This window comes from Colossoma macropomum, unplaced genomic scaffold (assembly GCF_904425465.1).
Source record: "Colossoma macropomum unplaced genomic scaffold, Colossoma_macropomum, whole genome shotgun sequence".
NCBI classification, from domain to species: Eukaryota; Metazoa; Chordata; class Actinopteri; order Characiformes; family Serrasalmidae; genus Colossoma; species Colossoma macropomum.
Window position 1 is genome coordinate 13981075 of NW_023494797.1, and position 144179 is coordinate 14125253.

Here is a 144179-nt window from a genome sequence, read left to right on the forward strand (position 1 = left end):
ATTCAAAACAGGCTGTTTTTGCTGTATGATTTCTGCATATGGACTGTATGAAGCGTGGAGTGAATGGTACATTTAGTAGTATATATAGTGTTTATGTATCACAAAGCAAAGAAAATTCGGTTTCCATTGATACGGGACTCTTTAAAGGGTTAAAGAACCTTCACATAATATGAAGGTTCTATATTAATTTAAAGGGTTTTTTTGCATAATGTGGTGGTTCACACTCACACATCTCAGTTACAAAACCGGTTCTTCTGTTGAAAAAGAACCATCCATCGAAAGGTTCTTTAAAAAACCACATATGATTATTCTATGATATCGTTTTTTTCTTTTAAGAGTGAAGGAACCTTTATTTTTTATGTGTCTATCACATAAAATAACAGTCCTGTATATTTTAGAATTAGTTTGATTACAATAAGTGTTCTTTAAAAGAACTGTCTATTGGTTCTTAAAGGAACCAATATTGGTTCTTTTATGGCAATGCAACTGAACCTTTTTTTCACCTTTATTTTTAAAAGTGTAATTTGTTCTTGGCCATGTGGTTCTAATTGTTAATAGATGGTTCTTTAAGGAACACTTTTTTGTAAATGACATATGTGAGTCCGAAGAACCTTTTAAAAGTTTGAAGAACTTCCTGACTTCTTCATTTGGTCGTATAGTTCCTTGAAAAACCTTTAAATTGTCTATGGATGGTTCTTTAAAGAACCATGTTTGTTATAAGATGTGCCAGTGTCAAGAACCTTTTAAAAGTTTGAGGAACCTCAATAGGTTCAAACAGGGTTCTTCACACTCACATTTCTCATTTACAAAACGCTTTTATGGGTTTGAAGAACTTCTACACTGAAATATTCTTTATGTGTCTAAATACTGTCTGTTCAGCAGTGACTCTGAACCCTTTCTGGCACCTTTAATTTAGTGTGCTTTGACAGCTGCAGCGGGTTTCAGTGTTAATTTGCTGATTTTGAAAATAAACATAATAGAAAAGAAAAGCCATTTTAAATGTAGTACATTATGTTCAAAGGTTTGTATTCATATGGAGTTTTTTCATCCCTTTGCTGCAGTAACAGCCTCTACTCTTCTGGGAAGGCTTTACACTAGATGTTGGAACATTGCTGTGAGGATTTGATTGCATTAAGCCACCAGAGCATTAGTGAGGTCAGGCACTGATGTTGGATGATCAGTTCTGGAACATAAACAAAAAAGCTTCAACTCATCTGTGAAATCAGTAAAATTTCTACTAAACACGTTCCAGACTGCACTTCCTTCCCTTTGGCAGCCCTACGCTGTCCTGTCATCTTTTATCTAATAATGACGTGTTCTCTGCTTTGACAGCTGTACTGTGTTCCAGTTGTTGTTTTTGGAGCTTTTGTAAAGAAACATAACGGACAAAAAAGATAAAAGATACTCTGTAAAGTCGTTCAAATGTTCCTAAATTGTTCTTGGCTCATACATACGGCTCTGGGAGAAACGTTTACCTGGTGTAGAAGGTTTACATGATATGAAGGTCCTTTAGACTTTGAAAGTCTTTTTCACACGCAAACATCTTGAGTCAGGATCTGACTCAAGTGTTATTTATGGAACCAAAAGTGGTTCTACTCTGAAATTGCTCCTAAGAACCAAAAGCGGTTCTGTTAGCTTCTTCACGGAAGTACATGGTTCCTGGATGGAATCTCTCCGAAGAATGCTTTATTTTCGAGTGTGTACATTATATGGAGGTTCTTTAGACTTCACCAAGGTTCTTTACACTCACACATCTATTTAAAAACTTGGGTTGTTAAAGCACCAAGCATTGGGTTCCCCAGGGAAACAAATGGAGTTCTTCTATAAAATCGCTTCAAAGTAACACATTATGATATTTTAAGCATGCAGATTATGTGGAGGTTCTTTTGACTTTACAAAGGTTCTTCATACTCGAACATCTATTTACGAATTTGGATCTTCAAAGAACCACCCGTTGAAAGGTTCTTCAAGGAAACAAAAGTGGTTCTTCTATGAGATTTCTTTAAGAACCCTTTATTTTCAAGAGTGTACATATTGTGGAGGTTCTTTGGACTTTACAAACCACACTCAGTTCTATTTAAAAATGGCTCTTTAAAGAGTCATTCACTCGAATGCTCTTTAAGGTAACCAAAGGAACAGACTTGCTCCAAAGAACCCTTTGGTTACATTAAAAAGATGTTTTTTCAAGGGTTCTTTATAAAACCATGAACACTCAAAGAACCATTTGTATACTTTTTTTTTGTATGTTTTTTGCATCATGAAAAGGTTCTTTAGATTGATGGAGAATATGTTCTATATAGCACCAAAAGGGGTTCTTCTGCTGTTACAAGTATGACATTGTACACACTTAATAGTTCTATATAGAACCACGAACACTCAAAGAGCCCTTTGCATGATTAAAAGGTTCTTTGCATGGTGAAATGGTTCAGATCGATGGAGAATGTACTGTAGTTGACGAAATGGGTTCTTCTATTGTGTCAGTGTCAAGCTATGTAGCAATAGAAGAACCCTTTTTGGTGCTATATAGAACCCTTTTCAAAAAGGCTCCATATACAACCATCTACAGCATGTTCTCCATCAATCTGAAGAACCTTTCTCACCATGCAAGGAACACTTTAATCATACAAAGCGTTCATGGTTCCATACAGAATCATTTTCTTTACTAAAGAAACCCTAGAAGAACCATCTTTTTTAAGAGTGTAACAATAGACGAACGCTTTTTGGTTCTATATAGAACCACATACAACACATTCTCCATGAAGAACCATCTTTTTTAAGAGTGCAACAATAGACGAACTCTTTTCGGTTTTATATAGAACCACATACAACACATTCTCCATGAGGAACCATCTTTTTTAAGAGTGCAACAATAGACGAACCCTTTTTGGGTCTATATAGAACCACATACAACACATTCTCCATGAGGAACCATCTTTTTTAAGAGTGTAACAATAGACGAACGCTTTTTGGTTCTATATAGAACCACATACAACACATTCTCCATGAGGAACCATCTTTTTTAAGAGTGTAACAATAGACAAACCCTTTTTGGTTCTATATAGAACCACATACAACACATTCTCCATCAGTCTGAAGAACCATTTCACCATGCAAAAAACCCTTAAAGCTTACAAATGGCTGTTTCGAGTGTTCATTGTTCTATATAGAACCACTGGCATTACTAAAGAACCCTTGGAGAACCATCTTTTCTAAGAGTGTACCTTTACTTTTAGCCATGCTTTATGGACAATGTTCACAGCAGTAATCTAAGTCTGCACTAGCAGCCCTTTGGCACTTCCAGCCCTCGTCCTGTTCTGTCATCTTTTATCTAATAAAGTCATGTACAATGCTTTGACAGCTTTATCATCGTCTGGTCCTGTTTCATTTCTTTTTGCGGCTTTTGAAACAAACATAATGGCCAGGAAAAGACCAAAAAGACTAAATGAGTAATAGCCAGAGAATAGTCCATATTTTGGTCACTGTGAAGTTCTTCAGCCTACATACATTATTACATTACATGCCTTAATGTGGGCGATTTTTGCTTTGAATAAAAGGAAACCTGTCTTAACCACACTGACATGTTTAGCAGTCAGATAAGAAAAGCATTAGTGAATTATTGAATTAGTGTAAACGATGTGTAGCGCTGCTGTCGCAGTGGCTGTAATGAGCTGGTGTGGTGCTCGGTGAAGTTTGTGATGAGGATTTTATGGAGTAATTGGTACCACATGACTCATGCAGTGAGTTTTTTTTTCTGATGTGATTTGCATCTGTTGCTGAAAAGAGCTGCAAATGGAGTCTGCAAATAAACGATCAAAGCCACGGCTTCTCTTGTTCTCCCAAATGGGAAAAAAAAACTAAATTCAATTTCCTGCTCTTGAAATTAACAAATGAAGATGTCAGCATTTAGAACAATGTTCCTAATTGCACATCATGACCGCAGCACCTGGCACAAAGGGCTCTGGCAGCTACTTGTCATATCGGCTGACATCAGATCCTTTCAGATCCAGTCAGTTCAGGTTATGTAGGTTTTTAACAAGCGGCTTTTGTAAAGGGCAGCTACTGTAGGGCAACCGCACTCAAATCCACACAGAAGGTCATTAAAGACTGGACAGTCGGACAAGAGGAGCCTCGACGTGGACTACATGGCATTTAAGTCCTGTTTTTTGGTTGTGCAGTCTTAAAGGTGTCAGAAAGGGTTCCTTGCGTGATATTATAGAAGAACCACTTTTGGTTCCCTGAAGAACCCTTCAGTTAATGGTTCTTTAGGTAACTGTCTTTGCAAATGTAAGTGTGTAGAACATTTATGAAGTATAAAGAACCTCCACATTATCCAGATTTCCTAGGAATGAATCCTTTGGAATCCTTAAATAATGTGCAGGTTCTTAAAAACTTCCAAATGGTTCCTCATCTCTCAAACATGGTTCTTTAGGGAACCAAAAAGGGGTTCTTCTATGGCAGTGCTTTTCAGCTCAGGGCAAGGCAGAGGTACTCCAGGACCAGGATTGAGAACCTGTGTTCTCAAAAAACCTTTTGTGGCATCTTTTTAAGAGTGCAATGTTAAATGTGTTCTAGACAAAAGAAAAAATAGTGCCAAAAAGGGTTCTTTTTGTGATGGTACAGGAGACCACATTTGGTTCCCTAAAGAACTTTCAGTGGATGGTTCTTTAGAGAACCTTTTTTCTAAATGAGATGTGTGAGACTGAAGGACATTTTTAAAATGAAAGAATCTCTACACAACAGTAAACATTCTATGAAGACCCCTCACATGTGAAACCCTTAAAAGGTTCTTTACACTCACAACTCTCTTTTTCTTTTTCTTTACACAACCAGTAGTGGTTCCTGTATGGCATCACTCGAAGAACCCTTTGTGGAAGCTCTTTTGTAAGAGTCTAATGTACAATGTGTTCTAGTCAAGAATGGAGGACACTTTTTTATGCACTTCTCAAAAATAAAGGTGCCATAAAGGGTTCTTTGAGTGATGCTACAGGAGAACCACTTTTGGTTTCTTTAAGAACTTTTCAAAGGATGCTTCTTTAGAGGACCATTTTTCCGAATGAAGTGTAGGAGTATGAAGAATATTTTTAAATTTCAAAGAACTTCTATCTAATGTAAAAATTCTACCAAGAACCCTTAAATTGGTGTAGAACCTTTACATAATGTGAAGGCTCTTTAAACATGTAAAAGATTCTTTCCACTCACAAATCTCGTTTTCAGAAGTTTTTTTACAGGACCAAAAGTGGTGAACCTCTTTTTAAGGATGTAATTTGAGAGGTGTTCTAGTCAAGGAAGGAAGACTTTTTTTATTCACCACTCTTAAAGAGTGATGCTACAGGAGAACCACTTTGGGTTCCCTAAAGATCCTCTCAATGGAAGGTTCTTTAGAGAGGCGTTTTTTCTAAATGGGATTTGCGAGTGTGAAGCATCTTTTCAAAAATCAAAGAACCTCCATATACTGTGAGAAATAAAGGTTCTGTGCAGGTACAGTTCTCATTCATCAAGGTACAAACAATGTAAATGTTCCCTCAAAGGTACACCAGTGGTTTTAAGGTCTAATTGTGAACCTTGAATAAGTTTTTCCAGGTGAAAAATATGTATTTGTTCCTTTTCATAAACTAATTTTTTAAAACAGAACAATAAAATAAAAGCCTGGAGATGAGACGGATGAGGGAGTCAATACAGCTTAGAACATATCATTTCTATGGATTATGTCCCCTGACTAAAGGTACTGAGATGTACCCTTGAGGGAACCACCACAGTGACAAGAGGGGAACTGCCCCAGTAACAGTGTCATACCTTTATTTCTGAGAGAGTATAATGTAAATATTCTAGAAAGAACCCTTTGGTGTAGAACCTTACATTGTGTGACAGCTCTTTACATCTTTAAAGGGTTCTTTACACACACCTCTTTTTTTTCAAATGTGGTACTTTAGGGAACCAAAAGTGATTCTTTTTTGGCAGCGTTTAAGAAACCTTTGTGGAACCTTTTTAACACAGAAAGAAGCTGCTGGTGAGTCCAGACTTCAACATCACTGAATGTGTTTGGGATTATTTGGATGGTGAGAAGCAGAAAAATGCAACCAACTTCTCAGACTGAACTTGAAACATATTCCTGCAGATTTCTTTGAGAAACTGACAGCGAGTCTCCTGAGAAGAATAGAAGCTGTAATGAAGGTAAACAATGGACACCGTAACTGCTCAAATGAATGTTACTACATTCAGTTATTGAGGCTTCTGGGTGTTTTTTTGTTGAATAGCTGTTTCTGCTTTTTTCCATGATGAAAAATCAACTTTTTGCGGTTTGGATTGGAAATTAAATGACTTTGTGCTGTACTTGTTTCACAGGAATGACTGTACCGTCTCTTAGACAAACAACACTGGCGTTTTCAGTCATAAAAACCTTTCCTGCAGCTCGCATTGGTCGCCCCAGCGCCGAGGCGCCAGCCCACCCAGCAACTTTGCGCAGTGACTCATGTGGTGTCGTCTCTCTTACGCACGAAGCAAATCGATGGTAAAGGTGGAGCGAAGGGAGTCACTGGCTCGTTAAGCCCATATAAAGTGATGGGCTCGGCGGAAGCGCGTGAAAAGTTGACTCGTGTGAGCCCAAAGTGGTGTCGCTCTCAGGCTGCAGCTGCGCTCAGGACCATGGAGAGCTCCGTCTGGACGCGGGCGGTCGCGTGCGCCCTGCTGCTGTCCATCGCCTGCGGTGCCGAAATCCACGACCCGGACGAAGAAGTGGACCTGGACACCAGAGCCCTGAGAGACTTCTACCCCAAAGACCCCAACTTAACCAACGAGAAGGAGCTCGTAAGTCCCACGGTGGAAACGGCCGCCGCAGTCAGTTTGAAGGTGCTTGAATTTTGAGTAAAGAGATTTTGTTTATTTGTTTGTTTTCTTTTTGTTTTGCTCTCTGCGTCGTGTCCTCACAGCTCGGCGCTCTGCAGGAAGTTTTGGAAAAGCTGCAGAGTAAAAGGATCTCGCTTTGGGAAAAGAAGTTCGGACGCGTTCCAACGGTGAGTGGAACCATCCCAGAGGAGCTCAGGGTGTTCAGAAGAGAGGAACCAGACAGAACCGTAAACCACACACCTGAAAAAGATGCTTCTTCGAAGGTTCTTAGGAAAAGCAGTGGTTCTATTTAGAACCATGAGTTCTACATAGAACATTTACGTGCTTAAATGGTTCTCTGCATGGTGAAATGGTTCTAAGTATGAACAGAGAATGTGTTGTATATGGTTCCATAGAGCACCAAAAAGGGTTCTGCCAAGCTTGTCACAATAGCACAACTCTTTTTGCTAGTTCTATATAGAACCATATACAACACACATTCCATCAATCTGAAGAGCCATTTCTCCATGCAAAGAACAATTTAGGCATGAAATGGTTATATAAAGAACTTGGTTCTCAATAGAACCACCGCCTTTACTAAAGAACCTGTAAAGAACCATCTTTTTTCAGTGTGCAGTTTTGTGAATGAGATGTGTTTAAATTTTAAAGAACCTCCACATAATGCAAAGGTTCTGGGCAGAACCCTTTAGAACCTTTATATTATATAAATATATATAAAATATATTATATAAATATTTATGTTATATAAATATTTATATATATGATTAGGTTTTAGATGTGTTTAAAGTTTAAAGAACCTCCACATAATGCAAAGGTTCTAAGCAGAACCCTTAAGAACCTTTATATTATGCAAAGGTTTTTCAAACCTTTAAAAGGTTCTCCACACTCACACATCTCATTTTCAAACACGCTTGTTTAAGGAGCTAAAAGGAATTGAAAAGCACCTTTTAAAACTACAGGAATTATTTTTCTAGAACCATAAAGCCAAGAATGATTTAGGAACATTTGATTTTAAGAGTGGAGCTGATATTGGAACAAAAAATTGTAGAATCTGTGTAAATAATTGTAGCATACAGCAAAATCCAATTAATACCTATTATTTAATACCTTAACCAGTGTTTAATTAAGACCTGGCTGATTATTACTAGTTAATTATTTATGCATAGTTAAATACCCATCATTTACTATGATTTAATAGGCAGCTTAATATGCTAATTTAAACACCTAAAGAGGCAAATTAGTAATTACTGATTGGTCCGGCTGGACTCAGATACACAGATTGATTAATGGCTCATTAAATAATTAATGAAATCTCTACAATATTGTCATCTAATATAATAACAAATATCTTGAATGTTATCACACTTTGAGTAATATCTATATTTTTTATTACCAAATGGACACAAATAAACACTGTATGAGTGAATTTGCTGTGTATATATATATATATATATGAATATATATACATAAGTGATGCAAACATTACAGTCACATCGATCAGATTCCCTGAGTTTTTGTGTTGATTTGTGGGTTGCTTTCTGTTTTCTCCTCCACTCTTCCTCCAGTGTGATGTAGGCGAGCAGTGTGCCATCAGGAAAGGAGCGCGGATCGGGAAAATGTGCGACTGTCCCCGAGGAGCCGTCTGCAACTTCTTTTTGCTCAAGTGCTTGTAATGGTCACCGTCCACCGGAGTCACTTTTCACATCAATAAAACCCACATTTCTACTGCCAGTCCTGTTTCTATGCCACATGGACGTCATGTTGTCATGAATGGTCGAATGTGAAAGATTGTTGAATTTATTTGCTGCTTTTGATGTATACATGTAATTAAACTGAATAAAATGTGTTGAATCTTGTTTTCTAAGGCAGTCTGAATGGTCAGTGTTTTGCAGTTGGTTTAATTAACTGTCAGGAAGGGCAGGTGTTGTTTATCTGGCACTGTGGGGACTCAATTACTCAACACAGTGAGAAAAATAACAGCTATGAGTACCTTAGCTGAGAAATATAGCTGTAAAAGGGACTTTGTTAGTTTTGTTTGTTGAGTTTTACATCACAGCCTTAAAAAAATAAAGGTGCCAAAAGGGTTCTTAGCAGAGATGCCATGGAAGAACCACTTTTGTTTTTTTTTTCAACCTCTATCTGTAGCAAATCATTGCAGTTGAAGCAAAACTTTGTATCTGCAAAATGGAGAAGGAAAAAGATTCTTGAATTTCAATGGACGTTAATGTAAATAGATATTAATACACACTGCTTTGGACCAATTCTGTCAGTCTATTCATGAAATTTCCAAATATATGTCAAAAAAAGAAGACAAGGTTTTGTGATCGTGACAATATGATCATTTACCACAGACAATGGTTTAGCCACTTTTCCTCATACTTAAAACAACTTGTTACATCTAAATTATTGTCCATTGTTGGAAAATTCTGGAATATTCCTTCAAAGAAACATCCATTGAGAGGTTCTTTAGGGTTCTTCTACACTCTTAGCAAAACAGAGTTCTATGTAGAACCAAAGTGGGTTCTTTGACTTGTAACAACAGTGAAACACTTTTTTAATGTTATATAGAACCATTTTTTTAAAGGTTATTTAAAACCATATACAACAGTTTCTGCATCATAGAGAAGATCCAAAGAGCCATTTAAACACCGAATGTTTCTTTGAGTTGTGACGGTTCTATATATTACAGATGCCTTTACTAAAGAACTCTTGAAGAACCTCATTTTTAAAGGTGGTATTGTTCCAAAGAACCTTTTTAAGTGCATGCGAGTGAGCTCCATGCCAACACTGATATTCAGTATCTTGATTAAAATAACAGGCACAAGCTTAACCTTGATTGAAAACTCTATCAGGCTAAAACTGGTTTTGTAATTTCGACGGCAGCAGCTGATTATCAAACAGGCGTAAAAGGCACAGCGTGAAAATCGAGCGAGAGACGCTGTCATGAAGCATGTGGACCACTGTGATTGATGCAGTACATCAAACTTCTACCTTTTAGTCACGCTGCAGGCAGGATTCGGCCAGACTGGACTTGTTTACCTGATCTCTGCAGTGTAGAATGAAATATATTAAATGAGGTCCTAAAATCTGACCGGCTGTGCCGCCTTCAAAGCCTTTGTAAAATACTCTATGACCACCTCACAAGAACTGAATGCTGTATTAGTACACCAAGTCATTAAAAAACACTTGAAGTAACATTATTTAGTGAACGAAAATGCAGAATAAGAAGTAAAGAACGTGTTACTTGAACGCTTTACTGATTCAGATTGTCCATGTTTCTGGTTAGATCTGTACGAAAGCCTGTTTCTGCCATTGGAATAAAATATATAGCTATTTGAGTAATAATAATAATAGGGTTTTCCATAATTATAACATACTACCTCATAAGTTTGACATAGCATCTATTTATTATGACTAAGTATCTCATAATTATGACTTGCCATCTCATAAGAAAATGGTTCCTATGTCATGATTCTGACTTAGTATCTTTGAATTTCTCATAACTATGACTTTCTGTTAATTATGACTATAATTATGAGACACTAAGTTACTATTATGGGATATTAAGTCATAATTATGAAATAGAAAATCATTATAATGAGACAGAAGTTCATAATTATGAGATATGTCAGAGTTTTGAGATGTATATTTTTATATTTTATATATATATTTGAGATATATATTTTCCTCCAGTGGTGGAAACAGGCTTCCATAGTGTGAAAGTTCTCATCCTCCTTCAGCAGTCAGTAGCCTTCTCTAGTAGATTTCTAGGTGAGGAATTGTTTATTAATAATTTAGAAGGTCATCATTTATTGAAGATGATTTATTTGTTTGTCGTACGTTATGTTCTTGCTGTTTGATAAAGCAATAAGCTACTCTTGGCCGTGCATTCAGTGTTTGACTACAGCTGAGGGTGTTTTCCCTGCTGGTCTGGTGCTGGTTTAGCTGGTCACCCAGCATTGTAATGCTGGTTGACCAGCATACCAACATCCAAAGCATAACATACACTGTAAAACATAATAATTGCACTTAATTTTTTAGGTTTACTTTACTTTTTTGTGAAAATTACCAATGTAAATCTAGTAGCATGTACTATTTCTTGTCTAATCCTAATCCATTACTTTGATAAATTTAAAATCAGTTAATTTAAAATCAGTTAATTTGGATAAATCCCAAAGAAAGTTGTCCAGCATTCTTAGTGGTTTTCTTGGTTTCTGCCAATTAACCCTTATTTTTCAAATTTATAAACATAATTCTCTTCGCAAAGTTTCATTTTTGTGTCAAAGCATATTCTCACACTAAATGTTAAGTTTGAATGTGTTTTACATGTTGTTGTTATTCTCACCATGATGGTGTTTTGTGTTCAGAATAGCAGATGTGCATTAAGCTATCGGAGTCCGTCTCTCATCTCAGCCATTTATTCATTACTGTATAAAGCAGCCCATTTAATATAATGGAGTTGTTTTAATTGATGCCATATGTTACATAAGGAAGAGTATTTGGTTCAAATTGACATAACTAATTCAAGAGTAAGCAGGACTTGAAAAGTAGTGCACTGGCAGCTCAATGGACACCATTTATAATTATTAGGCGGTTTGAGTTAACTTTACTTGCTGCAGAAATGTTGATCACTGAAAATTAAAAAGTAATTATAACTCAAACACAAAGTTATTTAAGCTTGAACCTTTTAAGTAACTTTGATTAATCCCTTAAAATTCCAGTCATATTACAACTAAGACTTATTATTCAGTAACTACAGGGACTTCAATGCAAACAGGTTGAGCTATTCTTAGGTTATAAAGTGTGTAATGAAACTTTGGGCCTGCCAGAAGACCCATGGCCATGTAAGGGGTTAATTTTTTTCGAGGCAACAAATTTGCATGATTTTTTAAGTAATTTAAGTTTACAGTGCATGTAGGTTTTGCTGGTGACCAGTCATGCTGGTCTGTGCTGGTTTTTCTAGCAGAGGAAAAAGTAAAAAGTCACAGTAACACAATGACTCAACTGGTTTATGCTTTATTTAGTCATTCGTTATCATAACAGACTGTATGATACACTGAATTGAATTTGTTTTAAATGCATGCATCATTTCCACATGAATAAAATATATTTCATCAACATAATTATTGCCTAAGTAAGAAATGTGAAGGAAAATTGTGTTGATGTAATATTTTTTATTCATGTGGGAATAATATTCACATTTGCAGTCAATTTCATGCATTGTGATTGTGTTGTAAAGATGCAACTGAGTCCTTCCAACTCTCAGGCACCTAACAGCTTTAACAGGCGTATATAAGTGAAATCTGTGATATTTTCGAGTCCTCTGACTCATACAGGGGAAAAAAGGAGGGAAAAGGAAGGAAAAAGGGCACTGAATGTTGACGCAGTCTATCTACCCTAAGATGAAGTTTACCTCCGAGGCTACCCATTTATGGAGGCCAGCGCACAACCAGCCTCCAGGACACGCTTCTAAATTGCCTGAGCTGTCCATCAAGCCAGCCATCCGACTGTGTGCCTTCACTCTGCGTTAGTTTCATTTATGTTTATTAATATTTAACAAAGTGCCAGAGGAAGTCCGCGCGTGTCTGGGATGAAAATCGAGTCACGAGCTGCTGCTGGATTCCACGAACAAAACACCCACTCCAGACCTACAGGTGTGGGGATATTGATTGCAGCTTTAATGACTGGCTGATATTCTTGAAAAGCTTTTTTTCTTGCTGGGGCCAGTAGATCCCTGCTGAAAAAAAAAAAAAAACATAGAAATTAAGTGTTTCTGTTGGTTCCTCATGGTTTTGTAATGTGTTTTGGCTTTTTTAATGCATTGTTATCACAATGTAAAGCCCGTGTGTCAGGCTCGAGTCCTCGTGGGCCAAAACACTGCAGACTTCAGCTCACTAACTCATTAAACACACCTGATTCAGCTAATTAGCAAGACCTTCATGAACTGAATTCAGAGTAGTACATGAGGGTAAACGATGATCTCCGCAGCACTTTGGCCTGGAAGGTCCCCAGTTTGACATGCCTGATGTAAAGGATCCTAACATTCTAACAGGTGACCAACAGCCTATAAAGGTTCCTGGCATTCTTAGTAGTTTAATTGGTTTCTGTCAATTAATTAATTAATTCGTTTTCTAATTGATAAACATAATTCTCTTTGCAAAATGTTAGTTTTGTATCAAAGCATGTTCTCATGCTAAATGAAGTTTGAATGCACTACATGTTGTTGTTATTCTCACCTTGATGGTGTTTTTTATTCAAGTTCACCAGTTCAGCATTTTACCATGCTGCACCATAGCAAATGTGGTGATGGTGTTTTGTGTTCAGGCCATTAAGTGTTTCTGTTGGTTCCTGGTTTTGTAATGTGTTTTGGCTTTTTTTAATAGGTTGACATCACAATGTTTACCATGAATGCTACCAGAATAGCAAATGTGGTCATGGTGTTTTGTGCTTAGGCCATTAAGTGGTTCTGTTGGTTCTTTATGGGTTTGTAATGTGTTTTGGCTGTTAGTGTTAGTTTTGTATCAAAGCATATTCTCATGCTAAATGAAGTTTGAATGCACTACATGTTGTTGTTATTCTCACCTTGATGGTGTTTTTTATTCAAGCTCACCAGTTCAGCATTTTACCATGACTGCTAACAGAGTAGCAAATGTGGTGATGGTGTTTTGTGTTCAGGCCATTAAGTGTTTCTGTTGGTTCCTGGTTTTGTAATGTGTTTGGGTTTTTTTTTAATGGGTTGATATCACAATGTCAAGCACATGTGTCAGGCTCGAGTCCTTGCAGGCCAAAACACTGCAGACTTCAGCAAACTGCCTCTTTAAACACACCTGATTCAGCTAATTAGCAAGACCTTCATGAGCTGAATTCAGAGTGTTAGATGAAGGTAAACATTTTTTCCACAGCCCTTAGCCCGGAAGGTCCCTAGTTTGACATGCCTGATGTAAAGGATCCTAATGGTTTAACAGGTGACCAACAGCTGATTGTGAATGTATTTGATGGATTCCTGATGGGATCTAAAGCTGTTTTTACAGGAAACTAGTGGTCCCTATCAGAGACCCTTAAGCCAGTTCCCATTATGGTCCTTTTTCAGCAGGGATGACAGAAGTGTCGACATGTTTTATCTGCTCTGCTGTAACAGTAAGAACGTAAAACACGAAGTGACTAAGCACTCTGAAAATGTCATATTGACCAATTAAAGCTGATGCCTCGTGGACGTTAACTTTACTTGACGATTAGGGGTCAAAAAGAGACGCGACAGAAAGCGCAGATGCTCGGAGCCTAATGCGAGCAAAGTGCTTCCTCACAGACCCCAGAGAAACTTCAGCACCTTCTGCTTTTACATAAAACTGAGTTACAGACACCAAACCGAGCTTGGCTTCCAATTAATCTGCTGGTTATTTGAATTTTTTCATTCCACCTTAAATGCTGCTGCAGTCAACACTAGAATGTGACTGCTGCACCATTTAAGGTGGAATGGAATAGTCGAATAGCAAGCAGGACTGAAGACGTGTACAAAGTCTCTTCTTTTAAAGTTCGAGCTTCAAATGGACACAATCCCTCAAACATTTGGTTGAAACTCACTATCCTGCAACTGGCCAAGTAGTTGAATTCCACTTACTGCACCAGTACAGGTAACAGTAACAGGCACTTTACATGACACTGCTATTAAATCAGTGCTGTCCTGTAAATTGTCCAATTGTTCAGCAATGGCTGAGCTAACCCTAACCCTAACCCTTGGTAAAGATGGGTAAAAGAAGGTGATTTAATGTCTTTGTGGTCAATTCGCTCAATCTCACACTGAAAATGGCTTTAAAAGATTTAGATGCCACCTGCATACAAACAAACTATTTGGAAGGCGTGCAAGAAGAAATCCATTTCATTCATTTAGCCACAAATGAAAGCACCTGGAGTTCACTAGATGCCTCTGGACCTTTGGCTGGAACCGGCTTCTGTGGTCAGATGAAAATAGATCTTGTTGGCACCAAACACTAAAGGTGGATTTGGCAGAAAAAAGAAAGATGGTTATACAGACAAGAATCTAATCCCCATTGTTAACTATGAAGGAGGATATGTGATGTTTTGGGGCTGGTTTTCCTTCAGAGGTCCTGGGAACACTGGCCTATATTTATCAAACTTGTCACAGCATGAATGTTGATCTGGGGTCAGCTTACAGCTTTTACATAACACTGAATAAAATAACATGAACTGCTGAGACCTGATCTTAGATCATTGTTCTTAATTTGAAATGCTTGATAAATATGTATAGGATATATGGCATTACGAAGTGCAAGCACATTTCTAACAAAAATCTGTCTCCCTCTGCCAAAAAGCTGGAACTGAATAATTTCATATTCCAGCAGGACACTGGGCATCATTCACCAACCGTTAGAAACAAGAAATGTCTTCTTAAGACCCACTTACATGGTTTTAATGAAGATTCAGACATTCACCAGTGTTTTCTTATTTGGGATTTGTTCTTGGGTCAGAACAGAATCTACTCACAACCAAGAACACACAGTTCTGCGCTTTAAGAACACGTCATGAATCTGACGTAGACGTTTTCTTAGGATCTTTCTCAAGAGCACATTTAAGAAAACACTTAGGGAGGTATTGGTGAATGAGGCCCAGTGATCCTAAACACACATCTAATTCCACCCATTCAGTGACCACAGAAAAAAGACCCTGAAAGATGTGGAGAGATTGTGTATTAATGACTGGTCTCAGTATCTCCAATGTCATCAAGGATTTCAGAACACTCATTGCTGTTATGTGGACAAACAGAGGTTGTACAAATACTCCAAATAACATAATTCTCAAAATTATCATAAAACGATGCTTTCACAACAATCTGTAAACTCTTTAGACGTTTGGTTCCTATCACCACCACTGTGAACAGTTCTGTTAGTTTCTCTACAAAGCACCATTTTACCAATCTGAATGACTTTGCTGGCATCTTAATGATTTGATTATACAAAAAAAAAAAAATAATGAAATTCTCCTTTAAATACAGTGAGTTTATTTTATATGCATTGAGTGATGAATTGTAATCAGGCTGATTTAACAGAAAAACATTAACAAACTGAACTCAGAGTGAATATCGGGGAGTTTACCAAACTCATACAAGAGCCAATGTCAGTAAATCAGCAAACACGAAACATTTTGAACTAAATAACAGTTTTATGATTTCCTGTGGTAAACAGAGAGAACAGTCTATTTTCAAAAACAAGTTACTGAAATACTGAGTATTTCAATAACTGAACAGTGAATTGTTTTTAAATGTTAGTATTAAAGCAGTTCAACTAAACAGGAAATGAGTCACATATCAGTAATTAGAGGAAATACAAAGCAACAAAGGGTGATGACACACTGCTACTGGCATTAACAAGCTTATAAAATCAATACCAAATACAAAGCTAATATCCAATCACTCTATGGTTAATAACTTAGCACACAGACTGATATCAGATCCTTCAAAATCATATACACTCAGATGAAGATGTATAATATCTTTAAAAGGCAATTAATCAAAAATTGTTTTAGCTTTACATTTAAGGAGAACCTCTGCATTTGTGAAAGAACCACTCTACAAGTCTATTACCCTCAGAAAGAAGCTCAGTATTTCAAACAGGGTGATCCTATACCGAGTACAATATTTAGACACTCAGTGCTATTTGAAACCCAGGAACAATGGCAGTTTTCATCCTAATGCTTGACTAACAGATACAGCAACTCACATTTAAGTTAACATAAAAGGTGAAAATTAAAAACAGCAGCCTTTCAAACAACCTCTTTAGAAGAGTATAAACACAAATCAATCTAAATCCATTTTTTGTCTGCCATTTCCTGCTGCGTGGAGTACAGCTGTATGCAGAGGCTTGGAAACCCCAGCTCAAATGACATTTTGTCGATTTTCTAAGTGAAAATAACACGTCTTCTATAGAGAAATCACTTCTGCACATTTTATTTCACAATTTCTACTTATCATATAGTTTAACAAAAAAGATAAAATAAAAAACATAAAATGTGCCGTAACTTTTGCTCAGACCTCATTTTATGTCTTATTATTTTCCCAATATGTTAAATTCAGAAAATAAACAGTATTTGTGCACTAAAATGTGCCGAAGTGTGTTCTCTGTGGAGGATGTGTTAACCTTTTTTTAGAAGATGAACAAACAACAAACCTTTGGACATAACTATGTTTACCTTATAAAGTGACCAATGTAAAATCTACATTTTAGCACAGTCGAACATTTTGTAGCAGTGTTTCTTTCTTCTTTTGCCTACAAAAAGCCCATCCCCACCAACTTGAGAAGAACCCTTTTTTTCCCCAAACCTTCAGCATCACTTATGTAACATCAACTGCAACTGAAGTGGACATCGAGGTACAAAAACTACCCTGCATCTACACTCACTGCACACATAGGTGCACAGTCACTGACTATAGCTCATCTGTTGCTGTACCATTTATCATTACCCTCTATCCCAGCCATCGATGGAAATGGACCACCATATAGCACCACTGCTGACCAGATAGTACTTTCATCATAGTGGCATGGTGCAGATGCATGAGTATCATGCGCAGCTGTGTTGCTGTAGTTTTCCACAAGTAAGCATCACTTCTACAGCCCACCACCCAAAAAAATCCAGCCAAGAGTGGTCCCGTGGTCAAAAGCAGACCACTGACAAAGGGAGAGATGATGATGTGCATGGAAAAGATCTGGACAGTGGTGGTCATCTTCAATTAATAGGAGACTGCTGGGCAGCTGATAAATGTTGCAGCAACAGATGGACTACAGTCTGTAATTGTAAACCTACAAAGTGCATACATATGGTAGGTGATTCTGATAAAATGGCCAGTGGACATAGATGCAAGGCAATTCAGGTTAGGAAAAAAAAGGTAAAACTTTTTGGAAGTGTATATGGGGCTCAACTACAATGACCGTACGAAGGTAGCGATGTTACTGGCACTACAGAAACAAAGAGGATTTACTGATCACCCTGAAAAGGATAGCTGAGGGCAGGGGGCAAAGTAGACCGTCTGGGCTGTTCGTCCAGCAGCACCAAGTCCTCCACGTCTCGTCCTCGAAACCTGCGCCGGGACAACTTCACCGTCACCTTCCGGCCTTGGAATATTTTGAGGGCCTCCTTGGAGGCCATTGCCCTGGCTGCACACTCGTCACGGCCGTATCCCGTGCCAATGTAGACAGACTGGCAGCGCAGTTCACATACCTGGCCCTCCTTTTGGGTGCAGCCAGCAGGCAGGTCAGGAATGTCTTTGAGCGGAACGAACACACAGCTCAGGCTGGCCTTGCACGACTCCACACAGGTGCGCAGGATCTCAAAGTGGTCCAGGTTAGGTCCGAAACCTCCCGCAGACACCAGCTTCCAGGCCACAGCTTTATAGAGGCGATTGAAGAAAGGTTGGTGTTCTGCAGGGGCCCCTGGTGAGGGGCCCGATTTGACAGAAGCAGCAACTGGATGTCCACTATTTCGTTCTACAGCTTTACTATCAGTGTCATTGGGGCTTGTTTTGCTCTTCTTAACGCAGCTCTCACCATCTGGGGCTACATGTGAAATTGAAAAGAGAGTGATGAGGTTAACACTGATACAAAACAGACAGATCTATCCACCTATTCAGTTGAAGTTATAAGGAGTGTTTCTGCCTGGACTGTTTTTTCAACGAGGCACAATACAGGGCAGATCTTATTTACATATATCAGTCTTACAGGCACAGTAAAAAAACACTGGCAACACACTCCACAAAAGTCTTGGGGATACTTTACCAAATCGCTGTCAATAAACACCATTCGCCGCTGCAACTACATATGCAAGTTAAAACTATACTATGCATAGCAGAAGCCAAATGTCCAGAAATGCTGCCGACTTTCTGTGCTTGAGCTCATCTGAAATGGACTGATGCACAGGGGAAATGTGTACTGTGGTCTGATGAGTCAAACTGTTCATGAAAATAATGTACGTGGTGTTCTCTGGGCCAAAGGAGAACACCACAAACCAGACTGTTACCGGCGTAAAGTTCAAAAGCCAGGGTCTGGGGATTTTAGTGCCCATGTCAGAGGCAACTTACACATCTGTGAAGGAACCATTAACACAAAGATATGTGCACAATTTGGAGCAGCATTTTTCAGGGATGGCCATGTTTATTTCAACATGATAATGCCAAGCCACATTTTGCCCATGTTACAACAGCATGGCTGCATAATCGGAGAGTGCGAGTGATAGACTGGCCTGCTTGCAGAACAGACCTGTCTCCGACTGAAAATGTGTGCAATATGAAGCACGGAATTCAACACTGAAGGCCAAAATTCAACACTGAAAGCCTCGTACGGCTGCCAGCTGAATACTTGTATGCTTTCAAAACTGGATTAATTTGGTGTCTTCAGTCCCAAATCGTTCATTAAAAATTGTTAGAGGGTAAGGTGATGCAACACACTGGGAAACATGCACCTGTCTCAGCTTTTTGGAATACGTTGCAGGCATCAATTTTGGAATGAGCGTTTATTTACAAAAAAAACAAAAATCAGTATATAAGGTAAAACGTCAAATATCATGTTTTGCACTGGTTCAGTTTAATACAGATCAAGTGGAATTTACTAATCACTGCTATCTCTTTTTATTAGCATTCCACAAATTGTCCCAATTTATATTGGAATTGAGGTTTGTAACAGTGGTTCCTTGAACATCCTGGTAGAATGAGCTGCCAATAACTAAATATTCAGACATATGCTCACTATTTCAAATCAAGTTGACAGTACATTGAGTATTATGTCTTTAAAAGAGACTCTGACAGGAAACAGCAGCTGCCAAGTATAGTTTTCTAATTTGCTCAACGTAACACTCTGCTAATAGAAACAGCAAGCCATATGCAATTTAGCGTGAAAATTAAAAACAGCAGTTTTTCAAATATCCTCTACAGAAGTGGGTATATAAACAAGACAAAAGTCCTGTTTGCATCTGAACTGTTTCCTTGAATGTTATTATAATCTTACTTATAGCATAAGAACAAAGAATTAAATCTCTATTCTTTCTCCTGTAGTTATTAATGGAATGTTATTTCATTTGAATAGTAATATTTTCATGTTTCCCATGTTTTTCATATTTTCCTGCGTGAAGATTTTGCAACTAAATGCAAGTGTTTTATCAATAAATAATAGATTACTACAATTAATTAAGTGAAAAGATCACAGACTGTCTCACCTGAAACAGCAGGCCTCTTCCCTTTACCTACGATTTCACCTCTTGTCTTGTGAACACACTTATCAGCTTCATTCACAGTGATCCCCTCGGCCATCTCATTCACCTTGTCCATCACAGGCTGGGGATATCTACAATGCAAGCTCACATTCAGGATCTAAGCCACAGCTGCAATACCGCCACACACACCCATAAAAACATGGTTCTTCAAGTGTTCTTTAGTAAACACAATGGTTCTATTTAGAACCATTTCATGCTTAAATGGTTCTTTGCATGGTGAAATAGTTCTTCAGATTGATAGGGAATATGTTGTAGATGGTTCTATATATAATCTTTTTGAAAATGGTTCTACATAGCACCAAAAAGGGTTTTTTTTATTGTCATAAGCTTGACATCAGAACAACAGCAGAACCCTTTTTGGTGCTATGTAGAGCCACTTTCAAAAAGGTTCTATATAGAACCATATACAACACATTCTCCATCAATGTGAAGAACCATTTCAACATGCAAAGAACCATTTAAGCATGCAGATGGTTTTATACAGAAGTTGTGGTTCTAAACAGAACCATTCCAAAGGTTCTATATAGAATCTTTTTGAAAATGATTCTACATAGTGCCAAAAAGGGATCTTTTATTGTTATTACTTTGACATCGGACCAACAGCAAACCCTTTTTAGCGCTATATAGAACCATTTTCAAAAAGGTTCTATATAGAACCATATACAACACATTCGCCATCAATGTGAAGAACCATTTCAGCATGCAGAGAACCATTTAAGCACGCAAATGGTTTTATATAGAAGGCATGGTTCTAAATAGAACCATTCCCTATACTAAAGAACCATCTTTTTGTGTGTAGTTCAAAACACTGTATGTCAAGGTCAAGACAGAGTGCTTACCGACAGCCTAAGAACACATGATTGGCCCAGACCTTGGACATAGAAAGAAGCCTATCCAGACTAGGGGTCGTGGTCCCTGGTCGGATGGTAGGAAAGACCTCCATGTTGCGGAGGACAAATTCTCGTCTGGCCAGCCACTGTTTATTAGTCTCATTGTGCTCCTTTAAAGACTCCACCCATTGTGCCAGGTCGGGGTTTTGACTAAGGAACTCAGAAACATCTCCTCCACTCCCCTCCGCCATCCCTGAAATAAAAAAAACAGGACAGGGCCAGAACTCATTCAAAACATGACCTGATTTTTGTGCCCTCGTTTTATGCCCCCAAATAAGCTCCCTACACCAAAATGCATTTTGTGTTCTCTTCACTGACTCAACAGTTGAGCTGTGGAAAGTGCCTGTTTAGCATGTTTACATGCAAATACTAACAGCACTGCCATCTATTCAACTCAGGCCATAACAAAGAGGTGGTTATCTAACTCGTGCTAGATCAAATGTGGCTCATGGAATATCTCTGCCTGGTTGTGCAGTTAGCCAGCCGGTTAATATCCAGCTATAACTCCTTATACATCTACATAGTGCTCTTATAACACTGTAACAGTAATTAGCCGATGCTAGCCAGTGCCCTACCTGGTTAACGCTGACCAGCCGTAACAACGTAACTAAGCGTACTTTCAGGCTTCATCCACCAATTTTTACATCTATCTCAGTTATAACCCAACATCTGAAGCCAAGAGTCGTTAGTCTCACTTCTCAGCACGATGTATAAGCAGATATTTGAGCGCTAACTACGTTAGCACGCTAGCTAAAGTTGGTCATTTCACTTAGAAACGCCTCATTATTAAGCTAGGTCGCATATTTTAACAAACCCAAGGTGAACAAAAGACAGAAATGGACTAGCTAAGCCACGAAAGAGTGAGTAAAGTGAGAACCTTTAAAGAGCTTCTTTTCGCCGATTCCGCATAACAGGTTAAGCTAAAGAAGCAGGCAAAACAATATTAGAGAAACCTTGACCTGAAGGACTACATTTCCCTACGTCAGACCGACGGACTACATTTCCCTACGTTAGACTGAAGAACTGTGTTGAAAGACTACATTTCCCTGCGTCGAACTGAAGGTCTACGTTTCCTTGCGTAGCGGCGCTTTTGGCGGTGTTGACGTTAGCTGGTGTAGCTAGCGGTAGCTTAGAGATTTCATGGATGTTTTTGTGTTTTATTAGCTCTGATATTTTGAATAATCATCTGCAGCGATGATCCACGAGTTGCTGCTTGCTTTAAGTGGATATCCTGGTACCATATTCACGTGGAATAAACGGAATGGGTTGCAGGTATTTTATTATTATTCTGTGCATGTCGTCTAACGTTAACCTATCTGGAGTAACTTAGCTATGACACTTAACCTACTGTAGGCACTTCATATTAAAATATTTAATTCAGTTAAAGATCATACTGAATATGCCAAATAATGTTCCCTGCTGAAACAAGACCATTAGAACCATTTACAGTGAAACCTGATTATTTTGCTTTCTAATGAGAATTGGCTTAATGGTTACCACTAGAGACCACTAGTTTCCTATAGGACATCTTTGGATCCCCTTAGAACATGATCAAATGCATCTGGACTCAGCCATTAGACTCATTTACACTGTGATATCAACCCATCAGGAAAGCACAGAATACCATTATTGATTATTGGACAGCACCAGAAACTTAAAATGGTTTGTAACCTATGATTTTTTTTCAGCAGGGATGTGAACAATAAAATTATCATGTTTTTATAGTAGGTTATTTTATATAATAAAAAATATTTTTAATTGTATTTTTGACTGTTCAAAATGAACTTATACACATCTATGCACATCTTAACACAGTGAATTATATCAATATTTTAGCATTGCCACTGAAAAAGAAGCATGGTTCTCTACCTTCTTCTGTAATGTTCTACATAGGTCATGAAATAGTGCCTTAAACTTGTGATTTCCATCTCCAGTCCTGTAGTTCATGCACTGCACAGCGTCATGTTTTTCCTGCACCAAGATGCCATCAGCTAATATCAATATTACCTCAGGAAAGACCTCCATGTTGCTTATTAGTCTCATTGTGCTCCTTTAAAGACTCCACCCATTGTGCCAGGTGGGGGTTTTGACTCAGGAACTCAGAAACATCTCCTCCACTCCCCTCCGCCATCCCTGAAATAAAACAGGACGGGACAAGAACTCATTCAAAACATGACCTGATTTTTGTGGCTTCATTTTATTCCCCCAAACACCAAAATTATTTATGGGCTGATGCCAATATCCAATATTTTTCTTGTGAATGATGATGCTGCTATATAAACATTTATAGGCTCTACAAATTGAAACTACATCTTTCTGGATTAGCATATATAACTAATATACCATTTGCTTCTGTAGATGTTATATGATTTAAAAAAAGTGGTAAAATAAATACAATTCAGGCATTTTAGCAGAGTAACTTATCCAAATTACAGTAAAATTTCATCAAGTATGGTTTGAAATCAGTCAAATCTAAATTTCTGTCCAACGCTGATCATTTTTTGAGCAGTTATCTGTAGATACCAATTTGATTCCAAAATCAATATGCATTCTTAGACCTCATACCTGAAATCCTTTTGGAACTGAATCAGATGTGTTAGAGCAGGTCTGCATGGACCCCCGCACTGCAGGTGGACTACAGAACTAAAGGTGAGCAGCAGTGTGCCCATTAGTGAGCCATATGGGGGTTCAGCTTGAGTGTTTGTTGCAGGTGTCCCAGGACCTGCCATTTCTCCATCCGAGTGAAACCAGCGTCCTGAACCGCCTGTGTAAAATGGGCACCGACTACATGCGTTTCACCGAGTTCATAGAGCAGCACACAGGGCCACGTCCACCAACAGGTATGTGTAATATTATTCTAAAAACAACTCAACCTGGACATGTCGGGTTTTTAGGGTTTTATTTATTGCTCATCATCTGTAATACTCTGTCTGGTCACTCAGGAGCACTACTCGAACCAGCCGAGCCAAACTGGGCTTCATGGGATATACCTGCGGGCTTTCTGCACCGGCCTGCATTCCATGTTGCAGCCTTATAGACAAGCCTTACTGGACCTTGAGCAAGAGGTTTGACATCAGTGGTTCATCTTTTTTATACTTTTTTTAAACTTATGTTCAGGATTGATACTCAGTCTCTTGAAAATTTCTTTTTGCAGTTTCTCGGCGATCCACATCTCTCCATTTCACATGTAAACTACATGCTGGAACAGGTAGTGAGAATTCAGTTTGATGTAATTGCTCAGATTTATTAAACTATAATTTGTTATGCATTACTATGGAATCACCATTCAAAGGTTTGGAATCACTGTTTTGAGTAATACAAAAGTAGATTAGTTGCATATACATATATAATTATTCTAATATGATGCTAATATTTTATAGGTTTCCAACAATTAATAGGGAGCTGTAAAAAAATGAAGAAATTACAATGATGAATGGAGCTGTAGAATAATTTATAATAAGTTCTATAGCTTTGAGAATGAACTTAATGAATAAAATGAATATCCCAAATATCCAGATAATATCCAAAATGTGTCATATTTTTAAAAAGATGATCAAATCTCACAAATCAAATAGTATTAATAATAATTTTGCTACAAAATGACTAAAAATAAATAATTAACGTTTATTATTTATTCATTTTTTCCATTTCATAATGTCTTGTTGCTCCCAACATACTTTAGATTGTGAATAAACTGCCCGTTTATGTTTTGGTGTCTAGTTTATAACATTTTAATCTACACTGTATAAGTTACTATTTAATATGTGATTCCAAACCTACAAACTACAAACAGTCATGTAGATCTGATGAGTGACTGTCCGTCTCATTGTCCTTCCTGCTGATCAGTTTCAGTTGCTCTTCCCATCTGTGATGGTTGTCGTGGAGACCATCAAATCTCAAAAGGTTAGTGACTTAGTGGTGGATTAGTACGTGATTAACTCTGCAGTAGTGATTTATAAATGTGGATTGAAAGAACGTTTCTTGTCCTGATCAGATTCATGGCTGCCAGATCCTGGAGACTGTTTACAAGCACAGCTGTGGAGGACTGCCCCCTGTCCGGATGGCCTTAGAAAAGTGAGCTCCGATTTGATACAGCTAAAGCATCATGTTATATACTGCATACAATATTTATTAATAATGTGAATATGGATGCCAGATGCAGTGTGATAGCAGTCGGTTGTTCAACACAAGCTTCTCTGTGGGAACCAATAAACTCAATCTTGACCTTCACATTGATACTGAGGCATTGACGTTGTTATAGTAGGGCTGGGACGATAAGCACTTTTGAAAAATGAATACATCAGGATAGTTATTGATAAATATTGATATGATCATTACTTAAAACCACAGGTATATAACAGTACATATTTAGTACATCTAGGAGAGTTTCAGTGTCCACCAGGGGGAGAGACAAAGCCTTAAAGGAACAGTTTGGTGAAAAATCAAATGTGCACAGTTTTCCTCTCCACCCAGATGTAGCCAACTGGTCAAGACACGTTTGGATCCTACATTTTGCTTATTAATTTAGAACTGGAGCGTTGAGGCTAACAAACACTAAAACTCAGGAGTAATCCAAATAGCCCAAATTGTTTCTGTAGAAGTACATCCTGTAGAAAAGATCGTTCCACCTGCTCAAATGGCATCCAAGTCTATATCAAGGTAGCACAGACTTGTGGATGTGGTTTGGGACACAACATGTTGTTCATTTTCATAGCTCACTGTAAGTCATACTGTGCTCAGCAAGTCTGTGCAACCTTGAATGAAGGCCAGGATGCTGTTTAAGCAGGTTGAGAGACGTTTTGTGAATGTACTTTGCGTAGAAACAATTTGGGTGACTATTGAGTTGTAGTGTTTGTTGGCAAAGTTAGCCTCATAGCTCCAGTTCTAAACCAAAGAACCCAAATTTGGATTCCAAACATATTTTGGCTGATCGACTACATTTAATTTTTCACTGAACTAATCCTTTAAGGCTGAGTTTTCATATGGAAACAGCAAAAAATGCATGTCAAGTTAAAAATGGGACCATTAACACTAATGCAGTCTTTCAAAAAGATTTCCTATAATGCTCAGTAATGCTCGGCTGAAGCAGAGCCGCCGTTAGTCCTGGGTAGATCCACTTCTCCAGTGTTCCCAAGTGTTTATGTAATAACAAAAACACATTGGATATGAGGGTTCAAAGGCATTAGAAATGGCATCTGCTGTTCTTATGTATAAAGAATGACTCAACATGAAGACCTCATGACGGCTGAGCATACCAGTACATGCACTTTTGCTCACGGGGAAACTCACTGTTATTTGTGTAAATAAAACCTGGACTGGAGTTTCAGCTCATGGATCAGAGTGCTGAACATTCACAAATACAAAATGGAAAAATTTTATCTATTGATTTCATCTTAGCGACCATTAACAGTCATCATTATTAATACGTCTATAAGTGGCCCAAGCCTTAGATTTTAGCTGTACTGTTGATAAAATACTCATCGTGCTTCAGTACCTTGTGCTTCATTAGTGGCCACTTTATGAGCTCCTCCTACCTTAAAGGTCCACTGTATATTACAGACTGTACATACTTAAAAAAGATGGTTCTTCAAGCATTTTTAGTAAAGAAAATGGTTCTATATAGAACCATGAACACGCAAAAAAGCTTTTGCATGATTAAAGGGTTCTGTGCATCGTGAAAGTGTTCTTCAGATTGTTGGAGAAGGTGCTGTAGATGGTTCTATATAGAGCCTTTTTGAAAAGAGTTCTATATAGCAACAAAAAGGTTTCTTCTGTTGTTACATTCTTGAGATCATAACAGTAGAAGAGCCCTGTTTAAAAAGGCTGTATATAGAACCTTCTACAGCACCTTCTCCAACAATCTGAAGAACACTTTAATCATGCAAATGTGGTTTGCGTGTTCATGGTTCTATATAGAACCGTTTTCATCACTAAAGACCCCTTGAAGAACCATCATTTTTAAGAGTGTAGCCCTTCTGTTTGCACAGTTTGCCAGCTGTCCTCTATTCATCATTGGTCAGTTTCTGCCTACAGGACTGCTGTTGTCCAGATATTATGTGGAGAGTGGATCAAAATAACCAACTAAGAGCAGCTCCATGGTCAGAAACTGACCACTGATGAGGGGCCAGAGCAGAGATCAGCAAATGAATCCAAAATCCTGGATTTTGTAACCACTGGAACAACACTAGATGATTATGACATAAACAGTTCAGTAAACTGTATTCAAACTGGATTCGAAGGTCAGATTTACAGACCCCTAGGCTAGAGGATAGCTACAACAAATTCTGCAAGGGGTTTCTAATAAAGTGGACAGTGTAATTTGTTGCATTCAACAGTGACTGAATGTAGATTTACTGTTATTGTGGTTCATTTTGCTTGAATAGGATTCTTGCAGTGTGCCATGGTGTGATGTATAAGCAACTGGCTGCATGGATGCTTCATGGGCTTCTGCTGGACCAGAGTGAAGAGTTCTTTGTGAAGCAGGGCCCCAGCGCAGGAGGAGCTGCAGCAGCGCAGGAGGAAGAGGAGGAGGACCTCGGCATCGGAGGCCTGAGTGGGAAACAACTCAGAGAGCTGCAGGACCTGGTGAGGAGGAAACCTCTTTAAAGGGGTCATATCGTGGAAAACTGATTTTTTTTAAGTGTCTGATCTACCAGGTAAACATCGTTCCAAAATATGCCTAGTCCATATAGTCTCTTCCATAAGTATATGGAAACTTTGCTGCAAAAACAGCTTAAATTTATTGTTTTTGTGATGTCACAAAAACCAACACATTTACATATATCCACCTTTTCAGCCTAGAGCAGTTTAGCCCCGCCCCTTTACGTTGAAGTTATAAGAAGTGCTTCAGCTCAGATGGCTTTTTGAAGGAGGCATAATACAGGGCAGCCAATCAGAGCACAGAGCTCATTTACATATATCTGTCCTAAAGGCACAGTAATTAAAACAGCCTGTTTAATTCTAGGGCATGAAGAGAGAGTAGTCATGTCAAAATGAAGTCTGGCTTCTTTTGGTTATAAAACCACACAAATGTCAAAAAGTGAGAGGAAAAAAGAGGAAAATGTTGGATGTGGGCCCTTTAATTTCTTGCTCTACTTCATTTCTCATGAGAACATTTGTCCCTGACATGAAGGTGTTTCCATAACATCACTCTTGAAATGTGAAAGCTCACTTACTCAGCATAATCTGAACCCAGAACATCTTCCCTCAGGCTATAGCATAAGTTTAATTCATCAGGCTTGGCTGGATTTGTGCTCATTGTTGGTGAAAATGACCGGAAATGCCTTGATTGTTTAGTATTCTGACCCCCTGTTTTTGTTCTGGAGGATCTAGAGGTTTTTTCAACCTCATGCACGGGTCACTTTGAAGAGACAGATCGTCTCGTGGCTCCAGGGCAGTTTAACGTTACTTTTGAATCCTGAGTCTCCTACCGAGATTATTATGTACATTTAAAGCCCATGACCTCCTAAAAATCTCTGCTCCTGAAAGATGATTTATTGAAATTTATTGTTATATCAAGATGTCAGGAAATAGAAACGCACCTCCAGCCATGCAGCACACTTCATTAATAGAATATATCATGTTCATCGGTTTGAGTCTCGTTCTTCATTAGTGCATCAGTTTGTGTTTGTGCTGTAATTTCATTGATTTTTTAATGTAAAAAGGTCTACAAATAAGTTAAAGAATCATGTTTTATTCTTAAGTCTTGAGACATGACTCATGAGTCATGAGAAATAGTAGATATTGACTATAAGCTTTTTACAGTATAAACAAAACTATCATTTGTTGTTTCTCATTTTTATTTAAAATGTTTATTCTTTTTCCATTGTATGTTTTTCCTCCCTGCAGAGACTGATTGAGGAGGAGAACATGCTTGCTCCTTCACTCCAGCAGTTCTCCTTGCGTGTTGAGATGCTTCCATCATACATTCCTGTCCGAGTGGCTGAAAAAATCCTCTTTGTTGGGGAATCAGTTCAGATGTTTGAGAACCACAACCAGAGTCCATCCAGAGCTGGTAAGAATGCTGATTGAAGGAACCACAGTAATATGTAAAAGTTTGATCATCCCTGGTCAAATGACAAGTGAAAGTATGTTAACACACCCTCTACAGAGAACACACTTAAATATGGCATTGTCTGCCAGTTTTAGTGCACCGTTTCTGTTTATTTGCTGAGTTTAAACATATTGGGAAAAAATAAAGCCTCAAATATAAAATGTGCCATAACTTTTGTAGCCACATTTAAAGTTTATATATTTTCGTCGCATGAATTAAATAAACAGCAATAGTGCATAAATTGAATTGAATAAATTGAATAAAATGAATTTTGTTCTCTGTAGAACAGGGGTGTCAACTTCAACCACTAAAAGGGCCATATTTAAAAATCTCAACAAATCTGTGGGCCAAAGAAAAAAAAATGATTTCGTTTTTAATTAATGTTGTGTTATGACCCGAACTGGGCATTGTTTATTCAAAATACCCAAAAACCTCAGCAGTAAAATAGAGGCACTTGTAGTAGACCTTGAAATAATACATGAATACTTAAAATATTCTAAGTTTAAATGTCCCCAGGAGCTCAGTCTTTTAAACCTACCTGTTTGCTTGAACTAGACACCTGGCATCCTTTCTTTGCTGCAAGTTCATTAAGACTTGGGCTCAATTTCTGAGCTGATGTTAAGTGTTTATACTGGTTAAACTGAGGCTGAATTGCATTTGGTGATATGAATTGTGTAGAACTGAGGTGTAACCACTGTCCTATAGATTGTTGTTGGGGTACGAGAGTCAGAGCTCTTAAAACACTTTTGTGAGCCGGATAGGATTGTGCCTTGTGTTTGACGTGAGCTGTAGAGGATGCATAATTTTCAATTAGAAAATCAATAAAACGTTGTTTTCACCAGGGCTGCCCAAACGATTGCCTGTATTAATTTACAGTGTTTTTCTGTTATCGTTAACTGGAGCCACAGAAAAGTTAAAAATAGCACACTACATGTCTTTATCTGTTTTGAGAATAGGTTTGAACGATGTATTGTTTTCATATCAAAATTACAGTTTGAAAGAATGCAACTTTGAATTCGCAAAACCTTCAGTTTTAATTATATCTTACATTATTCAACATTGTGTTAATGGGTTTTAAATGGGGAAATTTAACACAATAACAGAACTTGTGAACTGGCAGTCTAGAACACAGTTTCAGCTTTGAGTCCAAAAAATGGATGTGCTGGTCTTTTTGGGAAAATAAAAGGCCTGTAGACTCATTTATAGAAAATGATCACAGTTAAATTGCAATCGCAATATTCATCATAAAAACTCAATTAGATATTTTGCCCAAATCGTTCAGGCCTATTGGACAGTGAACTGAAACCCTGACGGTGACCATCTTTGTTAATATCTGTTCTGACGTGCTTGTTACAGGCTCCATACTGAAACACCAAGAGGACATGTTTGCTGCAGAGCTCCACAGACTCAAACAGCAGCCACTTTTCAGCCTGGTGGACTTTGAGAATGTCATAGATGGCATACGAAGCACAGTTGCTGAGGTTGGCTGTGAGACACATTGTGTTTTGGGTGCTGTGTATATAATTGCCCACATGACTAGATTTTTACCCTCATGAACTTTTCTTTTCCACTAATAGCATCTCTGGACTTTGATGGTTGAGGAATCTGACCTTTTGGGACAACTGAAGGTAAACAAGTGGATTTATTGTAAATGTGGTTTAAAAAAACTGAAAGTATTGTTTAATAAGAATCTTTTTTTCTGTTAATAGATCATAAAGGATTTTTATTTGTTGGGACGTGGTGAACTGTACCAAGTCTTCATTGATCTTGCTCAGCATATGCTTAAAACTCCTCCGTCAGCTGTGACAGAACATGGTATTAATCGGTTTCTGTTTTATTTTAAGCAAAAACTTCTGATGAAATAGCAAAAATGAACAATTAATAATCAATCAACGTTTGACACTTTTTTCTTGCAGATGTCAATGTGGCCTTCCAGCAAGCAGCTCATAAGGTTCTCCTTGATGATGACAACCTGTTGCCTCTCTTGCATCTCACCATTGACTATCAAGGGAAAGACGCCAAAGGTATTAGCCACCAAATTTCTACTTTTTGTGCTGATTTAGCACAAGCTCCCTTACATGTTCACTGTAAATGTTTAGGAGAAGCTCATATTCATAACCCCAGTTTGCACAGACCACACTGAATGAAAATAAATCACTGAATCTGATATGTTTTTCCCTTTAGATATCAAATGAAAGGCATATAGCGCCACTTACTGGTCACAGTCAGAATTCTCTTTAATATTCCTATTTTCATTTTTTCTCTTATATAATTGGAAGGAAGGCATGTCTCGTTTTTGGTGAATGCTGACCTCATGAAGATTAATCAGTCATAATAAGACACAGCTTATGTTTTCATTTCCTTATTCATATTCTGATGGAAATAGAAAGCTATGCATTTACAATCCCTGGTTCATATGCTAAACTGGCCAAGATGTCCCAGCAATTCCACGTCAAATATTTAAGCAGAAGAAAACTGAAGCCAGTCATGCCATCACAGAATTCATGAATGGAGAAAATTTATACTGCGGCTGTTTTTCTCTATGGAGAAACTACAAAACCACTCTTTTTCTACCAGCCACTGCAATGACCGCATACCTGTGCTTGCAGAGGCTTCTGGGAATCGAGAGGGCACCACGCCTCCTCAGGAGTCTTCTCCTCGAGAGGCCCCGTCCACAGGCTGGGCGGCACTGGGATTGGCCTACAAGGTGCAGTGGCCACTGCACATTCTCTTCACTCCTGCTGTGCTGGAAAAGTAAGTCGAGCATAAAGAGCTGCTGCAACTGATGCAGTAAAAGATTCAATAAAGTATAGAGATGCACTAATATGGGAAATGTAGTTTCATGACCATATTCAATACATTTCATGTGTTGATGCATCGTTTAATGTATCACGTATTGTTTGTGTATTGATGCTGATACATAAACATTTACTAAATGTAGAAATTGGGACTGGACATACTTAAATTAGCAGTACAGAGAAATATGATATGTATTTTTATAGGGCTACAAATGCAGTAAAATGAATAAAATGCTGATATTTTAGCACAGTAACTCAGTGTAACCCAGTATTATTGTGCTTCTTTACTGTATTCAGCACAACCTTAAGTGGACACAGGGGGTCATTTCTGATTCATCTAGCATTGCATTTTTTCACCTAACTCCTTCAGGGAGGTGCTGCAGGTCTTTAAAACCAAGACATTTCAGGAAATGTTTTCCCCATTATAATAAAGTAGTAGTGCTCGCGCTGCCGCTTCACTTACGCCACGCTGGGGCAGCATGTGTGAATCAGACATTAGAGAGACGCAGAGCCTTCAGTCCATGGCCACAGCTGCCCAGTAAAACGCCAAAAATAACTGCTCTGTGGTTTAATTCCTGCTTTGAGTTTACTGGGAATGAATGGCGTTTGGTGATGTTACTCACAGTGAGCCTGATGACCGTGACTGCCGTGTTATTTCTGCAGAAGATAATGTATTTGTGAATAGACTGTGTCAGAAGTTGGATGTGCGTGGGACTGGGCGGGCGGGAGCAGGAGAAATGATTCCGATTTTTTGCAGGAGCGGGAGGGAGCAGGACTGAAAGAACAGACGTCTAGTTACAACAAACGTGTAGCAATAAAATTATCTGTCTGTCTATCTATATATCTATTTATCTATCTATCTGTAATGGTTCATTCAATTTTGTTTGTGTATTCCTGTTACTCCAGGTACAATGTAGTGTTTCGTTACCTGCTCAGTGTGCGTCGGGTTCAGTCTGAGCTTCAGCACTGCTGGGCTCTGCAGATGCAGCGGAAGCACTTAAAGTCAAACCAGACGGATGCAGTCAAATGGAGACTGCGCAACCACATGGCCTTCCTGGTAGATAACCTGCAGTATTACCTACAGGTATTATCCTACAGACAGGGCAGTTATCTTTTAAAAAACCTTACATTTTTATTTGTTGGTTTTTTCACTCATTTATTGTCCTTGCAATTTAATTCCCCAAACAGGTGGACGTGCTGGAGTCCCAGTTTTCACAGCTCTTGCAGCAGATCAACTCTACACGAGACTTTGAGAGCATTCGGCTGGCTCATGACCATTTCCTCAGTAATCTCCTAGCCCAGTCCTTCATCCTGCTCAAGCCAGTATGTGACCTACTGCAGATTTAATATTGACCACCATCCATATGTTGTGAAGGAAATTTAAAAAATGTACTTTTTTCATTTTCGCAGGTGTTTCACTGTTTGAATGAGATTCTGGATCTGTGTCACAACTTTTGTTCACTAGTGAGTCAGAATCTGGGGCCACTGGATGAGAGAGGAGCAGCTCAGCTGGACATTATGGTCAAGGTTAGCCAGTTGAGCCACTATTACTGTTTTCTGGAACGTAAAAATGCATCACTGCATTGAATTTGGAATGTCAATCTAATACTATTTAGTACAACATATGATTTGTTTTCAAGTGTAAAAACTTCTTTAAAAAAGGCTCAAGTTTGGTGCAATTGCATTCAGTATATTTAGTCTATATTTAACTGTATTGATCTTCCTGGTCAAATGACGTTTTGTTGATTTTCTATGTAAAAATAAGTTAACACATCCTCACACTTAAATATGCTGTTTTTCTCCACATTTTTGTGCACAATTTCTGTTTATTTGCCGAGTTTAAAACACTGGGAAAAAATAAAACTGAAAAAAATGAAATATATATGAATATAAAATATGAAGTGTGCTGTAGTCCACATTGTTTATTTACTTTGCGGCCCACTTATGGATGTGAATTTGTTTTCACAGAAAATCAACAAAATATGTGGAAAAAAATTCAAATTGTACCAAAGTAAATCAAACCGAGTCATAAACTTGAGATTTCTTGATGCTTTGAATTGTTTCATAAGGAATCATAATCAGATTGATAGCTTTATGATCTTTACTATGAAACGGTCATTTAAGATACTGGGAAGTTATTTCTGAAACCAGTTCAACTAAGCCTATGTAACATCAGTGTAAAATACTCCCGTCTCTTAAATTCACAGGGTTTTAGCCGCCAGTCGTTCCTGCTGTTTAAGATCCTGTCCAGTGTGCGTAACCACCAAATTAATTCTGATCTGGCTCAGCTGCTCCTGCGACTAGACTACAACAAATACTACACACAGTCTGGAGGCACTCTGGGAAGGTAGGTGTGGTAAAGTTAGTTTGAAGTCTGTAAATGAAAACCACAGACATCAAACACATTTTCCTTTTTCCCTTGCAGTTTTGGGCTCTAAGACTGAACCTGGAGGACTCAATCCAAGTGTTCTTGGCAGACACTGGTGAACAAAGTGTAATATGAAGAGGCCAAATATGTAATAAGGCAGAGGTCATTTACTTTGTGTTGTAAATATGACTTGTCTTAGTGTGGATGGCATTTTTCCTTGAAATGACCTTCAGTTGTATAATACTGTTGTAAATACTGTTTGGTGCTTCTGTTCCTCCCTGAATTGTAAAATAAAGCTAACCAGAAAAAGAAACACACAGTTTTTATTACTTCATAAAAACAGAGCTTAAAACTATATACAGTAAAAGGCAGGCATGCACTAAAACAGACAAGGACGTTTAAAAGACAGGAGTCGGGTCGAAGGGGCGCCGCTTAAGGAGAGCGGTCATGACGGTACTCGGGTTGACTGTCATAGGCCAGACATTCTCCACAGATCACGCTCTGAATCAGCCACTCCAGGGACACCACCGGAGTCTCAGCAGTCGTGGCAGACTTCAGCACCTCGGGAGGACACGGGTGTGCCGACACCACCACATCAAACTTCTCAGCTGGAACATCTGCCCACAAGCACAAAGGACACTGTGTGAGATGTGAAACACTGAGAACTGCACAGTTTCTGGGCTGAAATCCTCTCTCCTATTTGAGAATGACGCTAAAATGCCAATTACAGTTCGGACGTGGCCTCAAATTTAAAGGAAAAGGGAATTTTCGGGAAGGAACCATGTAAAAATGAGTAAAAAAAAAAAGAAAAAGAAATAAATAAAATGCCCTTTTGTTACATAAAGAACACTAGTTGCCCATAGCCTACTGTTTGACAGAGGCTAGAAATAAAATATTAATAGAAATCCTGAATAAAACTGAACTACATGTTCATTAAAGGGCCCATATCCTACCTTTTCTTGTGTATTATATTTCCGCTCTGGGGTCCACTTGAAATTTGTGACTTTATGTATTCAAAACAGCCATAATTCATATTCCAAACTCTCTGTATCCCTCAGAATTGAACAGGCTGTTTATTTCTGTGCCTTTAAGACTGATGTATGTAAATGAGCTCTGTTCTGATTGACACAATACAGGGCAACTGTTCAGTAAGCAATCAAAGCAGAAGTGCTCTGTCTAACTTCATGAATCAGCAGCCTTCTTTAGGTTGTTTACTCAGGCATCTGTACATGAGTTTTTGTGACATCACATGACTTCACATCAGGCTGTTTTGCAGCTTTGTGGTGAACTGTACACCTACAAACTAAACATTCACATACAACAACAGACTTGTAAAAAAATAAAATAAAATAAAAAATAAAAAAAAGGTGTCTATGATATGGGCCCTTTAAAACAACAGAGCACTACCTACCTGCACTGTTGCCATTTGTTTTATGTTGATGGACCTTCGTTGCTCCACACATGGTAAGCATAGATGTCCACAAATCTACACCATCTTCTGAAATCAGCAGGACCTTCAGAGCTTTAAAAGGGCTGCAGCGTGAATGCCTGTGGACAGTGAAGAAAATGTATGCCTGGATGTTTCAACTGAATATCCGAAAACCATCTCAGAAGCATTTACCACATTATCGATCCTTTACCATTCTACGATTCGTTTCTCCGGCCCCAGGCCTGCAGGTAGTAGGTAGTTTCTGTAATTCATGAGCTTCTTTTCCTGGCAGCAGTCTCTGACCCAGACCTGAGAGACACAGGGAATCCCACCTGCCACGCACAGCAGGTACGTCCTGGTGCGGCAATGCTGATCCGCTATCAGCAGACTCTGATAGGCTGCTTTACACTGAACAAAAACAAGCATTTGGAAGAGACTTCATATGCTGCAGAAATGTTTTTAAGGAAGTGGTAATTAAAGTTATTACAGGTTCCAAATGAAGTCTTACCTGCTCTTCATTAAACTCAGGGAGGATCATTCCTCCCCCGGCCTCCAGCTGTCTCTCAGTGTAGCGTTTATTATACGGGGCTGTCTGCACATAATCTAATGACAAAAGAGGACACAAATTTTTATAATGCTCACAAAGTATGATCTGCATTAGTGCCCGTTTCATTCAGACAGAAAATCAAATATGACTTTTCAACATCTTAAATACTAAATAATAGTTATCATCCTCCTATAACTTGTATGAACAATATTTCTGCACAATAAAGAAAATAAGTAAAGCCAAGAAGTCCTGAATACTGCAGCAAACCTTAATATGCTTTAATATACCAGCAATTTCTTCCACCAAAAAGTAGCAGCCTTTTGTGTTACAGATAAAACTGTAACTGTACAGCCATAAAACTGTTGCAGTATCAGGTTCAGCTCAGCTTTTTTTAGTATTTGCCCCAGTAACCAGAATGTTGTTTTGTTCCAGCTGGTCCATAGAGAATTTAATAGCCCTTGTTTCCCAAATTGTATCCTGTTCATCTCTATATATGCATTATTATTATTATTATTAGCTACTCTGTTTTTTTGCACAACTTTTGAGTATTATGTATTATGTTTTCCACCCTTTTTATTAAATTAGCCACATGGTAGTGTTTTTTTTCACAGGCTATGGAGTTTTAGGCGTTCTGCTTCACACCGTGCCTAATTAATACCCTTACTCGTGATAAAATCAGTGTAACGCATGGCCCGACTGCTTTATTTTACACTGTTTAAATTTTTTTTATTCTATTTTAAAACTAAGACTTTAGTATCAACAGGAAACCTATAAAATTATTTGGATGGCTTTTTAAAAGGACGGGGCCTCTCGAGAAGACTCCCAGGAGGCGTGGTCCCCTTCTGATTCCCAGAAGCTTCTGTAAACTACCATCTAATTTGCAAAAAATTATCCATCCACCGAAAGCTTCTTCAGGGAAGTGGTTCTTCTATGTTTATCACTCCACCTTTATTTTTCCAAACTGTGGTCATAAGCAGTCGTTGGAAAGCCTTCCTCCTCTTACTCTCACCTTCCTCGCCATCACTGGTCGTCTGGTTGGACTCCCTGTCGTTCTCTGAGGAGGCAGTCAGCATGAAAACGAACCCCATAAAGAGATCTGCACTCTCTGGAAGAGGGCCATGGGTCACCAGCAGGTCATTCGGGTCAGAAGGCAGCTCAGCACCACTCCCAGACGTATTACACGCCGCCATTCGCGAGCCTAAACACGCGAATGACAAAGGAATGAGGAACATCCTACCTGCCTTTTAGAACACTATAAACCCTGACCTCATATTCAGAGCTAGAAACAAACAGCAGAGGATGCAGAATAAAAGCAACCACCACCATGTGAGGAGATACGGACACCAACTCCATCTGCCTCACCAAGTGCTCCCAAAAAGTAAACAAATCAGTAACGTACCAATGTCCATAAGAGAACAGGATCTGCAGCTCATTGTAAGAAAAGGGATCTTGATTCACAATTTTTTTTTAAGGTTTATCACAAATTTATGATGTACAATACATGAGAGGTTTGTTAAAACAGAAAATTGTCTCAACAATCTTTCTCTCAGCCTTTCACAATGCTATTAAGAGTGGGGACGGGGGTCATTATGTTGCTTTAAAACAGAATAAAACATTTAAAAGCAACCAGTTCATACTTACTAAAAATGCAGGTATATCATAAAACATAAAAACATAATATGGATGTAAAATCACAAAGCTATTACAAAAAACAGCAGAAACTGTAAGACGTCCTTAAGGTCAGGCTGTTCTGCTGAAGATGTGCATCTTTAATCTTTGTCCAAACAGAGCACGGCGCCCGTACCCGCTCTGGCCCCGCCCCCTCTGCGCCCTCTCTTCGAAGGGGTCCTCTCGTCCTCTGTGGAGCTCGCGAGTTTCCTTTTCCCCGGCGTCCGTGGGCTGTTTGTGGCGCTGCGGGTTGGGGTTCCTGTCTCAGTCCCGTTCCCTCGTCGTCTCCGTTTTCCCTCCACCAAGTTATCTAAAGACAGAGCACGTTCTGTTAGCACAAATTTAGGGCTGCACAATATATTGTCTGTTGATTGTCATCTCTATATCAGCCTTTGCAATACTGATATCGCAGAAGGCTGCAAGAGAGCCTTCAAACCAATCACAACGTTTATCTGCGCCTCATTTATTCTGACCAATCACATTTCCAGATGAGTGTTCATGTGGGTGCTTTCAAATATCAAGTGTGTTCATGTAATCCAATATAAGTCAATGGTTTTTGTGCGTTTTGAAATTAGCCTAATAGTTAAGTTATTCATACCCCACATGGGAGATCAGGGTTCAATCCCAGTGCAGAGGACCACTCACTACCCTTCCAACAGCGTGCACTGGCAATGTAATGGTGTCTCTCTGATGCTGTTCTGTCATCTCAGATGTGTTTATTGCAGAAACTCAATAAAAATCGCGATACTGATAAAATACAATTTATCGTGCAGCCCAAGCCCTCATATACACACACAGCATGTTTTTGTTTAGTCAAACAGGCACGTTTAACAAAAGTATATGCAGGAGGTCACTCACCAAGGCTGATATCAGAGGCCATGGTCTGGGGTGTGGATGGTTCGTATGGCCCGAGACCAAACTGCTCCCTCAGGCGGCTGCCTTGCTCCATGGTGAGAATCACAGCAGTCCTGCTGTACCACGTAATCTGGCCATCCTTCTCCACACAATACAGCAACTCTGAGCCTTGAAACTTATGGCCCTTTACTAGACCTGTCACACCAACACACAGACACACAAGAGTTCAGCCTTCAGAGCCTTTTATTTAACCCTTGTGTGGTGTTCAGGTCTGTGGGACCAGTTTTCAATGTTTACCGAAAGAAAAAATGATGCGATTTATTATTTCAACCTCAGATTTCTTGGCCTTTGCTCATTTTTTGTGAAGAACATATAAAATAACACATTTTAAATGACTTCACACCGAACACATTTATAATAAACGTGGTGTTGGGGTGAACCCGATATTTCAGTGTAGGCTGGTTTGATGCTCTGCATTCATTTTAGTACACTACTGAAATGAATCATGCAAAATCAGGTCTTTAATTTGATGGCAATGTATTGGCCATTTAGTGGTGTATAGTGTCGGGTGGTGCACTGCAAGTAAGCGGGTATACAATATAGCAATTATCAATCTTTCAGCATCGTTACAGCTGAATAGTCACCTTTACATCACTTCACTACGACACACTGCCGCGTTTGTTCACCCCTAATGTTGATAAGCCAGTCCCTATAATTAGTGTCCTATTCATAGCTAAATGACTTCCGACTCAAAGCAGAGTTTCAGACCCCACAGCCCTTTACCTGTATTGAAGTAGTCCTCCTCCGTCAGTGCTGTGACCTCCGTCTCCATGGGGATGGGGTCACACAGTAGGATGTCCTTGCCCTGCACCTCACATTCCTGGTTGTCGTCGAACAGCAGCCGGAAGCGGCTCTCGCCCAAGTCCCGAGTGATGGTCCCAGAGTAGAAGAAGGAGTTGGATGACCACTTGGCCATCACGCGCAGCCCCACAAAGCTGCTGGCCCCACCGCTGTTCTCTGAGGACGTTGTGTTGAGGGAGTCTGAGCGGCTGGTGGCGCTGCGGGCCAGCGGGCTGCCCGGGACACGAGCATTCAAACGGGTAAAGGGTTCCTCCTCGGAAGAAGACACGGCCTGGCCATGGCCACCACCTCTCTGCCCTGACCGTCCACCTCTGAGAGAAACCAGCAGATGGCATCAGCGAGAGCGATGGTGGTAACATACGGCACTATACTCTGTTAAAAGTCTGGGGACACCGAGCTTCTCAAAAATGTTTAGGGAAAAAAGATTCTCTTTGTCGGTTTCTTATTTCAGAGCTGGAGCTACGAGGCTAACAATGCTAACAAGCAGTAAAAGTCATTCAAATGTGTTTGTTAAGTACATCACCAAAACTTCTCTCAACCTGCATAGAGGTTATTGGTCAGGTTGTCAATGTGGTTTAGGACAAATTATGACCCCCCACAGAATCTGACACCCCTTGACGTACGCAAGTCACATCGGCTAATAGATGCTAGATTACATTTTGATTTCTGTCTTTTCTATTCTACGCAGAGGAATTTTCAAAAAAAATATTTTTCCATTCAGTTAGAAAATTCTCAACAGTTATTTATAAAAGGAATGAGCACAAAAGTGCATTCATGATGATCTCCATGGACAATCCACACCACATCCACACCTTAAACAGACTCACTCTGATCTTTAAGAGTAACTACAGCAAATCTATAATCTAATCTAATCCAGAACACACACACACACACACACACACACACACACACACACACACACACACACACACACACACACACACACACACACACACACACACACACACACACACACACACACACACACAAACCATATATAGGGTTGGTATAGTGTAGTGGGTAAACATCTGCCTTCTAGACTGGGGTTCAATCCCCGCCTGGGTAAGCACCCTAAACTATATCAATATATTCATTCTACTCCCTGTATATATTTTCTCTACTCCCTGTATACCCTGTGCCTTAATTATCTATTTAAGTACTACAAGCGGGCTATGCACCTAAGATTTTCACTTACCTGTGTTAATGTGACGTGACAAGCATGATTTGATTGTATTTAAAAGAGCAGTCGGATCATCAAGTCTGCATGACATCATTTGAGTGGGTTGAGAGAAGTTTTGGGGACATATTCACGTAAAAGGTTTGGGTGACTATAGAGTTCTAATGATTATTAGTAAAGTTAGCCTCATAGCTTCAGTGCTAAACTAAAGAACCAAAGTTTGGACACCAAACATGTCTTGGCTGATAAACCACATCTCAGGTAAGGGACAAACTGTGTAAATTAAATTTTTTTGCCTAAACTTTCCTTTAAGACATCAAAGATCACCCAGGTTTATTTTGAGGAAAATGCTATTGCATGTAAATATTTGACAGCACTGCCTTGGCAATAACGGCAAACTCCACCCATTACATCCCCTTATTATTTCAAAATTCATCATGTATTTTTAAACAAGTTTGGAAAAGTGTTTTTAAAACATGGAAACCAAGGAAAACACTTTGGGCGTAGGCATGAAGCAGAGTGTTGCCAAATATATTAAATAAGAACAACTATCTGTTCTATATTAACAAATCCATTTTCACTGAATTGAGAAGCAACAGTGAGAAAATTAATTTTCAAAGGAAGGCAAGGTGCCCCAAAACTTTTGACAGGAGTTGTACACATTCTACTAAAAGAGAGTGGTGGGTGAAAGAAGGGTTAGTGAGACTTTGTACAGAGAGTACTACTACAACAACAACATCTCTATGGTGCAGGAAGAAAAGGATGTTAACAGAGGTGTTTGTGTGTAAGCACTTGGTTAAGTGGGTGGTTGTGGTGACTGTGAGGACCCTGCTGGCAGAGCACCCTCACCTGGGGCTGCGCGAGGGAGGCCGTCCACGCCGGGCGTGACCACGGGGGCTCAACGGGGCAGCGACCGGAGAGCCCCATGCTACCGTGACCTCTGACCCCACTGCCACACCGGCCCTCAGCTGCTGTCTACCCCCTCTCCTAGGGCTGAGGACACACAAACGGACAGAGAGCGGTCAGCGGACACGCCCTTAGCCAGCCAGTGTACAGCAGCAGCAGTGGGGAGGGGAGCCGTGTTGGCTGTTTCGTATGTGTCTATTATGTGAATTTGCAATGTGCGAGTAGAGAGGAAGCGCACAGACAGAGACACTGGCAGCTGCATGCATGCTCAGGGTAAGTATTTATGAGTGGAAGAACGCACTGATGTGGAGTGCTCATTTTAGGAATGTTAGAATTGATTCTGATTGACATTCATTAAAAGTATGCCCGTTTTTTTTTTTTGAAAAGGAATGAAAATTTATACTCTGTAGATTAACCAGTGTTAACGCTGCGCTTTTCTGTGACGTGGTATATCTACTCTCCATCTGCTGCTGGATTTTATAATTCAGTCATCTCATTACTTTTAAAATATGGGAACATATGAGCTAATTTGCATATCAAAAATGTGATTTTTACAACTTTCATGACTATTCAAAATCTCAAAATTCTCATCCCTCGTTCCTATTAAAGTCCAATTTCAGTCAATACTTTAATAATTCAGTTTCAGTACTTTCTTTCTCTACAGTACCTTTATAAGAGCTTAAGAAATGGATCAAGCAAAAACTGCAAGAAGAAGCCAGTTCATTTGGGTGGCTGTATTTATGCATGCACACAAATTTTAGTAGACAGCATGAATAGGACATACAGTGAATAGTTAGTGTTAGTGAAAGGTCATGCAGAAGTCACAGAAAACTCCACATTTCCACGAGGACTCACCTGCCAGACTTGGCTCCACGGCTAGAAGGCATGACAAAGTCAGGCATCCTGCTGGGACCCAGCCCTGTACTGCTGGTCCCGCTGGAGCTGTGGTGGGACAGGGCCTTGGACGAGAGCGAGCTGACATCCGCCAAATCTCCTGAGGTCATGGAGCTTCCTGTACGAGATGGGGAGATATCACTGTCCACAACACAACGATCCACCACCGGCTCCTCAGACTCCTGGCGAAGAAAAGTTTATAAGAATACAGGATTGTTAAGGAGAAGAGTAGCTCAATATAGAGTTTTTATTAACTGCAACTGCAGAAGCACAAGTGTGTACAATGCTGAAGTTGCAGCTGGCTTCTAAGTAAATAAATGAATAAATTAAAGCTTCTGTAGGCATTTTGATGAACCCATGTTTTCATGTAATCCAACAAAAGGCTGCTCTTTTTGATTTGAATTAAATACTGTGAAGTGGAATATGCAGCAACACAAAAGCAACAGTAGCATTTTATCCATACCAAGTAAGAACTTTTCTCACACAGCTCTCAACAGTTAAAATGTCTCGTAAGTTCTGTTCACGTTCTCAAAGCTCAAAACAACTCTCAAGGTTTTCGTGAAGGTGCTGGATGTGTTCCTCACCTCAACAACTTTTCGGTCCACCTCCTTGCCGTCTTCATAGTACACGTCAGTTATAATGCGGGTAATGGTTGTGCGCACTTCCTGAATGGTACGGACATGCCTGCGGTGAGAAGGCCCCGGCTGGGAGCGCGTCGGAGTGACTGGCTCCCCCTTTAAAAAAGGAACATGAGAGAAAACACTAATGCTCTAGTCGAGCTTGTTGGTACACTATTTTGTCTAGCGTTGACCATCTTTATACAAGGGCTGCAAAGATGTCAGTTATACGAGAGGAAAAAACACTTAAAGGGCCCACATCCTCCATTTTTAAAGCATTTTATTTTAATAAGATTCATATCCACAACATTTGTGTGGGCTTATGCACCAAAAAGTCATAATTCATTTGTACAAGAACACAATCCTTATAACTTCAACATGACTGGGTGGGGCTAAACTGCTGTAGGATGAAGAGATGGATATGTAAAAGGGCTGCCTTTTGTGACATCACAAAATCCATTAATTCAAAACAGGCTGTTTTTGCAACCGAGTTACTAAGTATGGTCTGTATATATGGACTGGGGAGGGATGTTTACATTCAAAGTCTTATTTCAAAAAAGTGAGGAAAATTTGGTTGTCCAAGACAAAAAAACCCTTTAAAAACAAAAGCACTAACACACAATAAGAAGCGCTATTATAACACTGCTTTTTACATTGGAGATACTTTTAATAATGGTATCATTGTGAGAGGAAACCACAGATGGCACCATAATTCAATTAGCTGATAAATGAAATAACAGATAGATAAACAATTATAGATTTAATTGTCAGTTATAAGGCAAGTATCTAAAACTTAATACAATGCTTTTAGGAAGTGGGGGGCAGTGAAATCCTGATTTGACTTGTCGTATGTGAATCAAACATACAGAAAAGTAAATAAGTTATTATAATAATAATATATTAGAATAATTATTATTATTTTCTGTCATATCTTAGGGAAAAGAACATAAACGAAAGCAGGGGGGACACATTAGCTATTACTTTGTGAAGTCCCACTGCCTGACGCCTCACTTACCCTGCCTGATGATCCCTGTGGTCCAGAAGCATCAAAGCTGGTCTGCTGAGACACAGCTCTCTGTTGGAGCTTTAAAAAAAAATAAATAAAAATAAAATACATAAATAAATATTTACTTTCATTAATTCATCACTGATATGATTAAAAAGCCTTACTTTGCCTTGAAATGTCTTACTTTGCTGAGAGGGCTTGGTGTTGACGGCAAGTCAAAGCTGGTTTGCTGAGACACAGCCTTCTGTCTCATAGGTGTCCTGTACTGTGCCTGTCCAGAAGTGCTGGGGGCGTCCTGCTCATTACCTGCAGAGGGCTGCACTTCAGCCAGAGGGGTGGCCAGAGGTTCTGAGTCCACAGCTGTGCCGTTGGGCTGCGACGGCTGATGAGCAGCATCACCGAGTCCATCTGCTGTACCGTTACGTACTGCCTCCAGGGGGCGCTCAGGTGAAAGCCCAGAGCCGGCACTGCTAGGGAGACTGTGGACAGTCTGGCTCTGACATCTTGTGGATGTGGAGGGAGGACAAATATACAAAGATGGAAAGACGTAAAAGCTCACATCAGAACCGAAGACAAAACAGGTTAATATTAAATATACTGAAAAAGAATATAAAGTCATCGATTTGTTTTACTCCCACTTTGCAGCAGTTTGATAAAAATAATAATAAAAATAAATAAATAAATAAATAAAAAAGAAATCCAGGATTTTTCCTAGAAATGCGTCAGGCTACTACAGGCAAACAGTGGTCAGACACTATGTGGTGAATTCAGTTTCATGACTCAACCTGTTTTTTTGGGGCTTCAGTTAAAAAAAATAAAATAAATAAAAAATAAAAGAATTAAAAAGTTTATTGTTTTGATCAGTATAGATTATATCTATGTCTGCAACAAATACTCAAAATTCTCTAAATTAATAACTGAATAAATGAAATAACTCAAAGACATAAATCATAAATACTTTCTCCGCAGAAACGGAGGTGAAGGAACATTTTTCCCACCATACGCGGATTAGGTTGGGGCTGCAAATGCAGTGACCTATAGACTAAGAAAGTATTCAAGATAGCATTTAAACGGTAGAATAAAAAAATAATAATTTGGGGAAAAAAAAAAAACCTGCAAAAAAATGACTGCAAAATACCAAATTTATCAAACGTTTACTGACTTGTCCTTCTGCCTATACCCGAAATGATAAGAACTGAAAAAGGAGAGGGCCTTGAAGAAAAGCCTTACATCAACCTAAAATAAGCAGCACGGCTCCGCCACCCATTCTCTCTGTTGGCTCTGGCCCAGAATAGCCTCCTGATGAGCACCTTTGATGGTGGAAGTAGGGCATACTACTACTCTGCCCAAGTAAACGGGGCACTAGCAAACCCACTTAATGCCTTCCCAAAATACTCTCTACTGAGGGAGCTTTATTTATAGCCTCCACAAAAAAAAACTCCCAAGGTCACACTGGAGGAAAGCAGTTTGTAGTTCTGCAGGTTCTCATCCATTGGGCTATAAGCGATGTCAAAGCATCTATGGACATTATGGCATTAAAGGGCCCATATCATGGAAATCCACATTTTCCTCACTTTTTTGAAATGAGTTATGTAGCGTATAAACACTTAGTTTCAAAATGTACAGTTCACTCCCCATTCCTTATGGTCCATTTACATAAAAAAGCTGGAAAAAAAAAAACACGCATTCTGAATTAATTGGTTTTGTGTAATTACAAAAATCAATAAATTTTGTCCAGATACAGTACAACATGGCCAACAGAGCTACTTCATCTATCATCTACCTATCTATCTATCTATACACACACACACACACACACACACACACAGAGAGACATTTCATATATCTCATACATATACTTATGGCTGTTGTTGGTATAAAAAACAATGCAAATGCTGCAAGTAGTGGTCAGAGGATAAAATGTGTCATATGGGCCCTTTAATATTTAAAAAATCCCATCAAAGGTCTACAATGATGAAATGTTTAATCTCCAATGATGCTGTAAGAAAGAGGTGCACTGAAAGTAGTATTTCTGTGGAAAAGAGAAGCACCTGATAGGCAGACCAGTGGATTCCTTTTCCTCTTCTGCATGCAGCTGCCTGTGAACCTCTCGAACTCTGCTAAAGACGGACGGACTACAGAACAGATGAAACGGTACAAAAAAAATGCTTAAAATACACATCCATGTCATTGTCCATATACTGACACTACAGTTTCATACTGGCATCTACTCCCAGTGTTAATTCAATCTTCACAATCACAATGTACATGCAATTAATTACCCCATTTTTTTTCAGTCTGTTAATTTACATTTTAAATCTTGAAGACAATAACGCCACTGGCTGCGCAGTAATGAGCTGGTCTTTATTTCAGGAATGTGCTAAAGCATTAAGCGGCGATGAATCAGCAGCTGTGAGAACGGAGAAAAAGGACTCAGAGCCCACACTCACACAAATGAGCTTTCTTGCATAGCAACCGTTCCACGTTACCTGGTTACAGCCTTGGCAACAGTGGTAGCCTTGGAGACAGAGCCTTCCTCGTCTGATAATGGTGGTTCTGGGAAGGCATTACAAAAATCACACTTAAAAATGGGAAAAGGTGCCTATCAGTCATTGTGAGTACAGTACTGGATAAAAATAACTGAAATCAATATAAATATATAATAAAAAGAAAGATTTACCCTGAGTGAAATAAAATCAGTGGTATTTCTTATTCTTACAGAATTGATGACTGAATGCTGCTATATGTAAGATGAATGGCAGGAAAACATACAAGAGACAGAGAGAGAGGGAGAGAGAAATAAGAGGAAAGAGAGCGATAAGAGGAGAGAGAGACACAGGAGAGCAAGAGATAAGGAAAGAAAATGGGGGGAGAGAGAGAGAGAGAGAGAGAGAGCAGGATGAAAGATGACAGAGAGAAGGGGAGGGAGAGCACTGAAGGAGAGTGAGACAAAAAGAGAAAGGTATGATAAAGGACAGAAGGCTGAGAGAGAGAGAGCTAAAGATGAGGAGAGAGAGAGAGAGAGAGAGAGAGAGAGAGAGAGAGAGAGAGAGAGAGATATAGGAGAGAACTAAAGATGAAGAGAGAGAGAAAGAGAGAACTAAAGATGAAGAGAGAGAGAAAGAGAGAGAAAGAGAGAGAGAGAGAGAGAGAGAGAGAGAGAGAGAGAGAGAGAGAGAGAGAGAGAGTTGAAAATGAAATAGTGAGGGGAAAACCAGGCGTACACCGAAAAGAATGAGCTCTTACTCTGTAGGCTGAAGCGGTCAGATCCCGAGCTGCCCTCCTCCACAGGGGTAATCACTTTCATCCTGAGACTCAGTTTCCCATCACCCCCCTCAGCGGCCGGCTCCTCTCCTTCTCTACTGTCCTCCACAGAGATCTCGCTGGCCGCCATCGTTGTCTCCCTGGTAACGTCGCCCTCCGACGGCTCCCGGAACGAACTCATTTCTGCAAAATGCAAAAATAAAAACTAAAAAAACATTTGAAATAACATCAACAGCAGGGAATCTACAGCAAGGTTAGCGACAGAGGGAGTGTCTGTGTATGTGTGTGCATAGGCGTAATGGGTTTATTGCATGCCGTCTCCTCTGAATGGCTTCCTAACATTTGCAATCAGATATTAGAATGCTATACAACAACAAGCACGCCCACCGATAGGAGTGCTGTGGAGTGGCGTGTTTTTCAGCTGTCTGATGTGCGGGGGAGTCGTGCTCACTGCAGCCCCGATCAGCTCCCCCTCTCTGGGCAGCGTGAAGTGGAACGGAATATCTGCGGGGCCAGAAATAATGCAAAAGGAACACAATCCGTCAGGCTACCCGTTATATAACAACCAGAGAGAATAGATCATTTATTTCGGCCGCTAATCCTACCTCCAGAGCTGTCACTCAGGCTTTTGTTGGCCGCATTGTCGGCACTTGGGTTCTCCGACCCTCTACCGGGTTTGGCATCAGTAGCCTTAGTGTTCTGCGGGCCAGATAACGCGGCCTGGTCCGAGCTGCCCGGCTGGGAGCTTGTGACCTTCCTGCCAGGCTCCGATGTCCCCTTCGGAGAGCTTCTCACAGGTTGTGAGGCACTTTTAAATGGTTGTGACCTCATGGGCTTCTCTTTATTCTCTTGAGACACTCTCTGGCTCTCCTCCAGCACCATAATGCTGAAGCTCTCCTCACCTTTGCTTGTTACTGGTTGGGAGAGGATTTCTCCTTCCTCCTCCATAGGCTCTGGAGAGCCAACTTGGCTCTGGGTAAGTGCCAGTCCAAGCCCAAAAGAACTTTCAGTCCTACTGGTGCTTTGGTTCACACCTTCATCCATTTTCTCCTCTTCTTCATCATCCACATCTTCAGCATCATTAGTACTGTCCAGCCTGTGGCTCTGAGACATGGGCTGACTCAGCTTCTGCTCTTCCTCAGTATTTCTAATACTGTTAAGTGTGTGGCTCTGAGACACTGGCTGGCTGGAGCCTCCTTGTTCTCCTTCATTTGCAGCATCCTTCTGGGAAGATACGCCAGATCGGGAGAGGGACTTCGACGGTACGCTAACAGCAGAGGAGCTAGCAGGTCCTCCAGCTGGTGGTACACTCTGTGAACAGCTGCTGGCCATCAGATCTTTACTCAACGCACCTCTGTCCATCTGCTGGGATAGTGGGGAGTTCAGAACGCGCTGAGCCTCCTGAGACTGCTGAGAGTCAGCCACACTGTTGCTTACATTCACGTTCTGTCCATTTGCAGACTGTGAGAGCCGCTTTTGAGAGGAGGTACTTTCCTCATTCTTTCCACATGAGGCATGTGTACCTTTTGGGTCAGACTCCTGGGAAATCTGCTGCGAATTAGCACTTTTACTAAGGCCCAAGTCCGAACTGTTTTTGCCTGCCTTTTCATTGCAATGTGCAGGACCAGAGTCACTCTTATCCACTCCTACCGTTGCCTCGATTTCCTCTATCTGTGTGGCCTGACTGTCATCATCTACCGTAAACACTTGAGTCTTCTTTTCAAAAACACTATTTTCACTGTTATTGAGCCCCAACTGGAGAGACGCGGCCGCTTCAGAAGGCTGGCTCTCGGACGATTTTTTTGTTTCTGCATCAAGTGTTGTAGATGGGCTTTCTTTCTGTGGTTCTTTCCTCTTTGAAGTGTCTGGACCTTCACTGCAGTCTGCAGATTCTAAGCATGGAGTGGGGACAAATACATCCTATCATGGACCAAAAAAGAAGATAAAGTGTCAGTGGATGGAAACAAGTACGCAGCATCATTTATATGAAGCGCTATCAGTAATATTAGCACACAAGTAATTCAGTGATTATTTCAACAATTAATCAAGCGTCTTTATACATTCAATGTTTAACAGCAAACATTTAATTTTACTTCATATACAGCTGCATGCATAAGTTTCAACACCCCTGGTCAAATTTTGTTTTGTGGATTTTCTAAGTGAAAGTAAATTAACACAGCGTCTACAGAAAACAAACTGTAGGCGTTTTTCTGCTAATTTTAGTGCACTGTTCCTATTTATTTACAGAGTTCAACATATTAGAAAGAAACTAAATATAAAATGTGCCATAACTTTCACACAGACACACAGGAGTGTGTTCCAGGGGTGTCCAAACTTTTGCAGACAATAGTAACTGATTTTAATTGTGTATTCATGGCAGCCCTAGAAGCACTAACAGCAATTTTAGTGCTAATAATGTACCCTTAAGGAGGATTTTCAGTCTGCTAAACATGAGTGAGTTACAAACCAGGACCATGAGGTGCTTTGCATCTAAAAAGTAACAATGAAGTGACCACGAAAAGTGCATAAACACATTCTTACGTGAGAAAATTCAGGCTGAGATGGCAAAGAAAGGCTCTTCTCCAATGTAAATCTTGGGGAATTCTGTGACACTGGGGTTGATGCTGCTGGTTTGGGCACAGGGTCTGTGTCCATTGGCTCATCTTCCCTCCTCGGTGGCTGGTCCTCAGGGGGGCCTGAAGTGTCCATTGGAGATTCAGCAGCCTCATTACAATCTAAATAAGAGCATTAAAAAGAGCAAATCAGAGAACCAGTTTCTGATATAAAGCCTATTTCCATATCTAAGAGTTGTACCTTGCTCAATGTCCTGTCCTGTGGGCGAGTTGGGGACAATGATGGGTGTTTGACTTAAGTTGTCCTGGGTAGCTGCCACAAAGTCAACAGACTGCCTATAATATTAGGAAAAAAAAAGTCAGTACTTACTTTTCAGCTTAGTCAAAAAGAATAGCTTAACAAATATGGTTACATGGTTAACAATGACTGGAAGCTATCAGACATCAATTTGCATGAAGTCATTGGCATCACAGTAATTGGTGGCTGCTTGCTTTTATCCACTGTTAGCAACAGCTTTTTCTGTCTAAACTGGCTCTTACTGTGAAAGGCTTTCCTGCACCAGGGTTCCCTGCCCAGACAGATGCAGCAGGCGGAGACTGTGAGCAGGAGTGGACGTTGGTTGCTGCTGATTGTCAGGCTCTGCTACTGTGCTGTCAACCTTAGAACCTGTGATATATAATTATAAAATATAGTTAACAACAACATATATGTCTCTGCTTAATTACGAGGGAATACATTAGCGCAGGCCAAGTTACTACAGGTGTCACAAAGCAGCTTTACAGAAAAATCCGGGTCCAAGCCCCCCATAAGCAAGTCAACGGCAACAATGGCAAGGAAAAACTCCCTAGGAGCAAGAGGACGAAACCTTGCGAGGAACCAAGACTCAAAACAGGGACCCATCCACCTCTGGTCGACACCGGATAGCAAAACAGTAACACAAGCAATATGAACAGAGAATAAGGTTTTGCCATTAGTATACAATATTAAAACACAGAAAAGGGGGGAAAAGGTCTAGAAGCTAATAGGTCAGTTTCCCAGAGAAGGATTAACCCCTTTCCTGGACTACAAAGCATTCTGAATGGAGATTCTCCATTGAAAGGAAAACCACTCCATTGGTTTCTAGTCATTAATTTAGGCACCTTTTCTTTTTCCTCACGGAACAGGACTGTGACTCACCCACTCATGTTTAGTAGGCAAGACATTCTCCACAAGGGGGCACTATTGGCACTAGAGCTTTAAAAAAAGCAGTGCTTTGCATCAATAATAGCATTCTTGTTTGACAGTTGAGCCCCTCCAACAAACATACATTACCATTCCACCCTTTTTGCGGATTTGCACTTATGTTTTACCATTTTATTTTGTACAACCTTTTACATTAAAAAGCCAAACTATGCTTTATTTACATTTTACTGACCCTTTTATTTTACACACATCAAACAATGCCAATGCTTATATGATTTAGACAGTTATATGAAGTCACTGTTTTTGTTGCAAGGGCTCAGATGACCTATTCACCTATCCTATGCACAACTTGTGCTCTACCCACAAATGCATTCTTTGGACAAGAGTTGAAGCCAATTGAAACTAGTCGGACAGAAAACAACAGTGACAAAGAATTTGCCACCATTCTAACATTAGCTTGGTTACATCACAGAGTGACCAAATCACATATATAAAATACACTTAATTTGCAATTAATAATGCATGCTAAACACAGCTGTTCTGACAAAAACTGAATTGTTCACTACAACTCTTACTAGCTTGAATGAGATTTTTGTCAACACTCTTTAAAGCTCATCTAATTTTCCAACAGTTTCTAAAAACAAAAAAAGAACGCGTCCAAAGGATGGACTCATAAATTTCCTGACAACACAGAGACTAACAAAGGAAAACACTAGCAATATCTCATTTCATAACAAATCAAAAGCACATCTAAAGAATTCTCACCATTCTTTTCTCCATCAAACAGATCATCCTGAGAGGAAATAATCTCATCCTCAGCTTCTAGAGACTCAGAGACCTGAGAGTGCAGTATGGCCTGGACACTCAGCTCTCTGCCTTCTTTCCTCTGAGGCCCAGATGGGCTGCTGGAGCTCACCTCTGCCCTAAAGGGAGAGAGAACTTTGAATGGCAAACTTAGCTAAGAAACAGAAATTGCACTTATGCCTTTCTCAAGAGGTTCTTACCTTCTAGATAAGCTGTCCTGGCTGTCTGATGCTCTAAAGGAGCTTTTCAGTCCAGCTGAAGATGAAAAAATAGAAAATTAAGAAAACTTAGACGAAACCTTAACACATGCCTGATCTTCTATTTTAATAAATGTTATTTAATTTAAAGTAACATCAATATAATGTATGTAAAGCACTTCAATTTGATACTTGGACAAACAGTACTCTATAAAACTGTTTGTTCTTATTATTAGTAGTATTATTGTTAGTAGTACTAGTAATATTGTTAAGTTTAAAAACCCTTTCAACTAGAAATAAACATGCTGTTTTTGTTACTGTGATTTAAAACCAGTATTGATCCTCATTCAAAAAGCAATCTAGGCTTAGTATATAACTAAAGTTCTAATGGTCAGGGCTAATCTGCTATAGGTGGACGTATAACATCACAAAAACAAAGAATCAAAAAACAGCCTTTCCATATATGGCCTGTGGAAAAAACAGTACATTCAGAAAATCTAACAAAGATAACATACTACATCAAACTCAACTAAAAAAAAGGATGAATCTGGTTTTCCATGATATGGACCCTTTAAAGTACTGGAATTCTGATTTACTTTGGATAGTCGCTTTCTGGCCCCCTGACGACAGGATGTTGGCAGGCGTCACCTCCACATCCTCATCACCACTCTCTCTGTTTTGCTCTTCATCAAACACACCCTGACTCTCTGACAGCTCCAGGAGGCCAAACTGAGACATGCCCCCTATGAAAATATGAACATGCACAGAAACAGAGCATTGCTCAGTCTACTGAAACACAAAGCGCTGCAAGAGAAACAGTCAAACAGGGAAGCAGTCTGTAAAATTTACTTTCCTCTCACCTTCTGTTTGTGCACAATGAGTAGTGGAATCAGCTCCAGACTCCATGTCGTCTTGGTCACTTCTGCACGGAAAGGACTTCAGTATTTTAGCATACACAGAAATGCTTACATTCAGATTTCTGTATTAATGTTACTGATACAGGTACACTGTAACCTTTATAGCTGTTTACATACCTTTTTGAGTTAGGATGAGAGCAAACTTCAAGCACTTGACTATGCTCTGTAGCGGCTGAACTCAGATTGGGCTGCAAGTTGTCTAAAACCAAACAAAAATAAGATCAACACATCATCAATAACTGATAACTAGCAGTACAGCTTCTAAGATTTTAAGTATTAACACACTCATACCAGCCTTATCAGTCTGGCTGTCACTTTGAGAGCATCTGCTTTTGGAGGGGGAGGAGATCAGTTCCTGAAAGAAAACAAAGCAGGTCAACTTATTAACTCTTAACTGACTGACAGCGCCTGAGAACAGCATCCTTGTTTTTCACATTTCTATTCTTTCAAACTGTTAAAGGGCCCATATCATAAAGTCCAGTTATGATATTTGTGGCGTTTTATGTTCCAAACTCTTTATCCCAAGTCAAGTCAAGTCAAGTCAAGTCAAGTCAGGCTTTATTGTCATTTCAGCTATATACAAGTACACAGTGAAATGAAACAACATTCCTCCAGGACGATGGTGCAACACAGGAACACAAATGCGAGACAATACAATATACACAGCGCAGACAATACAGTACAGTACATAAATACAAAAGACTTACAATAAACACAAAACAGAGCACAGGCAGTACACTGTACTGAGAGTATGTGGAGCTGTGCAAAGAAGGATGAAACATACTATGACATAGTAGCAGCTTAGCAGATAGCCTAGCATATATGAGCAAAGCAGTCACTGAGGTACCAACCAGAGCAGCAATATACAGTATACAGTATATGGTTGATACAGTAATTCTAGCAGCTAACATTGTTAAAGTGAAGTAAAATGTGCAAAAACGCCAAGTCAGATATTGTTGTGGAACTAAAATGTGCAGAATACGTGCAAGTATTCAGATCTACAGTCATATCAAGTGAAGTGTTTCAGTGAAATGCAGTAACAATAATTTGAAACTGCAAGAAGTGAGGAGTGAGTTAGTCCCATATTGTTATGTATATGTCCGTGGGTCCGTGTGGGTGTTATGTATGTGTGTGGGTGGGTCCGTGTGGGTGTTATGTATGTGTGGGTCCGTGGGAGTCGAGGAATTAAATAAGCTGTGCCTTTCAGATTGACATGTAAATGACCTCTGTTCTGATTGGCTGCCTTGCATTACACCTCTTTCAAAAAGTGGTCTAGCTATAAACACTCCTAACATTAGTGTGGACGGGCAGAGCTAAACCACCACAAAAAGCAGATATATGTGCTTCTGTGACCTCACAAAAACATTGACTCAGTTTTATGTGTGGCCTGTATGGAATGAGGAGTGAATGTTATACTCTGCAACTTTAACAATGTTTACATACTACGTCAAACTCTTATTTCATAAAAAACAAGAATGATAAGCCATTTAAAAGGTCACTGACAGAGATTTTGAGTGGTATTAGATTGATTCCTGAACAATATTTTGTTAAGTACAGTCAAAATTATAAAAAATACTGAGTTAAAGGGCCCAGATCATGGAAAATGAAAGCTTTCTTGTTTTTCATTTTTAATAGTATGTAAACAGACTGTTCAGTCTTAACAGACTATAAATGGAAAAAACCTGCAAAAACAGCCTGTTTTGAACTCACTGTTTTTGTGATGTCAACAAAACTAACACACATATACACACATACCCGCCTATTCAACCTATGGCAGTTTAGCTCCGCCCACTAAGGGTTGAGAAGTACTTCAGTCTGGACAGTTTTTCATTGAGGCACAAGGCAGACAATGAGAAAAGAAGTCATTTACATATATCAGCCTTAGAGGCACATAAACAAAAACAGCCAGTTTAATTGTAACCTGCATTCACACCAGCAGGGACGTAAGACTACAAAGCAGACGGAATTCATTCATTTTCAATGAGAGCTGGTGACAGGAAGCAGCACGAACGCTGGCGGTGTGAAGTGGGCGGAGTCTGCAAGTAGAACGTAGTTTAACTTTATGCAAATTTGGAGCGAAGCAATGTGGCGATTACCAATGGGAACTGAGCAGGATGGGTATGTGCTTTATTTTCATCACTGTGAAACAGTGTGCTCCTTTTTCGGTTCCTAGATATTTGTTCCTACTACAGATGGAGGAAAACAAACGCTGTTTTCTTCACGTACTGACCGCACAGACAGTGATGCAATATACAGGGAATTTATAGATAAGCGATTTGTCTCCAGGATTTTTGTTTTTAGCAGCAACAGTTCTGATATGTGCTCAGCATCAGTGAAACCACGGCAACCAACATCAGCTCGAGTTCAGAAACGCCCGCAGGCGACGAGCGACTGCAGATTTGGGCAACAAGAGGCAAAGAGACGCTGCAAGTGTGAACGCAGGGTAGGGGCTAAAGAGGTTGGCGAGATGTTTCATGTAAAAATTCATTTGGACTGTTTTCAAATATGGACTTCAGGGTTTTACGTCTTTCGTAAATTCTGTTTTGAGCACTGCACACATGGTGTGCGAGACCTGACAGTTAACCACAGTGTGTCATCTACTGGGTGCTTTAGGCTGTTTTGAAATAATTTAATATGCATAAAAACAAAAGCAGTAGGTCTCCTCTCAGGGAATCAGGTTTCTGTCTGGTCAAGTTTTATAATACTGGTGGTGTCATTTTAATAGCCCAATCAAAACAAGCAATGCCAGGTCTAGAAGGTATTAAAGTACCAGCATTTCAGCATTAGGGATTCTTTATCCTAGGAAAACATGATGATACTGAATTACACAGCCCAGCACTACAAAAAAAATCAAAGTTCATGGGGCAGACAAAGGATCTCTCACCAGAACTGGGCTGTGGGAGGTGGGCTGTAGGTTGGAAAGGCGGCGGGCGAGCAGGGCGCGATAGCTGCTATCCGGGTCGTCTTCCAGGGCCACACTGTCCGGCTGGGAATCTTCAACGATGAGGCAAGGGTTCTCAGCCTGAGGCAGACTTGACTCCAGATCACTCCCACCAGGATCCATAAGGATGCATCAGGGTTCGCAGGCAATAGCTGGAGAAAGAGATGGAGCAAAGGGGGAGTGGCACATGGTTCGGTCACATGGTCTAAAAGGTGCAGTGGAAAACTGGCCCTGACATAAACACACAACACAAATAACGCAGTTTATGGCAGGCTGGCACAACGCATTCACGACACGTCCACGTTAGAGGAAAGTAGGGCCGAGAAAAACAGAGAAGTGACCCTGAATGTGACCCCTTAAGCCAACAAGCCCAAAATTGCGCACTATGAACTACAAAGCGAAGAGTCAGCACTAGAAAACAGGCCTCGACCCGAGTATAAAACCCACTTATTTCTCAAAATAACTGGGACAGGACCCCTGGCAGGTCGCTATAGCCGAAAAGCTGAGGAACATCTTTTCCAGCCCTCCCAAAACACACAAGCTAAAGCTAAAGCAGCCAGGCAGCTAACCTAGCGTCACTTAGCCGGTTAGCACGGCGAGCTAACCGGCCACGCAGCGCTAAATCAGACTAAGACAGGAGACAAAACGCGAAGACAAACACAGTTATTCGCCGCTGAAAAGGCCAATGCAGATCTCTCTCTTACTGTGCTTGTCGCTTGATATTTAATCCATTTAATCCATTTAACCTGATCTCTGACCGCCGCAAAGCACGACACAACTTCTGCTGTGCCTTTTCTCGCCCTGCGCCCCGTTCACCCGCACTTCGCGGGAAAAGAGAAGCAAAGGACGCCGCTGATTGGCTAGAGACCTCTTCAGAAGCCGCTGATTGGCTAGACACGTCTTAAGACGCAAACGATTGGTTAGAAACTCCTTTGGAAGGTAATGGTCAGGTAGAAATGCAGTTATTACTCCAAATATTGGTCAGGAAGTGAATGGCTGGTTAGGATTTTTGAATAGAAAGTTTGTAGGCAACTTGTGGATAGTCAGAAACCACTTTAGTCTCTATTTTGCAACAAAATCAGTTTTCACTGGCTCAAAATTGCATAGGCCAGCTCTTTACCTGACTGCTGCTGTACATTTGTTTAAAGGGAGGAGCATGAAGACAATGCCTGTAGTAAGTTTATATATCCATATCTACAGTAAATACAGTAAATACCCCCTGGCTCCTTTCCCCACCACTGTAATGAAATCAGTCAGTACACTTCTGTACAGTTCACCACTTCACATTGAACTACTCTGAATGAAGCTGTTTACCAGCAACTGAACAACTTAAGCCTAAGGTCACCATGCTAAATACCAAGCATCAGCTAGAGGGGTATGAAGCCCCCCGGCATTGGGCTGTGGAGCAGTAGAACTCCATTCTCTGGAGTGACGGAGCTCTTTCCAATACATTTGGGATGAGTTGGAGTGATCCAGAACTAATCATCCAACATCAGCACCTGACCTCACTAATGCTGCTGTGGCCGAATGCAATCAAACCCACACAACAATGTTCCAACTTCTATCACTCTTAAAAAAGATGGTTCGTCAAGGGTTCTTTAGTGAAGACAATGGTTCTAATAGAACCATGAACACTCAAAACCATATTCAGGCTTAAATGGTTCATCGCATGGTGAAATGGTTCTTCAGATTGAGAGAATGTGTTGTATATGGTTCTATATAGAAGCTTTTTGAAAATGGTTCCGAATAGCACCAAAAGGGTTCTTTTGTTGTTACAAGCTTGACATTGTGACAGTAGCAGAACCCTTTTGGTGCTATACGGAACCATATACAACACATTCTCCATCCATCTGAAGAACAATTTCAGCACACAAACAACCATTTAAGCATGCAAATGGTTCTTTGAGTGTTCATGGTTCTACCTAGAACCACTGTTTTAATAAAGAACTTTTGAAGAACCTTCTTTTTTAAAGGTAAAGCCTTCCCAGAGGAGTAGACGCTGGTACTGGAGCAAATGGGGGCAAACTCACTATTAATACCCTTCATTTCAGAAGAGCAGGTGGACATATTGTGTACACTGGTACACAGATAGGTATAAATGCCATTTTACAGACTCACTGTTAGTTCTAACGGTCTCTCAGATTAAATAAGCACTATTTTCAAATCCAGCACCCCACCGCAACCCAGAAGGATAAGCGGTTTAGATGATGTATGTATGTATGTGTGTATTTTCAAATCAGTTAGCCGTTTTTGTGTCCTGCAGCTTTTTAATCGGGTTTGAAGTGACTTGTAGAAATAAAAGTTGATGTGAGGCACTATCAAGCTTTTGTTTGGTTAGTCTACTGTCAATAACACTTCAGAGATTGTGGCTGGTAGTCGTAGTCCATTTGATGAATCTGTGCCCACCGTTTCACATCAGGAGGCTTTAGGATGTCCTGGTCATCCAACACACTTATTTTGTTTGTTTTAGCTTAATTAAGTTGTTGGTTAGTTGGCTTTAAATGTGTAAATTTCTACAGTAAATAACATAAACCCAGAATACAATGAGGTCTGTACAGCAAGTCTAAAAGAGTCAACAGAGCAAAAGTTGTGAGAGCTCAAAAAGTCTAATATCATTTTTATAGTGTCTGATTTATATAGATTAAAGGGCCCATATCCTTTATTTTTTTGTATTTGACTTTTTCTCTGAGGTCCACTTGTGACATTTGTAAGGACATATTTACCAAAACAGTCCTAATTTATTTTAATATGACCCCTCGGATTTCTGACTGCTCAAAAAGACCTCCTTATGCTAATGAATATTCTAAAACATTAAATATTATAAAACATTATAAAACATTACGAAATGCAAAAAATGATGAAATGACTATGTATAGTGCTGTAATATGTAGGTGGTTAAATAGGCCTATTTTCATCGCTCAGCTTATGGTATGCGTTCTAATGGACACCCCAACCTGTAACCCATAACCAGGCCCCCTGTACAATAAAATTCTGGCCACTTTTTGTGCATAAATGCATTAGTTTTTGTGACATCACAAAAACAATGATTTTACAATGGGTCATTTTGAAGCTTCATACACAGTCATATGCAAAACTTTGAGCTCCACTGGTCAAATGACATGTTTTGTTGATTTTTTAAGTGGAAATAAGTTAATGAATCATCTATTGGCAATAAATTTAAATATGACTTTTAGTTACGGTTAGTTACTGTTAATTTTGCTGAATTTAATAGATTAAAAAAAGATAAAATGTGGCCTGTGCAAAAGTTATGGCACATTTTACATGCTATGTTTTATCTTTGCATCATATGGAGTGAGAAGTGAAAAGTATGTTTGGAAACTTTTAACAACGTCTACAAACATCTACCTATAAATTGGAAACTTATACCTACATTATAGGACACTTAACGCAAAAAACAATTGATGGAAACGTGCTTTTATTAGGCCTATTGCACTGCACCTAAAATATGATTGGACCTTATATGATTTTTGAGCACCGCGACCCAGAAGGATAAGCGGTTTAGATGATGGATGGATGGATGAATGATTTTTGAGCCCTTACTGCTAAGATGACGTCATCTGTGATGGTGGTGGCACCCATTTCATTGGCCACCTTCGTCTTCCTCGGCAACCATGTGTCATGACAGCTGACAGTGATGATTGATAGCAGCCTATTTATGAAAATGATCTTCTGTGCAATAGTCTGAACTGGTGGCTCATACAATCAGCCACAGTGCAGCTTAAAACATCCCTGCTGACAAAAACAATAGAAACAACTGGTTTTGCTGATGGTTTTGTAATGTGTTTTGGCTTTTTCAATGGGTTGATGACACAGAGTAAAGGATCCTAATGGTCTAACAGGTGACCAATGGCTGATTCTGAACGCATTTGATGGTTTCCTAATAGGATCTAAAGGTGTCCAACACGAAACTGGTGGTCTCTATTGCAAACCTTTAAGCCAGTTCTAATTAGACAGCAAAACCATCAAGTTTTAATGCTAACGGTTTCCAAAGGTCCTTTTTTTAGCAGGGATGCTATTTTCGTCCTTATTGAGGGCTCTCAGCCTGAAAGCCAACAAACTCGACTCTAAAAACATCAGCTTAGCTTCTTTGCGCTGCAGATAGAACGTGGCTTCTTATTCGACTTTTCCCGTTCCACCTTAAATGGCGCTGTTACTGCTGCGCCATTTAAGGTGGAACGGAAAAATTCGAACAAGAAGCTGGCGAATAAGAAGCTGACTTCAGCCTCGTCACCACCAGACTGTCAATAAAGCCTAATGCAATTCGTAACGAGGAAGAAAAACCCAAAAATATGAGCCAGACGTTACCTGAGAAGCTGAAATCCCTCCGGGCTGCGAAACGCGGCTTATTTCTCTTAAATCTCCGCAGGAACAAATTGCATGGATGCAACCGACTGTGGCTTCTTTTGCCCTTTTCCTCGCCGGATGATGATGATGATGATGGTGGTGATGATGATGATGGGGTGTGGGACAGGCTGCATGGGTGCCACTTAAAGATGCCTTGGCTTTTTTATTAATCCATTTGTTTATTTGATGTGTTCGAGCAGATCAATAGCCAGGAATGGTCACCTGAGTATTAATATGAATGCAAACGCGTCAGAAAACGCCACAGAAATGTTTTCGCATAATTTATCACACGTAAAGAGTCACTATAAGTCGGGCTTTATTCTCTATCGTCATTAACACTGGCACTGTTGGACTGTCCTCCAAAGCGTATACATTGTATAATGATAAAACTGGAGATCTCAAGCTCTCAAAGTCTGACTTTCAATGTTTTTTACCATAAAGAGGAGAAAAAGTGCACCCCCTTCTGATTAGAGCCTTATATTTGCATATAAAATAAAATCAGTGGCACTTTTTTGGGAGGTGGTGAAGATAAAAATTTCAAATGGATCTTCTGCCTCACAGATTAAAGGGGAACTCCACTGATTTTTAAAACTTCTACATAATCACATGGTTAAGATGGAAACAAACACTGTTTACAGTGGTGGTGATAGGAACCAGACGTCTCTAAAGCACCCTCACAGAAATATATTACATGAAATGGTTATGAATAGACGGCCTGATGTCTGGGGTGTTGTTACATGATATGTTTTAGATAAGATTTTGTCCTAAAATATGTTTATCATTATCAGCATTACACATAAAAGACTGGATTGTACATAAAATGGCTGTATTTGTGTTGCAGACAGCACAACCTGTGGTTCCTATCTGAGTTGGTAAGTTTCTCTACAATGAACCATTTCACTTCAAACCACTCTGAATGACTTCTACATCTCAAACTTTGAATTTATGCAGTGGTTTTGAAATATGGAAAAGTGGAATTCCCCTTTAAGGCCAGTTTCCTGGATTAACTCTAGTCTTTGACTAAAATGCATGACTAACGGCACAGGCCTATAATTAAAAGCATCCCGACGCACCTTGTAATTAGTGAACTCAGCTACTTTGAAGGAAAAATACACTGACTTCCAAAAATTCTGCATAATTAAATGGACTGTGCCGTTCAGAGGGTTTGATGTGAAATGTTCAGTCAGAGTTGTTCGCAGCGATGGTGACAGGAACCAGATGTTCGCTGTTTATCTGAAGGCTGAGACAGTAACTTGGCCTAAAATGTATTTTTAAAAAGCCATTCATGGCACAGACGTAGAAGAAAAATAGTACTCAAAGGAATTTTTTTTCCCAGATTTACCACTAATTTACTATTATTAACATTACATATAAACACTCAGAAGACACATGTAGGTTCGTTGGTTGCTTTGAATAGCAAATAAAATGGCTATATTTGCATGGTAGACATTGTAAAATCTGGCTTCTACCACCATCACTGTAATGAAATCTGAGTCAGTACATTTCTGTGCAGTTCACCACTTCACAGAATGAAGTTGTTTACAAACAAGTGAACAACTTCACGTCACCAAGCATCAGCTAGAGGGCTATAAAGCCCCCAGCATTGGGCTGTAGAGCAGTGGAACTGAGTTCTCTGGAGTGATGGAGCTCTGTCCAGCACATTTAAGATGGGCTGGAGTGATCCAGAACTGACCTTCCAACATCAGTACCTGACCTCACTAATGTTCTTGTGGCTGAATGCAATCAAATCCTCACAGCAATATTCCAACATCTAGTGTAAAATCTTCCCAAAAGAGTAGAGGCTGAAAGAGGAATAAACACCCTATTAATACCCTTGAATTCAGAAGAAACAGTGAACCAGGACAAAAAAAAACTAGTTTTAAACCTAGTCTAGGTTTAGGCTCAGTTTAGGAAACATAAGGTTCATAATGTATTTATTACCAGTGTAAATGCAGTTGTGTCCTCAGAAGTCCACCAGGGGGCAGTAGATGATGTTCCTTCTGCAGTGCTGTGGACATGTAAGGATGCTGATTCATGCATGGGGCTACAGTGCTGAAAACCCTCAGAGTGGACAGGTCTATTAGAATAAAGGACCTGGGAGCTGAGTTATAGCAGCCTGTCCAGCCCACAGCCAGTCAGAGCTTAATTCAAGGCCTCAAATCATCGGCAGTGTCTGAGATTAGATCCCTCTACGCAAAGTTCAATTTCACTGCAGATGATTCTGATAGATAAGCCATCATTCATATTTATGAGGAGAACATATACATGCTTGGCATTGAACCAACGGGATTCATTAATATGATGCTTGGCATATGGTTTAAATCAATGAAATTGATGTGAAATGCTCCGTTCTAGAGAAACTAGAGGATCTTTTATATTGGTGGTGAGAGGAATCAGACCCTGAAGCATTTAGTGCAACTTAAAGGTCCCTCACAGAAAGTTATTACGTAAGACGGCGATGAATACATTGCTTGATGCCTTAGACATAGTTTTATGGGAGTTTTGAGATGAGTTTTTTTGGATAAAATGTTTTTAAATACATTAATGGTGAGGGCGTACATGCAGGGCATTATAAGGAAAAATAGTTGATAATAATGTTTTTTTCAGCTTTACTACTGTTACAACATTATGTATACAATCTCAGATACGTGATTGTAAATAAAATGGCTGTATTTGTGTTGTAGACCTTGTGACCCCTGGTTCCCATCACCGCCACTGTAATCAGTTTTTATACAATTAACTGCTCTGCATGACTTTATGTACAGCTTAATCATTAAATTATATAGACATTTTTTTTAAATCTATCTCTAATCTTTAAACCCTTTTTTATATTACTTTGACAGTGCCAATCACCCCTTCACTGATTCATGAACTTGAAGGAGTGTAATATCTAAGAATAATCACCAATAAATTATCCAGCTCTGCCCTTTCAGCTGTTTTGGTTTATTTATAGACAGAACTAGCTCGTCCAGCCCTTTAAAGTGTTTAAATAACACGCTGAGATAAACAGTTTTAATCCCATTGCTCATTGCAGCAGAAGTTGTCACAAACAAAGAGCTCTGTTGAGGATCCAGTTCCCAGAGAGGGACACGCTGGCAGCTGTGAAATCGTCTCCTGGCACAGCCAGACATATACAACATCTCAATAAAGCATCCAAATTTTTTTAACATTTCTACCATTTTAAATTCCACAACATGCAAATGTATATAGATATGGACTTAGTTAGATATTCCATATATAGATATAGATGTAACATTTTAGCTTCTGATGTAAGTATATGCATATAGATTGGGGATCCAAGATGATATTGGAATTATATTGCTATCAGCAGATATTTTCTCATAACAAAAAAACTCCCAAAGAGCAGAACATTTAAGTGATGCTGGGTTACTGTGTCAAAATCTCTGCATTCTATTCATTTTACTGCATTTATAACCCTGCAGAAACACGTATTTCTCTGTAACGCTTTTATACACGGAACTAGTTCTAATTTCTACTTTTTATAAATGTTTATGTGTTAACATCAGCAGATACAGTCCCAAGCAAACGTTTGAATATTCCCTGTCAAATGAATTTGTTGATGTTCTAAGTGAAAACAAGATAACACGTTCTGTACTGGGAGTGCACTTGAACGTGGCATTTTTCTGCAATCGCTGAGTTTGACATACTGGAAAAAAATGAAGCATAAAAAATAAAATGTGCCATGACTTTTGCACAGGCCACATTTTATGCTGTACTTTTTTCCCAGTAAGTCATTAAATGAATGGTGATTGTGTATTAAATTATGCAGGAATGTGTTCGCTGTAGTGGATGTGTTAACTTGTTTTTACTTAGAAAATCAACACAACATGGCGTTTGACCGGGGTGCCAATCCCAGCACTCGCTGGGCAGAAGGCAGGAAACACCCTGGACAGGCCGCCCGTCCATCAGACACACAGATTCACATTCACACCTGGGGTCAACTTAGCATCTCCAATCGGCCTGACAGCATGCCTTTGGATTATGGGAGGAAACCCACGCAGACACAGAAAGAACATGCAACCTCCATACAGAAAGGAACCTGGTCGCCCGGCCGGGGAATCGAACCCAGGCCTTTCTTGCTGTGAGGCGACAGGGCTACCCAAAGGGGTTCAGTTATGCACTCTGTGGTTGCAGAAATATTAATTTCACTCATTCGTAGTTGATCTCATAGTTAATCACACTCTATACGCTTAATACTAGTGGAGACAACACAACAGTGGACTATTGTTTGCACACCCTGAAGATACCAGATGTGAGGTGAACTTTAAATATTTCCAATGGACCAACACCCTTTTTTGGGCACTACTTAACCCTCTGTAATCCTCATTTCAGGTGGAGATCTCTGGGTTTTTAACAGGAGCTTCTCCCTGGCTGTGCTTCTTAACTAAACATATAACTCTAGAGATTCAGTTGAGGCTTGTTATTTTTTGCAATTACAACACAAGGCTTCAATTTTCACCACAAAGCACTGACCATTAGAATCTGGTGCTCTGGGGCGGCGGCATGTGAGCCCAATGCCAAGTGTGGACTGGAGGGGTATATAGCCTGTGGCTGTGGAGCAGAGGAACTGCTTCCTCTGGAGTAATGGTGCTCCAATATGTTTGGGATGAGTTGAGGATCCAGAACTGATCATCCAACATCAGTACCTGACCTCACTAATGCTTATGTGGCTGCAATCAAATCCTCACCTACAAACATCTAGTGTAAAGCCTTCCCAGAAGAGCAGAGGCTGTTACTGCAGCAAAAAGGAACAAACTCCCTATTAATACCTTTCATTTCAGAAGAAACACTGGATTTTTATTGTACCAAATTCAGCTGAAATATTGCAGGCAATTAAAACAGCCACCGCATACTGATTATCCTGAGAAGGGCCATGTAAATACCTGCTGATGTCAAATAGCCATACAGCCAAAGAGCCAATCAGCAGCGCTCCTCTCTAGCTGAGTCACTCCTCTAGCCCCTCCCTCCTGGCCCCTGCCCCTCCTGTACTGTGAGCCAGGGGATGCAGTTGTCATGGAGATGGACCAGGCTCGTACGCGGGTTGGTGGCGGCGCGGTTGCCATGGAGACGGTGGCGGGAGCTGCTCTTCCCGCAGCTGAGCGGTGCGGACAGCAGCACTACGCGCTCATCGTGATCGGAGAGATTTCAGCAGAGCATCAGCTGTGGAAGGTGAAAGAGCGTATAAAGCAGGGTGAGTCCAGCTCGGGGTTCTGCTCCTGTGAGAGAGGGTTGTCTTTGCTGGGGAGGAAACTGGTAGTTTGGCGTGAAGCCTGGAGGGCCGCAGCACTGCAGAGTCACTCTGCCTCAGCTAGTAACGTGCCTGCTTCAGCTCATCGATGCAGTAAAAGGGAACTTTCAAAATTTCTGCATTATTCAGTCACTGGAATGTAAACAAAAGCTGTTCAGAGTGGTTTGACATGGAATGGTTCAGCGTAGATTTAGTTCTTTATGGTGGTGATGATAGGAACCAGCGTTTTTTTGATGTCTACAACACAAATATAGTCATTTTATTTACTATTCAAAACCACCAGTGAACCAACACGTGTCTTCTGAGTTTTTATATGGCATGCAGATTGTTGTAAAATAGTGCTAAATTTAAAATTTGAAATTTGGGAATTATTTTGCCTTTAATTATCCTACATGTACCTCTCCACTCTACAAATTTTAAAAATTAATTTTTAGGCCAAAACCTTCTCAAAACCATTGTAAAACAATGTCTCAGACATTAAGCGGTCCACTCGTAACCATTTAATGTGATACTTTCTGTGAGGGCGCTTTTAGAGGCATTAAACTCTTAAGACATCTGGTTCCTATCACCACCACTGTGAGCAGGTCTGACTTGGCAAGTTTCTCTACTCTCTTAGAAAAGAAGCAAAGAAACTGTCACAGGGGCAGCTCCCCTCATGTCACTGGGGTGGTACCCTCAAGGATACATCACAGCACCTTTAGTAAGGGAACATAATTGTACTATAATCCTTTGAAATGATATTTTCAAAGTTGTATTGACTCCACACCCCGTCTCGTCTCCAGCCTTTTTATTTTATTGCTCTGCTTTAAAACATTAGGTTATGAAAAAATACAAATATGTACTTTTCACCTGGAAAAAACCTATTTAAGGTAAATAATTGGACCTTAGAACCACTGCTGTACCTTTGAGGGAACATTTATATTGTATGTAGCTTGATGAACGAAAAATGTACCTGCACAGAACCTTTATTTCTAACAGTGTAGATTGAAGATTCAGTACAGTTCAAACAACCTTGAATGATTTTTTACATCTTAAAGATTTAGTTATGCAGAAATTTTGAAATATCAGTGCAATTCCCCTTTAACAAAGCCTTCAGTGACTGAAATCAGGGTCTAAAAAGAAAGAAAATGCCACCCAGGACTGGAACCTGGACAGATTAGCATTTAAATTGTTCGCTTGTACCCTAGACACTCTATAAACTTTTCCCATCATTAGATGGAAGCCCATTCCAGCCAGGTAGAGGAGAATAATTACTTTCTCTGTTTCTATGTCAAAATATTCACTCATGATTTCTTATTTTCTCAAAATGTTGTCTTAGCATCTCAAAATAATGACTTATTTTCTAGAAATGTGGACTTTGTATTTTAAAAATGACTTTTTCTTGAAAATTTTACTTAATTTCTCAAAATAAATATTTATTTTCTCTCATTTTTGAGATACTGAGTTATTACTTTTCAAAAAAGTGATTATTTCAAGACAATGAATCATTGTTATGAGACACTAAGTCGCTATTTTGATGTTATTCTCAATATTTTGAGAAAGCAAGTCATTATTTTAAGATATTTTGACATACTATTGCCAGAAATAGAGGAGAAAAAAAACGTGTGTACTTTTGGTAGGAATCGCCTTCCATACCACCCCTGATAGAAACTGCTGAGAATATCTGCAATAAATTTTGCAGATGCTTAAAAATAAATGTGCATAAATAAATAAATGTTCATAAAAATAACAGTTTATTTACAAATATTCAAATTATGTATTTATCTACTTTATCAATAGTCTATACAAGAAAAAGACAACATAATCAATAAAATGAATAATTCAGTGTTTCGTGTCGGTGTGCGTCAACTCCTAACAAGCCACACGATTCCTCTGTAGTGAACAAGTCCATGATTCCTCTGTAGAGTTGCCTTAACAGTGATTCATTTTTTAGTGTTTTGATGCAACAGGTGTTCAACACAGAAACATAAGAGTGTACAGCCACTCTGTATGCGTGTATTTGTGAGCTGAATGCTGTTAGATTTATAACCGTGACACAGTGTGTTGAACTGAGCCAGCAGCATATCTGCCTTGCTCCACTTTCAATATTTATCTACATCTATATTTATACCTTAAAAAAAAATAACGCTTTTACTGAAGGGCAGCATTCATAAGGGTACAAAACACTGCTCTTCACAACTGACATAAACATATATAACATTTAGAAAGGCTTGTTCATACAAGCATCAGTTGTCATAATGCCTTCTGAGATGAAATCACATCAGAATTGACCAAAGCAGCCTTTATGACAGCTGGTGCTGGTTGGAACAGGCCTTTATTAATGTTTATGTAGATTTATGTCAGTCATCATGAAAGGCTTATGTAGGCCATCTTTCGACTGCTGCCCTTCAGTAAGGTGTTACCAAAATGTATCAAGTTGTTATTAATGTTTTATTATTTGCCATGTCTTATGTATTAAGTTGTTATCAATATCAAATCAAGTGACATTAATTATTTTAATCAGATCGTTCCAAGACCTTTCAAAAGGCAGCTGATGTGTTTCAGATCGTTATGGTTTGAGCAGTTTATTAGCAGATTTCAATGCAATGGTTAAATGTCCCGTCCTCGTCCTCGCAGGGCTCCGCTCTTGGCCCATAGATCTGACGACCTGTGACCTGAACCAGGAGCTGCAGCTCTTTGAGACAAAGCACTCGGCCCACTTCTCTTCAGAGGTCAAAGGTCAGTCATCTATGAAATGTGCAATATCCTCACTGTTATATTAAAGCCTCATAAAGTGTTATTACATTTCTCCCTCTCTCTCTCTCGTACACTTTCTCTCTCTCTCTTGTACACTTTCTCTCTCTCTCTCTCTCTTTCTCTCCCGTACACTTTTTTCCCTCTCTCTGTCTCTCTTTTTCTCTGTCTCCTGGTCTCTCTCTCTGTCTCTCGTTCTTGCTAGCTCTCTCTATCTCTCTATGTCTTTGACTCCTGCTCTTTCTCTCTCTCTTTGGCTCTTGCTTGCACTCTCTCTCTTTGTCTCTATCTTTCTGTCTCCTGCTCTTTCTGTCTCTCTCTTTCTCTCGCTCTGTCTCTCTCTCTCTCTTTCTCTGTCTCATGCTCTCTCTCTCTTGCCCTTGCTGTCTCTCTATATATCTCTCTCTCTGTCTCATGCTCTCTCTCTCTCTCTCTCTCTCTCTGTCTCTCTGTCTCTCTCTCTCTCGCTCTCTCTCTCTCTCTCTCTCTCTCTCTCTCTCTGGGGAAAACTGGTCATGCTGTTGGTTGCTTGCTTTATTATCTGATGCTCATGGAAAATGTTAGGTTTTGTTTGATTTATTTTGCCTTATTTTGCTGTGAATGTGCAGTTGCTGTTATTGTAAAGTTACCATTCCCTCTATTATAGCATATTTCAGTTTAAACTTGCTTTTAAAGAACCCTGAGAGTACTGTAGTGGGTATGTGGGTGTGTGTGTGTGCGTGTGTGTGTGTGTGTGCGTGTGTGTATGGGTGTGTGTGTTGCTGCAATCTTGGCCTTGGTTACTAATAGTGAGCGTGTGTGAAAGCGTGGCAGCTGAAGGGCAGCGGGAGAAAAGAGCTGATTGTCTTTTCTTCTGAATCGTACTAAGACATCTCTTCATCCACACCAGCGTGTGACTGTAGATCTGACTGGAATTCGTAAATGTACGTTACATCAGGAGGGAGCATTGATTCGGCTCTTTTATCTGCACTGTAGTACGATGTGGATCAATAATGCTGATGGATTGATTTGTTTGAGTAGGAAAGCTTTGTGTTCAGTGATTTAAGCATCTTGGCTTTGAAGATTGTAACTTCATAACAGTGGCATAACTGCTGGGGGACATTCGCACTGGGGCCCACGGTATTCCTAAAATCTTTATTGGTTCCCTCATATAGATACTGACACAGCTGCACACCCACAATTCGGAAAGATCCAGTTTCTTAAAAACATGCTTCACCAGTTAGTTTCCATCAACACAACACAGACAGAACTGATGTCTCCTTATCTCCCTCTAATTCATAGTGTACTTCATGCATGGTGAACTGATCCTTCAGAATCTGTAATATGACATATTCATTATTTATAAACAATTACATTGAAAAAATTATGCATTTTATCTGTATATTGCACAGTAAGGTTTGTCAGGATTCTATGTAACGGTCTTATTTTGGCCACATAGCTAAATATAACATATCATTATTGTGCTCCAAATAGGTAGTCTAGCGTAAACATTTAGGTCAGTGTTAGATGCTGGGTGGAGCTGTATGCCCTGAGAGCACTAATGGGTTTGAGACATAATAATAATGAATAAATAAGCAAAATAAATTGTACTTTTTTATTCAATGAAGTAATTTTCGAATGGGAGGGCATTCAGGTTTTTGTACTGAGGCCCGTAAGATCCTACTGCTTCAGGGCAATTTTTTAATCCTTTCCTTTTGGAAAAGGAATTTTTCCTTTCCTTTTGGGAGGCTGAAGTCTTTATATTCAAAATGGCATACTTTATTTCTGATCACGTACCTTCCTGGTGCAGTCTGTACTGTTTGTATTGTTGACCTACACTGTTAGAAATAAAAACCTTTGAGGGTTCCACCCTGGCGACAAGAGGGGTGCCCCAGTGACAGTTTAGTACCTTTATTTCTGAGAGTGGACAGCAATGGCATGCAGCAATGAAATTACCCCCACTGTTTGCAATGAAGTCTGCATTGCAAACAGTGGGGGTAAAAGAATAAACTGCCATAGGATACACTGGACATTCCTATTTTTTTACAAATGTACATATTTTTATATTTCAAGTTGATTCATAATTTTTACAATTATTTTTGTATGCTGATGGTAAAATAGTAATATATTGCAAACCAGTTGCCTTAAAGTGCCCTGTATGTGCCTCTCTGCCATGAAGGGATTTTAAAAATGGTTTTTTTGGGCAAAAACTTCTTGTAAAACAGTGTCTCAGGTAGCATATCTGTAACCATTTCATGAAATATAGCATTCTGTGAGATAGCTTTTAGAGGCCTCTTTGGACATCTGGTACCTATCATTACCACTGAAAAGATAATCGATAAAGTTCTGAAAAATGGGACATTTCTCTACAGTGCATCATTTCACATAAAAAGTCATTCACATGAATGACTTTGTTTACCTGTTAATGATGTAATTATGCAGATATTTTTAAAAAAATCTTTATAGGACAATCTGAGTGCTATGTTTAGAGTCTTGCAGCTATAAATATGTCCTTCATTAGCATTTACTCTACTTTGTGCCTTATACAGGCTGACCTGTCAACATCTGCTCTTATCTCCATTAGTTACTGAGCCCATAACCCTGACGCTGCAGCAGCACTAACACTCACTGCACCAGCACTGCAGCCTCAGCACATATGAAGCTGGAGGGAATAAAGCTGTAAATCTGAATTCACTCTGTTCCCAAAGTGACCCGACAGCATCAACACAGAGGTTCACACATGAATGTGCCTGTACACACACACACACACACGCGCACACACACACACACACACAAACATCACACACACATACATCTCATACACACACACACACACATACATCACACACACGCACACACACACACATACGCATAAACACACACACACACGCACACATCAAAGACACACACACATTGCACACACACACACACATACACATACATCACACACACACATCTCACATACATCCACACACACACATATACACACATACAAACACACATCCACACACACACATGTCAACACACAAACACACATACAAACATCACACACACATACATCTCACACACACACATACACACACATACAAACACACATACACATCCACACCCACACACACACACACACATACAAACACACATCCACACCCACACACACACACGTCAACAACACACACACACACACACACACACACATCACACACGCACACACACATCGCATACACATCCACACCCACACATACATACACACACACTCACACACACACGCACACACACACCACACACACACATGCATCACCCATACCCATAAACACATACACACGCAACCCCCCCCCACACACACACACAGGCACCTTTCCTTGTGTAAAGCCTTGTTTACTTTTTTGCATTATTATTATTATTATTATCCGCGACCCAGAAGGATAAGCGGTTTAGATGATGTATGTATGTATGTATGTATGTATTATTATTATTATTATTACTATTTCATACAATAAGTCTAGTTTCTGGTCAAAGATTTTTTTTTTTTGATTACAAAACCCATCCCTGGACACTACAGGCTCCAGATTTGAAGACCTCTGATTTATGCTTTTTGTAGCATTTTAGTGAAAACGTGAGGTTCTTCACAGTAGCCATAAAACACAATTTCTGCCTGTTCTGGAGGTCCCTCAGTTGAACTATGCATTTTTGCAGTAATGGAATATCAACAGAAATATTTTCAAAAATATTTTTTTTATCGTCATTTATACATTCATACATGTTAGGTTTTATTGTGGCAGTTGTACAGGATTGTTTGATATGAAGAAAGCTGCAGTTGTGGTCGCCTTTGTGAAGAGGTGCGGATTGTTTTCATAGCAGGGGGTTCTCACTTCACCTCTTATTGCTCACTATCAGCTCAACACAGTCACAACACTTCACATACAGGGAGCAACCAGGGTGTTAATCTTATAACAGAGTTGTGGAGCAAAGATATTGCATTTGATTAAATTAATAAAAAAATATCCAAACTTATCCAGATATTCATTCTATCAGCAGAGTGACCACTGGGGTCCTGCTAACTAAACGCCTTAAAGGACCAGGAACTGCTGGCAGGTCCAGACTTCTAATACAAACCTCAATTACTTTGCCAATTTGCTATGCAGTGAGATTAGCTACTGAAACATGGCATAAGGATATAATAAGTCTGGGAGTTTAAGTATTTAAAAATTTGCATTCCTAAAATTCTCTGCAACCCTGTTCCGCAGATTTTAGAGCTATATAAGAAACATAACCCCTAAACTTGAACCTAGAATTGTTATTCCATTATGAATCTTAAGGCTTATTATTCAGTAAGTGCTATAAATTATTCAGTAACTATTATCAAACCAATTTGTAAGTTATGTAGTTATGAGAATGAGAAAGTGACCCCCTCAAGTTAATGGTTGGGATTAATGCTATAATGCCTCACCCACCTCAGTCTGATCTGTGCTGCCACCTCTGCTGCTCTCTAATGAATAAAACATCCGTCCCACCTCCAATTATACTTCCCCCATAAATAACAATAACGACAGCCCCCTTCCTCAACCTTCCCACTCACTCCCCCTCTCTCACTCCCTCTCTCTCTCACTCCCTCTCTCTCTCTCTCTCACTCTCTTTCTCTCTCTCTCCTTCGTGCATTAATGAAGTCTGAGTGAAGTTCCATCAATATACTGTGGAGTCAGTAGGGCCGTCAGGTTTGCTGGAGCAGAAATCAATCACAGTCTCTCCGCTGGAGGTTTTGGACTGGCCAGGAGGCTCAGCCTCTCAGGATGGCCTCTTTTAGGTTGTCTGTCTTTTAAAGTCTGCGAAACCAAAACCTGTTAAAAAGCATGTTTATCCTTTAACCGCTATAAATTAACATATGCAAATAAATTCCTTCATAGTGTCTGTTTCATACTGAGGTTGGATGAGCTTTACAGAATGTTGGAAACAAAAATAGGTTTGAGTTTATAGTTCTGTGCAAAAGAGTTTAAAGCAATATGTCAAAATTTCAAAACATGCCAATCACTATCCAGTCCAGAAGTCCATGTATAGACACTAAGCTGCAAAAACAGCTGGTTTGTTTCTGTGATGTCATAAAAAACAACTTATTTACAGACTACAGCAGTTGAGCTCCGCCCATTTACGCTTAAGTTCTAGTGAGAGTTTCAGCTTTGTGAATGAGGCACAATACAGGACAGCCAGCTCATTTAGATACATCAGTCATAAAGATTCAGAAACAAAAATAAGCCTGTTTGTTTCTGACGGATAAAAAGAGGTTGGAAAATGGTCATGCAAATGAATTATGATGTTTTTATTACATAAAACACACACAAATGTTATAAGTATAAAAAGACTATACTAAAATATTAAATACTATAAAATTTTAGCTTTTGGGCCCTTAAAGTCAAACAGCTACTTAACATTACAATAAATACAAATAAACATATATTTAGAACAAAGAAGAAGATTTTATTGGCTGGATTGCACCAAGTTGGGAACCAAACCTGTGTTCTTCTAACTGTACTCTTCCAACTAAGATATTAAGAACCTTTAAAAACAACAAATGTTGCACTGTATGGATTTTGAAAGAGCATATTTGTGGCTGGAGCATATATGGGTCAGTCAACAGGTTTGGGATGTAACAGAATGTACATATTAAGAACACAGAAATCAAGTATCTGTATTCAGTCCACTTCAGATTGTGAAAAGGCTGTATTCAGAACACAGGTTCTGATTATATTTTTAGGAGAATACTTGCCAACTAAATTAAAAAAGCATGCAGTCCGTTTTTGTTTATTAACAGTCTCAAAATCAGTGCACAATGTACAGTGAAGACGCTCGTTAGACAGATTCTAAAGAGGAGCTTAACAAATGGCTTCTTTACAAACACTGAAGTTCCTGCTAAAGCCTGAGTAGACTGATAAACCAATGTGATGGGTCAATTATTTTTCTAGGTGCTACTGAACTCTTTCGACAGATCAAACTGAAACTGAAATCTCTTCAGTAGTGGACGTTCATGACATTCACGACTAATAAGCTGAGCATCAGTGTTGTAGAGGAGTCGATTTTTCAATATTTTGTTTGGCAAACTGTTTGCTTGACTAAAGAAACAGGCGCTGTCCTGCTCTGGGAACTGTGGGAGCAGCAGTAGACTGAATATTTTATGAGACATATTTACAGAAAAATGATATGAAGCAAACAGCAAGGAAGAGTGTGAATCCCAGCACAAATTAGAACAGAGTTTCCCCATGTCCCCACTACGATGAATGCTAAATGTGTTTTAAATGTATTCTGATTATGTTATATTTTACTCTTTTATACATTTTTAATTATTCACTCAATTATTCAGTAACTGCTATGGAACTAATATGTAAGTGATGTAGTTATGAGAGTGAGGAACTGTGTCCAGTTCATTTGAAAGCATAAAAAGATAGAAGTAAACAAATAAGTCTTTGTTTGTGTGGGTGGATTCTGTGTGGAAGGTTTCAGAGGGATCTGCACAAATAGAAGCAGGTTATGAGTAACAGCTCCGAACCGTCATAGCAACAATCTCCATTGTTCTGCGGCTGCTTCCAGTAACACTCTGCTCTGCAGAATGTACTTGAGTGAAGGATGCAATTAACTGGCAGATGAGAAGAAGAAGACGAAGAGATAAAAAGCCATAATGCACCACCAGCACTGTGTGCCAAGAGGCTTTGAAGCCAGAGAGATGCTCTTTTTCTCAAACACGGCACTGACTTTGTAGCTGAAATGGTGGAGCCATAGAGAAGCAGCCAATTATCGTCTTTCTACAGATCTCAGTACACAAGCTGACCTCAAAAGGCCCGGTTTAAAGGGCATAACTGGCGGAGCAGACTTCAAATAGCAGGAGAGATGAGTGACTGATTCCTCAGCAGTCACTGAAGGGGCCTACGACGCACACCACACTGACATTACACCATTAGTTTGGCCAAAAATCACATTTACACAATTTTCCCCTTATTCTAAATGTAGTTCATCAGGCAAGACATGTTTAGCTTCATTGGTTTTGCACTAAACCTAAAAGCCATGTCGAGTTGTTATAAGTAATTGCTCCTAACTACATAACTTGCATATTATTTCCATATACAGTTACGTGCTTATGTGGTTTCTGATACTGTATAACATACTGTAATCTATAAAAATTTGAAAAAAGTATGTTGCATAGGTTAAAATATTACCAGCAGTCATGAAGTCTGAATTTTCTCTACAGTCATGTTCATCTTTGTAGATAATAGTATGTCATGCAGTGTCAAAAACCACATAATCAAGTCTATTTGTGAGTATTTAAAAGTATCTAGAGTATCTAGAGTATCTAGTATCTTAACTCACTGTGGTCTAAGGCCAGTGGATGATGATCTAGACAGGCAGTTTGTATGATGCTAATTGGTAACTATAAGCTTCCATTAGTTGTTAGCTGCATTAGCATCGTACATCCAGTCCTAACTAAAGAAGCAAACTTCATACACCAAACAGGCCTTGGCCGATCAGCTGTATTTGAGGTAAGTCCTGTCACATCCAGAATTCAGGACACAAACAGCGCTGCTGAGCTCAGCTGTGATCGCTGACATGTTGGATAAATCAGGTCACGATTTCACACGTTGCAGTTTGTTTACCTCCCGTAGGACCACGCTGCTTGAGGTGGTTCAGAAAATTCAGGCTTTGAAATGTTTTTGGAGGAATGGCACATCACATATAAATCTAACACCTTTATCGAGTAACACACAGGCCTGGAGCCATATAACCTTTTTATTATCGCTCCAGAAAGGATTCAGTGCATCATGAAATCTTAGATTTCACCCTGATTCAATTAAAACATTTTGGCATGATTCAGAATTAAAAAAAAAAAAGATTACACAAATTTCACAGAAAGAATGATTTCCATCTATAAAAGTACTACTACTAATAATAATAATGATAATAAGACCAAACCAATGTGCTAGTTTTAAACATTTTTATAAAAATGCTCAGTTTTTCACTACAAACATGCAATCAGCAATCGACCAATTTATTACTTGTATTATGGCTGATCTGTGTTGCAATTCTATGACGTTTTATAATGTTATCAACATCACTGGTGCAAATTCAGGGGGATGGAGGGGACGTGGAGACACTTTTTGACATTATGCAAAATTATTCTTGTAGGATAGCCAGATGGTTGTCAAGAAGTATTTAGCTTATATGTACTATTGAATTTTTTTCTATTATATCTCCATTATACACCATCATTACAGCTAAAACAGAGAGATTGCGTGAGTAAAACATTATCAATTCTACACTAAGAGTGTGTGTCAGTGTGCCGCAGCACTCAGTAAAGCAGCTAGCCTAACAGCTAACTTCACCTCCTTTTATTTGTATCAACATTACATGATTACTATCTATCTACACTACATGATGTCTTTGTGTATATTTCATTTTTCAGTTTTTGACATAGTTTGAAGATGCCTGTTGCCCTTTACATTTTGTGTAAGTTTCATGATGGATGGACCAAAAGAAACGACCCAAAATGACTTGGAAAAAAATCTGGTTCCATTGACTAACATTAAAAGTAAAGTAGGTTTTTTCTTTTCCTTTTTCTTGCGACAACAGCGATATACAACTTTAGACAACATGTGAATATAACTCTGCGTATTTTGTTTACCTACTGTATGTGTAAAATCCGCAACTTTTATCTGGTTACTATACTGTATATAGGCTATGGCCTTATGCTTTGCAAGAAGAGGTGCAAATGTGGTGTGAAGTGTGAACCTGTCAGATCAAACTTGTACCCCTGCTTACACTGTTTTTAAATGCAAATGCTACACTGGTACCAAAATGTGCCAGCATAATTAAGCATGACTTCTTGTGCTAAACAGCCTCCCTTTCCCTCCATCACCCAGCACGGTGCTAGCAAATGTGGGTGACTGTTAGCTAAAATAAGCTGTACTAAGCTATAGCATTCTCCTCCAAGCATGTTGAGCTGTCCAGTGACAGTGCATTAGCAGCAGTTTGAAAAGATGTGGTGGTGCTTGTGGTGGAAGTTTAGTTTATTAGTTTAGTTTATTGTGTTTATTTTGCCAGGAACAAAAGAAATTACTCTCAAAAGGGAAGAGATGCTTTGCACTTGAGTTAGCTAATATGCTCATTTTCCTCTGAAGCATGTTTTAGCCTTCACAATCTCAGCTTAGTAGCACTGTGTGATAGGGGATACCTTGCTAAGGGTGGGAACTGGCCATGAATAAATTGATTAAAGATTCATCATCAGTGCACCACTACAGTTCTAATTGATTGTGAGTAATTCTGCTGTTCCAAAATTGATGGAGTTGAATCATGTATTGCAATGCACTGATGCACTACAGCCCTAGATCCACAGTGAGCACAGATGTGTTCTGATAGTGACCTAAAACTGGCCATTCCTTTGCGAGGTTTGTAGATTTGTGAAGGAAGGCGATGTCCTGGCCACAGTTCACTGCTCTTCTCCTTCTGATTCACTGCTGTTCTCCATCACTACCAGATAAATGGTTCAGTACTACAGCATCCCTTCTGTGTGTCCTGCTGTTCCAACTAATGCTGCCCGGCAGGAGCCCACTTAGTGGCTCAGAAATCCACATATCCAAAGCTGTCTATTTATGTCTATTTCCTCAGTGATGGGCATTTATTTGGAACAGGGCAGCAATTCTGTTGCTATATGTCATTTTTGTAACAAGACACATTTTCGGAGTCACAGTTATAGACTGACCTGCATTGTTTTGACCAAAAGTATTTACATTTTAATGCCTTGACTCATCAAAACACCCATTAAAACTCAGCAAGGACTGGTAAACACAGACAAGTTAGCTACTGGTTAGCAGCTCATTTGCATATTGTAGATTTCTATGATATTAGTATTACAAAGGCTAATATTCTGATATATTGAGTTGTTGATAATTCTGTGTATGTCTCTGTTTAACATACTTTCTGCTTTTTTATCCTAATGCTAAAATACAAAGAGCTTGACCATGGCTGGAAATTAAACAAACAATGAGTGGCCTCTGACTTTTGCACAGTTCACTACATAGATAAAAGTATTGGGACACCTACAAATTACACCTACATGAGCTTTTATGTCTTCCCATTCTACATCCATAGGCGTTAATATGGAGTTGGTTCCCCTTTGCAGCTTTCTACAAGATGTTGTAGTGTGTCTGTGGGAATTTTTGCCCATTCATCCAGAAGAGCATTTGTGAGGTCAGACACTGATGTTGGACGAGAGGGCCTGGCTTGTAATCTCTGTTCTAGTTTGTCCCAAAGGTGTTTGATGGGGTTGAGGTCAGTACTCTGTGAGGGTCAGTCAAGTTCTTCCACACCAAACTCACCCAGCCAGGCCTTTATGGACCTTGCTTTGTGCAGTGGGGCTCAGTCATGCTGGAACAGAAAAGGATCTTCGCCAAACTGTTCCCACAAAGTTGGAAGCACACAGTTGTCCAAAATGTCTTGGTCTGCTGAAGCATTAAGATTTCCCTTCACTGGAACTAAGGGTTCTAGACCAACCCCTGAAAAACAACCCCATATCATCATCCCTCCTCCACCAAACTTTACAGTTGGCACAATGTAGTCAGGCAGGTAACGATTCTCCTGGCATTCGCCAAACCCAGACTCGTCCATCAGACTGACAGATAGAGAAGCGTGATATGTCACTCTCCAAAATCTGTTTTTACTGTTCCAGAGTCGAGTGGCAGCATATATATATAATCCTGCCTTCCGCCCAATGACAGCTGGGATAGGCTCCAGCAACCCACCACGACCCAGAAGGATAAGCGGTTTAGATGATGTATGGATGTGTGTGTGTGTATATATATATATATATATATATATATATATATATATATATATACATATTTGTACTTAACATAAGACAGCAAACCAGATTAAAATCTTTGAGAAGTAGTTATGTGACTCATGTGGTGTTATGATTAAATAGCAAACTGCATTTTGCTGAAGTTTTTTTTTTTTTTGGCTTAATTCTCATGATTGGAATATTTAGCTCACTTATGTAACAACATCTGGCTGCAGTACAGTAGATCAAGCTCTGAGCACAGAAGATCGAACTGACAGAGCAATTAGTCACAATTAAAACCAGTCAGAGATTGATCTTTCAGACAAGCACTGCAGAACGTGTTTTCTTTTGATATGTAATATCTCTCTCATTAGCATTTACTAGCACTCTCCTCAGACTAACGCAGCGTTTTCCAGATTGTCTTAAATGCCTCAGTAACTGACGGCAACAGAAACTAAAACAGAAAGGCAGACTGTATTAGCACTGCCATCAAGATGGATGCTGTCACCCAGTCTAAGTAATAAACACATCACAGCTGCAGATTGGCAGGCTGTTATTTTAGCATGAGCCCATCGGGAACAGAGCTAGAGAAAGAGAGAGAGAGAGAGAGAGAGAGAGAGAAGGGGGGAATCCCACCTCTTGAGTCAGAGAGAGACAATGGCAGAGATAAAGAAAGTGAGAAGAGTGAGAAAGAAAAAGAGAGAGAGTAGAGTGACAGAAACAGACAACACAAAACAGAGGGAGAAAGACAAGAGAGAACTGAAAGTTACAAAGAAACAGAACAAAAAGAAAGAAAAGAGAGACAGAAAAAGAGAGAGAGAGAAATAGAGTTAGACAGAAAGAGAGAAAAGAGACAGAAAGAGAGAGGCAGAGAAAGGGAAAGATAGACAGATAAAGCAAGAGAGAGAAAAAGTAAAGAGAGTGAGACAACGAGAAAAGAGAGAGAGAGAAAAGTAAAGAGATGGACACGAGAGAGAGAGAGAGAGAGAGAGAGAGAGAGAGAGGGAGGTGAAGAGAGTCAAAGAGAGGCAGAGACAGACAAGGACAGAGAAAGAGAGGACATTCTGTCTCTCTTGAGTCCAAGAGAGAAATAAAGGGAGTGAAAACAGTCACAGAGAGAAAGAGAGAGAAAGACAGAAAGAGAGAGAGAGAGAGTTACAATAAAGAGAGAGAGAAAGAAATAAAGAGAGAGAAAAGACAAAAAGAGAGAGAGAGTTACAATAGTGAGAAAGAGAAAGAAATAAAGAGAGAGAGAAAAGACAGAAAGAGAGAGACAGAGAGTTACAATAGTGAGAAAGAGAAAAAAATAAAGAGAGAGAGAGAGAAAAGATACAAGGGGAGAAACAGAGAAAGAGAAAGACAGAGAGCAAGAGAGAGAGAAAAGGTAAAGCGAGTGAGACAAAGAGAAAAAAGAGAGAGAAGTAAAGAGATGGACACAATAGAGAGAGAGGTGAAGAGAGTCAAAGAGAGGCAGAGACAGAAGAGGACAAAGAGATTGAGGACATTCTGCCTCTCTTGAGTCAGAAGGAGAAAGGCAGCAAAAGGACAGTCAGAGAGAGAAAGAGAGAGAAAAGAGTTAAAATAGTGAGAAAGACATAAAGAGAGAAACAGACAGACAGAAAGAGAGAAACAGAGAGAGAGAGAGAATCTTTTCAGTAAAGAAATGGACACAATCGTCTCAGATTACTCCTCTCCTCTCTCTCCTCTGCGGTGGGGCCGCCCTGTGTGACCCTGTCCTTGGTCAGGAAACAAGCTCTGCTGCTCTTCAGGAAAATCACACTCTGTGTCTCAGCCGATGAAGGTGAAGCAGGAGTTGTGAGCATGCTCAGTAACGCCCGCCCTGCCTCCCTGTCCAGAATACTGATGAGGCTTTGTGGATTGCAGTGTCATCATGGCTGACTGGATCGCAACACCAGAGCAGCAGAAAGCTGTCAGCCTGCTATTCTCACCAAATACTTCAGTCTGAAAAGACAAGAGATAAAAGAAAAATGTCACCAATTAACATGCAAATGAGATCCTGCTAAAAGGTGGCTACTGTCTCACGCCATAGACGTCATATTTGCCATTCAAAGATTTTACATCATAAGAATAGTCCAGTTTGAAAATGCTAAAGTCAGTAGCAATAAATGAAAGGGAAATGTCACCAATTAGCATGCAAATGATGTCATGCTACTTGGCGGCTACTACCTTACATTTATGATGCCACAAACCTCACATTTGTTTGTCATTACAAGCAAAATATTAAAATATCTTTTAAATTAAATGAATTGTCCAGTCTGGAAACGCTAATGTTGCTGACAGTAAATGAGAGTGAATTATCTGCTAATTAGCATAATGCAAATTGCATCATGCTAATTGACTGCTACTAGCTTACATTCATAATGCCATAAACCTCACGTTTGTTTGTCATTCCAGACAAAACGTTAAACTATTTTACATTAAAGCAATAGTCCAGTCTGGAAATGCTAATATTGGCAACAATGAATTAAAGCAAACCAATTAGCATTATGCAAATAAAAGTGTCCTCTTATGGGGCACTCTGGCTAAAATGAAAAATGGAACCATTGCTACATTTGTTGAAAACAAGACTGTTTGCTTTCTATAGTGGTGCGATGATAGTCCAGAGAGAGATTTTCCAGCAGAGCTGGTTTACAAGGAGCCTGGCTTCTTCCTATTTCCCCCGTTATATCAAAAACAGGACTGCAAAATGCCAGAGGGCACCCATGAGCGAGTCCTCAATGAGTTAAACAGCTGAAAACAAAAAGTTAAAATAGTTTCTAATCTTGTCCAGAACTTTCCTTTAATTTTAGAAATTAGAAGAATGTATTTCACTAAAAAAGCAAAGAAAACTAACCTGTACATTTTTTTTCTACATCAAACAGGTTTTGGGCAGCAGAACGCCTGCCTTACTGCTTCTGACTGCTGATCGGTTGCCGAGCTCATAGGCCGTTCGCACTTACATGAGGTGCCATTTTAAACTCCTATAACTGGAGTTCAAAAGCTCTTAAAAATCTAACAGCGGTGTTACTGTTTTATGCTGTTCTATATTTAGAAAATGAATGTATTACTTTATATTAAACATGTTTAAGCATTTATAAACTATCATTTTGCTCAAATGCTCCAACCCATTCATTTTGGACTTAATCGTGAGCGCCCTCTAGCGTTTGAGAAACATGGAAGACGATACAGAATGGTAATTCTCCTCTCTACAAGTTCTCTGTTTCCAGTTTTTAAAACGAGGAAAGCTCCCTTCAAACCATGCATCTTGAAGGTGGGAGGAACTTTTGAAAGACTACAAGCACTCGTGGGGGGCCTGTTTGAAATCTTGCAGATTTGCTAGCTTGCAGAAGGACGTCAGATAGCTGATGTTACTACAAGGAAGCTGAAGATTTTATCCATATTTTTAGCCTCTGGATCAGTGGATTTCTTTATTACTGTGGAGGAATTCCCAGTTATATTTGCACAGTGCATGCTGAGTATCGTAGTGAGAGAACATTGATGGATGAAAACCCAACAAGGATACAAAATTGTGAATCCTGTCAATGTGATGAGACTGAGGGATGCAATACTTCGCTACAGAATAGTACATAACATGACAAATAACACATTCAGTTCTACAACCCCAATTCCAAAAAAGTGGTGACGCTGTGTAAAATGTAAATAAAAACAGAATGCAATGATTTGCAAAACTCATAGACATATTATTTTATTCATAATAGAACATAGAGCACATAGTTGTGTCAGATGTTGAAAATGAGACATTTTACCATATTGTGAAAAACAATAACTCATTTAGAACTTGGTGGCAGCAACGCATCTCAAAAAAGTTGGGACAGGAGCAACAAAAGGCTGGAAAAGTAAGTGGTACTAATAAAAACAGCTGGAGGAGCAATTCGCAACTAACTCACATGACTGGGTATAAAAAGAGAATTTTAGAGAGGCAGAATCTCTCAGAAGCAAAGATGGGCAGAGGTTCACCAATCTGCAAAAACTGCATCTAAAAATTGTGGAATAATTTCAGAAAAAATTGCAAAAAATTTGGATATCCCACCATCTACAGTACATAATATCATCAAAAGATTCAGATAATCTGGAGAAATCCCTGTATGCAAGGGACAAGGTTAATGGTCAATATTGGATGCTTGTGATCTTCTGGCCTTCAGGTGGCACTGCATTAAAAACAGGCATGATTCTGTACTGCACATCACTGCATGGGCTCTAAAAACACTTCCAGAAATCACTGTCTGTGAACAAAGTTTGCAGTTAAAGCTGTATCACGCAAAGAAGAAGGCATATGTCAACACGATCCAGAAATGCTGCTGTCTTCTCTGGGCCCAAGCTCATTTAAACGGACTGAAGCAAAATGGCACAGTTCAAAAGCCTGCATCTCTGATGGTCTGGGGTTGCATTAGTGCCTATGGCGTGGGCAGCTTACACATCTGGACAGGCACTAGCAATGCTGAACAGTATTACAACAACATTTGCTCCTATCCAGACAACATCTCTCTCAGGGCAGGCCTTACATATTTTAGCAAGACAATGCTAAACCACATACTGCATCCATCACAACAGCATGGCTTCGCAGAAGAAGAGTCCGGGTGCTGAACTGGCCTGCCTGTTCTGATATGTGTTCTATGTTCTATTGTGAATAAAATATGGGTCTATGAGATTTGCAGATCATTTCATTCTGTTTTTATTTACATTTATTTACATTTCACACAGCGTCCCAACTTCTTCGGAATTGGGGTTGTAGTTTTGGGCCAGAATGACCTTTAAATGTTGTCATGCAATTACAAAGTACACTGCAAAGTACTGCACTGAACTGACATGATTCAAATTTGTACATCACTTCCATTGAATAAAATAAACTACATTAAGACAGCTTTGTTTTTCTGTTTACTTCCTTTTGACAATAAGTGTGTATAATTTAATCTTGTGGAAATGATGTACATATTTGAATCAGCACTAAAGCATGCAGGCTTTGGTTTTGGATGAGTGAACACTGTTCGCATGTGAGACTGTTGCTGTCAGACACTCCGACAGATAACATGTGTTGTGGAAGGGAGTCAGTGTGGTAGTGGACCGGAGAGGCAGACGTGCGCCTCACCGTTTCTCTGTCTGTGTCTCCGTCTGAGCCTCTGTTAGGAGCTGAAAAGCGCAGTATGGAGAGGGAGGTGAGGGTGAGCTGTGGTGACAGGCCGCTCGATGATGTCTGAGCTCAGAGACTGATAGAGCGCTGCGGCACAATGACAGCAAAGGTCAGCAAGGAAACTCACAGAGATCCAATAACAGTCAGACGTCATGGCTCAAGTGGGAATATTTTACTTCAGAATTTCTGACGAACAATATAAGCAAACAGCAAAGTAACACAGAGAATGTATAGCCCTGAAAATGCATTGAACTGACTTGATTCAAATGAATTCAAATATATAAAATCAGCCCAGTTATTGCAAAATGTACATAAACCAAAAGATAAAATTGTGTTGGTGTCATGTATTTTATTCACGGACAAATTTGAATCGATTGAATTTAGAAAAAAATCATTGCTTTGAAACAGGTAGAATCTTATAATGCCAACTTAGCATGTGATTTCCAAGGATAATCTTTTTAAAATATGTCTTTTATCTTTATATCTTTATATCTATTTTAAATATATGATGTATTGTCATACATTTACCACTAAAACAATAAACAGCATCAAATTATTAAATACATGTACAAAAAAATCAATTAAAAAGGCAAATGGAAACTGACAGGAATGGTCCAGCCAGTAATGCTAATATTGCTAGCAATTGTAAATACAGAATATGAAGACATTAATTTTCATAATTTCACTACAGAAGCGCTAATCAGTATTACATCATTAACTCTGTGTTTCCAAATAAATCAATTTAAGGAAAATATCAAATGGAAAATAATCTGAATTGTGCAGTCAGTGATGCTAATATTGCTAGCAGTTTTAAATACAGACTATAAGATGTTTATGTTCATAAATTTCACCACAGAAACATTATCAGCATGTATTATATGTACATAAACCAATTTAAAGAACAATGTTAATTGGACACTCAGAGGAATGATTCAGTCAGCAGTGCTAATAATGCTAACAATATTAAATACAGAATATAAGATGTTTATGTTGATAAAATTTACCACAGAAACACTATCAGACATTATTATGTACATGAATCAATTCAAACAAAAATGTCAGATGGAAAGTGACAGGAATGGTTCAGTAAATAATGCTAATATTGCTAGCAACATAATTCAAACTGTAAGAGGATTAGTTTAATAAATTTCATCACAGAAACACACAAGAATGGTTCATTAGTAACGCTAATATTGGTAATGAAACAAAGTAAATAGAAAGTATTATGAAAATTGCATCACATGCTTCGTGGCCAGTAGCCTCTGTGAACTGTTAGCAACATTAGCATGTACGCTCAAGCTACCCAGCCCAGACCAACGTGCATTCCAAGCTGGTCTGTGCTGGTCTGGTGCTGTTTTAGTTGATCAAGCTGGTTGGCCAGTATACCAGCCTCCAAACACAACATCTGCTGGTTTTGCTGGTGACCAGCCATGCTGGTCTATGCTGTTTTTTCTGGCAGGGTATTGCTTTATAATTCTGAAAAAATGTGGATTGAATGCATCGAATGTAATTAAATGAAGCGTGAAAATAATTTCCACATGAAAAAATACAGAACATCAACATTCAATATATTGCAATGCACTTTTTTTCTTAGAGAGGCTATCAGTGTACTGGGTATGTAATATGATCGCCTGTGTGTATTGACTACCGCTCAGTGATCTCTCTGTGGTCACCTCTGCCTCTGATTTTACAACCTACACAGATGGATGGGCTCCTGGACCATCATACACATCTCTTTACCTCCCCGGAGAACAAACGGAGGAGGCTGTAATGGCCTCTATGGGCTCAGCTGCCTGTGCCATTGTTCAATTAATTACATTCTTTCAGCACCTCGCCACAACTTAATGACCATCGCCATCACTCACTGCAGTGGTCGCTCTCATGGCGATGCTGCCATTACTGACTGAAACAAGCTCTGCCTTCATATTGTTGACCCATAATAGTCCATACACTGGAGTCTCCTGTAAGACTGCTGTAGTACTCAAACATTCAAGCTGCTATGGGAGCATTCAGCACTTAATATAGTCACTCAATAGAGGAAATTGACAGGGCAGGGAGATGAATAATGACCTCTGTAGAGGGTACACATTACACCCCCTCCTCCTAAACACACTCCCAAGGACATAAAGGAGCTTCCTCGGTAAAGACGAGTTGCAATGTACAAACTATGCTGGTTTATGCTGGTCTAGTGCTGGTTTGTTCGGCCAATCATGAAAAATGTCATTCATTATTAATAAGGGATTAAGGGGTTAATGCTTTTTATTATTTATTCATTTTTTAAAACAAATAAGCCTTTTTTTCTAAGTATATATTCTTTCAGGTAGCCCTAAATGAGGTCATGTGAATGTTACAAAGTACATAGACCATTTCACATTTCTGGACATAGTCAACATACGCAGTATTTTGGAGGTGTGGAAAAATAGCCTTCTAGATTTCTTTGAAAAACTAAAAACAAGTCTCCTGAATAGAATGGGAGCTGTAATAAGGGCAAAGAGTGGACACACAAACTGCTGAAAAACCTGAGATTATACTAAACTTGCTTTTTTCTGATGTTGCAGTACTATATGTTGAATAACTTGTACCTAATGACTAGAAAGCAAATAAATGCAGGTGGCACTGTTTTTGGCCTCAGATATAATGTCTGAAGTTCTTCAGTCTGGCCATAATTAATTATTTATTCACAATGTTTAAAAAAGTCTAACTTTTTTCAGCTTTAAATGCAGTAATATAACACTGCAATGTACACAGGCCTACGCCACATTTCCAAACATAGGAAACAAATTCACTCTAATTTCTATAGGTGTTTCAAATATAATAACTCTTTCTAAGCTGTTAAATCTAAGAATAGGTTTCAGAGGTGCGTAATCACATTCTCACAAGTATACGTGGAAGTGGAGCTGTGTGACAAGCTGTAGATTTGAGAACATCTCACTTTAAAATTACCATTAACAAGAAACGCAAAGACACCAGCAGAGCTTGCAGATCTGTCTAGCTGTGAAACTGTCGTCTGTGCGAGGTTTCGGAAGGGGCTGGCATGTGTGTGTGTGTGTGTGTGTGTGTGTTTTTTTAAGAGATTATCAATAATTCAGAGCAAGTTATTGATCTCAGTCCTTTACGTCTCTTCAGTCTGGATGTGAACACAGAGCATCAGCAGAAGGCTGGGCGTCACCGGCCTGCTGATGGTGCCATTGATCGTGGGGCAGGGTCCTACACCACAGCAGCTACACGCACACTGAAACCTGAGCCCGCACCCCAGGGCCAGCCCGCCGGGCTCTCATGCGGAGAGTATTGTTGTAGTATGCAGAAAACAGCGTCTCGCCCGTTGAGAAGGGCAAGGTTACTGATGCTAACCCCAAAGCAGAGTCGTTGCAGAAAGAATTATGAACGTGATGCCACAGAGTTGGACAAGATGAGGAAGTATGTGTGTTAACCCCTTAGCATTCCAGGCTTATTACATAAGGCTTATTATTCATTAATTACAGGGACTTCAGTGCAAACTAATGGGGCTTTTTTTAGGTTAGAAGTGTGTAATAAAACTTTGGGCCTACCGGTGGCTTATTAAGTACAACAGACCATGTTACATTTTGATATATTGACCTTAGGGTTGGGAAATATGGCAAAACATATGGTAGTATTGGCATTGAAGAGGCATAGATAGGAAGTATCATTGACCAATGTATTTGCCCTTTTATTTAGCACCCTTCTACAGCACAGCAGGTGGTGCTTGTTGGTTATCTAAGGATCTAAAAAAACTAGGGAAGCTGATGAGGCTAAACTAAACCTACTGGAATCCTAATGACGATAAACATTATTAAACACTAAACAAGCGACAGAAACACCAAGAAAAAATGCCTTTTGCAACTCTACACTTATTCTAACAGGGACATTTAGTTGCCAGAATACCAGGCAGCCACAGGGGCTCCTGGTTTTGCAAGCACTCTACATAGCCAGGCTTAGTGAAACTACAATATCATGACACTATTCTGCTTAATAAGTTGGAACAGACACAATGTACCAGTGATACCCCATTTTAAAAATACTATTAAAACAATGAGTACGGGCTCCTGAATGGTGCAGACATCTAAACATTCACCCTGTCGTTGGGAGACGGCGAGTTTAATGCCCAGCGATGCCACATCCATCCATAGCTGGGAGTCCAGGAGCACACAGCTGTCCTCTTTCTCTCTGGGTGGTTAAGATGGTCCTCCCTCTCCCCTATCACGCAGCTGACATAGCAAAATTAGCAATCAGCGTTCTAATCCAAGCATGCTGAGATGTCCAAAGATGTTGCAAGTTTGAAAAGATGATGTGGTGCTTCATGTGGCTAGCACATGCTAGCTTTTAGCCTCCCAGTTTGGTAGCACTGTGTGACAGGGCGGGGGGCCTAGCAAGGGGTGAAATTTGGCCCTGAATTGGCCCTAAATTGAGAACAAATTAGGTAAATACTCCCAAAAAACTTGTATTCAACATTTTACTATCTCTACATCCCATTAAACAAGTCCAGTGATGCTCTCGTGATGGACTCAATCTGTCGACAGTTTATGGTAGCCCCTCTTAGACTGCTTTTTAATAGAACATGTAGCTGATTAGATTAGTCCTTACTACATCTCTGCAAAAGATCATTGTTACATAATTTATTGTAATTGCAGTGCCATATTGTCATATTGACTGTCCTTTCTTGGCACATAAAGTAACAGATAACAGGGATTAAATCCGAACATTAGCATGCTAATACAGCCCAGGTTTATAGCCGAAGCCTGATGCAGCAGGAGGCTTGTCATTAGAGGATGAAATAGCTGAGGTAATTGAGGAGGGGGGTATGGCCTGTCTTGCAGCGAGGGTGTGGCACGCAGACTGCTGCTTCAAACAGTTGTCTGGGATGCTATTTATAATCCTGTAATAATACCATTTTGGGTGAGATCTAACAGATGCAAGCACTTGAGACGCTCCAGCTTGAATCTGAGGTGTATTTTTGTCCATGCTAAATTTGTCTTTTTGTATTTTGGCTATTGAAGACCTGATCCCTTAATTTGAATACGTATTAGGACCCTGACATGTTTTGAATCTACAATGACTGTCTATTTGTCAGGCAGACTGAAAACTTCCCCAGACGAATGTGCTACGTTTAGTTAGCATAAATCTGATCTCATTGTCTTCTCGGCCGTCTGTGCCTGAGATTGCGGCTGAGAAGGAATACTGATGGAGTTTGGTTACTGGGTCAGATTTGGCCAGCCCCACCCCGCAGCTGCTGGGCTAGACTCAGATGTCCTTAGGGTCCATTAAAATCCAGCCATGCCTTGCCTATCCTTCCTCTATCAATATCGGAGCAGACTGTAATGATATCTGCATGGTCAGCCATAGGACAGGACCTCTATTACTGAGTTGCCAGTTTATTAGAAGCACCTACCTTGTGCCTATAGTCAATGGCCATTTTGTGAGAAACACCCACCATACAGGTCCACTTTGTTGGTTTACAGTTACAGAAGGTAGCCCGTGTTGCTGCACAATTTATCAGCCTACTTCTGTCCCACCTATCAATGGAAAGGGACCACCGTAGGACCACCTCTGACAAGATAATATTTGGTTGGTTTGGATCAGAAACTGACCACAGATGAAGTCCTGAATGATGACTGATGCAAGTTGTACATGGACAAGCTACATTAGATGTTTCTAAATCAAGTACAAAAATTTAAGACAGCTCTTTATTTATGTAATTTCCAGTTAAAATGCCTCAACAACTAACTATAATATAATTTCAGTATTCAATGTGTTCACTTTTTACCTTTATTGGAGCTTCCAGTCTTTTCAGGAGACTAGCTTTTAGTTTTATAAAGAAATCTGCAGCACTTTTTTTCCACACCTTCAAAGTTTTAGAGGCTGTTTTTGCATTTTCTGCTTCTCTCTGTCCAAGTTATCCCAAACACACATCTGGACTCGGATTTGGCCGGTCTATTGTTCTGAGAACAACTCTAACTTCTTTGTCTGATTTGCAAATTGTATTTCTTTGTTCAGTAACAACACATGGAATTTAAATAAATGGGTGGTCTCCGACTTTCGCACAGTACAGTAGTACTTACATTTGCTGCGTCAGTGAGAATCTATACAGGCTTAGCTACAAAAGCAGATGGGCAGAGATGTTGATATTAAAGTACTGCTCAGTGGAGGGGAACGTGCTCAGCTTCAGGCCTTTGCTTCTCCTCCTCCCGCTCAATCAATCGATAAGAGGCGTGTGGTTTCACCACCAGGGCTTAGGATATGATTACACATTAAAGGAAAGGGAACCAGGGGAAGAAACAGCTGAAAGGAATGGCGCCTGAGGGCACTCATCTCTTCAAATTTGGCGCATGCATGCTCCGCTGCTATAGAGCGGTAGACTCGAGAAGCGTTCTTCAGCTGAATGACAACAAGAACCCCATCTGCTCCCCCTTCTTAAGTCAACCTCTTTGACTTTATTGACCGTGAAGAGGGCACACACACAAAGGTATCTCACTGAGTCCAGCCACCAGAGATCATTCTCTGTCACTGAATAATTGGTTACATGGCGTGGTTAAAAAAGACAGGTCTTCTTGCTTTTTCCCATGAGACATTAGGTGAACAGATGAAAGGTGAGACTAAGCACTATTGTAGTTTTTTCATATGTATTTCTAGGCTAGCTGCATAAATAACACACTATAATGACTAAAAAACACTAATACAAATAATCCCAAATACTGTATAACTGCAAAATTATTAGGATCTAATAAGCATTGACAGCTAGGAAGCAAGATTGCAAATCAGGCAACTTTAGGCCTGTACTTTAACCCCTTAAAGGGTCAGGTGGGCCCAAAGTTTTAGTACATACTCTTATAACCTAATATTAGCTTCAACAGTTTGCACTGAAGTCCCTGTAGTTACTGAATAATAAGCCTTAGTGTGCAATAAGCCTGGGATTTTAAGGGTTAATACAATTAAATGTGCTTAAAAAACACAACTAAATTGTTAAACAATCAATCTGGCAGTTAATTGTAAGCTAAAATCATTGTGACAGTCGTACTGTGAAGCATCTATTAAAATAGCCCTTGAAAAAGTACAAGCTTTAAAAAAAAGGTGTTAGCTAACATCTGTCCATCAGGTTATCTGTGAATTATGTCTGATGAGTATCTTAATGCATTGGCCAAAGGTTCTTAGCATAAAATCATCATTTGTCACTAGTTTGACAGCTGGCATTTTGGCCACACTAGCTTCAGTTATCTGTGTCTCTCTGCCAGAGAGGGAGGAAAATGGAAGACAATGACATGTCGTGATGCCTCACTACCCACAACATTCAAACGAGCGTGGAGCAAGAAAACTGTGAGAGTACATGTGTTCTGTTATCAGGTCTTACCATAAAACATTAGCATTGGCACTAGCTGTTTTGCGGTCCTATTCTATTCCCCATAGCTTTTGGGAGGCAAAATTTACTCTGCATTTTACTCAATAAGCATGCAAAAAACAATCAAAAGAATTACAAAATATGCCTTTATGAGTGTGAAGCAGTAAAATGATCTCATAAGATGAGGTGTGTTGTGTTATCAGGCCTTGCCATAAAACCTAAGCATTACCATTAGCACTATCTTATTTTCTAACAGCAGCCCCATTCTATGCTCTATAGCTTTTGGGAGGCAATATTTACACCACATTTTACAAATTTTACAAAAACATTTACAAAAAAACTGACCGCTTAAAAAATATGTCTTTTGTGGAAAAATGTTATGCTAAGTTAATAGAAACGGAGGGTTAGTTATTTATTAGTTTTGCATACCTTGATAGAAAATGGGATATAAGAAGCTTCCCTGCTGAAAAAGGCAAAGAAATCATTATAAGTTTCTGCTGGTTCCTGAGGGTGACCAGTGGTCACTTATAGTATTCTGTGTTTTCCTGATGGGTTGGATGAGTCCAATGGTTTAACAGGTGGCTGATTCCAGATGCATTTGATAGTTTCCTAATGGGATCCATTAATCCAATTCCCATTAGAAAGCAAAACCATCAGGTTTTAATCCTAATGGTTCTAATGGCCTTTTTCAGCAGGCTTGACCTGACTTACATTTGTATGTGAGTGAAAATGAATATGCTCGCAAACATGCGCTGAGCTGTTGATCACTGATTGAGCCATTGCTATTATTCCCAGTAATGCCTGCGTATTTACATACAGGCCACGCCCACTCTCTCTCTTTCTCTCTCTCTCTCTCTCTCTCTCTCTCTCTCTCACACACACACACACACACACACACACACACACTCTTACAGCTTCATTAGCATGACTGTGTGAAGTACAGTATTGCCAAAGCATTATAACAGTAGTAATAACAATGAAAATGACAGCAACACAGCAGGAAAACAAATAGTAATCAAATAATAATCCAATTAATGACTGCAATTATAATATTAACCCTATTATTATCATTACAATTATGATTATACTAATTAACAAACTAATTATATGTTTGGAATTTTTATTTTTAATATAAATATGTCGTGTAGTGTTTGGGGTCAGAAGGGTGGGGGGTCTCTCTCTGTCCGCCTCTCTCTCTCTCTCTCTCTCTCTCTCTCACACACACACACACACACACACACACACACACACACACACGTCCCGCCCACTCGCTGCCTGTCTCGCGCACGCGCGCGCGTGTGTGTCCTGGCTGCCCGTGAGCGCGCTCCGCTTGACACACGCATACATACACACATGCGCGCGCACTCTTCATCCTCGGCCGCGGTGAGTCTCAGCCCTCTTCTGTTATTTCTGCTAACGGTGTGACCTTTATTTTGATCAGCGATTAAAATGACACTAGCAGCGTGTCCGGCCTCGGTTCCGGTCCTATTCGGTGTGTCGGTCGGCGGTTGCTCTGTGCTGCTCAGTGATTTTCTCACCGGGCTGTCTGTCTGATTTGTTGCTGGTTTTGAATAAGGCGAGCTGTTGAACTGAGCGCCGTCGTGAACGTGCATGGCTGCATTGTGCGCGGAGTGTCAGATCTCGTGTGCACTAGAGTCCAGGAGAGAAAGCGGATTTGTTGCATGCTTGGGGAAGCTGATATTGTGCAGAGCAATGCTTGTGGGATATTACCATATTTTATCAGTGGGTGTGTTTGCAGTGCATGGATGGATGGCTTGAGTTGTAAACACAGGTTGAGGTTGAGCTCCCTAAACCCATTAAAGCTTGCAGGGCGTGCTTTGTGATTGAAATAGCTTCTTTACCTGTTCGCTCAGTAAAGCTTGTCTTGTAAAACTGTCGTTTTAATAATAGTGAAGGTATGTTGGGCAATGCCCAGCTGACCCACTTCTTTATCCTCTCTATGAGGCCATCAGCTGCTCTCTCATCTCTGGTAGTATTTCCAGGCCTATGATGAGATGCATATAGCATATTGCTACTGAAATATATCCCACATAAGCTATTAAATTCTACCATTTCAACATTTTTTTGAGCATTCTGGGGCAAAACCTTATTATATGCAAATAGTTTTGAGGCCTACCAAAAATCTCCTCCACTGATAGGGTGTTTATTAGACCTTTACATTCATTCTACAGTGCCATTAGATGCGGTATATCTTCTGTGCTGATCTCTGTTTTTGAGATGTTTAGCAAGATAACTTCTAAGCACTGTGGTCTGCTTATCTCAGCTGCACGGCTCAGAAGTGTGACGGACCCCCAGATGAGCATTAGCTGTTGAAGAGAAACTCCACCACGCTGACCTGTGTACACAGTTCTTGTTCAATTTAACCCTGAAGGGGTTGAAAGACATTGTAAAAACAAATCCATTGAATTTGCTTGGCTCAAATGTGTACATAATTTCCACATACATTACATCCATTATACATACTATATATTACATAGGCACAATTTTGTCTTTCAGTTTACTTTCTTATAGCAATTGTGTAGATAGATTAGTGGAAACTGTATTTGAATCAAGTACTCCAATCAGTATTTTAAGCTTATTTAGGAGTTTTTTTTCTCTATATATGCTTGAGATCTGTGGAAAGACTACATCTGTTGTCTGTCATTACATAGAGGCCCAAGTGTGGGCATATCATATGCCAGTCAGTGCCCACTTCTACTTGTTCTTGTTACTTATTTATTGTGCCTGAAAGACGGCTAGCACAATCTCAGCCACCATTCAGTATTCATTTGCTTCAGCTGTCGGCTATAATAGATCTATTACAGTACAAAAATAAGCATAACAACCACTGTTTGTCCTTTGTTATATGGGTTCTGTTCCCAGCATCACCCTTGCTTGTTAACAAGCCATTTGATCGACATAAACTCATCACAGTGGTTTTGGAGGCATATAGAAGATGGTTCTCGCGTAGTGGTCAGAGGCCTTAACAGGATTAAAGACAGACGCCCCCCCCGTTTATTAAAGCACAAGCCTTAGATAACTGTGTAAAACTGGGACACACTCGCTCTCCCTCTTTCTCCACATCTTATCTCATTTTCTGTCTTCCTGAGTTTTTTTCTCTCATATGTTAAGGAAGGACTGAGTGGTGGTGATGGACAGGATGCAGATGAATTGATATAAAAGAGCCTCATCATAATGCAGCCTAATATCTAGCATTGAGAGAGAGCATTTAGTGTAATGCAGCTAATGTACGTTCTATTCAGGGATATATTACTCATTTACTCGTACTATTACATTACTGTTTGCTCATGTTACAGAAACAGTTTAATGAACAAATTCAGTTTTTGAACGGGATCCAGAAATAAAGACGGGTTTCAGTTCGTACTTTGGTTTGGAGAGGAATTCGTGCAAAACCGAAAAACAATAACTGCGGTAGACAAAACTGAAATGCAATGCACATGACATACTAGGCCTATATATTTTTTTCCATAGAGACATGCTGAATACATGCCAAAATAAAAAAAACAAAACCACAGTTGTATTGTTTTCACATCACTTGACATCTTAATTGAAAAACAATACATGAGGATTTGCATTTAAAAAATGAAATGCAGAATGTGTGTCAGAACTGAACACAATCCACCTTGAAATGTAATGAAGACACGGCTGTATTGCTTTCCACTGTGCAGTACTTTGCCTCATTGAGATGCAGTCATAACAGTGGAATACAATGCACACGTTACATTACCTTTCTGTCGGTGACATGCGGAAAAGGTGCCAAAATGAAAAGCAAAACCTCTATTACAATGTTTTCATGTTGTTTGACTTCTTTTTTGTAATTCAAATGAACTTTCCTCAGTGAACTGCAGCCAAAACAGTGAAATGCAGGGCACAGAAAAGATTGCATTTCACTGCTGTTGGAAGAAAACCTTGTATCTTCTGTTTTCTCGTTTTTGCACTTTTTTACAAAATTGGAAAATGCCAGCTGACCTTTACAATGTGCCATTTCATAATGAACGGACCACCAGAAATGCTCCAAAAGTGCTTGGAAAGAAATCATTCCAAAGAAACCATTAACTTCTATTCAAAACTATGAATGTTTTCTCCTTCTCCTGTTTTCTTCCGACAGCAGCGATTTAAAAAAAAAAAGAACATGTAGAAAATGTTCTGATATAAAAGATAAAAGATTGATTACATGGATTTAGCATTGTTTAAAGTACTGCATGGTAGAAAACAGTAGCTGTGCCTTCATTACATGTCAAGGTTGAGTGTATTCAATTCTGACACAAAGCTCAGCTTTTCTAATTTTAAATGCAAATCTGCATGTATGTGAAAATGATGAAATAGAGGTTTTGTTTTTCCTTCTGGCACATATTCTGTATGAATTAATGTCAAGTATGCATTGCATTTCACATTTTCCCACTGTACTGATTGCTTTTTTAATTTGGCACAAATTCCCCTCCACTGGAAAGCGACTGAAGCTAACGTTGTTTAGCATTTAGCATGATGTTTATCCTTTAACGCGATGGCAATGAACAGATATACTTTGCCTATATAAAAGTCAGGATGTTGTACTTCACTACTTCCCTGCCATGAAGCCAATTCCAATTAGAAAACAAAACCATAGGTTTTAAGCGTAATGGGTTCTAATGGTCCTTTTTCAGCAGGGTTTATACAAAGCATTTACATCATAGTCTACCTATTTTACAAATTGTAGAAGATGTTGATGTTTTTGGTCAGAAATTGCAGAAATTTGGGTCAGAAAGTTTGCACAGTTACCTTCTGGAAAATGGTTGTGTGAAAATTAGCAAATAAGCGAATTAGCCTGCTTGCAGATCTTGTGACCTTTGAACAATTCTGACCAGAAATTATGGCATGTATACAAAATGTAACAGGAACGTACCCTTTGTTACCTCAGTTCACGCTGGGAAGACCACCGCTGCCCGTGTGGAGAGAAAACCAATTAGCTAAGAAAGCTTACACAGCATGTTAGCGGTGTTAGCCTTAGAGCTCCAGTGTGACATTAAAGGTCTCTACACTTAAGGTAACCCCTCAACCTCCAAGGAACTGTGAGTGATTCCAGACTTGCTCACTGTTGTAAATACATGCCTTTTTTTAGCTTAGACGTGGTTAATGAATAATACTTCTTAACCTGACTGAATAATATGGGCTTTAATGACTGAATAATAGACCTAGAGTTGTTAACAAGTCAGAATTGTTCACAGTGGTGGTGATAGGAACCAGATGTCCAAGGCATTTATTAACTCTAAAAGCTGCCTCACAAAAAGTTATTACATGTTACCTGATATCTGAGATGAAGTTTAGACCTGAAACATATTCACTGTGGAGAGGAACATGCAGAGTGTTGTGGCACAAAATAGGAGCCTAAAAGAAAACTTATTATTTTACCATTATCAATATGACATAGAAACATATCATTTTGGATATAAATAAAATGGGTATATTTGCGTTGTAGACATTGTGACCCCGGTTCCTGTCACCATCACTGTAAATAAATCTGAGTATGTTTCTCTACAATGAACCGTTTGATATTAAACCATGCAGGAATATGCAGAAGGTTGGGGAAAAATGTTGTAATTTCTCTTTAAGGGGTTAAAACAAATCAATTTCATCAGACTGTCCATATAAGTCACTAACTGCTGTCATAAATTGTGAAGTTTTTCTTGCCTGAACAGCTGCTGAAATGCTGTTGTGTTGTCTTAGCATTCAATCCCAAGACAGCATTGGCAGATTGAGATGGATTTATCCCTGCGTTTGTGGTTTAATCTGTCACTCACAGCTAACACAGTTTCTTTACACAAATTCTCCCTCTAGAATGATTTATTCACTATTTATTAGTTTTTGGACATTTTTCCCAAACAGATGCAGATATTTTCAGTATGTATATGTATATGTTTAAATACACACATTATCAGAGTAGAAATTCAAATAAGGCTTAGATACATGGCAGAAAGCAGCAGGCTTAAAAAGTAATTATACTCTGATTTCTTCTTGGACTGACAGTAACTGTCAGGTTTCCCATCATTGGGATTTAATTAATAACCAAATGGCATTGTCTACATGCAGATACTCATATTCAGTATCTTTTCTGGCAGGTATTCTAAACTATGTTAAATTTCAGAGTCACAAAGGCATTCAGTTATAGTCCAGTACAAAGATGAGTTTGTTTCCAGTGCGGTTCCATTTCACCTGTCATAACCCACATCTCTCCCAATAAATATGAAGCATTATGCTATGGAGTTCAGACTGAGAATCTTTTTTCCCTCCTTTTTAATACACTGGGGAGACGTGCAGTGGAGCAGAAGTTTAAATGACCCAAGCTCTGGGTTAACTGTCAGCTCCAGTACAATATGCCTACAAGAGGAGTGTAATCCACTGCGCAGGAGGGAAGAGCCTCATGCTGTAGTGTGTTTTGGTCACGTTGTCAGCGTTGTCACATGCTAATGTGGGTCTTTAGGTCTACATGGCTTCTCTGGAGGCTGTACTCTATATTTAAAGTAATGCATGGAAGGAAACAACTGAACCATGCTGTGCATGTTTACTATGCATAGACACATAAAATGGGTCGTTGTGCATACAGAAACAACACTTCATTTCAAAAGTAAATATAGGGGTGGTTAATATGATGATATTTGTCATTATTGTGATAAATTATCATATGCCACGATATGCTTTTTTGAGCATGTTATGAATATCGTCAGTACTTACATGCTGAATGCAAATCATTCATAGTTTCTGTAGTGTTTTATGAAATGTGGCAGTGCTGGCCCTTTTTCTGTTACATATTGTGTATCGTAAAATTTTTTGACGATTAACGCATATTAATATGCATATTTCAGCATATTTATAAGCTGTATCACCCCCCCACACTTTCTGCATATATGCTGTATCACCCACCCCTAGTTTCTTGTTTAGCTTCTATTGTCTTATTTTGTATTCTACACTAATGCTTTGAATTTACATAATTTCCACGAGTAAAAGATGTTCTTTTGACAATAATTGTGTTATTTGAGTTGTGATATTTTAAATGAAACCCAATTTTTTGTAAGTCAAAATTTAGGCAGTGTCAACATTTAAAGAACTACCACTATGCAGTACATTGAGTCCATATATAGAAACAACTGAAAAACTGCCCAGATTAAATGTATGTGATGAACCAGCTCATTTATATATGTGCTACATATTCGTAGTGACTAAATATTAAAGATCCCATGTCACAGAATTCCACCCGGTTTATGAATAAAAAGGCTTATTAGTCAGTAACTACAGGGACTTCAATGCAAAATAATGGAGCTTATCATAGGTTATAGAAGTGTGTAATAATACTTTGGGTCTGCCGGCGGGCCCATGGCTTGTTAAGGGGTTAAATAAATACATTTCATGTATTGTGCAAAGATTGTTAATGTTTCAAAATGTACCATTCACTCTACAGTCCATACGGCCCATATATACTAAGCTGCAAAAACAATCCATTTTGAATTCGTTGGTTTTGTGATGTCACAAAAAACAGCTTGTTTACATATATGCAGCAGCCTGCAGGCCATTACATATATCAGTGTTATAAGCACAGTAACGAAAACAGCCTGTTTAGTTCTAAATAAACAGAGGTTGGAAAGTAGTCATTTAAAAATGAATTATGACCGATTTTGGAACGTAAAACCACACAAACATTGTTACTGGACCTTAGGGGAGAAAAACAAAATGCAAGACAAAATGTAGGATATGGACCCTTCAGTGTGGAAATGATGTACACATTTGAAGTAACTTCAATTCAAAGCAGTTTCCAAAGTGTTATGAGTCTGAATGTGCAATGTCACTCGGACTGTCTCTTTTGACCCTATATACCATTATCCCCGTTTTCCTCGACAGCACATTTGAAGGTCATATCGACAATACCTCAGGCACAGCACTTATGCATTAAACATTGTTTGTCAGATTGACAAAGTGTCCCCTAAATCAAGGCATTTTGAAGCTGTTATGAAAGTGAGCCTAGTAAAAGGCAGGGTTAGTCTGGAAATTATGTGCCCATTTTCCCTCAAGGGGACCTCTCTTTTGGGAAAGAGCTCCTAACCAAAATGATGCAATTAAAGATGCTTATCTGTTGGAAATACTCAAGAGACGCCAGCTTTCTCATTTTCAACAGTGCACTAGAGTGCTAACTGTTATACAAGAGCATGCCTCTTGTCCTCACTGAGATTTACAGTAAATTCATTGCACTTGATGCCCGGACAGTTTAAAGCAACATAACGGCCATTGGATGGAGAAGCTTCTATCATATTTGGCTATATTTTGTTTAAACTGACTTTGTTTAACACAATTATTCTCTACCCATTCTTGCGTTGCCCTGTTTTACCCAGCAACATATCCAACTCTGAAATGCTAATTATGTGAGGTTCTTATGTGTGTTAAGCTGCTGCGAGAGTGAGAAAAGCCCTGGCAAATCATCTGTCTGTTATTTAAGACCCAATGCCCGTGCTCCTCCCTGACTGCAGTGGAAATTACCCACACCCTATGGAAAGAGCTGTTATGTATCTCTGTCTTTCATGCAGCCAATGAGAGATTAATGCTTAATATAGCATGATGTGGCACCTGGATGTCTCTGCATGATGCTCCTGTTCCCTTGCATTTTCATATGCAGCAGAGGGGTGGGCTGCTTTTTTTTAACCCACCCCCCCCCCTCGCAGAAATGCTGCAATGCGTCGCGCAGCTCCAAGACTGGGTCAGTGTAACGCGGCTGGCGGCAATCATTCGCTCGTTCGCCGTCTCCATGGCAACAGCCAATAGATTTGCATGCAGGAGCTTTGCAACATTGTTTTGGTTGCATGTAATTTAAAAGACTGCTCTGCCAGAAGATTAGGGAGGTGTTGCACAGCAGGGGTGCAATAAAAAATACAGTAGAAACAACATTTTTGTTCCCAATAAATTCCACTATAGCTTTAATATACTTGCTTTCCAGGATATCGCCTTATGCTGCAGCTGCATCAATTGTGTATCCAAGACAAATGTATGCTTGTCTTTTTGAAATTGTTCATTAAAAGAGATTTCCACATATAATTTTTTTTTTATATAATTCAGTCAATAAGATGTAAACAAAGTCAGTCAGAGTGGTTTGATGAGAAATTGTTAATTGTTGAGAAACCTGCCAACACAGATTTTTTTACAGTGGTGGTGATAGGAACCAGGGGTCACAATGTCTACAACACAAGTATTTTATTTACTGTTCAAAACCACCATTGAACCTACATCTGTCTTATGAGTATTTATATATAATGCTGATGATGGTAAAATTGAAAAAAGAAAAAAAGTTTTCTTTACAAAAAGTACATTTTAGGGCACAAATTGTAACACAACCAGACTGGTCAGGCGGGTGCTGGTTACTGGGGTTCAAGAGAGACATAGTCAAAAAACAACCCAAGGTCAAAACCAGAAACATCCGAATGTACATAACAAAGGTGATCCAAACAAAAAATCCAAATGGGAAAAGACAAAAGGCAGAAAGCAGAAAAACAGGCAAAAGAAATGGTACACGGGATAAACAAAAATACAAGAAAATTGCTCAGTAGGTCTTTAGAAGAAGCAATATCTTACAAACATCTACAATACAAGCCCGGGCTTATATACTAACTAAACAAGACGTCATAATCAGATTCAGGTGAGGCATATCAATATTCAGGCGAGGGAGAACAGAGATTGGTTGGTGTTGGTGAGGAAACTCACCTCATGTGAGTCCACTGAGGAGTAAAGTGTCCCAGTCATTCGAGTCTTTCATGAGCGCAGGGTCAGATGAATACGTGACACAAATTCCAAGCAGCATATTCATAACCATTTCATGTAGTAACTTTATGTGAGGGAGCTTTTAGAGGCATAAAACTCTTCAGACATCTGGTTCCCATCACCACCACTGTGAACAATTCTTACTCTATACGTTTTTTAAGTGAAGCATTTCACATCAAACTATTCTGACTTTGTTTACATCTTATCCATTTAATAATGCAGATGTTTTGGAATTCCCCATTTAAATGTCTGTTTCCCTTCTGCAGGACAAAGACTTCTGCAGTACAAGAGTGATGTCCTTGAGACAGTTGTGTTGGTGAATCCATCTGAGGACAATATTGCGATAGAGGTAATAATAGTGGTTTATACGTAAAGCTTTACAAGCTTCTCTTACAGAGTTGTAATATTTACGCTACAAAGTCACAGCCTGAATAATAAGTGCTAAAAACACCTGCTTCCTTTTTATTCTCTCAAACAGATCAGAACACTGCTCTGTGATTCAGCCCAACACAAGTTATTGGTCCTAGGCGGTCAGAGCACTGAACAAGGTGGTGACATCATCCTACAAAGTGGTGTCTTTGGCTGGAAGAATTTCTCTGACATCATCACAAGTCAAAGAGTAAGCATATATTGTATTTACACAAATCTTTAAATCACAGGCTTATTGTTTATGAGGCACTGACATGGGAATGGCAAAGGTAAAAGGTAAAGGTAAAAGGTAATTGTGGGCCAGTGCTTTTATGAATAAAATGAATAAAGGATGCTTTAGCACCGTAGCTCAATGTTGCCTAAATGTTTTGCTTTTCTAAAGTTCAACAAATACATCATTAAATATTGGTTTGAAATATCAGTCAAATCTAAACATCTGTCCAATGCTGATACAGTTTTAATCATTTAGATGTCAACACAGCTATGATATCTAGATCATGGTGCATCCCTAATTATTATTCCCTTATTCATTTTTAGGTTTAATCATGTGAGTTGTGTAGTTAAGCGTGATAAATCGAAGTGTGCTCCCACATATAAAACCTATGAGGGGTTAATTCAGTAAAGAAGTATGTTGCACGTTAATCTATTAGACCATTTTTTTTCTTTTTCCCCTTTTTTCTAGATTAAAGACTTCCTGAGCCAGTCACATCCAGGCGAGCGAGGGTGTCTGACTGTGTGCTGTGCAGCAGAGGGGGCCTGGAGCTCCCTGGAGCTCAACCAGGAGCAGTACCTGCTGGACATTCGACTGAACCCTGAGCCTGTGCTGCCTGAGATGGAGGGCGTGACAGAATTTACAGAATATGTCTCTGAGACGGTGGATGTCCCTTCCCCCTTCGAGCTGCTGGAGCCTCCCACCTCAGGGGGGTTCCTGAAGTTGTCCAAGCCATGCTGCTACATCTTCCCTGGAGGCAGAGGTGATTCGGCCCTGTTCGCGGTCAACGGCTTCAATATTCTGATTGATGGTGGCTCAGACCGAAAGTCTTGCTTCTGGAAGCTGGTGCGACACTTGGATCGGATTGATTCCATTCTACTTACCCACATTGGAGCAGACAATCTCGCTGGGATAAATGGACTGTTGCAGAGGAAAATTGCAGAGCAAGAGGAGGAACAATCCCAAGGCTCCAATGCTTATGGGGACTGGATGAAAAACCTGATCTCACCCGAGCTTGGTGTGGTGTTCTTCAACGTTCCAGACAAGCTAAAGATGTCAGAACCAACACTGAAAGTGAAGAGGAGTATCGAGGAGGCCTCATTGACCTTGCAGTACCTCACCAAGTTGGGAATCAGGCCTGAGCCTCTGTATCGTGTTGTTAGCAACACAATTGAGCCTGTCACACTTTTTCACAAGCTGGGTGTCGGCAAGTTAGACATGTACATCCTGAACCCTGTCAAGGACAGTAAGGAAATGCAGTTCTTCATGCAGAAGTGGGCAGGTAACAGTAAGGCTAAGACTGGCATCATCTTGGCGAATGGAAAAGAGGGAGAAATTTCTGTTCCATACCTCACATCAGTAACGGCCCTTGTTGTCTGGGTTCCCGCTGGCCCTACTGAAAAGATAGTGAGGGTGCTGTTTCCCGGAAATGCCCCACAGAACAAAATTTTCGAGGGCCTGGAAAAGCTACGACATCTTGACTTTTTGCGTTATCCTGTTGCGACTCAAAAAGACATATCATCCGGGGCTCCCCCTCCAGTCATTAAACAAACTAAACTGAAGCCGAGGACCGATAGCAAGGAAAGTCTTAAATCTTCGCCCAAAATGCATGCCACTACTAAAGCAAGCAAAAAAGAGGCAAACGAAGACACTGAGTCAAAGAGCGACTCTGTAAAGGAGAACAAAGTCGAAAAGAAGCCGAAGAAATTGAAGGAGAGTGTTCCTAAACCTAAATCTGTGAAAGCCCAAACAGATACAAAAGATACAGTGAAGCAAGAGAAAAAGAAATTGCTGAGAGAGAAATCTCCTAAAAAGCATGACAAAGATAAGACATCTAAAATGGAGGAAAAGAAAGATAAAGAAAAGACAGAGATTAAGAAAGAAAAGAGGGAAGTGAAATCTCTTAGGAAAGATGACAATAAAGAATCCAAAATGAAAGAAGAAAAGAAGACTGATGCAAGTAAGCCAGAGTTAAGGAAAATCACTAAGCCTGATTTGAAGCCTTTCACACCTGAGGTCAGAAAGACCCTGAATAAAGCAAAGGTTCAGGCAAAGCCGAAGACGGAAAAAACAAAAGCAGTCAAAGAGCAAGAGAACAGGCCTGCCGCTCAACAGGTTTCAAAGGAGAAACAGGAAAACGACAGATCCCTGGTCTCATCCCCAGAAGACCTTACCAAGGACTTTGAAGCACTGAGACAAGAAGAGCTTTCTGAGAGCAAAGTGCTTCCAAATCTTCAACCTACAGCTTTTCCTGATGCAAAGGTCCCTCATATTGAGTCCCCTGACGAAGGAATAACCACTACTGATGCTGAGACTGAATCGCCTCATGAGGAAAAAAAACTATATGAAGGAAAGCCAAGTAAATCCCCAACAAAGAGTTTAGAGAAATTTGAGGATGAAGGTGCTGGTACAGAAGAAGACAATGAGGAGGAATACAACATAGAGACCAAAACAACAAAAGTTTCAGATGACACTGGGAAGGCAGATGAGAAGAAATGGCAAGAAACGAAGGTGAAAGAAGAGGATTTTGAAAAGAAAACAAAAAAGAGTGACAGTGAGGAGGAAGAGGATGTCATTGAGAAGGCTGAGCTGGAGGAAGCCGAGGATATAGTTCATGAGGACGAGCTGAAATACAAGTATGAGGCAGCCAAGAAAGAAAAACTCGACAAGGACTGGGACGCCAAAGAGAGCGAGACTAAATTAGTTAAACCTGCTGGAGCCACCGAGCACATCTCTTTCATCCAAGACGAGACCATTCCAGGATATTCGGAGACTGAACAGACCATTTCAGATGAGGAGATACATGAAGATGCAGAAGATAGGATCCCTCATCTCAGTTATGATGTCGGCTCTTATGACATTTCCGTCCCTGATGCGCCTGGCTCGTTTGACACCATTCATGGTGTAAAAGAGATGAAACCCCCATCAATATCTGTTCCATCTGATCTAACAGCTAAAGAAAGTAGCGTGGGCCAAGAGACAGCTTTATCAGCTTTTGCCACCAATATTATTGCCGCACCATTGGCTGAAGAGGAACATATATCCTCAGCCACCTCCATTACAGAGTATGATAAATTATCCTCATTCGCCACATCTGTCACTGAAGATCAGTCTATTGCATCTGTGACAGCACCTCCTACTGAGGATGCAGGGAAAAGCTCCTTGTTCTTGGACACTGTTAACAGTATACCATCATCTAGTCGCACAGAAGGAAAGGAGTATTTACACTCAGCTGGCACAATCTCTCCAACATCATCTTTAGAAGAAGACAAGTGCTTTAAGTCACCTCCATCAGAAGAGTACCAGCCTATTGTTCCAGAACTGGAAGCTACCGTCAAGCCCACCACTCAGGCCCATGAAGATGATGATGAAGATGAAGAAGAGGATGAAGACCAGACGCCAAATGTTGACGTGCCTCTCGGAAAACTGCATGAAGGTTATGCATCCGCTGCAATGCAAGACCAAGAGCAAGCTTTTGATAAGTCCCCCTCCCCAACTGCACCTCTGTCCTCACCTATCCCGCAATCGAAGGATGAAAAAGTGGCTCCTGTTGCTCAGGATGAGCCCACCAAAGCAGAAGTTGTTGAGAAACCTGTACCTTCTGCACCCTTCTTCTCCAGCACACCAGAAACAAGTGGAACTTCAGAACCAGAAGAGAGATGTCTGAGTCCAGATGATAGCACCATGAGAATGGCCTCACCTACACAGTCAGGTCCTACTAGCAGTGGTTACTCCCCTACTGAGGAGAAGGCACCGAAGTCCATAACTTTGGAGAAAGAAGACATACATGACGTTCAAATGTTTGCAAAACATGAGACAGTGCCATTAAGCGATGCTAATAAGAAGACAGCATCTGTGAAAATAATGGAGGATGAAGATGACCCATTCAAAAAGGGCTTTTCAAGCACAAGGGCAACGTTTGATGATTCAGGTGAAGAAGAAGAGGAGGAGGAAGAGGAAGAAGAAGAAGAAGAGGAAGATGACTATTATAAGAAGCAAGATTTTAAGACCTGCAGTAAAACTAAATACAAAGAAGAGAGGGAGAGCACATTCCTGGATGAGGAATATACATGCGAGCCACAGTCTCTAAAAGAGGAGAAGCTATTTGGAAAAGAGAAAGAGGAAGCAGAGACGCAACAGAAACCACAGGACGTGACCCATTTGGATAAGGAACGCAAACCCCAGATGCTCGGCTTTGAGGAGGAGGAAGATAGTGAAGCTGAAGATTGCACTTACTCGAGTGTAAAAGAGCCTCAGGGCAAGTTAGATTCAATGTCAGTAGGCCAAGGCAAAAAAGATGTGTCATTCTCAGAGACAGATGACACAACAGTGACCTCCAAAGACAGCGATAAAAGTGTACACTTCAACTTGTACTCCTTCCCTGAGTGTGAGAAGGGTCATAAGGAAGAATATGTGCGGGAAATAAGGCAAGATACACCTTATGTTGGTAAGAGTTTTACATATTCCGATGTATATGACAGTAAATCTAGTTCAGTGGATAGTTCATACTCTCCTAATGTACCAAAGGACTTCATGGACAAATTTGATGAGGATGATGGCGTCCTGGAGGACACAGAGAAAAAAGATAGCACATTTAGTGCCAGCTTAATGGAAACTACAAAGATGTCAGATTTTAAAGAATCTCCTCTAAAGGAAGGGTCTTCATCATTATTCAGTGAACCAAAAACCACATATGGGGCATCATATATGGGTGACGTTTCAGAAGAGAAATCTACAGACAGTTTGGCTAAAGCTGAACCAGAGATGGCTGAAAAATCCTCACATTCCTTCCTGCCAGAAAAAGACCCCTTTTCTATTAAGTTTGGTCAGCCCACTGTCAGTGGAAAGACAGAAGTGAGTGCAGCAGCATCAGGCGATTATCTAGATGACTTCACCGCTTCTGGCTTTTCCACAGTAACTAGTAGTCCTGCGGTAGCTCAGTCTTTTGGTGATGTGAAAGGAGCAACTGCAAAAGACATGAAGATGCTAGCACATGGTGAGGAGGATGATGATGAAGAGGAGGAGGAGGAGGAGGAAGAAGAAGAAGATGAGGATGATGACGAGATGTATGGAAGACGTGTCAGTGATAGTGACCAGGAGAAGGGTGCGAAAGACAGATCAGAGAAAGAATTCAGCCAATTTGGTGGTGCTACCTGCACAGTGCCTCCTGAATTCAAGGAGGAAAAGAGGGACCCCTTACAAGACTATGGCTTTAGCACTGACAGTTATGGCAAACCCCCAGCCCCTGCTCCATTTGAACCCACTGGGAGCCACAAGAGCCCTGAGGAAACATTCAAAGTGGCTAAAGATGAAGCCTCATCTCTATTCTCCGGCAGCCAGATGACAGAATATTCCTGTGGGTATGAATATTCTTACGGTAAGGAGAAAGATTCTTTCCCATCCACCAAGTTTGAAGAGAAGGCAAAAAAAGATGACAGCTATGACCAGTCTTACTTACCTCTCTCCACAAAGCCAAGTGACGATAAATACCATCATGATGAGAAAGATCTTGAATTTGAGAAGCAAAAAACACCAGACGTTTTAACCAAAAAGCCTGGAGACTCAGTCTCACCAGGCTTCAATTATGCAACTGCAACAGCCACGGCCTACTCTTCCTCCTCCTCCTACAGCCACTCTTCCTCTGCTTCTGCCTCTCTCTCTACCAGCCGCCAGTTTGTAGACGAGCTAGAGACTCCTGCCAGTGCTGGATATGAATATTCGTCCTTCAAGGACGAACATTCCCTTGTGATGGATTCACCCTTCTCCAGTTCCGGTGGGCTAATCAAAGATGAATATTTAGAAGTGTCAGAGAAGCTGACTCCAGCCACCACCACAGCTGAGTCCACCTCTAGCCTTGCGAGGTTTTCTCCATTGTCGCCTTTTGAAGAGATCAAGCCCTTCCCTTCTCACTCAGTCCCCTCTGCAGATGATAAGAGGGAAGAACTTACCGGCTCTGCCAGTGGTGCTTTGGACAAGGGTCCCCAGGGTGCATGCTTCTACAAGCCAGAATGGGGGGATGATACAAATTTGCAGGCTGAATACGGTGCTACTGGGCCTCTGTCCCAGGCCGCCGAGAAGGACCCCTTGACGAAAGCTTTGTTTGGCACTTCTTTACCGCCTCATGCCGATGTCCCTGAGAAAAAGTATTACGAAGATACAGAGAGTAGCGAAGAGGAGGAAGATGATTACATGTGCGAAACAGAACAAGACAAACTACAGTACCAAAGATCGCCATTCACAGCCCCAGCAGACAAGAAAGATAGTCCTTTTTCCTTGACGGAAAAACTAGCCATGGACACATCTGCCAGTAAGGTAGGCGCACTCCCAGATGTGCTTACCTATACTTCTTCAGCACCACAGCCTACAAAGCCAGATACTGCAAATGGTCCTGCAGAAATTAGCATGACGGCACCAGACGCCTTTGGTGGAGTAAGTAAGCTAACATCAAGCCTGTCAAAAACCGAAGTGAAAAGTGAGGAATTTGAAGCCGGCAAGGTTAGGAGTCCATTTGAATGGGAAATGTTGCAGCAAAGAGGCGTCTACCCAGGGGCTTCACCTCCTCACTATCGCCATGAGGATGAGTATGAAGAAGAAGAGGAAACGGAACCTGAGCACCCACCCCGTCCTCTTTCCCTCGCATCTACGGATCAGTCTTTTCCATCCTCCTACTATAAAGAAGACCCAGGCAGGAGGGATGACTCGGATCATCCTCCTGACGTGTGTATGGGTGCCAGCCCCTTCTCCTCTTCAGCTTCACCAGGTTACTCATCCTCAGAGTACAAGCAGAGGAAAGGAGACACCTCCCCATCATTCATCAACCCAAACCTTTGCCAGCTATCCAGTGACGAGGACGATGAGGAAGAAAGAAGCCAGGACACTGATCAGCAGCAGCCTTCAGGCAAGACAAGGTACCACAACCAACCTCACCATCATTCTCATAGGGAGGATAGCGAATCGCAGCACCTCTCTGGAGCAGCAGCTGCAGATATGGGCCTAGCTGGAGAGGACACGCCCCCGACCTCTGTCAGCGAATCACTGCCCTCGCAGACAGATTCTGACGTTCCACCAGGAACTGAAGAGTGTCCGTCCATCACAGCCGAAGGCAATGTGGAATCTGATGAGGATGCAGATTACCTCCCTGTAGATAAGTCATCTGGAGCCTATGGGGGAAAACATTATTCATCTAGGTCTTCAGAGAAAAACCACGATCCACTGCCCTCACCCATGATGGATCCGGCACCTTATCCCCCTCATCCTGACGTATGCATGGTAGACCCAGAGGCACTGTCCAGCCTCACTGACAAATCCCTCAAGAAAGATCCCAAGGCAAAGGGCCTGCGTAAATCAGGCAAGTCAAAGTCTCCAGCCAGGAAGGCTGATGCCAGACATAAAAGGTCCCCGTCAAAGGACTCATCTCCTCGCACCACCTCTCTGAAGAAGAAGGACATAGAGGATGATGTGTCCAGGTCAAGTCACAACACGGGACGAGGACTTGTCAATGGAATTAAAAGTATGTCAGGTATGTGTTTGGATATATTAGGCTCTTACTTGCAGTCTCGATAAATAGTGAACATTTGATGAGTAAAGCATCCAAGTACTTGACACTGGAATTAAAATTTTGTGAAAAATGTATCTGAATGTGTTAGGTGATTTGCAGTTCTGCTACGCAGTAAACACTGAGTGAGTCAGGAGCAGCTTCACATAGCCTGTCATGCATGGAAGAGGACCACCATTCAAACAAAAACTTGACACAGCATGAATGTTTATTCTATTAATATTTTACTATTACTACTATTATTGTTATTATTACCAGTAGTAGTAGTACTATTAGTTGTGGTTTTTGGTGGCAGAAGAACAGCTCATAAACAACTAAAATGTGATTAAATATGTACTTAAAATTAATAATAAAAAAAATAGGATTTCATGTTTTAGTCTACAACGATACCAAGGTGAAAACTTTATGCAGTAAAAATTGATACTTAAAGCAAAAAAAATGAAGGTAATTTGAGTTTGAGCCCCCTGGTGTAGAGTTTTGTTGAGAATATGCATTTGAAATACTGTGGTTACCATGGTTACAGCATACAGTTTTTAGTCAGGGTCAACTATGTGATTTATCACTGTTTATGTGGCATTGTGACACCTTTTAATAAATCTATTTTTTATTTCAACAGTTTCGAACACTGCGAAATCCAGTTCCGCTGCACCCCCTGGTGCTCCCATCTACGTGGACCTGGCCTACATTCCAAACCACTGCAGTGCTAAAAATGTTGACCAGGAGTTCTTCAAACGCGTGCGCTCTGCCTATTATGTAGTGAGTGGAAATGACTCCAGCAGTGGGGAGCCTAGCCGTGTTGTCCTGGATGCACTGCTGGAGGGAAAAGCACAGTGGGGCTCAAATCTGCAGGTAGAGTGTTACACAAGACATTGTGCCTGTTCTGTGAAGGTCAACAACAACATGGCATTTTAAAAGTTAATTTAGTAACATTGATGAGGAAAACACCAATACCAGCCAGCCAGGTTTTTGCATGGCTGCTGAACAAAGATCATTGGGACTCATTCACCAACATCTTCCCAAGTTGTTTCTTAAATTTGTTCTTGAGAACTGTCCTAAGAAGGTCTACATCGGATTTATGGCGTGTTCTAAAAATGCAGAATTATTCGAACCTTTGCGCTCTTGAGTGTGTGTAGATTCTGTTTATACCAAAGAACAAATCTCAAATAAGAAAACACTGGTTTAAAGTTTTAAGAAGACTTTTTTTTAAGAACAGTTTGTGAATGAGGCCCAATATGTAGTCTAGTATTTGTAATAATAATACTATACGGATTGTATTATAGGAGATTTAGTGAAAACCTTTGTATAGGTAGTAATTTTACATTAAAATATGTTTACAGCTAATCTTCACTGGCACAATAATTTTGTATTTCATAAAATGTAATTCTATAAGAGAAGGAAAAATGTTCTTAACTTTAATGTATGTTTATAAGTAATTTTGGACTGTTTCTATTGGTGCATTCCTCATTAAATGTTCACACAATGTAATGGGCAGCTGACATTTTAAAACTGTAAGAAAAAGAAAGAGGAGAGTTGCAAGGTTTTGATATAACAACAAACAAAGTAATGCTAGTTCATCATGGATCTAACTAATCTGTAAGGAGGAGGAATGGATGACTTTGAAACTAGGGAATAAGAAAATTCACTGCAAAAAATTATACCTTGGCAAATTAAATTAATCTTAAATGAAGTTTATATCCAATATTTCTCAATTTCCTTATTTTGCATTGTTGTAAGAATAAGATTGACTTATTTTAAGTCATTTCTTGTAGTAAAGATTTCTCTTTCCATTGGCAAATTATGTTGCTTATTTGAAAAAATAGTGCTGGTAGTTTTGCTTTTTTTAAGAAATAGTGCTTGAATCAAGCAAAATTGTCAGCCAATGGAATAAGACACATTCTTAAATGGCTTGTGTCATGGAAAAAGACAATTTCGGTCCATGCAGCTCATATATATGGGAACTGAGCTGCAAAAACCATTGCTTTTGTGATGACTCTCATTATTCAGTCTACTGTAGTTTAGCTCCGCCTATTCGCACTGAAGTTATAAGGAGTGTTTCAGTTATATTAAAAATATAGAGCAGCTAATCAGAATAGAGGTCACTTACATGTGTCAGTCTTAAAGGCACAGTGGCAAAAACAGCCTTATTAATTCTAAGGCAAAAAGAGAACAAATACATAAATGATACACCGATCAGGCATAACATTATGACCACCTCCTTGTTTCTACACTCATTGTCCATTTTATCAGCTCCACTTACTATATAGGTGCACTTTGTAGTTCTACAATTACAGACTGTAGTCCATCTGTTTCTCTGCATACTTTGTTAGCCCCCTTTTACCCTGTTCTTCAATGGTCAGACACTGCTGTGTCTGATCCACTCATACCAGCACAACACACATTAACACACCACCACCACGTCAGTGTCACTGCAGTGCTGAGAATGATCCAACACCCAAATAGTACCTGCTCTGTGAGGGTCCATGGGGGTGCTGACCACTGAAGAACAGGGTAAAAGGGGGCTAACAAAGTATTCAGAGAAACAGATGGACTACAGTCTATAATTGTAGAACTACAAAGTGCACCTATATAGTAAGTGGAGCTGATAAAATGGACAGTGAGCGTAGAAACAAGGAGGTGGTCATAATGTTATGCCTGATCGGTGTAGATGATATAAAAAACTACAAAAACTGCATAAGTGGACCTTGGGGGAAAAATGAAAAGTAGGATATGGGCTCTGTAAATTTCAACCCATCGCTATGCTAAAATGTCACTCTGCCCTGTTTTAGGTGACGCTGATCCCTACTCATGACACCGAAGTGATGAGAGAATGGTACCAGCAGACTCACGAGAAGCAGCAGGAGCTGAACATCATGGTCCTGGCCAGCAGCAGCACTGTTGTAATGCAGGACGAGTCTTTCCCTGCCTGCAAGATCGAGTTCTAAATCTGGCATGGCTCCCAGGTTCACACTTTTCTCAAATGGTCCCTTATAGCCTTATTTGTGGTTTATTCAGCGCTCCAAACCCTTTGATAGCAGTTAAAGTCCTCCAGAGTTCCTGTTTGTCCAAAAACGGTCCTGGTTCTAATGATTCCCAAACTTCACTGAGCATATAATTGAACGGCAAAAACATTAGGAGGATGTGCCTTTAACTTTTGAATTAGTATCTCCCTTTAAGCCTGGATAAGTAAGGAATACAGTGGCAATCTTCTTGATCTTTTTTGGTCAGTTTGAATGCTTTTTCGTGTTATTCACAGATCCCTGTTTTAACTTTTAACAGTTAGATTTATCAAAGCACAAGCGTACTTCTTGTTTTACAATCTGCAGCACCCCTTGAACACTTGAAGACTGAGTTTCTGCCAGTTTTAACTGTCATTTATTCCTATCCGATTTACGCATCATTGTACTGACCTACACATACACTGTCTGCCTATATCTCTCTCATACATACGCACATGCACTACACAGGCAATCATGTTGTAATCGAGTTACCTCTCCTTCCGAAGCCGATTACACCACCAGAGATGTCCAGTCTTTTACACTTTTGACAGATACATTGAACGCTGTCCAGATGTCATGCATTCAGTACTTTAAGAAGCTTATTCTGGGGCTGTGCTCTGTAAGTCAGTGGCTCACTTAGCTAATAACACCGTGATGCAGAGGCACATGTATTTTGGGAGTGGAGCTCAGTTCAGTTCGTTTCTGCCTGCATACCTTTAACCGAATCGAGAGGACCTCACAAGCCGAGGAAGAATCAAGTAATACGAGGCAAACTTCGTCAGATGTACTGTTTTCCGTCTTAATGTAAAAGTGAAGAATTAGGTTTAGATGTAAGGTTAGGCTAAGTCAGTGTTTACTGATGAATATTAACGTGCTGTAAGAGGTGTACACTAACAGAGTTAATCATTATTTTTAGATTTTACAGAAGAGCAAAGGGTCTCGTAATTGTTATTTTATTACCTTGTATTTTTAAGTGTTTCCCAATTGCAGAATATTCTCATTAACTGCACTTTAATTCCTCTCATTTAATTCAATGCATTGTAAATATGGCTAGCAGATTTATTAATTTAACGGAGGTGGGAAGAGAATGAGAGACTGTTTACGTCAAAGCCAAAGGAACAAGCAGTGGAGTGATTGCGAACGGTGAACGATTTGACTTACGAACGTTCTGAATTACGTTATGCTGTAGAAAGTGTGTATTGCATAAGGTTACATGTATGAGGCCGAGCTACGGCAAAGCTAAGGTTTTCTAAGAACTCCGTACAATTTCAGGATTACATTTGGTTTGTTGGATCAATAAAAAGCACATTGTGACATCTACCAACATCTTAGCAGTAACTGCCAGGCTTATCTTTGATCGTTGTTGAAGTCAGTACAAATTGATTATATATAGGACATTTGATAGTAAATCACAGTACCGTTTTAAGGTTTAGACGACTTTTGCTATTAGAACAATGTGGTTTTATATGTATGTCTTCATTGCTCAACATATTTCCCAAAATATTATCCCCAAAAGCTGGAAGAGTTGCTAATTTGTATATTTCCAAAAATATATGCAGATGAGCTAAAAATCAAATGAAATAAACTAATGTGGTGGCTGGGGTGCTATTAGGTTATTATCAGAATGTAAAATATGACGGTTTGGATGAAGTTTGGCAACGTTTGTTCCCTTAAAAAACAAAATAATGAGAAAAAATAATAATAAAAATGTAGGCCTGTATGAAATGCATGCATGTATATTGCCAAGAGTCGACAAATGAAAATAATACTGATGAACCTGCTTTGAAGTAATGCTTTGATTTTAATGCGCTTAAAAGAAACTGGGGTGAAATGGGATATTCTGCAAGACAGTTCCCCTTCAGTTCTCTCTCACAATACATAACATACTTTTTTTTTTCATTATAATACCAGATGTGTGGTTCTGTCCATGTACTCTATGCCAGGGCCAAATAGTGGAATTTTAACCCATTCATGTCCAGTATGGTAAATAAAACATGTTCTGAGTGGTCTAAAGTCATGAAATGTTGTTATATATTGGATAAACATCTAAGAGTACCTGCTTTAATTTGTTTACATATCATTTCCATACTTTTATTACAAATCAATGGGTTGTCTATTGTTTTGTTAAATATGAGTGACCAAAAGACTCAATTTCATGCAATAAGTGATTAAAAACTCACTTTTTTAGACATAAACATGTATCTAATTACTACCAGCTCAGAGAACATATGGACCAAAAGAAAAAATAAGATGCCTGATATGGACATAAATGGGTTATTTTATATTATTAGTCTGGTTCATTTGTTTCATTCAAAGTTTTATTTTGCAATTTAGCCAAGTATGCGTTACTCTGGATCAGACAAATTGTGGATTTATTTCTGGAAAGACCATGGAGCATGTCCAGCTGTTCAGCATTGGCCATTTACTTCTAGCAGAGGAAAGATATCTGAACAGTTAGCTAGCTGTTTACTGTGAGCTGTAACTTTCGAGTTGCTGATTATATTGAAGTGCTAAGAGAAGACGCTCACTGCTAACATGTAACTCATCGTCCTTCATGTCCTTTTGAGTCACCATGGACTTAAATTCACTGCTTCAACTTGCATTCAACCTTACAGAAGCAACAAATGTTAGCAGACCAAACAAACAGTACTATACAAACACACCGACGTGTACCTGACTGCCAGATCAAGTGACCAAATCACTGATCGTCTTTTATATTTAAGGTTTATAAGTGTCTGTTTTTGAGAGAAAATGAACAACTAAAAAAAAAGATACAAAAAAGAGAAATCATCAACGTGCCGTGCAGAGCATCCAGTTGCATTCTCAGATATCCATATCATAACCATATCGAATCATTCAAATACTGCATTCCGTTCAGCCTAGCTAGTTTCTGCATGTGATCTTAAATTTGAACTTGTATGTTCTAGTTAATAATGATATTAAATGAAGTGCTATTTTAAAGATATATATTTAAATGCTAAGTGTCTCAATGGTCTCGATGGCACATATAACCCGGCCGCGCTGTCATTTTCTCTGTGCGTTGTTTTAAAGACGATACTGTGTACTTTTTCTTCAGATTTCCTTCTCTTTTTTCTTTTGGTTTTAAGTTATTTTTGCTCTGTGTTTCTGTTTATTCCCATTTATTTTATGTGCAATATTCTGTATCTTTATTTAGAATTTCTCTAAATGTAGAATATCTACAGATTTGTTGTAAAAGGGTAAACCTGGTGATCACCAATAAAATACAGTCGTTGAAAAAGATGTGACGAGTGCTTGACGTGGTTGAATTTGCTCTGTATTCTTCAAAGTAAAGGTTCTTGGCTTGAACGAATAGCCAGGGCAAACCTTCAGTAGAATCTCTACACAGCTCATTGACAAAAACAGTTCTTTTAAACCCCATATGTCAAACACAAGGCCCGCGGGCCAAGTCAGGCCCGTGACACGGTCATATTCGGCCCACGAAATTATTTAAGTTTTCTATTCTTAGTAACCCGTTTCACTCACACTACAGTTCCCAGCATGCACTGCAACACAGTGTGCTTTCTGACCCCCTTCTTCTAACAATCTCTGGGCCAGCGGTCACACAAAAAGAAAAGATGCCTTGGTGTCAAGCAAATAGGCAGTTTTAAAAACTACCTAAAACAATTTATTTTTATTTATAATTATTTTTAAGTAAATATTCAATGCCTAATTTGCATATTTTGAATAAACAATGGCCAGTTCAGCTCATGGCAAAATGTTAAGTAAAAATAGAATAAAAACAGCTGGTCCAGAAATCTGCTGAGATTTTTTAACATGGCTCTTTTAGTGGTTGAGTTTGACACCCCTGATTTAAAGTACATATAGAAAGATTAACTAAAAGGGGTTCTTCTATGCTGTCACTCCAAGAAACCTTCTTGGTACACACTTAAAAATAGTACTTCAAGGGTTCTTTAGTAAAGAAAATGGTTCTATGTAGAACCATAAACACTCAAAAAACCCTTTGCATGGTTAAATGGCTCTTTGTATCATGATATGGTTCTTCAGATTGATGGAGAATGTGCTATAGATGGTTCTATATAGAATTACTCTTATTAAAAATGGTTCTATATAGCACCAAAAAGGGTTCTTCTACTGTTACAAGCTTGACATCGAAACACTAGCAGAACCCTTTTTGGTGCTATATAGAACCATTCTCAAAAAGTTTCTATATAGAACTGTCTACAGCATATTCTCAATCAATCTGAAGAACTCTTCAACCCTAAATCATGCAGAGGGTTCTTTGAGTGTTGGTTTTATACAGAACCATTTTCTCTACTAAAGAACCCTTTAAGAACCATCTTTTTTAAGAGTGTAGCTTTCAGTATATTTTGGTTCATATTTGTAAGGGCATTAATGTTGGAGGTATTCATCTGTCATTAGTTTGCAAGGGAACACTAATCCTTAGTGGGGTCTCCAAAGGGGGGGGGCGTTACGCAATGCTGCTTGGATGAAAGAGAGACGGAGACCTAAATTATCTCTGCATCTCCTACCAGGTCAGTGCAGTAGAATAATGCAGATATGTCAGACTCTGCATCATCACTGCTGTAGAGGTATGTGAGCCCTATTTTTTCCTATGTGCCAACAATGTGGAAACAATACTGTTCAGTTGGTTTGAATTCCCACTCAAATCTACAATGACTTCACGTCTCTTCTTACCTCCTTGGAAAATCTCTGTTGCATCTTCATTTTATACAGGCAGTTAGCTGGTTAGCTGGGAGCCTGTGTGCATTTTAAGTTTAGCAACAGCAGATTTAGCAACAACTAGTAATCAAAACTATCAAAAGTCCATGAAATAAGCTTGTGAGAACTTGTTTGATGCACAGTAGAGAAAATAGTTCTACATAGAACTACGAACACTCAAAGAACCCTTTGCACGATTAAAGGGTTCTTCTGTTGTTGACACTGTAACTATAGCAGAACGCTTTTTGGTGCTATATAAAACCCTTTTCAAAAAGGTTCTATATAAAATCATCTACAGCACACTCTCCATCAATCTGAAGAACGCTTTCATAATACAACAAACCCCTTAAATATGCAAAGGGTTATTTGAGTGTTTTTGGTTCTATGTAGAACCATTTTCTTTACTAAAGAACCCTGGAGGAACCATCTTTTTAAGAGTGTAGCTAGTACGTGACCATTTTTATCTGGCTATGCAAACTAGGCTAGCTGCATATGCAGGTAGCTACCTGTGTTCCCAGAGTCCTATATTCACTCAGCTCCTTACATAATTATCTTCCCTCAATATGATACATATCCCTAATGTCACGGTTACGATACATAAGGTCCAAAAGTCATGCAAGGAAGAGTTTTCAGCAGGAGTTCACTTGGGAGCGTACCTATGTTACTAGGGTGCTGTGTTCTCAGGGCTCTACATTCCCTCAGCTAGCTATCAAAGGGTCATGGTTAGGGTCCTGGGGTCGGCTAGCTAAGCAAACTTTGTAATGCAAAGTTTCTTGTTTTGTTTAGAATGTGGCATATCAACTTTGTGAATAATTGCTTTGTCTGATTTATGTGGTGCATTGCCCTTATTTTTGCTGTTGCTAAGTCTGCATCCCTTTGCTAACTAGCAAGCTAGCAGAGTCAAGTAACAAATTTACCACAGCAGACTTGTATAAAAGGTGAAGAGCTTTACCACATAAAGCCAGGTTTAATGCAGCAAATTGAATCTGGTAGTTTTGAGATATTAAGTCATAAAAACAAATTGGGTGTTGCATCAAATAGCAACAATTTCATATAGAGTAAACATGAATAACATGGGCTGCAACGTGGAGCCATGCTGCGTCCAAAATCACATAATGCTACACTGTGCATATTGTACTAATCAGTGCACTTCTAATGGAGGTGTGTTATTTTTGGCATGCTATTTGGAATGGTAGGACCCTGGGAATGCAGAACTTGGTAGTTAGCAAACGGCTAGCAGAGTAACAAAGAATAACAAACTTAAATCAATAGATAATCAACAACCAAATGAGAATGTTAAGGGAACATTTTTAGAATGTAAATTTGCATGTTCTCATTCCAGGACAAAATTCCTAGAACGTTAAATTGTTGGTGCAGATGAGGTTCAGGTGGAGTTCTGTGAACGTTTTCCATTTACTTAAGAAAAATGTCCTGGGAAAGTTAAGAAAACTTGGATTTGTCTTGAGAGAACATTCAAATGCAGCGTTCCCACCAAAGTGGAACGGTAGAGAAACGTTCTGAGAATGTTATTTTGTTAGCTGTCTGGATGTATAACAGATGGAGTTCTTTACTATTTACAGCCCTGTTTGAACATGGTAAATCGAATGTCACCAGAGTGTTTGGGAATCTGTTTTGGAAATTATTTGGAATTTCAGATATTAATTTACTGAACATATAATAGAGTATATTGTACATATCCCTGCTAGAAAAACCAGCATAGATCAGCATAGCTGGTCACCAGCAAAAGCAGCATATGTTGAGTTTTGGATGCTGGTTGGCCAGCTAAACCAGCACCGGGCAGGACAAGACCAGCATAGACAAGCCTGCATGGAAGTTTGTCTTACTGTCATATTGAGAATGGGGCTAAAACAGGGCCGCAGGAACATTGTCCAGCTGTTGCCTAGATAATTTAATGAGAAAACATAGGGCTCTAAAATTTTCCCAGTATTACAAAGGGAACACAACACAATAGGGCATTTTCCTAGACATTCTAATGAGCTAATAACCCAGTTAGCAAAAATTGTCTGGCCCAGTTGTAGGTCACCTACTTGGTTTGTTCTGGCCCAGTATATGGCTGGGTTCTTGGCCCAGATCTGGCCCACACACTGTAAAGTGTTCCTCTCAGTCTGGCCCAACTACATTGTTGGTCCACAACATTCACGCCAGAATTGTCCCACAAATGTAGACACGAGGCAAAATGGGATGAAGCTGTCCAGGATCTGGCCCTATTCTGGCCTGCATGCTTAACAGTCAACCAACACTCACATAGGGAGGCCAGAATCAGCCCAAAACTCTCTGCTGTCTGGGAAAGGGCCCTGGGAACACAGGGATGACCCCCCATGAGATAAAAGTGCTTTGGAATTTCTTACGTTGGACCATAGAGAGTCATTAAAGTAAGCTGAATAAGACTTAGACGTGAAAAGGCTGAGCTACAGTGATGTGCCTCTTACAGTAGAGTACATTATGGATGAAAAAAGCAGGGAAAACTAATGTTATCTGCCTAGTAGGCCTACTAACATATAGGAGTAATTGAATCAAAAGACAGACAGGAGGCAACAGGAAATGTTTCCTTTGGACGATGGCTTTGTAATTTAATAAGGGCAAAGTCGCTCAAATTCAGTTAGTTGCATAGGCATTGTATAATTTAATTACACTGTCCAGAATAAAATGGTTTATGAATTAGAATTCGATCATTCTGTCTTTTTAAAGTTAAAGAGTTAAAGCTGCAAAAGCGTCTGGATTCTTATATGGTAGCATGAAGTCACAGCTACAGACAGCAGATCCATTAGAGCTGGGATAAAAAGCCCAGGCTGGGTGAAGACCAACTGCACTCAGCAGCTTTTTCTGCACACTACTGGACTGAAGATCATGTTACCCAGTTACATTATGCTATTCCACAGCCATTTAAAGGCACATTCACGCTATCGGCCTTGTGTTAATATTTTCACACCCAAACACGCCACCCCTATTTACACAAGTGGAGCACTGTTTTGCGGTACAATAGCCTGTGCTGAAATTTGGCAGGTTGGCGTCCACCTCCAGAAATTCGGCTGGCAAAGAGTGAATAAACATGGCCATGACATCACCATCTGGGTCACATGGCTGTTACTCGTCCGAGACCCCCTTTTTTATCCAGCTAGATGAATGGAGATGAACAAAGCTCATGTGTCTGTATAGAAGTGCTGTGTTGTGGGTGCCAACAACAAAGCCTCACTGTTCCTGATCCCCATTAAATTACAAAAGCTTCGTTTTTGGGTGGTATTTGTTGATACGAGTGATACTGAGATGTTACTGTATGCACTGCACCCATTTCTGCTTGTAGCATGTGTGAGTAAGACTGTCTGTGTCTTATTCAAACCCTACTGCAAAGCAAGAATCAGCGCCAGTTTTAAAGACCAGATTAAGCCTAAACAAAGCTAACAAAGGGCTCATATGAAGGAAAGACAAAATTCACTCTCTTTTTTAACTGAAAGGGGTTGATTTAGTGTGCAAACACTGATTTTCAAAACAGACCATTTACTTCCCAGTCCATTAAGTTCATATATGGAAATTAAGCTGCAAAAGCAGCCCATTTTGAAGACATTCTTTTTGTGATGTCACAAAAACCAACACATTTATATTTACATATTCACCTATTTAGTCTAGAGTAGTTTAGCTCCACCTTTTCATGTTGAAGTTATAAGGAGTGTTTGAGTCTGGATGTCATACAGTGTCAGAAACCACATAAGCAACTTATTATTGACTTGAGGTGACTTTGAGGCAAGGGTGTGTTGATTTATGCATGTGGTTAGCATGATGCTAATTGGTGAGGTATAAGCCTCCATTAATGGCTAGCTACATTAGCTCCTGTGAAAAAACGAAGCAAGAAAACTTCTAACAAACTAAACATGTCTCGTCCCAGATAGTTAGCATCTGTCTGTCCGCTGGCTTGATAAGGTCAGCACCCCGCTGACTGTATGTCACTGCTGGTCCACCCTCGGACCACCCAGATTATTGTCCTGCATAGTTTTTGTCCCAACTAGTTTTTAATCTCCTGTAACAGATTTTTAAATGTGCACAGCCTTTTATTTTGGAAGATACACTAAGACCATAATTACAAACAATTAAGAGAAAAGAACATTAATGACCAGGCTTAATATGAAACGATTTTGTCAAAAATGTTGTTGCTGATACTGTGCTAGTTTGGTTACTGCTGTATAACCAGCTTTATTTATGATATTGCAGTGAACATTTTGTACTAAACTAATTTACAATAGTTAACGAAAGAAAGAAATGAAAGAAAAAAATCTGTAAATTGGACTGTGGGTGGAAAATGAGTGATGACAAGTGGTATTTTGTCTAATACTCTGCTTAACCACCAGTGGGTCACCTGGAAAATACTGAGCACAAAGCCAGTGGGATGCCAGCAGTGGTGGACGCAGTACAGAAATCATGTACTTAAGTTAAAGTAGACATACCTAAGGTAAAATATTACTCCAGTAAAAGTAGAAGTTCCTCCCTTTAGACCTCCATTTGAGTAAAAGTACAAAAATATTTGCCTTTAAATGTACTTAAGTATCAAAAGTAAAAGTACGAAAAGATTAATTATGGCACTGACTCTTGATTCATTAACTCATTTTAGGTGAAAATACTCTATAGTGTACTGTCATACTATACTATATACTCTAGTGTCACTCTTGGTAAACCAATCTTTTTAATAGAAAAACTTGCTTTAAATACAGGTTCACAAATGAGTTTTTCTTTACTAAACTGCATCTGTTGGTCTCTGTAAACTAGCAAAAACAAATTTACTATAAAATGAAATAGTGTTTGTATAAATTCAGAAAATAGACACGCCAGTCACAACTGCATATGTGTACATATTTCTATATTGTGGTCTGTTTACACAAAGTTAGGTTAGTTCCATCATATTGGAATAGGCACTTCCAAAATTTTATGCTGCTGCACTGACGTTAAACCGTGTGCTTGCACTGGGTCAGTATGACCAACAGGTCAAAACAAACTCAAAACAAAGTGCGCGCTGTGCCCTGATTGGCTTCACACTTCTTTCATTTTGACATGTTGCATTTTTATACACACATAAACCATAAGGAATGACAGATTTTGCATAATGTAGTGGAGTAAAAAGTAAGATATTTGACTTTGAAATGTAGTGGAGTGAAAGTAAAAAGTCACCAAACATGGAAATACTTAAATAAAGTCCAGATACACAAAAAAACTACTTAAGTACAGTAATGAATTACATTTACTTGTTACTGTCCACCACTGGATGCCAGCTTTGCCATCACTGGGCCAAAAGTGCTCTGGTATCTTCTTGCTATCTGGGAACTGATAATATCCATTGGGTTAAAAGAGGATAAGTGAGTACAGCAAGAACAGCTAGCAGCTCATTAACCCCTTAAATAGCCAGGGCCCACCAGCAGGCCCAAAGTCTTATTACACACTTCTATATTCTTAGAATAGCTCAGCCAGTTTTGCACTGAATAATAAGCCTTAGTGTATAATAAGCCTGGGATTTTAAGGGGTTAATCTTCTGATTTCAGGTTGTAAAATCACACACTAGTGATGCTGAGGAGAAAAAAATGAGCCATCATTGAAAAAAGGAGCATTCAATGCCTCTGCAACTCATCTGACATTTTACTGCTGATAGCCATTCAGTAATTAAATCCATACAAAATAGCTTACATCAACTTTTATTTTTGACATCTTTTTGTGTAGACAGACAAAGCCATTTCTGTTGGGACACTGAAAAATGCCACTTACATACGACTGCACAGACTGCATACAGAGTACCAGCAGCACTATGTCTCTGAGGTGGAGTTAAAAGGGCCTCAAGCTTCAGTGTGTCAGTGATGAGTCAATTAAACATTTATTAAAAAGCAACATTTACACGGATCATCTCCACGAGCTTCACTGCAACACCCAAGATCTGGTGAGATTACCTGTGGACTCTGTTGTAAAGTTACCAAGAAATGTAGCCTGTCAGTTCAGCAAATAAACGTTTTCCCAGTGGGTCACCCCTCCATTTTGTAGTTAAGGGTAATAGCAGTATGGGACGCTGTTCATAGATCAGCGAAATGAGGTGACCTCTACACATGTTTCGTACACAGTAATAATGCCCACCAACTGGAGTTCAGATACAGGTCAACTATGAATAAGCTCTACTCTTTCCTGCAGACTATTCCTCTGTGCATGTCAACAGACAACATAGCATTTTACAGTGTAAACCTCTGGGGAGCAGCATACTTTACTGATTAACATTAAATAACATCTTTCCCCATCTGTAAGCTCTTGACTGTACATTAAAAACGACAAAACGAAAGCAAGAACATCATCTTACTTCACAAGGTTAATCTCTCTGTATATTGCAGAATAAAGCCAGTACAAAATCGGCATCTGAAAGAGCTGGAAGCTACAAAGCCAGAGGGAAAAGAATCTGAAATTGCCATGATAAAATAAGGAGCTTATTCATTAGTTCAAACCGTGGTAATACTATGTGTTTTACAAAAATATAAAATTGATAAAAGATGAGACTATCCATTTATATCTCTATATTAAAAATATGCTTTGCATTAGCTGATAAATATATAGTACATGGATATGCAGTTGACTGATTTAATAAGTTATGACAGTGGTTTTGGAGGCTTTGGCAAAAAAAAGCAATTAAAAGCATTACATCTTCAGTAGGCTTCGTTTACAGTCTTCTGATTTGTCCACACTGTATGTCTGTTAGAAATCTATAGATTTTTCTAAACTTCTGCATAATGAAGTGGTTAAGATGTGAACAAAGTCATTCCAAATGGTTTGGTGCGAAATGCTCCGTTCTAGAGAAACTCAGTCAATCAGACTTGTTCACAGTGGTGGTGATAGGAACCAGACGTCTGAAGAGCTTAATAATTATAAAACCTACCTTATTGAAAGTTATTACACTGAATTATAAATACATTGTTAGATGCCTCAGACATTGAGTGTGTTTACATGGACTCAATAATCCAATCATAATCAGATTTCTGCAGTTATCTGATTATTCAAATCGTCATGTAAACAGCACACTCCAATTTCTCAGAACAGTCTAGAAATCCAATTACGTAATCTGATAAAGAGGCTGGATTTTAGCTCAGTACTCAGATTTCTCAGTGCTTGTAAACTCGTACTCTGATTTCTTTCGGATTTCTCAGTCTGCGCATGTTTAAAAACAGACTGCTGTGCCAGAAATGAGCAAGCAGCGTTTTGGAGCGATGCTGAAACCAAATATATGCATGACGAAATAAGGGATTTAAATATTCTTCATTTTCTAGATGATCTATGTACATATTTTCAGGTAAAGTGGGTTGATGTTTAAGAGCCGCCGCATGAAGTTTGAGTTTTACGTTACATTTCGTCACGTTTGACTGTCACCATTGTTTGATTACTCAAGTGCCTGTAAACACATTTATCAGATTACTGACAAAATCTGATTTTCTGCAGTTATCAGATTATTAAGGGCATGTAAACACAGTCATTGTTTTGCAGTCGTTTTTGAGAAGCTTTTGGCCCAAAACCTTTTCAGATTTTTTCAGATTTATCAATATTTTCTCTTTATCAACGTTACATGTAAAAACTCAGAAGACGTGTAGATCCATGAAGCATTCTGGGTAGTAAATAAAACAGCTATGCTTCAAATATCATGATCCTTGGTTCCTGTCAGCACCACTGTGAAGAAATCTGAGTCAGTAAGTTTCTTTACAATGAACTATCAAACTAAACCAGTTTTCACATCAAACCATTTTACATCTCAACTGAATTATGCTGAATTTTTGAAAAGCTGGTGGAATCCACCTTTATATGAGAGAATGATATGAAAGAGTGGTCTGCCAAATGCATGAAAAATGGCAGCCAACGGCATCAACACAGAATTCATGAAGGAGTGCTGGGTAGGACCTGATGTGCTTTATGAAAATATATTTTTAAAAAATGTCTCAGAAGAGTCCGTCTCAAATATACCAGAACCAGCCAACGAGACAGGTGGATTTTTTTGTTGGAAATAGGTAGGGCAGTACGTTCACCAAGAAACATCGAACAGCATGGATTTTCAGTGCACCTTACAGCTTTGATCACTGGCCATTTTGCTATTGCACTTGTAGCAACAGTAACAGAGCTGACACACAAAGGCAGAGCACACGTATATGTTAAATTAACAGGTGCTGTCATAACAAAAACTAGTTGTTTTTTTTACATCAATGGAGCACATCAGCTCCCTTTTACATTGTGTGAAGGACAAATTGACCAATAGAAATGATTCAAAATGACCTAGAATAAAGTCTTAGTACATTAACAAACGTTCACGTTAAGAACGTTTTTTCCTTTTTGTTTTATCAGAGATACAAAGTTTTGCTACGACAGCGACGTAATGCATCCTCAAACTGAAAATCTGTCACTTGCTTATTTTTGAGCACCAGGACTTCACACTGAAACGTAAGACATGCTGAATCACAGAAACAGTCCACAAACAGAGAAGGCCTCCATTTCTATAACCGTTTAACTTATACTCGGCCTGCTATCTGCATTTAGGGTCTTGTATGAGTATCTTGTATCTTGTATGGGACGTCACTGAGGCACTATAGCAAGAGCACGGATCAGCACTGCAGATGCGCAGGACACACATTTAAACAAGAGAGCTGCTTGTGTGAGGCAGTGGATCCCAATCCCAGTCCTGAGGAACCCATGCTTTGTACTTTGTTTTCACTGCTTTAAAGCCCTATTGGAGCTGAATTAGTTTCACATGGGGAGGATGATCATGATTTCAATCCAGTATAAATATGCAGTGTGTGTAGTTTTTAGAGTCTGATAGTAATAATTGGAGTTTAATGCAATGTTTAACTGGCTGAACCCACAGCTTTCTCAATAATAGCCGTCCTCTTAATAAAGGAATAAAAAGACCTGCTAATAGATAACCTGCTAACAGATATGGCCATGAGTGCTGTTACTGTTGTTGAGTGTGACATCTGTTGTGTAATGCTAAAGTAAGTGCACATTCAGGCTTTCAATCCATGCTATCTGTGGTAATTTGGGGAAATTGCACAGATATTTCATCCTGTACAAATCTATCAATCAAATTGCAACAAATTACATTACAGAACCTCATTTAGTAAAAGTAATCCAGCTCCAATAGTGTTTAACACATGCCCACAGCACAGGAGTAACTTGTTAATTAGTTAAATGAAGTGTGCTTCATCGACATACACAGTCACCTTTCAGTCTGTAATGGTGTGTGTATCGACAGAACTCATTAGTAGCGTAACCTTGGAAAAGCAGACCAACAATATTTAGTGGTTTCCCCACATCCTCTAGCTGACTTTGAAAGTATGGGGGCAAAACCTGGATTTTGAAAAGTGTATACCAGTGGAAACCCAGCAAAAGCTACGCCTAGATGAGCAAAAGAAAAAATAATAATTAAAAAAGTGCAGAGAATGGTGTCCTCCATGACTGGAACTGGAACCCGCTGTGTGAGATGCTCCAGGTCTTCATCAGGGCTCAGATACATGTGGAGCTCCCACCTCCAGAGGAGTGCCGGGGTGTGGCAGGTTCCTGGGGCTGCTCCTCCACACCTCTACCGACTCCTGGGTGTCAAAGAATTCATCAGGCTCTTCTGGGGTCAGAGGTGTTTGGGCGCTGGAGCCAGCCTCTGAACTGCTCTCCCGGAGCTCCAACAGCACAGGCAGTGAGCCTGGCAGGCCACAGAATGGCTCCATACGCAGGTTCAGATCAGCCAGAGGAGAGCTAGGGGGGCTGGGGTCCGCCTTCAAGGCCGGATCATGTTCTGGGCCATCCAGGCTGTCTGTGCTGTCCACAGCCAGGTCGCTGGGTCTATCAGGGCTTGGGAGCTGGGGGTCCTCAAGGGACTGAAGGGCACTGGGGGAGCTGGGGTGAGTGGGAGGGCTTGCAGGCAATGAGGAGACTGGAGCAGACTGGCTGGAAGGTGGGCAGGCTGGGTGGATCTCCTCACTGCTCTGGGGGGTGAGGGCCGCCTTCTCGCTGAAGCTGAAACGAGGGGAGGTATCTGCTGTGGTGGGGGACGAGGGACCAGCGCTGGACACGGTGCTGGAGGGACCACTGCTGTCTGCATGGATAGAAACATGCATACCTTCACTAACCAAATAACTGTGCAAAAGCCACCTGAGAACACTGTATTTCCAATACCTAGTTTCCAATACCTATTCCAATACCCAATACCATCCAATACCTAGTTTGGCTAATCAGCCCTTCATAAAGTAAATCAACAAATCGTTGGAATGGCTGGATCTGCATAAAGGGGAAGAGGAACCGAACCTGTGTTCTTCCAAATCACCTCACATTATAGCAAAAAAAATTACTGACAACAAGAAATCTTTGATACTTCTTACTGTATTTGTTTATTTGCATTCATTCTAATGTTAAATAGTGTTTTAAAAGTGAAAACACACTAACTGCCCAGACAAACAGGTTAAAACAATTTGCCAGGCTGCCCTAACACCTCTCCACACTACTGTGATCTGTGCTACAATTATAGGTCATATGTAGTTTAAATGCAGTTACATAAATAAAAACAGGTCATTCTGCTTCTAATGTCTTAAGGGCAGCTGAAGAGGCTACCACAGAGATTGTTAAGGGAGTAGATTTGCCTTTAAGGAGACCCGAGGGGTGCAGTACTCACACCAAGGGGGGCGATCGGAGCGCTGGCGCAGAGAAACGGAGGAGGAAAGCACTCTCTGGGGGATGTAGGAGTCCACCGAGGGCTGGTTCTGACAGTCAAACATGGCTGACAAAGCTGCAGAGCACACAGTTAGACACACCTAACTAAGAATCAGTGAGCTTTTCAAACAAATAGGGCTGCTTTTGTGGACAGGGATTAAGGTTAGTCTTGGATTAAATTGCAATGCCAAGGGAGTTTCATCATTAAGGGACAATTTCCCAAACCTGTCAATATTAGGGCTATCATAATCAATCAGTAATCTATCAATTATTTGGAAGATTAATTGGATAATCAGAAGTTTGAAAAAACAGAATGTGCAAATGTGCATCAAGGGACAGTTTAATGGACATGGATGGAGCCCAGTTTGGGACTAAACTGCAGTATCAATTGTGAATTAATTAGTCTAGGCTCTTTTAGTCTAGGCTTGAGCTTTAGGAAACTGGCCCTAAAACTCTAGGCTTAGGCTTAATCTTGGTCTGGGAAACTAGTAATGCTGAAAATAACCAGAAAACCAGTAAAACACCTGGCTGATGATCAGTTTCACTATGGCCAAAGAGTAGGGTAGGTGATATGATACTATGCAATACTGTATAATCATTATTGAGATGAATTTTGTCACTATAAACTTGCCTTTACAGACTGCAGGTGTTGTCAGACTGATTTTCAAGAAAGCTGACTAACTGAATTATTTACAAAAACGTTTTAGACCAGTTGTGGAGCTTGTAAACAAGAACTACAGCCACAACCAAGTGGTGTAGTGTTTTACCAATTGCTTTACAATTTCCTCTTGTTTCTTATTACAGTGATTATAATTCTATATACTTTTGTTTTTATTATTTTACTAGATTGAAAACTATAGAAGACGACACTCACCAGCCACTTTGTCAGAAACACCTTGTACGTTCAGCTTGCTGGTATACAGAGAATGTAGCTTATCCTTTTCCATGCACAATTTGTGTTTGCTATCCTCTAGTCCAGCAGTTCTCAAACTTAGTCTATGTCCCTTCTGGATAGTAAGATGGTGGACAGTAAGTGCCACTGTGCCCCGCTCACCCCCTGGTCATTATTTTCACTTAATGAACGAGGACCACATCTTACCAGAACCTTGTCCATTTAGCTTGCTTTTTCTGCTGCTGTTACTGCTCTGCACAAACAAGAGACCCGGCCCTGTTCCTTATCGCTACAGGATAGCTTGTTTAGTGGGTGTGGTATGGCCATGAACTGTGACTGCTTGTTACATATTTCCTTATCAATAATGTTTAATAATGGTTGTTATTTTTAGACAAGTACCACTTTTTTAGATATGACCAAAGCTAATTTAATAAACTGACAAAATTAAAATGAATAAGTAGAGATACAACTTCTGCCACCCCCAGTTAAGAGAATCACTAGAGTGTGGTTCTTCATCAGTGCTCTGTTTCTGACTCTTAGTGTGGTGGAACCCTCTGAGCCTAGCAGTGGCACTGACATGTATAAAGACCCCTAGCCAAACCACTGTACCAGCGTCATTCACACTAGCCCGTTGTGTTACTGCTGTGCTGAAAATGGTCCAGCACCCAAAAAATACCTGGTTAACAGAGGTCCTGAGGTCAGAAACTGACCAATCATGAATGGGATAGAGGGGGGCTGATAAATAGTATGTAACATATGCACTACAGTCTGTAATTGAACAACTACATACATACATAGTGGAGGTGTTTCTAATAAAATGACCATTGAGGCAAAGTACAAGGTAGTAAAGTGGACGGTGAGGGTACATACTGTGTATCATGAAGATTTCTGCCATACTGAACACTCTTGGCTAAGAGGTGTATAGAGTGAGTGGAGTGTGGATGGATGCTAGCTAAACACGAGCCTCACCTCTGGTGGTCCTGCTGTGCAAATCCTCTGCGTTCTCGCACACTGTCGTCAGGAACTTGTCCACCTGTTTAAGCGAAAGGGAGTTGTGCAGTGTTTCCAGCGGGTAGATAGAGGGCACCATGGAGCAGCCTTCAAAGCCTACACACCAGAGAGACACAAGAGCAGACAGTGGCCCCACCCTGCTATCAGTTAGAGCATACACCACCACGGACCACAGGCATCCAACATTCCACCACATCCTGGTTAGTTAGAGAACCACAGGCAAGGTCAGGATACACACACACACACACACACACACACACACGCACCAAATCATCAGCTAACCGTGTGATGCTATCTAAAACCAAGCAATGGCACAGATCCAAGCACAATCTAATTCCAATGAACTTCATTTTCACTCTGCATTTAGCAGACTGTTTCTGCCACATGGCACAAACCAGTCTATGTAGACTAGTCCATACTAGCGCTGTCACGATTATTTATATTATTAATCGAGTAATCTAACGATTATTTAAAGAATTAATCAAGGTTAAAAAAGTCCAACCAACAAAAAAGGATTTCACTGAATAACAAGAGCCTTTCAAAAATTTACAAATATTTCAGTGAAAAAAAGATAAACTAGAAAGCCTTTAAAATAGAAAAAAACACATAAATAGATCCTAGGTCAGGGGTCGGCAACCCAAATGTTAAGAAGAGCCATTTTGTCCTTTCAACAAAAATCAAACCACCTGGGAGGCACAATATTTTATGTCCGTTTTACCATCTTGGCTGTAAATATGTCCTAGCATGTGCTAATGTACTAGTATAGGCTAAAAATATAATATAAACAAAAATACAGTTCTGTTGTTCTGCCTTAAGCTTTAGGTCAGCTAACTTATAGCCACTTTTCTTACATCTCCGGCAGGAAACCTGTCTGCAAAAGTTAAACAGTTTCTTGTAAAATGTCTCTGAGCATTCGACTTTTTACTAGGCTGAAGTCAAATTCTCATTTGCCAGCTTCTGGTTCAAATTTTCCCGTTCCACCTTAAGCGGTGCTTGAGGCGCCAGAATGTAACTGCTGCAACATTTAAGATGGAATGGGATAATTCAAACAAGCTGCTGACTTTTAGACACTTTTTAGTGTTTGACAGTTTCCTGTTGGAGATTAAACGTATCAGGAAACCAGCTGGAGTGATTATAAATGCAAATAAGTCCATTTGTCTCTAAATCATCGATGTCTGTCTTAAATCTTTCTCTTTGCTGTTTCTTTAGCTACTAACTAGGCCAGACTGTTGTCTGCGTTGCTATGGTGACCAGCAGTCTGCGCGCCAACCTTCAGAATTAAAGGGTGAATTAGCAGTTATAGGACTACTTTAACTCCAGTGACCATTTATTGTTAAAACTGTGTTAGAATGATCAGCAGAGCTTTATTTTACTGCAAAGGAGGATTATTTTATTTTTAGCTTAAAAAAAAAAAAGAAAGCCGCAACAGGGCAGTAAAAGAGCCGCATGTTGCCAACCCCTGTCCTAGGTCAATACAATGGATTAAAACATTAGACACTGTTCATTATTGCCAGAGAAAGCAGACAAACCAACTAATCACTAATCGTGACAGCTCTAGTCCAGATAAACAAACACTTATTCTGAGCCTGTTTTGAATCAAAGCACATTTACAAGGTTAAAAAGTAATGGGCAAGATTAGAACGAAATCACACCAAAACACACAAAAACCAGGCATACAGACTCACTTATTCAATTCTAAGCTGTAGCTCGACAACTTTGTCTTATGAGAACTTTGTACCAGATTTCAGCACACCAGAAAGTGAAAATGTGCTTTAGAACGCAAAAATAAAGTGGATCTCAGATTCATTGTCATACTGTAAGGGACAGAAAATGGGTCACATTTAAAGCCCCAGGGACGCTTAAACCTAATAATTTTTTCTAATTAAGTTAATATCCCTCTTGTGGGCACATAAAATACAACTAAAATATGTCCTTTGAATAACGTGCCCAATAAATGACAGCTACAGTTCTCCCCTTTCAATGTAACCCAGGCTGTCATAATTTTGGGTAAGCTTAACCCTCACCACCCCACAGCTCTAACAAAACTGTGTCCCCCTAATGTCTCTCTCTCTGTTCGAATCATAACTAGTCGGGTGGATATGAACCCATTTTAGTGAGCCATTGACACAGTGTGGTAATCTACAACACCACCTGTGTACATAGAGAATATTTAACTCATTTCTCTCTGCTTAGTTCCGCTTCAGTGCAAATGTTGGACTGACAGATGTCAATCAAGCATGCTCATTAGAATATTAGAACCACACCCAGACAGTTCTCAGATAGGTTTGATCAGTGGTACAACAGTGTTTTATCATATTTATGTCTTTTTTTCATTCAAACATTACTGGATGATTAATATAACAACAAAGTATCACTTTAGTATCACTATTGCTCTGTGTTCCCTGGGACTTTAAACTACACACTTAAAATGATGGTTCTTTGAGTGTTCATGGTTCTACACAGAACCATTTTCTTTACTAAATAAAACCTGAAGAACCACTTTTTTAAGTGTGTATATGCTTGTAATGATAGAGAGGTAGCCAGACTGGGTGAACCTGCATTCTAATAGAGGAAAAAAGTACAGTAGTTTAAGTTTTGGCTAAGTTATAAATTCATTACTTGACTGAAATCTAACTTGGGTGAACTTAGATTATATTATATCACATGTATTTCGCTGCTGTCAGACCAAAACCTCATATCTCCATTTTCATCATTTTTCAGTTTTTGACATTATTTGAAAAAACCTACTGTCCTTTATATTGTGTTTACATTTCAAGATGAATGGACCAAAACAAATGGTCCAAAATTACTTGGAAAAAAGTCTGGTTCCATTGACTTACATTAAAAGTAAAGTAGGTTTTTTCCTTCTCCTGAAAAGTTATCATTTTGGAGATATGAGGTTTTGGTCCGAAAGCAGCAATTTACTAACCCTGTTAATAAGATTTCAAAAGGTTTAATCAATTACTGTCCCCTGTTCCAGAAGAAAAATCCCACCTAAATCATTAACACAAGAGGGAATTTGCATCTACAAATCACAAACTAAACCGAATAACAAAAACAACAATGACGCCACCTTCCTCTGAACTGAACTACAATTATCCGCCAGGTAGATACATCTGTTAGGCTCAGTATTTGATCACAGGTAGCATGTGATTCAGCTCAAACACTGAAGTGTAAACTGGCGTAATGCTGAATGTAACTCAGTGAGCTTTCAAATGCCATTAACATGCAGCAGCAGAACTACATCCAAACCAAACACTGTCTAGTTCTGTAAGCTCAGCCACAAATAATCGTTGATGTTACTTTTTACTACGTTAAGCTACGTTATTCAATGATCACGGCTGAAAAAGAGAAACGCAGGCATTACATGCTCCACACAAGCAGGGACGGCTGTGGCAGCAAGCCGCACGCCACTGCAAGCACAGAGCAGCAACACAGGGCAAGGCAGGCCAGGGCAGGGTACACTAGCAGGGCTGCACAATTAATTGGGGTTTAATTGTGATCACAAATTTGGCTTTGTCAATTAATTAAACATGACTGGCTGCTAATCTGATAAGTTTAGTTAAAATCAGCTAACAGGCTACCATTAAAATGGTTTTGGTGCATTAAATCATATCTGTGTTGAGAGGACTGAACTGGCAACCTGTGTGAATAATGTAACTGTCTTTTCTGTTAAAATAGGGGTGGGCAATATGACAATATTTATTGCTATTGTGATACAAATGTCTTATCAATACTTATTAGGCTCACATCAGCCATTAAATTTTAGTTTTCATTACAACTAAACTGATTAATGGTGTGTTTTTTGGCTGATTTTTACTATTTTTTTGATATAAACAACTTTAAATCAGTTGCCTTTTTAAATAGCACGGATTAAACAGATTACTTAATTGAAAGTAAAAGACAACTGTCTATTTAGCATAAGTCATGCAAAATTATGGTATGATATTTTAGTAAAGGTGTAGCAGCTGCGCTCAAATACAGTGTGAGGATCATATTATTTATGTACCAAATTTGCAACACAGATCTTCCAAGGTAAAAATAATAAATTGGCTGATTGCTGATTTCACACTTTGAGCAAAAATCTACTGATTCCGCCTGTGTATCCCTTACCATGATGTACTTTTGCCATATCGCCCATCCCTAATTAGAAAGTCACTTCTTTGGCGTGTTTATTTATTTAATTATTGTTTTTTTTTGTCTGGCATTTAGTTTGTTAATGTGACAGTCTTATTTTGATTATAAAATGTGCACATCTGAAGTGATATAGTTTTGTAATGTTCAATGCGAAAGATACGTTTTTTTTACCTGTTGATTTAAAATGATAAAGTGTGGTGATAAATAATTGTTGAGCAAAACAGTTCCCAATTATTTTTAATTACGTTTAGCCTTTATCGTGCAGCCCTACACAGTAGAGAGGCGCTGTAGCGGCAGGACTGGCTGACCGTAGAGGTACTCTAGGGGGTCCTGGCCGGAGATTAACCAGTTGCGGAAGAGGCGCAGGTGGTAGGAGCACTGGTGGAGGTGATGGGCCAGAGCACTGTCCAAAAAGAGCGAGTGGCTGATATTGAGATCAGTGGAGAAGCGCCTCAGCAGCTGGGCTACCTGGTGCTCCTCCAGGGGTTCTGAGGAAGAAGAGGTAGAGCGTGGAAGAGCGAGGACGAAGAGGGGAGTAGCTTGGTGATGCCTGTTGGGGGGGTTGGGGCCGTATACCGAATGGCACTCTGCTAGTCTTAACAGGGCATTTTCAGCAATTAAGTACAAGCCATATTCAGCCCACTGACCCTTCACAGTACAACTAGGGGCAAAGGTGCTTTCGTCCATTCAAAATCAGTCAGAAATGCTCTGGCTGTAAAGCATATTGACAGTAGCAATATTTAGGCTTCAAGGTGGTGACTGCTACTGTTTATAGTAATGCAGCATACTTTTGTCTATTTTTATAGATAACAATATATGATAGATCATCAGCAAGTCTATTAGAGATTAACAACTTGACATGCAGCTTGTATAATGCTCATGGTGTACATAAGCCTCCATTACTTGTTTGCTACATTAGCTACACCGATCAGGCATAACATTAAGACCACCTCCTTGTTTCTACGCTCATTGTCCATTTTATCAGCTCCACTTACTATACAGGTGCACTTTGTAGATCTACAGTTACAGACTGTAGTCCATCTGTTTCTCTGCATACTTTGTTAGCCCCCTTTTACCCTGTTCTTAAGCGGTCAGGACCCCCATGGACCCTCACAGAGCAGGTAGTATTTGGGTGGTCATTCTCAGCACTGCAGTAACACTGATGTGGTGGTGGTGGTGTGTTAGTGTGTGTTGCGCTGGTATGAGTGGATCAGACACAGCAGTGCTGCTGGAGTTTTTAAACACCTCAGTGTCACTGCTGGACTAAGAATAGCCCACCAACCAAAAATATCCAGCCAACAGCGTCCTGTGGGCAGCAACCTGTGACCACTGATGAAGGACTAGAGGATGACCAACACAAACTGTGCAGCAGCAGATGACCTATCGTCTCTGACTGTACATCTACAAGGTGGACTGACAAGGTAGGAGTGTCTAATAGAGTGGACAGTGAGTGGACACAGTGTTTAAAAACTCCAGCACCACTGCTGTGCCTGATCCATTCAGACCAGCACAACACACACTAACACACCACCACCACATCAGTGTTACTGCAATGCTGAGAATGATTCACCACCCAAATAGTACCTGCTCTGTGAGGGTCCATGGGGGTCCTGACCACTGAAGAACAGGGTAAAAGGGGGCTAACAAAGTATGCAGAGAAACAGATGGACTACAGTCTGTAACTGTAGATCTACAAAGTGCACCTATATAGTAAGTGGAGCTGATAAAATGGACAATAAGCGTAGAAACAAGGAGGTGGTCATAATGTTATGCCTGATCGGTGTATGTAGATGTGCAAAACTAAAGAAGCAAACTTTAGACACCAAACATATCTTGACTGATGAATTACATTTGGGATGAGGGGAAAACAATTTTTACAATTTTTTTCAAACTAATACTTTAAAACAGCCGAATGGGTCGAGCTAGCGGTGAAAGTCACACGACACATGCTGGAAGATTTAAGAGTCTTTGGACTAATACATTAAGGCACAAGGGGCTGCCTTAAAAATAAACCAATATAACCAAACGCTGAACAAATAACTTTCATGCTGAGAAAGAAACACAACCTAAACTTCTACATCAATACTTCCTTCATGAACATTCCTCTCTCTGAGCGGGGTCACAATGTCACTGCTGTTGAATGTGCTTATGATGCTCATCTATCTCATTCATCAACAAAACTGACTTGCAAATTGGTCACAGAATAAAAATCATTTGTTACCTGAGAAAAGCTACCATAGAAACCGCATAATATCATCATAAGAGGCTTAATTAAGGGACCAAGTTCTACTGAGTTGATGCCAAAAGGCATCCTCACAGTTACAGCACTCTAACAGCTGCAGAGCTAAAAGCCCACCTGGCAGGCACAAAATTACAAAAACACCAGAAGCACCACAAAACAAGCTTGTACCCTATTGTGGGGTTTAATCATGATAATGGAACTCTATAAGAGAGGCACAAACAGTTACTGACTACATGGTGCCAATTAAATAGATGATTGAAGTTGTCTATGAAGTACAGATGCACGGATAATTGAATTTCTGTCACAATACAATAACTATAAATCATAAATAGCATCTGATTGTGGCTGATACCAATATCATAAATCTATAATTCAAATTATTTTCAATTTAATTATTTTAACGTTTTACATTACTTCATATGGATAGTTAATGTTATTTAATAGACACTCTTACTATTTGTGTTGGCCTATCAACGTTATTTCACTTGTGATGGAACTTGCGATAAAACATCAAACTTGGTTTTGCAAAACAGCTAAATTAACTACAAAAACACATAGTTAAACAAAGATTTTAAAATATTCATATGTTGTACTTACCTTCAGATTATTGCTGCTATCTTGGTTGACAGAAACCCTGTCACTGTCTGCATATCTAAATAAGCTACACTACATAAGTATTGGGGAATTTGGAGACCTCTCTGGCAGAAATGTGTAATTGCACGCAACATGCAGAAGTACATCTTGTAATATATCTTGTAATATATCTTGTAATATACCGATATATCAGTCATCCTTACTATAAAGGTAGGTTTGCAATATTTGCCTAATATCTAGGGAGCAAATATAGACTACATATAAATAATATGTAATCTGTATTTTACTACAGGTTATACTTTATTGCCTATTTTCGTAATGTAAACATTGTTTAACATCTATGAGAATTGTATGTTTACAATTATCTATGTTTGCTGTGTTAATACACACAAACACACACACACACACACACACACACACACACACACACCTCACTTAGAATACCAATTTAGCTTAAAAATATTAAAGGGGAATTTTTCACAATTTCAGCATTATGGCATGGTTAAAACGTAAATGAAGTCATTCAGAGTGGTTTGGCATGAAATACACATTTCTAGAGATGGTACAAACCAGACGGCAAAGCTTTTAAAAGGTCTCTCCGAGTGTTTTACATGACATGGTTATAAAGACATTGCTTGACGCTTGAGACGTTGATGTTCAATAGTGTACAATAGTTTTGAGGGAAGGTTTGTCCTAAAACGTATTTTTTAAAAACATATTCAGGGCAGAGAAACACAAAGGTAAAACATTCCCCCAAAATATATATTTTTTCCTGATTCATCACATTATTTCACCTTTATCAATGGTCTATACAAATCAGGTGTAGGTTCACTAGACATTTGAGATAGCAAACAAAATAGGTATTTTTGCATTATGGTTATATTAGACATCACGATCCCTGGTTTCTTTCAGCACCACTGTAAAGAAATCTGAGTTGGTAAGTTTCTCTACAAAGAACCTTTCACATCAAACTACTCTGGATCACTGTGTTTACATCTCAATGATTTAATTATGCAGAAAATTTAAAAAGTGGTGGAATTCCCCTAAATTCCTCAAAGCAATTCAGAGGAGTCTTATCCGAAGTGAATGTACTCTGCTAATCTTGATACAGCAATGATATCTAAATGTGCGGCGAGTTCATTTCCTCTTCAGTTTACCAACTATGGCGATCTTGGCACAGGAAAAAAGTAACAGCATGAAAGTGGTGAAATGCTTAAAGGCAGGCTGTATGGTTAGTAACGTGTGGTGGGTGGACTGCGTGGGATTTACAGCCTACTTCAGAGAGACGGTATGGCTTAGTGTATGTGTAGGAGGGAGCAGTAGTGTGCATAGCACCAACATACGTCTTTAAGCTCAGCCTGAAATGTACTACAGAAATAGAGCTGTCCATTATTACTTCAATATAATATATATAATGATCAGCTTAAGGCTTCTTCCAGATCCATAAAACACATAACACATTCCTAACCCAACTACATTACAGATCAGGAATATAGTGCGACCAGTATATATGGTACATACTGGATGAGGCCATACTGATATATGGACAATTTACATACACCAGCTGCAGTTACTAATGAGAATATCTACCGTATGAAGGTTATCATATATGGTATAACTGCGGAGCAATTTTTTGCTGCCTTTTCCTTACGCCAGCATGGAAATTGTTGCATGCGTGTTGATTACAAATGTAATAAAAAATATAGCCGCGAGCGGCAATGAGCGGGTTCAAGCACGCAACAGCAGTATGGGCCCTTCTGCAGGTTTAGCCCATTAGGCCTAAAAAGGCCTCAAGCTTCTGGTTTAGGCCATTAGGCCTAAAAAGGCCTCAAGCTTTTGGTTTCGCCCATTAGGCCTAAAAAGGCCTCAAGCTTTTATTATATTAGGCCTAGAAAAGCCTCAAGCCTTTGTATAGTAAGTCTTTGTATAGTGAAATCTTTGAATGAATAATCCAAAATAAAAGACAAGCAGTGCAATTTTTGACATAACATGTAATTAGAAAGTTGTTCATCTTAGTGGACTGAGTCACATGGCACCATTTGTTTATATGTGGGCCTTGTAATAACATTGTAATAGCATTTTTATTGATTTTTCAGTGTTTTTGAGTGCTGAAGCACCCCCAAAGGCCAATCTGGACCAAACTTGGTGTGCTCCATTAGAATCTCAATTTGTATAAATACTCAAAGTTTCAACATGATCTGATCAATGACTGATGAGTTATAGCTAACCAAGCTAACAATGCCACATATGCAGGAATTTGGTGATTAATCCACATGACCCTGAGTAGAAAAGTCAAAATGTTTTTGATAATTATTTACATAGAGATGCCACAGAATTGTTCTAGACAAACTTTGACAAAATTGGATCAAAATCCAGAGACTAGTTCGAAAAGTAGGGTTTTGAAACATTTATCTATTACAAAAAAACGATACAGATTTTTAATAAACATGTATAGGCAAAATTGTTTGTCACATGGTAGTACAATAGGTTGTAGGTGAAAATTGTAATAATATTGTAATAATATGTAATAATATGTAATTTTTTGAAATAGCGCCCTCCAGTGGTCAAATCTTTTGAAACTCGACTGGTTGTTAGAAACTGGCTACATATAGACACCAGTCAAGTTTCGTCATGATTGGTCAATGTTAAGCCTGTCAAATGGCCTGCTGAATGCTTATTGGCCGATGGCGACCACAAATTTCGATGTATCCAAATGTCCTTATAAGTACACTTGTAGAATGGCGAGTGGATGATGCATGCCAAGTTTCAGCTTGATCGGATGTACGGCTGCAGAGAAAATGTCCTGTTTTTGTTGCTCCGCCCCCTAATTACTTATGCGCACAAAAATCGAATGGCTACCTCAGAATGGGCTAGTGACATGGCCTGTGAAGTTTGAAATTTTTTGGCTGAAGGATTCTTGAGTTAGAGATTTTTCAATTAATTCTGAATTATTTTGAATTTATCCAGAAGGGTTCATTTGCATATGGCAGCCATGCTGTATAGAAAACTCAAAATGTTTTTGATAATTATTGACCTTGAGGCTCTTCTGAATTTTTTGACACCAAATAGATGAGGATTGGTCAAAAATTGTAGGACTAGTTCACAAAAGTAGGTTTCGCATATTTCACAGTATTGCGAAAAATCTAAGTGGGCGGAGCTAAATAATCAAAATAGCCAAAAGGTTTATTTGGACCCATAGAACCAGGAAAAAAATATGCCTTGTCTGGCAAAAATCTGGTTTAGGAGATATAGACCCAAACGCGTTGGCCTGCGCTGTAGCGCCCCCTTGTGGCCAACTGGGCTAATTCCTTGCGCCTGAGTAGCGGGAGGGACTACTACCTATTGACCAAGTTTGGTGTCTCTAGGACTGACGGTTTGGGCTGTGCGTTCCGTTTCAGGGCAGAAAAATAATAATAATAATAATAATAAGAAAAATCCTCACAATTCCAATAGGGTTCAATGCATTGCATGCTTGAACCCTAATAATGGATTAAAAGCCTCAAAAGACATGAAAGTGTAGAAAAAAGCCAGGCCTGAATATACTATATAACTGACTTCAGATAAATAACAAACATAGCCTACTGCTATGGCTAATATTATGTAACAGTTTAATTTTTCATTTTTCATACAACCTTGTTTATGAAAAAGTTGGGATGCTGCGCAAAATGTAAATAAAAACAGAGTTCAGACAACACATCAAATGTTAAAACTGAGAAATGTTACTGTTTTTTTTTAAATATACGCTCATTTAGAATTTGATGCCAGCAACACATTTCAAAAAAGCTGGGACGGAGGCATGTTTACCACTATGTTGCATCACATCTTCTTTTAACAAAGTCTGTAAGTGTTTGGGAACTGAGGAGACACTGCTGCGGTTCTGAAAGTGAAATGTTTTCTTATGATTTAGGATTTGATCTGATCAACATTTCGGGGTCTCCTTTGTCTATTTTTTCATTTCATAATGCTCCAGATCTTTTCAATGGGTGACAGGCCTGGACTTCAGGCAGGCCAGTTTAGCATCCGGACTCTTTTAATACTGAGCAATGCTTTTGTAATACATGTGTTGAATGTGGTTTGGCGTTGTCTTGCTGAAATGAGCAAGGCCTTTCCTGAAAAAGACGTTGTCTGGATGGCAGCACTCATGCCATGTGCACTAAAGCACCCCCATATCATCATGAAGGGTGGCTTTTGAACTGTGTGCTGATAACAAGCCGGATGATCCCTCTCCTCTTTAGCCCAAAGGACGCAGCATCTATGATTTCCAAAAAGCATTTCAAATTTTGATTCATGACCACAGGACACTTTTCCACTTGGGCCCAGAAAAGGTGGCAGCATTTCTGGATCCTGTTTATATATGGTTTCTTCTTTGCATGGTAGAGTTTTAACTTGCATTTTTGGATGCAGCGATAAACTGTGCTCACAGACAGTGGTTTTCAGAAGTGTTCCTGAGCCCATGCAGTGATTTTCACTACAGAATCATGTCTGTTTTTAATACAGTGCTGCCTGAGGGCCCAGAGATCACAGCCAGACAATATTTTTTTGGTCTTGCCCCTTGCATACAGAGATTTCTCTAGATTGAATTTTTATTGATATTATGTACCAAAGATGACGAAATCCTCAAGTTCTTTGCTATTTTACGTTAAGAAACATTATTCTTGAATTGTTGCACTATTTAACTATGCAGTCTTTCACAGAGTGGTGAACCTCTCTGCATATTTACTTCTGAAAGACTCAGCCTCTCTGGGATGCTTTTTTTAATACCTTAGCATGTGACTGAACTATTGCCAATTAACCTAATTAGTTGTGATGTTCCACCAGGTGTTTTTTTAGCATTACACAACTTTATTAGTCTTTTCCTGGCTTGTCCCAACTTTTTTGCAACATGTTGCTGTCGTCAAATTCAAAATATACTTTTTTTTTAAGAACAACAAAAGTCTCAGTTTCAACATTTGATATGTTGTCTTTGTACTATTTTCAATTTTTCAATTACGTATAGGGTTTAAATGACTTCCACATCATTGCATTCTTTACAGTGTCCCAACTTTTTTGGAAAAGGGGTTGTAATACATTGAGGGGTTTAATAACAATAACAATAATAATTATTTTGAGTTCTCTGAAGAGTCTTTTGTGGCCTTTTAAAGCACAAGACCATCAAATAGTTATACCCCCATAACAGTAACATCACAAATATCACACAAAAGAAAGGTTAATTACCAAAAAAATGTATTATAATAATAAAGATAACACAGTGATGTGGGTAAAAATGATGGGTTAACCCTTTCCCTATTAAAAATCTTCTATATACTTCTAAAATAGTATTCCCCAGTTGCGCTATAAATGGATTACTCTGACTGACAGACTGATTGTGATTACTAACACAAACATATATTCAAAAAGCCAGTAGTGTCATAGTGCACTCTGTACGAAACCCCCCTGATTCTAGACTGATTATTCACTGGGGAGAACGCTCAACCACAGCTGAAAAAAATTACAATGTATTCACATGTTGAGCAGCACTGTTAGTAAGTTATTTTGATGAAGCGTATATTTTAGAGCACAACTCATCTGAAAATGTTAATCATCAATACAGTATTTAAAGGGCCTATATTCTACATTTCTCTTGTATTTTATTTTTTCCCCCCAGGGATCCACTTTTGTGTGGTTTTAATACAAAAAATAAGTTTTACATTTTACATGGTCATGTTTCCAACTGCTGTAGGCTGAATGGGTGGATAAGTGTAAGCCCATTTTCATGATATCAAAAACCAGTTATTTCTATATATAACAGTTATTTCAGTTATTATTTCTACATAAATATTTACTTTATTTTTACAAACATTTTAAAACTTTAACAATGTTTGTTACATACTAAAAAATAACTTTTATATAAAAAAAAAAACAAAACAATAATAATTTAAGAATAATGAGAATAATTTGTTTTCTCTTAAATTATAAGGGCCCTTAAAAGAACTACAAATCAAACCATGAAATCCTGAACGATGCTCCTCACATCATCAGGTTTGGCTGCATTTGAGGCTGCTAAAGTAGCACAACCACTAATTAAATTTTGATTCACACAGGTGATACAGGTGTTGCAAAACATTTTTACTTCAATAAATGCAATTATCATTTAAAAAGTGGGGTTTGTGTTCTCATGTTCTCTGTTTTCTATTACATTTTGCATTGGGAACAAACCATTAAGTGTGACAAATATGCAGAACTGGAGGAAATGGGGAGGGGCAAATATTTTTTCACAGCACTGTGCATCGCTCCGACCCTAACATACAGTATCTGTGAAAAACTATCTTTTGCAAATAGTTAAAAATTACATACACACACACACACACACACCACACATACACACACACACACACACATATATATATACACACACACGCACACACACACATACACATATATATATAAATATATATATAATTTTATATATATATATATATATATATATATACATATATATATATATATATATATATATATATAAAAATATATATATATATATATATATATATATATTTTACAATAACAGTAGCATGATAATAACCTAAATATAATGATGGTGGGGGAAGTGTTCATTAGAGTGTAGACCAGCTGTGGATCAAATTCACAATGTCACAAATTCATATCCCAACAGACTCACCAACAATACCCCCCCCCAAACACGTATGCATGCATGCTCTGACCAACACACGCCCACACATATCCAAACACTCTCACATTTCCCGAGAAATGTACAATACTGTTGTCTTAGAAATTAAAAAAGAAATACAACAGAAACTTATCAACACCGAGTCATTAGGTGAGAGTGACAGTCTTACGCAGGACGTTACAAAACAGAATGTGAGAGTGGTGTTAGAGCTAGCGTCCAGATGAATGGGCAGACAGGAAGAAAGAACTGGTGGGGTTTGGAGGAAACATGGTGGTGACCATGTTAAACTGAAAACTGAGAGAAACACTAGAGAAATTAAAAGGACGTTTTTTCCATAGACATGCAAGACAAAGGAGGTGGAGAAAAGTGGAAATATACTTGAAGAGAAGCAGACGTACCATTAGTCGGATGCTTTGCAAACGACACAGAAAATCGCTTTACTGCCGGCATAGACAACAACTCTGAGGAAATAAAAAAGGTCACTGGTGTTACCATCTTTCGCAGTGCACCTGTAGAG

At 39.5% G+C, this 144179-nt stretch overlaps 6 protein-coding genes across 10 annotated transcripts in view; 3 read left to right on the forward strand and 3 right to left on the reverse strand.

The window, feature by feature from the left end:
- Positions 1-6586: 6586 nt before the first annotated feature.
- LOC118817374 (cocaine- and amphetamine-regulated transcript protein) lies at positions 6587-8707 on the forward strand. Its single transcript, XM_036584012.1, has 3 exons — positions 6587-6804; positions 6927-7010; positions 8409-8707. The coding sequence occupies exons 1-3, from the start codon at positions 6643-6645 to the stop codon at positions 8514-8516; spliced, it is 354 nt and encodes a 117-aa protein (XP_036439905.1). The 5' UTR covers positions 6587-6642; the 3' UTR covers positions 8517-8707.
- A 7129-nt stretch (positions 8708-15836) lies between these two features.
- LOC118817560 (CDKN2A interacting protein) lies at positions 15837-21986 on the reverse strand. 2 transcript variants are annotated; one of them, XM_036584360.1, is made up of 4 exons: positions 21883-21986; positions 20955-21198; positions 20059-20186; positions 15837-18407 (listed from the first exon to the last, which is right to left on the reverse strand). In XM_036584360.1, the coding sequence occupies exons 2-4, from the start codon at positions 21194-21196 to the stop codon at positions 17830-17832; spliced, it is 948 nt and encodes a 315-aa protein (XP_036440253.1). In that variant the 5' UTR covers positions 21197-21198; positions 21883-21986; the 3' UTR covers positions 15837-17829. The 2 variants fall into 2 exon arrangements, with proteins under 2 accessions (XP_036440253.1, XP_036440254.1); XM_036584361.1 differs by lacking the exon at positions 21883-21986 and adding an exon at positions 21581-21868.
- Positions 21987-22089: 103 nt separating this feature from the next.
- tubgcp4 (tubulin, gamma complex associated protein 4) lies at positions 22090-34539 on the forward strand. The gene is given in 19 exon segments (XM_036584364.1): positions 22090-22277; positions 23716-23826; positions 23828-23845; positions 23948-24070; positions 24160-24213; positions 24852-24908; positions 25000-25079; positions 27389-27590; positions 28854-29019; positions 30415-30539; positions 30636-30686; positions 30768-30873; positions 30975-31082; positions 31668-31812; positions 32763-32940; positions 33045-33179; positions 33267-33383; positions 34064-34203; positions 34282-34539. Coding segments are annotated over 19 exon segments (2007 nt in total). The 5' UTR covers positions 22090-22199; the 3' UTR covers positions 34295-34539.
- On the reverse strand, positions 34529-56879 carry tp53bp1 (tumor protein p53 binding protein, 1). Of its 2 annotated transcripts, XM_036584362.1 has the most exons (29): positions 56768-56879; positions 56007-56215; positions 53414-53477; positions 53240-53321; positions 53066-53127; positions 52802-52948; positions 52209-52263; positions 51970-52127; positions 50562-50688; positions 50263-50357; positions 49990-50183; positions 48054-49368; positions 47836-47952; positions 47431-47631; positions 46674-46740; positions 46236-46319; positions 44369-44687; positions 44194-44262; positions 43146-43295; positions 42523-42743; positions 41611-41754; positions 39507-39895; positions 38727-38918; positions 38005-38178; positions 37210-37398; positions 36162-36256; positions 35865-36061; positions 35636-35772; positions 34529-34841 (listed from the first exon to the last, which is right to left on the reverse strand). In XM_036584362.1, the coding sequence occupies exons 2-29, from the start codon at positions 56184-56186 to the stop codon at positions 34657-34659; spliced, it is 5409 nt and encodes a 1802-aa protein (XP_036440255.1). In that variant the 5' UTR covers positions 56187-56215; positions 56768-56879; the 3' UTR covers positions 34529-34656. The 2 variants fall into 2 exon arrangements, with proteins under 2 accessions (XP_036440255.1, XP_036440256.1); XM_036584363.1 differs by lacking the exon at positions 41611-41754 and having other exon boundaries at positions 34638-34841.
- An 8649-nt stretch (positions 56880-65528) lies between these two features.
- On the forward strand, positions 65529-115971 carry map1aa (microtubule-associated protein 1Aa). Of its 3 annotated transcripts, none has more exons than XM_036584365.1 (7): positions 65529-65640; positions 68314-68415; positions 101784-101866; positions 101996-102136; positions 102629-109676; positions 110329-110561; positions 112499-115971. In XM_036584365.1, the coding sequence occupies exons 5-7, from the start codon at positions 102779-102781 to the stop codon at positions 112652-112654; spliced, it is 7287 nt and encodes a 2428-aa protein (XP_036440258.1). In that variant the 5' UTR covers positions 65529-65640; positions 68314-68415; positions 101784-101866; positions 101996-102136; positions 102629-102778; the 3' UTR covers positions 112655-115971. The 3 variants fall into 3 exon arrangements, with proteins under 3 accessions (XP_036440258.1, XP_036440260.1, XP_036440259.1); XM_036584367.1 differs by having other exon boundaries at positions 102629-109667; XM_036584366.1 differs by lacking the exons at positions 65529-65640; positions 68314-68415 and adding an exon at positions 93075-93105.
- An 8760-nt stretch (positions 115972-124731) lies between these two features.
- ppip5k1a (diphosphoinositol pentakisphosphate kinase 1a) overlaps positions 124732-144179 on the reverse strand; it is a 55519-nt gene continuing 36071 nt past the window's right edge. The window contains 4 exon segments of the mRNA XM_036584368.1: positions 124732-127508; positions 128082-128195; positions 129981-130118; positions 144061-144123. Coding sequence (XP_036440261.1) covers positions 126916-127508; positions 128082-128195; positions 129981-130118; positions 144061-144123 — 908 coding nt within the window. The 3' untranslated portion in view covers positions 124732-126915.

Bases quoted from the DNA above. Each gene is read 5' to 3' on its own strand.
- LOC118817374 (XM_036584012.1), top strand. From the start codon at position 6,643: ATGGAGAGCTCCGTCTGGACGCGGGCGGTCGCGTGCGCCCTGCTGCTG. The intron at 6,805-6,926 runs GTAAGTCCCACG...GTGTCCTCACAG, and splicing joins TAACCAACGAGAAGGAGCTC to CTCGGCGCTCTGCAGGAAGT. The intron at 7,011-8,408 runs GTGAGTGGAACC...CTCTTCCTCCAG, and splicing joins AGTTCGGACGCGTTCCAACG to TGTGATGTAGGCGAGCAGTG.
- LOC118817560 (XM_036584360.1), bottom strand. From the start codon at position 21,196: ATGGCGGAGGGGAGTGGAGGAGATGTTTCTGAGTTCCTTAGTCAAAAC. The intron at 20,187-20,954 runs GTAAGCACTCTG...CTTGCATTGTAG, and splicing joins CATGTGTTCTTAGGCTGTCG to ATATCCCCAGCCTGTGATGG. The intron at 18,408-20,058 runs GTGAGACAGTCT...TTTCACATGTAG, and splicing joins GAAGAGGCCTGCTGTTTCAG to CCCCAGATGGTGAGAGCTGC.
- tp53bp1 (XM_036584362.1), bottom strand. From the start codon at position 56,186: ATGGATCCTGGTGGGAGTGATCTGGAGTCAAGTCTGCCTCAGGCTGAG. The intron at 53,128-53,239 runs GTATGTAAACAG...CTTTCCGTGCAG, and splicing joins TCTCATCCTAACTCAAAAAG to AAGTGACCAAGACGACATGG. The intron at 42,744-43,145 runs GTGAGGAACACA...TTTCTTCGCCAG, and splicing joins TGGACCGAAAAGTTGTTGAG to GAGTCTGAGGAGCCGGTGGT.
- map1aa (XM_036584365.1), top strand. From the start codon at position 102,779: ATGGAGGGCGTGACAGAATTTACAGAATATGTCTCTGAGACGGTGGAT. The intron at 109,677-110,328 runs GTATGTGTTTGG...TTATTTCAACAG, and splicing joins TGGAATTAAAAGTATGTCAG to TTTCGAACACTGCGAAATCC. The intron at 110,562-112,498 runs GTAGAGTGTTAC...GCCCTGTTTTAG, and splicing joins AGTGGGGCTCAAATCTGCAG to GTGACGCTGATCCCTACTCA.